This window comes from Periplaneta americana, chromosome 7 (genome assembly GCF_040183065.1).
Source record: "Periplaneta americana isolate PAMFEO1 chromosome 7, P.americana_PAMFEO1_priV1, whole genome shotgun sequence".
Taxonomy (NCBI): domain Eukaryota; kingdom Metazoa; phylum Arthropoda; class Insecta; order Blattodea; family Blattidae; genus Periplaneta; species Periplaneta americana.
Window position 1 is genome coordinate 115,271,257 of NC_091123.1, and position 144,179 is coordinate 115,415,435.

Consider the following 144,179-nt stretch of genomic DNA (forward strand, 5'->3'; position numbering starts at 1 on the left):
TGACCATCGGAGGAGGTTACTTTGCAGTCGGTCAAAATGTACGTAACTCTTCACTGCAATGCACATTTTCAAGGATGATGTATCTTACATTAAATTTTAAGAGTTAATATATCTCACTATAAAATAATTGTATATTTTCATGTTTAGACATTTCCTACTTCAATGATCATTCATTATATTTCTTGAATGCAGGATACAGGTTTTATTGTAACCGCAGTATACTGCTCAGTATTTACATCAGAGACACGCCCCCTTCTCATACAGTCTATACTGCGTGCACAGTAAACCTTGCGAATCTCGTGGCAATTCCACGAAGTCTAATTATTATCATCATCAACTCAGATATGAGTCACGTAGTTTCGAAACAATATTTAACCATTATTTAGTTTGTCTAAAGTGAGGCTATTCAAAACCAAATATTGGTTTACGTGAATGGAAATTGAATTGTTCAATAAATTATCTCAAGAAATTATGAGGCTTCAAAGCTTTTTCTTTCTTTTTTTTATTTTTAATGGGTTTTTTATGACGCTTTATCAACTGAATTACATTATGAAGGTGATAATGCCGGTGAAATGAGTGCAGGGTTCAGCGCCGAAGGTTACTCAGTATTTGCCCTTAATGGGTTGAGATAAAACCCCGGAAAAAAATCTCAACCACGTAACTTTTCCCAACTAGGATTTGAACCAGGGCCCGTTCGTTCATGGTCAGGCAGGCCAACCGTTACTCCACACCGGTAGACTCAACGCATTTTTACATCAGTGGCTTATTGTTAAAACTCTTTTTATGGTATTGAGGAAAATTTTAGTAGTATTGTTCGTAATTTCAGTGTATTGTCTAGGTTTTTATTGATGTTTTTCTATTTGTACTGTGTCATAGAATCTTCCGATGTTTTTGACAGAAACAGTAAATAAAATGAAATCAAAGGTTTTCATCTACTTACTCATGATAAGGTAGCGGTGAAGGGGAAACAAGGCAGTTCGTTTCATGGGGCCGTATTCATAGACATTCTTAGCGCGGGCTTTCTGTGGATGATCAGCGAACTAACGTTTTTCGTATTCATAAACCAGTGTCAGCGATATGATATGATATGATATGATATGATATGATATGATATGATATGATATGATATGATATGATATGATATGATATATGATATGATATTATATGATATGATATGATATGATATGATATGATATGATATGATATGATATGATATGATATGATATGAAATGAATCCTGTTTAGCACGCCCGTAGCCCGGGCTAGCGAAATGTCTATGAATAGCACCCGTAAAGATCAGGGGTGAACTATGTATGTACTACGTGTATCTCTATGGATGTCGCAAAGCAGAAACCTGGAACTGAGTTTAACAATGACTGGAAATTGTTTTCTTTTTTAAAGAATCAAAGTAGGGAGATGGGCAGTGTCTTATTTGTAAAAACATGTCAAGGTGTCTTTTTTTTTTTCCTTGGTTATTTAACGACGCTGTATCAATTGCGAGGTTATTTAGCGTCGATGGAATTTGTGATAGCGAGGTGATATTTGGCGAGATGAGGCCGAGGATTCACCATAGATTACCTGACATTTGCCTTATGGTTGGGGAAAACCTCTGAAAAACCCAACCAGGTAATCAGCCCAAGCAGGAATCGAACCCGCGCCCGAACGCAACTCCGGATCGGGAGGCAAGCGCCTTAGCCGACCGAGCTACACCGGTGGCCATGTCAGGTGTAGAAAATATCATTTAAAGCGGCATTATGATGTGCTCCATGCTGAAAAATATAAAGATATCGTTAGTGATGGAAGGATGAATTTACTCACTGTACTGAGGACGTAAGGCTAAGTGATATTATTTCAATTTATATTTAATGTGTTTAAAAATCTAAAATCCGATCTTGAAGCATAATATCGAGAACGAAAAGAATGAAGACAAATTAAGAGCAAATGTAAGGGATTGCACTTCGTAGGTTAAGAGCTGTAGAGAGTCTTGCTGTAGCAAAGTTCATTACACCATCCATCGAAAATGTTATTAAAAAGAGAGGGAAAAAAAACAAATCTAAGACCTTTGTAAATCTGTGTTCTTTTTTTAATTTTTGGCATTAAGATATACAGTATTTATTAGTTTGTATTCTGATTTTCAAAAATATTGGCGTGTATGAACTTTATATATTTGTTTCTGTTACGTTAATTATTTTCACTGTTTGCTAGGTTCAAATTCAAATTGAAATTCAAATTCAAATTTATTTACAATTTACATTTGAAATGAATACATATGAATGGATACCAGAAATGAGCATGTGCTCGTGCTCGGGTACAGTCCAGTAGTCTACATAAATTTTAAAGAGATCAAATAATAATGCTGATGATAGAAATAATAGTAACAACAACAAAAACAACAATAATAATAATAATAATAATAATAATAATAATAATAATAATAATAATACGCTTATGTTGTTTATAAAGTTTTCGATTTACAAACTATGATAATGTTATTTTCTTTGACAAGAAATTTAACGTAAAACCTGTGATTTGTTTACTATAATTATATTATTTTTACTACTACTACTACTACTACTACTACTACTACTACTACTACTACTACTACTACTACTACTACTACTACTGTTACTGCTACTGCTACTGCTGCTGCTATTCTAGCATAGTAAATAATATTATAATTTAATACGAGTAGAATAAGCATGGTTATTTACTGTTAATTTAATTTGTTTTTCTAGTGACCCTACTGCTTATTTCATTAGTTACAATTTATTTGCAATCACACAAGCAGTGGTACTATTGATAAGAAATAAGCATGACCTTCCACCGCCGCGCCCCTAATGCACTGCACAACTGTACAGCCCTAGTGCACGTCACCGCACAGTACTGCAGATACTTCAGCTACTCAGCTGTGTTCCCATACGGCAGTCATGTCAACTGATGCCCATAGGCGCAAGCGCGCACTTTAGAGCTCAGGAGAGTCTGTGCGCTTTACAACGGAAAGGAAAGAGACAGACGAAAAGGTAGTATATACCGCTTGGAAGAGCTATATACAGGGATGGCCAGTACTGATTCAATGGACAAAGGGAAGAGAACTTATTACAACTATATCCATGTTAATTTTTAGATATGTCTGAGAAGTATAAGTGCATTATAAGAATATAAGTTTTAATTTTAATGCTCATTTTTCATAAGTTTGCTTTTTTATTCAAAATGAATATTTTCTGAACTTTTTCTTTTACAGAAAAGTGAAATTATCAGTTATGTTTGTTTAGTAGCCTTACAGGTACTGGAACAATGTTTTCGTAAATATAATATATCGTAAATACATACAACTGAAGAGAGTGCATCACAAATTTTGAAAATATTCGCATGGAAAATGTTTGTAAGGAAATGAATTAAGAAAGCAACTATTGTTGCATCATAAACAAAAGATATGTGCCGAAGTGTTGTCAAAAAGCCAACTCTATAGCTTCAGCAGATTTCGAGAAAATAATTTAATATTCAGATGATAGGAAGTTGCGCACCAATATCACCTTAAAATTATAATGCGATAAGAGTTTTGTTATGCAATATTAGTTACAGTTAAACATATACCAAGTAACTTTTTCTTGTACTGTAATATTGTTTTGATTAGTTTATTGGTTACTTTTATAAGGCTAAAGATACCATCAATATCAATTCCAACTTACCATGTCATACTCAATCTCTTTCCTTGGGATATCACTTTCTTTATGAATGATGTGGCTCATTCTCTTAGCACAGTATAGTTAAACTACTATGAAATTTATGTAAATATTCCTTCTTAACTCTTTATTATATTATTAACATTTAAAACACAACTGCAATATCAAGGAATTGGTGTAAATACTTTTGTTTTACAAGCAATATAGATAATATCAATCAGAAAAAAGCCGTATAAAAATTACATAAAATTTCACGTTCAGTTTGAAGTTTGTATACCACTGTCTTCTTAATCCAACAGGCTGCTTATTCATGTACATACTGTAATTCTTCCTCCTTCCATACCTAGCGCTTGATGCCCGTGCACGTCAAGGTCAGAAAAATGGGCTTGCTTTGACATTACTGCCATACGGACATGCTGCAGTTCTGTATTGTTAAAGTGGGGAGTATTCCTTGCCGGCCCTGCCCTAGGCGGTATTCCAACCCATGATAGTAGCACAGTCTAGTATATACAGTCACGAAGCTTGATTTGTGAGGGTACTAGGAACGATAGACTATGCAGGTACTATTTCGCATTGTCTGTGATGAGGCGACAGTAGCGATCCTAGTAGTTAGCAACTATCTATGGATGCATATTTACTACGTATTGAGCTTCGTGACTGTATATACTAGACTGTGATAGTAGCTTTCCAGCAGCCTCAAAACTGCGTCTTGAACCATTGCGGATGCGATCATAGGCGATATACAAGAACCTCCATAGCCTACATGACGCTTCCTTCACAGCGCAAGCTCGGCAGCATTTTATGATATATTATTTCTCACATAGCTACCTCGAAATCGGTCGCTGTTTCTACTGTAGTTACTTTAGTTTCTAAAACCTGTTTAACGGGAAAATATTCTAAACATCTAAAAAATGAATACAAGTGCATCTTACCTGTGTCACATGAGATGTTAAAAGTTTCTTCCTTTGCTTCAGTACATTTCCGGTATCTCCGAGGACTGTTGTGAAATACTCGACTAATCTCTCTTTGCGAAATAATCGAAATGACTCTGTCCGATATTTTTTTACACTTTTTGCACAACTTAAAGCTACAAAAACTGGCTCTAATATGCTATACTCCAAAGAAATAGAGCAAGAACGACCTAGATTCCATCGTGTTCTACCTGACCGAAGTGTATTGCTGTATAGGCAGCGGCACAATGATATAGAAACAAGAATGAATAAAATGAGCATTACTTAAATGTTCTTACGCAAGAACTCTTTAATTTTCTGCTAACATGCTTTTAATTAATGTAATAAAATTATTCCTTAACAGAAGAAATTATACCTATACGCGATATTCAATCACCATCCAAAAGTTACTTGTATATTACAACACCTAATAAAAGGAATAACTTAAAATAAGCATTTTAAGATAAAGTTTATTCAAAATTGCGTCTTTTATTATTTACGCCGTATAACAGCTTATTACGTTTGGTAAAAGGTTACTCAAAGCGAGTCTAATATAAATATAAAAGGGGAAAAATTGAGACGGTGTCGGGTGGAGTTCCTGGGTAGCTCAAGTGGTAGAGCGCTGGTACGTTCAACCAGAGGTCCCGGAATCGATACCCGGCCCCGGAACAATTTTTCCCTTGAAATTATTCAAGTCTGCTTCACAGGGAGCTTTACCTGAAAAACTAGACTTGCAAGTCTAAAATTCATGAATAAAGGAAAAGTTTCACATAGTGTATTATTCAGGGTTTATGGAATTGTGAAAGCTAAGAGGTTCTCCTCATTGCATTGTTTTCAATAGTGCAATATTTCAATTATTTGTAGCTACAACTCTGAAGATAAATTTTCTGGATTTGCAGAATAAGAACGACAGAAGAACTTTAATTTGAATTGGATTAGGAACTTGCCATCTTACCCCATTATCTCCTGGTCTAGTTTCCTCATAAGTAGTGCCTTCTTGGTATCAATTTTGAGGTTCAGACCTGTTTTCGTACAATAGACTAAAAATAACTTCCACTTAATGTCCTTAATACTGATTTTCTAAAGAATGTAATGTTTTTCACATAGTCCTACTAAGCATGGTATATCTCCTCCTTATTCCATACACAGGACATGATGCGTACATTCGGACTGAAACTTCTATATGTCCGCTTTCGTATCTCCATGGTGGACGTCATATGTACTGTATGGTTTCAAGGTAAAGGAGATATGTCAAGAGATTTTGCGTTATGTTGTGCACATCTTTCTTGTAGCAAAAGATGGCATGCCTATCTATCTTATTTTTCTCTTTAATCCGTTGTTACGAAACATGATATAACTTTATACAGTTGTTCTAACTTTAAAATCTCGGTCCTGAAAAACTAAAAAAAATGACATCACATTTGCCTTGGAGCTACAGAAATATACACCTCTTTCTCATACCTTCTTTCTGTTGTGGTGTGATCAGCGTGCTCTAGTTGCGTGTACTTCTCTGTGACGCACATGCACGCCGATTGACACCGTTGCATACACCATTCTCAAACAATAACAAAAACACAGCAGCTTACATTACTCTACGTAGAATGAGTAACTTAATCCCTTTTCATAAAATTGAAAAAAAAAATAGTATATCTTACTAGACTACGCTCGAATGAGTAATCCCTCCAGTACCTCACTACAGACGAGATGAACTGCACGCATACAACGCCCGATCAAAGCCACTGAACTTCGCCGCGTACGAAAGGCGCACTGTGAAGTAACGTTTCTGTAAGTCTCGTGGTGTTATATGTGGAGGATTCTGTAATTATAATTTTGTAATTTTGCATACTGTCATTCGTGTACCTATTTGTAGACCTTCAGGAACGTGAAGAGTTTTAATACTGACTTTGAGACAGTTTTCCTTTCGCGATAAAATATAAATAAATGCAACTCTATTCTAAGAACTAATTATAAAAGTACACTTTGTTGACACTGAGTTATAAGCTGTGGATCAATGCAGCTCAAGTTCAGGCGTTAGCCTTGTTATTTGTTTCTGTGCAACATGAGAGAGGAATTTGTACCTTGGCATATCGATTTCGAATGTTTAAATCCGTCATTCTTTTGGATTTATTATATGAGACGTAACCTACAGATATTAGCAATTAATGCTGATACCTTATAGAAAAGAAACGTAAAGTTAGCAGTCACTTTCCTCGCTTCCACTAATATGTTGATATCGTAAAAGCTATGCCGACAGTTATGGTTGCCCTCATTTCTAGATACAAACCATGCATGAAGTTAGCTGATGTTTTGTCCAAGGGGATAGTCGTTAACGTGCAAGTACATTGTAAGATTTGTGGTGGAAAAACAGCAATGGGACAGATTCTCTGTCACTCTACCACCAATTCAGAATCAAAATATCAGATACCATTTCTCATATTCTTTTTATGACATTAGACCATTTTTTCACCTTTTTAGAGGCAACAAGTGAACTTCGACCATATTGTATTGAACAATTTTCTCTTCTCCCGAAGAATCATACGAATAAATTTTTGTAGTATACTATAATTAATCTGTATAATATTTAGTCTCTGTCCTGAGGTTATTATTTTTATGCATATCTCTAACCCAGTGGTCGTCAGCACTCGCTGAAATGGGTAAAGGGTAAGCGGAGCAATGTGTTATGTCTCGTCGTGCAGCAGGAAGAGATAGAGAGCATACCTGCCAACAGCCACGGATGCACCATAGTCCAGTGTCTTCTCCGCGGGTAAGAGACGCTAGCCCGAGGGTGCAGTGTGCTGATGACCACTGCTCTAACCGAACAGCTAGACTCCTGGAAGCGTCTACTTTAAAAGTGGGAGTCTAGATTCAGATTAAAGCGAGTCCAAGTGGAATTTGTTAAGGACAAGGATTGTATAGGACCAGGTTTTCTTCAATGTACGCCCATTTAATCTGCCATATCTTACGTGCTGAAATGGATTGGGAAAATCATATTCCAACTTAAATATGCTTATTAATGTCGTTATCGTGATCCACGGCAAACTTAGGAAATTACAGGTCACGAGGGATACTCGTTTACAGATCCTCGAAGGATACTCGTTTACAGATCCACGACGGGTACTCGTTTACAGATCCACGACGGGATACTCGTTTACAGATCCTCGAGGGATACTCGTTTACAGATCCTCGAGGAATACTCGTTTACAGATCCACGACGGGTACTTGTTTACAGATCCACGAGGGATACTCGTTTACAGATCCACAACGGGTACTCGTTTACAGATCCTCGAGGGATACTCGTTTACAGATCCTCGAGGGATACTCGTTTACAGATCCACGACGGGTACTCGTTTACATATCCTCGAGGGATACTCGTTTACAGATCCTCGAGGGATACTCGTTTACAGATCCTCGAGGGATACTCGTTTACAGATCCACGACGGGTACTCGTTTACAGATCCACGAGGGATACTCGTTTACAGATCCACAACGGGTACTCGTTTACAGATCCTCGAGGGATACTCGTTTACAGATCCTCGAGGGATACTTTTTACAGATCCACGACGGGTACTCGTTTACAGATCCATGAGGGATACTCGTTTACAGATCCTCGAGGGATACTCGTTTACAGATCCTCGAGGGATACTCGTTTACAGATCCTCGAGGGATACTCGTTTACAGATCCTCGAGGGATACTCGTTTACAGATCCTCGAGGGATACTCGTTTACAGATCCACGACGGGTACTCGTTCACAGATCCACGAGGGATACTCGTTTACAGATCCTCGAGGGATACTCGTTTACAGATCCTCGAGGGATACTCGTTTACAGATCCTCGAGGGATACTCGTTTACAGATCCTCGAGGGATACTCGTTTACAGATCCACGACGGGTACTCGTTTACAGATCCACGACGGGTACTCGTTTACAGATCCACGACGGGTACTCGTTTACAGATCCACGACGGGTACTCGTTTACAGATCCACGAGGGATACTCGTTTACAGATCCACGACGGGTACTCGTTTACAGATCCACGAGGGATACTCGTTTACAGATCCACGAGGGATACTCGTTTACAGATCCAAGAGGGATACTCGTTTACAGATCCACGACGGGTACTCGTTTACAGATCCACGACGGGTACTCGTTTACAGATCCAAGAGGGATACTCGTTTACAGATCCACGATGGGTACTCGTTTACAGATCCACGATGGGTACTCGTTTACAGATCCACGAGGGATACTCGTTTACAGATCCACGACGGGTACTCGTTCACAGATCCACGACGGGTACTCGTTTACAGATCCACGACTGATACTCGTTTACAAATCCACGACGGGTACTCGTTTACAGATCCAAGAGGGATACTCGTTTACAGATCCATGGCGGGTACTCGTTTACAGATCCACGAGGGATACTCGTTTACAGATCCACGAGGGATACTCATTTATAGATCCACGAGGGATCCTTGTTTACAGATCTACGAAGAGTACTTGTTTACAGATCCACAAGGGATACTCGTGGACCTAGTGACGAACATGTCTCGACTCTTTTTCTGTGTTACACATGCATCACCCGTGTCCTTTAACGTTTTTATTCCTGTCACGTAACTTTATTGCGGACAATGTTCATTATTTTCATTCGGAGCTAAATGTCATAAACTGATATACAAGTTTTTCAAAAGTAAAGCATAATAGCAATTAAAATTGATTGAGGGGGATTTTCCAGCAAAAAGCTCAGACACGTCAAACAAAATATTTTTGTTACTACTGTTGTGCGAGTTATGACGTCATCGAGAAAAATTAAAAAAACACGGTATAGTTTTTTATATTACCGTATATGAAAGAGTATATTTTTGTATCGCTAGACAATACTAAACTTCATTTGTAGTATATACGCTCCATGGTTAATGTTAGCTATGTAGCAATTTAATATTGTTGATAGCCTATATTTTGATAGTCTTGTGTTGTAAAAGCATTATTTCATGAAATCAAAATACAACAAGATTTTCTTTTAAAAATTCGAGAATTGAGATCTTGATCATATATTATAAAGAATTTTGAATTTACCAGATAAATCATATATTTATAAAGGGAAAGTTTTCACCGAATCGAAATATTTTTGCTACTACTATTCTGCTACAGCTCTTTTACGTTTTTGTTACCGACGGCAGAGGTTGGAACTATTGCAATCGGAAGGAGAACGTAGAGAGGAGTGTTTGTGCTGTACAGGTCAGTAGTGCTGCATTCCGAACATAGTCTTGTGACATTGTGTAAGTGCGTAGTTGTATCAGAGCGCCTCTTCTATCCGCTCTGGTTGTAATGATGGAGTATGGAGGCATGGAGGGTCCTTCTCGTGCAGTGACACATTCAGACGGTAAGTAGATAATATACAATGTTATCCAGTTCTGCGAGTATGAAAAGATAAGCGGTATGTCCATTCCGCTTCAAAAGGCAATTCAACCAGCAGCGAAATCCGTAGGCAAAAGTGTGAAAACTATTTATAACATTAGAAAGACTGTTGACAAAGCATGTGCAACAGGACAAAAGGTGAAGTTCCTACAGTGGCTGGCACATAAGTAACCTTCACCCAATAGAACCGAAGCTGCCTTCTCAGAATTCACCATACTGTTTCGTAACTCATGTTCAGACGCTTTGCAACTTTATTAGCTCTACAAACATTATAGTCTGAATTTTCACTAACGTCCTGGACTCCTCGTAAAACTACAGCTGCACTCATTTCGTTTTCTACTAATTTTGGTCTACCTGATCGCTTTCTATCGGCAACTGGAGCAGTTTCCTCAAATTTGTACATCAACTTACGAAATGTTTTTACAGAGCAGGATCCATTTCTCAATCAATGTAACTTTCGATATCTTCTCAATGCATATGCATATTGCCTATTACATTCGTAATAGCATTGGAACTCGTGGAGATAAAACCATTATAAACATTATTAAAATTACTCTCCTACTGTCGTCTGTATTCTGAACAACAATTATTGTTTATACAAGCGTGACACAGTTGCCATAGCAACGAAACACGCAACGATAAAAAAAACCAAACCTTCTAAACAGTAATGAAACCAAACTGCTAATATGTACAGAAGATACAGCTGTTTCAAAATGGAATAACCTTATATAATAATGAATGTAATATACCATAAATAGTCCGCTGAGTTAGCTCTGTGATAGCGTGTCTGCCTACAGACTACCCGGCCCGGGTTCGATTCCCGGCGGGGTCAGAAATTGTCATGTAAAATTTCTACCTCGGGACTAGGAGAGATGGTGGTTCACAGCTTCTAATCGCTAAATTATGCAGCAATATGCCTGGGTTAAACCCCAAATCTCTCCGCAGTGCATATGAAGAAAATACATGTTTCACTGTTGATAGTGATTCGTCCGTCGGATGGTGACGTAACCCGGCAGCCCCCTTGGTGCCATTCGACAGGAGTAGGCTACGTGCCGGCACCGGGTTTCCCCTTCTCCCTTCCTCACCATCATCATCCTCACCCATTCTCTACACTACACTTCCACGAACACTTAGCATACACTCACCCTAATACACGACATCACTCTTCACAGATACTCATCATGCATAACGTGGTCCGCCGAAGTGGTGTGCAATTTGAAAATGGGTCAAAGTCCTGCCTTCTATCCGCAGTGTGCGGAACCCGAATCACGCTGATTGAAAATAGTGCTGTTAGAATTATTTAAGTGCATTTTAGTAATATGAATTACATTTTTTATTTACAAACTTTAAACATGTCATTGCAGTTAAAACTAACATGAAGATTAACATCACTTGATTTAATAATTCCACATATTGAATCGTTTCTTATAATACAACAATATACATTCAACTTTATTAATTACAGTACTGTAAGGTACTATTTTGTATCCATAAAATATGAACTTCATGATTTGTTCGTAGATTTATATGATTTCATGAAATTACTTACAATATTAACTATAAGACACAATACGGTATTATTGTACAGAGGTCCGAAGAAGAGAAATAACACATCTTTACTAAATTCTTAGTTACTGTTCACTGTAACCCAGACAAGTGTCTTAATACGTAACATAATACGCACTATATTATGTAATCACAATGCAGAGTCCCGTTACTAATATTTCTTTTGGTTGGTAGGGTACATTGTAGCACTTCTTCGTAAAGTCCGGTATTTCACCATTTTGATGTCGAGGTTTTCCAACGAGTCCACAATAAACCGGGAACGAGAACCAGAGCGAGAACGGGAAGCGGAGGACGTGAACGTGGAGATTTTTTATTCACAATAAACCGAGAACGGAAACTATGAAAATCGATGAGTACGTAATTAACGATAGGCTATGTAAAGTCGATATTATGTATAATGATGTTATTTGTGTATACTTGACCAGTGGCATTCTTTCATGAGTACAAGCCAGCCAACATAAACAAAGATTAACCAACTTCGAAATTTAAGACTCGGAATATTTGAGAATTCAATTCAGGTGGTAGTCTGGTCACATATACACGTAGCATAATGTACTGAGAGTTATTCTACTGAATTTCTGGGTTAGTTACAAGCAATGGATGAAGAAGAAATTACTTGCTACAAAATATAAGACGACCAAATAGCTGTCCACACCTGTGGAGTAACAGTGAGCGCGTCAGGCCGCGAAACCAAGTGGCCCGGGTTCGATTCCCGGTCGGGGCAAGTTACCTGGTTGAGGTTTTGTCCGGGGTTTTCCCTCAATCCAATACGAGCAAATGCTGGGTAACTTTCGGTGCTGGACCTCGGACTCATTTCACCGGCATTATCACTTTCATTTCATTCAGATGTTGATACAGCGTCGTAAAATAACCCAATAAAATTAAAATTAAAAAACCAAATAGCTTTTGATGGCAACATAATGAATCTAGTAAGCTGTGATCGGAAACGAGAACAGAAAAGTTAAAAGTTCGCCAACTTTCACGTTCCCGTTCCCAGGCTCAGGTAAGCTTCTCGTTAATTGTAAATGCTCACATTTAAATATATGTATTTTAATAAGTCTTCGTTCTCGTTCTCATTCCCGTTCCCGTTCCTGGTTAATTGTGGATCAGCCTTGAGCCTTTTTTCTGAAGTGTACCGTAATATTCAAAGATACGTAATCGAATATGACGAAATGTTTTGTGATATATACGAAGTAAGCCTGTAACATCTAGGTCTAAACTTTACAGGCGGTCGTAGTGATTTCACGAAAACTTAACTTAGAAAATGTTACATAATTATTTCTGTAAGTCAATTCACACGTGGTTGTGTCTTAAATATAAATTCACTTGCAAACAATTCTAAATAATTTGTAGCTTGCAGATATCTCACTTGTATGAACGTATACTGTAACTTACGAAAACGGTTTTCATTACTCCTGTAACAAAGTTTCGTCGGTATCTTGATGTTTGGTGATATATCAAGCCATCAAGGCTTTTATATGAGAAGTCGTTTTTTGTTAGTGACGTCAAATACATAACTTGAAGTGAACTTGAACCTGAAGTGTAAGGAACAACGAAGTTATATAGCGTTCAGGAACTCACAGACCGCATGACTCTCAAATTCTCTCTTCAATCTGTTATTTTAAGATCACAAACTCTTGATCATGATCTTTCAAAGATACAATGTTGATTTTTGCGGAATGTTCTCTGATGTATACCAACAGAACGCCTTAGTGTCTTACTGCCGTCAGTAGAGAACATATAGCAACCGCAAAGAGCATGGATCTAAATTTATAGCAGACCGCGATTACTTTACGAAAGTTAAGTCAGTGACTTACGAAAAACAAAATATTTATTTCTAAATTAATACTAATTACATAAAGTGGCAATTTTCCTAAAAGAGCGCGAACTTAAATGTCTCTTCAGGTCAATCAGTCACTAACTTTGCGGGTGTTATATTCATTTTTTTAATATTATGGAATTCTTGCTTATTTTTTTAATATAATTGCTGGTATGAACTTCAGTCATGACCAGGCAGCGAAACTTAGTGCCCGATGGGAGAGAAGAAGCTTATTTCAGGTTAAATGTGTCCTAGAGTTCCACAACTGTCTACAGACCCAGAAACAAAATGTGGGCCTTGCGCAGTAAGTTTTAACTGGAACTGGAAAATTCAGGTGGCCCAAATTTTGTTTCTGGCTTTGTACAATAGAAGGGGGCGTGGTTCGTGTCCCGTTGAACTACTGTGCCTTAGCTGTTCCTAAGACGACGTCATTGACCGCAGTTATTTGCTGTTTACTTGCTTTGTGTTGCAGTCGACGAGTAACTTCCATCATGAACTAGTAGAGACTACAGAATTTCGCATTCATTTCGAAAAAAAAAATCCTGACAAAAATATTATATTTCGCGTTTTATCCCTAATTAGTTGTAAGTAATCGCAATAATTTCGTGTAAATTGGAAAGGGATATTTACATAAAAGTAACCCTATATTATAGATTAGGCGTCAAAATAATTATAAAAACGACTTCATACATCAGTGCATTCTATATGTTAAAATTAAACACAACTTTATAACGCTGAGACAAAAACGTTATTTGTACAATATAACATGCGCTGTTTCTATTTTTCAAACGAAAGCTTAGCAGAAGTCACAATATTATTTTCTTTCATTCTGCGCCAACGATCACTAACAATATTAAATTCTGAGAAAAACCCTTTAGCGTCAACAGATGCACTAGGAACCCAGACACATTTCAACACTGCAAGTGTAAATTCAGGGTAATTCAACATGAGAGCTCCTAATGCTTCAATCATGTTAACTTTAACATTGGAAGTGTTGGATGATTGTTTCAAAACTATTTGTTTCGAAGTAAGAAATTCTACACTGCAATTAGTACTTTTCATATCCTTGAAGTACCGTAAGTTATTTTTTAACTTTTAATCCTTTCTGTGAGAGCATTAACATTATCAACATTTATCTGTACAATATTTTCTGGGTTGAATGATTCATTTAAATTTACAAAGAATGAGTATGAGTCATGTAACTATATTTTTCGAACCAGGCTAGTCCGCACAATGGACGTTGGCCAAAAAGAAAATTCACCCCAAAAAATTCGCCCAAAAATATATATCCAAGAATATTCGCCCAAAATGATTACACCAAACGATTTTCATTCTCACACTCACTCACGGAAAATTCACCCATTGCGATAAAGTTTACTTCATTTAATAGTAAATAAATTTTTAGCAATTTCTTCCTATGGTAACATTTGTATTCCAAAATGTTTAAGTGTGTATAAATATTTCGAAGTTATTTCTTAACAATTCAAAATTCGTTTCTGTGGTTATACTTTTATTACAAAATTCTTAAGTTCAGATTAATATTTTTAAGGTATAAATTTTCAATCGATAACCGTGGAGAAATTATTCCAAGTGAAAGGAATGGGTATATGCTGATTCACAAAGGTTATACAATATTTACAACCTCCACTCCAGGAATTGCAATCGAACCAAGTGGTATTGGGTTTGCAGAAGAAAACCGGATTGCACAAAACGGGTAACCCACTATATTCAAACTCATATTATTTAAACCAACCATGGGGAAAAATGGCTCCGAAGGGCCACTGCACTCAAAGCCGCCTTACCCCACTCCACCGACCCTCTCCTCCGCTTGGTGCTTCTCTAGACATGCTTCATTCAGTGGCGGGTATGGCTTCGATCTCGGGACGCCAGTTTCAGGAAGAGTGGCAGAAATAATTTTTTATTACTTACAAAAAGAAGAAAGTCTATTGCTTAATATGTAGGTTTAAAATTGCGCATATAAAACGCTTCAATATTAAACGCCACTTTAATCGGAAGCATAAAGCGGACTTCGGTGATCTTACAAGTATTTATTTACAATTTTAAAAGCTATTTTCGTAATATTTGGGAAAAGATACAAAAGAAGATATGTTTATGGTATTTTCAGGATTTAGATACTTGTTATTTTATTAAGTATCTAGAACTGAACTTATTTAAAACTTTGAGTGCATATTAGGCCTACTCGATGCGTTCTCTTTCCAAGAAAGATTTTCAGAAGTAACTGCAATGGACATAGAGATGTGTCTGTTCAATAATCCATTTGTATTTGATGTTACCCAAGCATCAGAGCCACTATAGAGATGCAAAAGAGCACGCCACTAAAGTGTTTAGGAAAAAATGGATTAGCTACCAGAGGAGCAATTCCCTAATCTGCGCACATTTGCAATGCGTATGGTATCGATGTTTGGCTCAACTTACTGTTGTGAGCTGTTTTTCTTTTCAAAATGAATATGACCAAAAGTATCTCCAGGTCTAGGATCACAGACATGCATTTAGTTTCAGTATTACGGTTGAGTTGTTCTATTTTAGAGCCAAATATATCCTTTTTAGTTAATAACAGGAAATTTCGAGGGCAATCAACAACAAAAAAAATGAAAACCAGCAGTATAGGCCTACAGTAGTATTTCGTTTCATTCATATCTCATATATTTTATTTAATATCTTTTAAAGTTAAATGACAGTGGAGCTTACTTTTACTTTCTTTAGTATTTATAAAAAGAAACAATTGATTTTGTTGATCATTATATCGTGTTTAATATGTTTTCAAGTTAAATGACAATGGAGATTAGTTACTTTATTAGTTTTAAAAAGAAACAATTTATTATGTTGAGCATTGTATCTTTCAATATATTGTGCAGTTAAATGACAATGGAGCTTTGCTTTTTTCTTTATTGTTTTTAAAAAAGGAATACTTTATTATATCGACCACAAGGCAGTTCAAGAATTTTTTGTGCACATGATAAAGGAATAGTTATACAATTGAAAAATATATAATTTGCCTAATGACAGTAGGTGGCCGTCATAATTATTGTATGATACGTGTACTCCTATAAACAAAATACTGTAAAGATTTTGGAACAAGAAATAAGAGCGGAGAAATTACTGATGCGCAAGGTGTGTCGAACCCACCACTGCACTTGACTTATCAAAACAACTGCTTTACCCCTCGCCTGCCAATCAAACGAATGTGGGGTGAGTAGGAACGTTCCCTCCCTACTTTGCTTATAGTCCCCATAGCTGATTTAAACAAAGAGCAATCTGATGTTGACAAAATGATCCAGGAGTTGGATCTAGGACAAACAGTAAAAGAACCACAAAAACGAAAATATAAACAAGCTTAAATATAAGGCTTCAAGATATTTCACTAAGGTATGATAAATTGAAAGACGAAGGACGTGTCGTTGAATATTTGCGTGCCTCTGGTCACAATATTCAAACCTGAAGAAATCCATCCAAGACTCGGTTTCTGCATTAAAATAGACCTAAAGTTTTTCAGGAGATATTTAAACCATTGAAAACTTCGTTCCACCTAAATTATTATTGCATTATGAACTTAAAATTTATATACGTGAACTTTCTTTGTTCTAATTTTCTCTTGGGTCAATTTATTTGGATGTATTCTCCGGTGCGTCAATCGTCCATGGATCAAATTTCATTTGGGTAAATATTCTTTGTGTGAACTAGCACCGAACCCAGATTTTTCAATTTCTAAATCACCAGTTTACTGACATACTTAAATTATTCTTATATTTCATTCTTTAAGTCCAAAGTGAAATGGTAATTAATTTTCCTACCGACTCCCTTACATTACCAGAAATTACTATACACTTCAGATTATTACGCGAAACTCTATGGTCTCTATCTATCTCTCTCAACAGTTGACAAGGCACTATTCACGCGCAAGTAAACAAACCAGTGCATATAGTAAAGGAACAGAAAACCTGTTTCATTGGGCAACAAGTTTCGCTGCCTGGTCTTAACTTTTTGATGGTGCCGACACAAATTACACTTTAACATTTCGAATTCCAATGCCTTGATCGTTTTCAGAATCACGAACTCTTTCCTCGCGAAGTCCTCGTTCTCGCGACTAATCGTCCATTTTGTGATACTTTCAGGTGCAACATAAAAGCTTGTGCTTATACGTTTACAAGAATCCACGGTCGGTGTATTCTTGCAAAAGGTCTCTGATGCTCTCTCTGTATTTCGGTGTTTGATGAGATATCCATCGGTCGAGGTTTTCTTGTGAATAGAAGTCATCTTCTGTCAGCGACTCCATGTCCGGGACTTTGGTCGAATCAGCCTGGACCGCCGGAAGTAGCCACAGGGCATTCAGGAACCCGTAGAGTGCATGGCTCTCAACCTCTTCCTTCAGTTCTTTGAAGGTCATGAACTCTTTCTCTGACGTATACGGTGATCCCTCCAAGAGTCGACGTTGGGTCTCGCTGAGTGTTTTGTGATAAATTCGAAGCAGATCTTCGTAGTGTTGTCTTCGCAGGTCTGCCTGTGTACTCGTATACAAGAAATGAAGAATATCTATAGCGGGGGAGGAGTACCTAGCAACTTGGAGGTCCACTAGTCGTAGGTCGTGAACTTGTCCGTTCCGGTAAAGGAACATGATGTTATTGTTCCAGCAGTCTCCGTGGCATATGACTGACCAAGGTTCTTTAGGCTTCACCAATTCCGACATTATTTCGAATACTTCTCCGCTGAATCGGTTTATAATTTTTATTGCGACATCATACGTACCATTGTTGCCGGATAGCACTCGCAGGCTCTCAGTAGCCATTTTAAGAGAGTTTTCCATAGACACACTGAAGAGGTTAGCGGCGTCTTGGATGTAAATTACTTCTTCAATTGAATCCCGAGCTTTCTTGAAGGTCTTTGGGTCCAACCTCTTCATAGCTAGCGACATTGCATGATATCTGGCAAGGCTCTGCGAAAAAAAAAATAAATAAATAAATAAATAAATATATATATATATATATATATATATATATATATATGGAATAGATATTTGGAAATTTGCTTGTGGTTAAAAGTCGTTGCAATTATTTCTAATGGCTTAAATAAATAACTTGTACCATGTAGAGGAGAAGTTTTCCTAGTTCCTTTCTGTTTTTCAAAGCTATTTAATAATTTTAAACGTATTGTAGAAAGCATAAAAATATATAAGAAGGAAAAAAAGTAAAAAAATCGAAAACTATGTAACATGTTTATCTAATTTTAAGCCTATTTAGATCAGTTTATATTTTTTGAAGCCTAATGTAATCGTAATATTTCATATCCTTATATGAGAATAATTGCAAAGGAGAGTCGGGTAACATTTTTACCTACACAAATCGAGCTTTCAGTATAACTCCCTTTAAAGTTGATTTGAATAATTTCGAGAGAAAAATTGTTCCGAGGCCAGGCTGGGTAGCTCAGTTGGTAGAACGTTGGTACATTTAACCAAAGGTCCCGGTTTCGATGTCCGGCCCCGGAACAATTTTTCTCTCGAAATTATTCAAATCAACTTTACAGGGATTTTTACCTGAAAGCTCCATTTGCATAATACACGTCACTGTTCGTTAACAGAAAACCACAATTCAAGTCACACAGAGTTTGTATGCACTCAGTGTTGGTTGCTTGACGGTTGTCAGCCCACTTTGAGGTCTATGGATATAGAGGGAAAAACTGGATCGTTGTCTGGTAGAGTTTCTGGGTAGCTGAGTTGGTTGAGCGTTGGTACGTTTAACGAAAGGTTCCAGGTTCGATGCCCGGCCCCGGAACAATTTTTCTCTCGAAATTATTCATTTTACCTATAATTTTCAAATAAATTTTTCGTCGAACATAACATCTACACATAATGTAAAAACTTGTTTTCCAACATTAAAATTGATACATTAATAATTACACAAATATTATATATGGCATATTAAATTCTAAATATTATGTAAAATTTTTTACTGTAATTCTAACATTCTGTACAAAAAAATGTGTTCAAGATTAAACTACTACAATTAAAATTAGTTAAAATAATTTACCTGGAGTACAAGTCGACAATGATCCAAGTCCAGTCCCATGACCCTATCGGTCATAGTGAATCCATAAGGCCCCAAGTCCTGCAGCACGATTATGTCATCTCTGATTCGGTGGTCTGCGTGCAGGCACTTGGGAAAAGGTAAGGAGACCATTTTGCCGAAGAAACTTTCAAACGCGGGTATCACTGTAGAATAAACGGCCGTCTCGTTTCGGAACACAGGACCACACCGGAACATCTCTCGTCGCGCCAGGCTCGCGGGCTGCTGTTTGGTAACCACGCTCCGTCTATACTCTGTAACAGAGTAACAAAATAAATATAAATTCATTGCTACAGTATGTTGTTTATTGATAATGGATAGACTTGATCTTGACATGTCTAAATATAGTGACAAATTTAGTCTTCTTAGAACCTCTAGAAAACGACTATGGAGTACAGAAACATGGACATTACGATGTTATACAGAGTGGGACTGAAATAGCCTTGTAGATTTTCAGAGCGAATAGCTCATGTTGTATGTAACAAAAACTATAATATCATATTGATGGAAAGTTAATGTATTTAAAAAAAAATGTTTTTTTTTCTCAAATGTTTAACAACCTCTTACTAGGTAGGCCCTAACTATTGCGAGTAGAGTCGTGATTTTTGTCCATATCGGTAGGAAATGTAATGATCAATAATTATTCTTCCTTGTGGCGTATTTCAATAGCGTGGACGGTTTTCGTGTAAATTTAATTTTAAAAACCTCTAATTTCAAGCCACTGCACGATGCGAGCAGGTTGAAACGTTGCGTCAGAGAACAGCTCACCTAGCGAGACACCGAGTTCGTTGACGTCTTACATATGCATCACGAGAAGAGTGTGTTAGCGGCGATGTTGCCGGACTGCTGAAACTTCGAACTTAATTTTGTAGCTAATCGTACATTTCGTCACAAAACCTAATATAGGTTTTATATTCATTTAAGTGTACCTTATCGTCCCTTTCAATCATGAAGGTTATATCATTTCCACCCTGTATTCAGTATAAATAACAAAATATGCACTCTTAAAATAAAAAAAATATATATATATAGCCTATATGTGATAATTAAGTGATAATTTCAAGTGTAAATAATGGTTTATTAACATAACATTTGACATAACTTGATGTAAAATCTCTCCTAGTTTCGGAGAATACTGACTGTCATTCGATGTGTGCGCCTTAAGTTGCCCTGCAGACATCTAAATGACTGTATTCAACTTCCCGCCAAGTGTTCTGTGCCATTTATTGAATCACTAGCGTAGCTGCATTTGTGATACGTTGTCTCAGTTCGTCCAAAGTGTTAGCTCTTTCTCTTTGGTACACAGCATCCTCCACAAAGCCTCAGAAAAAAAGTCCAAGGGGGTCAGATCGGGTGACCTGATTGGCCAAGCAACTGGTCCTCGTCTTCTGATCCACCTATCCATGTACGACGAACACGGCGTTGTACTCGCGTAACAGATTTTTCTTCTGCTAGCCATAGCACACAATGAACTTTCTGTTGTGGTGTCCACATGTTGACCATGGTGTGTTTTCTCGTACAAAATGGCGCCAGGCAACAAACAAACGAAAGTTACGCATGCAGCTGTTTTCGGACTTGGCTGCGTAAACTTGGACAGTTTCTCTATTTTTTCAGATGAAAATCTCTACGATATCTTTATCTGGTTTTAAGTGGTGAGCATTCATTTCTTGACCCCTCTAAGCGGGACACGGTGTATATTAGCAATATACTATTATTGGAGGTTTTTCTGTTATACATAAGAATATTGAGAATCCATCAGTTGCTAAAGTTGCGTGTCCTTCAACCCAATGCTTAAGCAGTAGAGCCTACACTTCTAGCAGATTTTTCGTTAGGCATTGTTGATAAAACTATTTCAAAATTAATAATTTTCTTGCAATTAAGCTGTTCTAAAATACACTGCACTCTACACATTGTCGAAGTTTCTAAGACCTGTCACTTTAATAAAATGAAATGTTCTGATTTGCATTATCGTGTCTGTATTATTGTTGACAGATGGCGAAATTCGAGTTTAGCGAGTGCATAGAAGCCTATGAACACTTCTGTAACTTCTGCTCCAATCATATTGCAGCGTTCTATTGATAACTGTCAAAATTTTATGCACGTGCGAGTAGACGATAAGGCGGCTTCTTGTTCAGAATATCTATTCTTTTAGTCACACCTTTCATGTATCATGGCATCCCAATATCGTACATTTCCACAGAGTCATCTATGCACTTAATTGAGTGCTTTCCTGATTGCCAAGGGGCAACTCGCTCTCTCAAAGTGTGAACACAACCTCAGTGCAGGTAGAAAGGACTCTGTACTAGCTGTAGTGTTTGTATGAGGATTTTGCAAGACGCAAGTTATCTCGCGTCTGCAGTAAGTGGCGGCTCGTTTTAAGTGAAAAACAATATAATCCCCAGATCGTTTCCCTTTAGTGATGAGTCGAAAGAGAAAGATTTTTTAATTAAGATGGGAGGTAAGCTTGTATTATGTTCTATTACACTTTCTTACGCATGACATTTTATGTTAAAAATAAACACAGTGAAGGTTTTAGTAAAGAAATGTCTAAATCTGCTTTAGAACAGCTAAAGATAAAAATGGGATATCAACAAGGTGAGACTGATATCAAATATCGTTAGCACGTTGTGCCTGCGAATTACAGAATTGCACGACATATGATCGACTAGCTAAGGGCATTTATGGATAAATTTGAAATTTGGCAGAATCATTTAGAACATAGACAACTTCATTTTCTTTGACTATAAACTATCTTGAAGAGTGATGAGAAAGTCTTATCAAATATAAGATTCTACTTTAAGATTGCAGCAGAATTCACTGGTAAGTTTGGAGAAAGTGACAATTGACAAGGAATCCAGATTTTTCTGAAATCCTTTTGGCTTCCAGCCGATAGTAGATCTGAAAATGTTTAGCTTGAATTGATAGTTTAAAGGAAATAAGTGTTGCAGCTTTATTTGTTGTATCTTTAAGAGGTTGTATTCAGTTTGCATTTCCAGTACTAAACTAATTTACAAAGCTAGGAAATATTATAATTTTGTTTAGGTACAGTCTGTCTAAAATTACTATAATTATTGTATCATGCGTCATTCTGAAATTGAAATCATGGAGTAAATATTACGACCACCTGCATAAGCCGCCAGAGCGCACCGTGGTAGTGAACTGCTTTTGCAGCGAAACTACAAACAACTTGTAACTGCTCCGTATTTTAGCACTTTGTGAGCACGAGTTGCCACCCATAGCCAAGGATTTGTCCAGAATGGTTCACCGAGAACAGTGCACTATCTTTATATTGTCAGATTGCAATAAATAAAATGTAGCCTAACTCCTGTAATGTCTTTCAATGTCTGAGTTTCTTCTGTAGGCTATTCAATTTTTCCGATTTTCCATATTCTTAATTTTGATTTAAGCACCATATTGCTAAAAATAACAAAATACGCTTTTATATTCGTTAAAAGCTGAAATATGCCGTAATCCCTTAAATATGCATATGCACTATAAAATCTTGACCTTTGGTTACAAATAAGTTGAAATGAATTTGTATAATGGTAGAATAATTACAGTATGATTAGGAATAAGGAATAAAGCATGCAGATATGCTAAAATTCGCCCCCCTAGTTGCAACCTCACTACTATAACAAATCCATCGGCGTTAGTTAACGCTATGTTAATACGACTTCATTAAGTAACGAATATAAAAAGAAAGGGAAGATGTTTTATCGTATCGGCGTACTTTCCAGAAGACAAATACGTCACTATTTCATATAAGGGCATTTGACACAAAAATAGGAAAGATTTCTTATCTATCCATGAATAGAATTGCGATCTAAATGTGAGGTCAGAGTTCATATAACATTGAATTAATATAAGATTTTATTAGCATGTTTTTGTATCATGATCCATTCATATCTCTCTATGTTACATTTTTACGGATACCAGTTATCTCGTGTCAGTTGAGCACGTTTTTGTTCCACAGATACTCTGTGTTGAATCTGCCATAAATTCGCAGTGGAATAATTTTCGCAATTTCGTGAGAGAATCCACCCGAGGATTCTAAACGTAATTAATTGTCTTCTATTACGGAATAATATCTAATGATTTGATTACAGTATACTTGGCGCCTCTTGTCTGTAAAAATGTGTAATTACACATACCGGTAACATCTGTAGCTCACATACTAGTCATGTTCTTTCCCCATCGCGTGAAATCTTAACAGTTCTCTTCTCTATCATACGTGATGTATTCCATCTGTATTATTACATGACAATGTTCATCTCGTAAATAAATAAATAATTCGACTAAGTAAAGACTTGCGTAAAAGGCAGTAGGCTTAAATTCCTCTATTTCCCCAATAAGTTGTAAGCTGTGTACTATATATATATATATATATATATATATATATATATATTCTGAACAGTTATCCATTTATTTCTCGGCATTGCTTTGACTCTTCGCCCCGTTCTAAACTCATTTCCTGTTCACATTTCAGATTCGAGCAAGGAATGCGAGTTTTTCGCCACTCTTACATTCAACCCTCGACACGGAACCGATCGGCCAATGATTGACCTTGTTTGCCCCAGCCGGCCAATAACACCACCCTTATCCACTTGCTCCTTCTGAGGCGCAAAGTTACTAGCTTACCCTCCCCTCTTACCCCGCAAGTATCATACTCCTCTCGCAGGGATCCTCTCGTGAAATCTGGACAGTACCATAGCTTCATAATCTTCCTGATCTTTTAGCAATTCTGATATGATGGTATGATATGATATGATATTTGTCAGTCAACTTTACAAGTCACAGTTATGGTGGACCTTCACATTTCTGCTTTTGGATCCACCATCCCTTTAATACATACAACCCTTTCTATTAATATATTCATTTGCCGAGTATTTCTTGATTACTTTCTAATGTTCTGTTTTAACTGAATTGCTATGTCCTTCCCTCTCTATCCTTTCTATTCTCTCTCATATCTAGACTGTCTCCCTCTCATTTCTCGCTTACCTATTAAATATTGCAAATTCCTCCTCAATTATTTGCATTATTTATTTGTTTTCTTCTTTACTCTCGAATCTACCTACTCTTAATCATTATTTTCTAGGTATTTTCTCCTACATTAATTGTTAACTTTTCCCTTTTCTCTATTTTACAACCCTTACATCAGTTTTTTATTCATTGTTTGTTAGTCTATCTTTCTACACTCTTACACTGTCTTCTTACACCTAACACTTTCTTCTCTGTTTCTCTGTTCCTATTCTACCACTTTTGCCACCCATAACTTTCTTGCACTCACTTTTTAGCACTCTTCTTCTTCGCTAATAATCTCTCTAAAGCCCTATCTATTCTGTCTTCACAATCACTAATATCTGGTAGTCGCTTCATTGCTTCGCTCGTTCTTATCATATCTTGTCTATGCTCCTGACCTCAGACACTTTCTAGCTGTTTCCCTAATCCTTCGTCCGCAGTATTTTGTATCTGCAGCACGTTTTGTTTTCCTCCTTGGTTTATTCTAGTCAGCTGTTTCGTACTCGAAGTAGGCGTCAGATACCGACATTGTGCATCAATTCTGATATGCAGATTAGAAGTATGGATGGATGTCGCCCCACCACTTGTTGAAAACTGTCATGCAGATCTTCACTTGCGTTGTTGGTCCTATGTTTATTGTGGAAGACTGGTTCCACAAGTGCGGTGGATAGCGCGGTGGCACTGGATGTCTTCTGCCTCTAGTTGTTGTACTTCTGACGTAATTGGTATTAAAATAATCCAGAACAGTTAAGATTTCATCGGAATCATGATCACGTAGTTCTTCAAAAGTGTCCAAAACATCTTCAGGTGGGACGAAGACGAGACAGCAGCATATGTGCCTATATCTTCAGTGTTGGCGATTTTCAGGATAGTCATATATTTCTTGCATCCCTTCTGCTTGGATTCGTGTATAAACAGATTGAATAAGATGAAAAAGAAATCAGCATTAAACTAATGTACTGTACCTAGTAAGACTGCAGTTCCACTATTAACAATAGAATTTTTCAAAGTCGCACATCGCAGTGGTGGGGAATGTCACCTGAATCGATAAGTCGCACGTTTTACTTATTACTTTATGTGGGCTATTTTATGATATTTTATCAACTGCTATGGTTTTCTAGCGTTTGGATGATAATGCCAGTGATATGAGTCCAGAGTCGAAAATCATCCATTTGCTCTTAATGTGTTGAGGAAAAACCCGGAAAAACCTCAACCAAAAGAGACGTTTTATGTAATATTCTTATTGTATTTGGTATTCCCAAGAAACTAATTAAAATATGTCTAGTGAAACTTATAGCTGAGTTCGTATAGGCCAGTTACTGTCTGACGCTTTTCCAATTCATAGCGGGCTAAAGCAAAGAGATCCACTATCACCTTTACTTTTTAACTTTGCTATAAAATAAGTCATTAGGAGAGTCCAGGAAAACAGAGAAGGCTTGGAATTTAACGAGTTACATCAGCCGCTTGTTTATGAGGATGACGTAATATGTTAGTAGAAAATCCACAAACGATTAGGGAAAACACGGAAATTTTACTTGAAGCAAGTAAGAAGATAGGTTTGGAAGTAAACCCCGAAAAAACAAAGTATCGTATATGATTATGTCTCGTGACCAGAACGTAATACGAAATGGAAATATAACAATTGGAAACTTATCCTTTGAAAAGGTGGAAAAATACGTTGGAGTTACAGTAACAAATATAAATGACACTCGAGAGAAAATTAAACGCAGAATAAATAATGGGAAATGCCTGTTATTATTCGGTTGATAAGCTTTTATCATCCAGTCTGCTCTCGAAAAAGCTGAAAGTTAGAATTTATAAAACAGTTATTTAACCGGTTGTTCTGTATGGTTGTGAAACTTGAACTCTCACTTTGAGAGGGGAGCAGAGGTTAAGAGTGTTCGAGAATAAGGTGCTTAGGAAAATATTTGGGGTTAAGAGGGATGAAGTTACAGGAAAATAGAAAAAGTTACACAACGTAGAACTGCACGCATTGTATTCTTCACCTAATATACAGTAGTTACAAACATTAAATCCAGACGTTTGAGATGGGCAGGGCATGTAGCACGTATGGGTGAATCCAGAACAGCATATAGAGTGTTAGTTGGGAGGCCGGCGACAAGAAGACCTTTGGGTAGGCTGGGACGTAGGCCTAGATGGGAGGATAATATTAATGTGGATTTGAAGGAGGTCGAATATGATGCTAGGGACTGGATTAATCTTGCTCAGGATAGGGACCGATAGCGGGCTTATGAACCTTTCGGTTCATTAAAAGCCATTTGTAAGTAATAACTAGCCTAAACGTAATTCCATAATGTCTGTCAAGGGACGTAAACATTGTGGCAGCCGAAGGGAAAGGGATAATTGCTATTCAATCAATGGCAGAGATAACATCCCACGCTTATCATGAAGTTGGGAGGTCTGAAGCGTTCTACATCTGCTCAATTTGAAAATGTCTGTAATGCGACATCAGTCACTGGTTGAATAGTAATTTTATCCCTCTCCCTTCATCGGTCGGCAATGTTTGTGTCGCCTGACAGACATTATGGATCGCAATATAGAGGCCTGATTTCCATGGACTACAAATCTCAAAGCATGCAAGAATTCATATATTACCATATGAGAAAACATGCACAATGGAGCGAGAAAAAAACAGTAAATATATGCACTATTACAATTCAGTTGAACATTGTTATATGTTTATTTTATTTTTAAATAATGTAAGCCTACTACAACTAATTTCTCCAAATTTTGTTCTCCAGTTTATCTGAAGAACGTTCTTACACACAGAAAATTATCTTTCTACGTCACAAGAAGTGTCAGATGCAAACTTAAGCAAGAAACCTGAGACAAAATGAGACCGAATTGTAAGTCTTAGATTTTCGCATGACTATGAACCCATCGGAAATCGAACCCGCGACGCTATCGCACGCCCCGAAATACCCATACAACAGTCACAATAAACTACATCATCATATGTCTTCAGAAATTCCTTTCCCTTCAATCCATTGAGACATCTCTTCTTGTAATAGGAGTCATAACAACTTCAAAATATTCAACACAAATGTAGTGTATACTTTCAGTTTGCAAGCATGCTGTTTCCACATTCTTTTCTTTCAATGTTTCGGCCTCAGGCTTGTGACGAGCGAGAGTTGGGGGTTTGGAAATTCCAGTGTAGCGAAGGAGGAGAGTTGAGTGGAAAGTCCAAAACGCTACTGCAGTTCCTTTTCAATATTTTGGCCTTAGGTTTGCGACGAGCGAGATTTGGAAGTTGGAAATTCCAGTGTAACAAAGGAAGAGGGTTTATTGGACAGTCCAAAGACGCTGCTATAATTGTAAAATAGGATACCACGGAATCGTAATACTGTAGCTTCCCTTTATTTAGCTTCTTCTCAGTAGACAAAACGTTGAAATATCAGGTCCTACAACCCAACAGTCATAAAAGGCACTACTATGTAAGTTAATATATGCACCAAAGCCAGAAAAAGGACATGATATGCAATATAAAATTCTAAATATGTGCTATTAACAGACAGTGTATGCGGGATGACTTAAGGAAAAGTAAAGTTGTTTCGTATCGGAGTATATGGCACGTGCCGCGTCGTTCGTCTTTTGTGTATCTGGCGAGTACAGCAGCGTACATAACGAAGGAACTCCGGTCCACATTGCAACGCAATATGTGCAGTTGTGTTATCCTGCTAAAGTATTTAGTCGAAGTCAAAACGTTAAATTCGCTTAGAGATACGAAATGCAATTGAGAAGTAGCCCTAAGAGGACGACATTTTATGTATTAACGAAGACAATATCGTGTGTAATGTATGTAAAATTGAAATAAAAACGAGAACTCAGGCTATAGAGAAACATTGCAACAGTACATCGCACAGGAAATGCGTTGGAATGAAATCTGAGGAACCATCATAATCATCATCATCATCATCATTTAGTTGTGCGGGTCTAAACGACACGTGCAACATGATGCTCAGTGCAAATATTCCTCTAAAGAAACTGAGTGATCCCATTTTAGAGTTTTTCTTCAGAAATTCTCTCGATACAAAAACTGTTCAAGCGATAGGCGAAGACGATTTAGCTTCGACAACTTACGAGAATATATCGTCGTTTACTGCAACGCTGGTAATTGCATCAATGATGACGAGGACTGAACTTGCAAGGTATGTACTACAGTACTACAGTACGTTATTTTTCTTTCCCTTCTGACTGTACGGAGATACAGTAGCATGTTGACGTCGTCTGTTTGCGTTTAAAACCTGTTGAGCCAATGGTCTGAATGAAAAAAATGTAACATATAGTAAATGTGCACCTACATTCAACGATGTCATCCCGTATCCACTGTCTAGCTATTAAATTAAAAAATCCTCTAAATATATATTACGCATGAATTTACTTCCAAAAAAGGCCACCACAAATGCAAACATACTCGGAAAATTACCGTTTTTCGAATCGATATCATAAAACAAATATTTGCAAAACTTGGTTGGTGTAGTTGGTATAGCTAGCTGGCCTTCTATGCTCAAGATTGCGGGTTCGATCCCGGGCCAGGTTGATGGTATTTAATTGTGCTTAAATGCGACAAGCTCATGTCACTAGATTTACTGGCATGTAAAAGAACTCCTGCGGGACAAAATTTCGGCATACCGCGACGCTGATATAATTTCGGCAGTTGAGAGCGTCGTTAAATAAAACGTAACATTTATTTGCAGTTTGAGTAGTGTAAGGTAACCTGCTTATACATATAAGAACATGCATTTATATGGAAATCCGAGCTCTAGTAATAACATATTACTAGTTTTGAGAATCACACGCACTAAACCAGTGATGCCAGGATGGATTCGCGACCTTGAAACCATTCCATGAAGTTCTATTGCAGCGGTGACCAAAATTCGAACTGCAGTGATTATAAGCTACAGGCAGCCTATGAAGTAAGGAGAGGAGGAAAGGTACTTGGCATGAAAACTACAACCAGTGGTGGTTCCTGTACTAACATCTTGATCAATCCCGCGGATAAAAATGTCAAGCTTTGTTGTATCATTAATGTCACTGCTGTCATCAAGAGCCAGTGAATAATATACGATTTTTCTTGCTTCTTTTTTAACCTTCCTCTTGAATATAATCAGGAATTTTCTAAATTCTTCTCTCGATACTTGGTTGAGAAATTCGTAGTTTTTCAAAATTAAAAACTTCTTATGGACAAGTTATGTAAGCTATTTTAATCATTACTCTTTTGAGAAATTCTGTTCTACTAAAGGCTTTAGAGCATGAGATATTTCAAACCCCATTAGGTAGCTGACTTCCTTACATTTATTTATGTAATCTTTCTCTACCTGGCTATGATTTAAGACATGTCAATTTATGGCGTTTAACAGTTCGTTGGCACATAATATTGAATCAGTTTTTCTATAATATTATTATTAAATGAATAACTAATAAAACGTTATCCTCATATAAAGATTAAGAAGATTAAAATTGAGATAAAACCTAATAATTTTATCCTTCTAGGGAGAAGAACTAAAAATATCAATATTCATGCACGTACAGAAAAATAATATAAATAACATACTTAGTGGTCAGTAATAATAATAATAATAATAATAATAATAATAATAATACAATAATAATAATAGTACATTATTCAGTATGGTAATTAATGTTTATATATGCTCCTAATCGAACCGTTGAGCAAAATAAGCATGTTAAATTTTGCTCGATAGACCAACAGAGAAGTTCTCCTTCTCATTCTTTACGAAATCATCTCTTACTGCTTGTAGAGAAAGAGTTTGTAGAGCGACATGATACCGCCACTGCTTGCTTTCAGTACGTGAATGAAACCCACAGCAATGTACAGGAAACTCCTCGTACCCGTTTGAATATCTGATTACACGATGTAATCACGACACCTGCTTTGGTCAACGCTGTCCTATTGTCACACAGCGCGACGAGTACCTATCTCTGTGTGTTTACTTTAGAATCGTTTCTTTGTTTCAGTGGCGGAATATTGTAACAGATGTGTTCACTCATTGTGTATGCAGTTTCTTTTCTGATTTCTACAATTTTATTGTGTTTGTGATAGCAATACTTAGTAGTGATTCTAACTTTTTGGCAGATAAATGCAACCTTTTTAAAAATAGTTGTTCGCGGAGATGGATAAAATGAACATTTTTTAGGAAAATGTTCAAAGTTTAGGATAATGTTATTTTTCAAATATTCTAAAGAAATTGTCTTCACGTAAATCTCTGCTTAGTTCTCAATGGGCATGGGGTTTGCAAATGATAAAAAGCTCTGCTGAATACCCTGAAAGTATTCAAATGCATGGCAGTAAATTGTGATTTAAATTTTTCCAAAAGGTTGCAATATTGTTGTCTTTTTTTACGTAATTATTGAACGAAGCTGTATCAACTATTGAGTTATTTAGCGTCGATTAAATTTGTTATAGCGACATGGTATTTGGTGAGATGAGGTCGAGGATTCGCCATAGATTGTCTGACATTGGCGTTGCATTTGGGGAAAACCTCGGAAAAAATCCAATCAGGTAATCAGCCCAAGCGGGAACCGAATTCACGTCCTAGTGAAACTCTGAACCAGCAGGCAAACGCGTTGTTCACTCTTGTTTTTGTATTTCCCCTGAAGTCTTTATTATGAGGCTTATAGACTTCAGTAAGGTATCCGAGGTCGCTCACGGAATCTTCATTTTCTAGTTACATATTAAGGGTGCCCTAAAATAAATAAATATATAGACAGACAAAAATAAATAAAAATATATTAATTATTAAATAATCATTAATTTTTATTTATGCACATAGTAATAGTGTATTTACTACATAATAAACATCTTACATTTTAACCACATTTTATTACAAAAAATCGCTTTCGCATTCCTCTTTGAACCTACAGTTACGTGAAGAGCTTGAAGTTTTGAACAGAGCAGCGCCATGGTAATTATACTCGTACTAGCTGTAGCATGTTCCGACACTGAGTCCCGGTATCTTCAACCTTTGTTAAATTATAACGGTGTGTTATTCCATTTTAACTGTAAACTTAACAGTTGAAGAATTTTTCTCCAATTACTGTTAGTACTAACAGGCTGTTAAAACCTATGTTAATTTAACTGTCCAATTTCATGCAGTTAAATCATTTAACTCTCTGTTAGCATAGAAGCATTCAATATGGTTGATGTGTTAGATGCTGAACTTTTATGTCTGGATTATTTAGAAAATGATATCCATGAATACATAAACAGAGCGGATGATTTCTGTGATTTGACAGAACAGAAGTTCATACAAAGGTATAGGCTATTTTCTGCCAAGCCTCACTTTTCACTTTCAACTTAGATCCGTTTGTTTGTTTATTCTCAATAATTAATTTATACTCCAAAACTATTTCCAATGGAAGGCTTCTCTTGAACGAAGAGAAATTAGTCCCACGAATTCTTTTTGTTCCAGTGTTTTCCATTTCACAACAGCAATACCAATACGCCGCTCCACGCTGCTGTGATATAGACGACAGAAAGAAGCAGAAATCGAACCTGAGATAATAGAATTCTATCCTCTCTGAATCAAACAACGGAAACAAGCGAGAATTACAATCGTCAGAGTTCAGAAAACAGAATTGAGCCTGTACTTGGTTATAGATTATGATTAAACTCTAGAATCTCTGGTCCTAACAGAGAGTTAACAAACAGAATGTTAAAATGTGAAATATAAAGTTGAAGAAATCCAATATTTTTAACAGCAATTTATACTTTTAACTTACAGTTAATCAACGCTATGTTAGCTGCATTTTATCAAAGGATGAAGAAACCGGACCTAAGGCTGTGTTGTTGACATTCGAACATACAACCAAATACCAGTAGGTAATCCGCGCTCTACGTGAAGGTAGGTCACGTCATAATTTCAACGTCGTGAATGTATCGTGGGCATCACTGCACTAAACATTTCGAAAAGCTACAAACCAGGAGGTCGCGGCTTCAATTTCCGATAGGGTCATAGATTTTTTTCCATTGGATCAAGGTATCTGTAGAACTCTGCTATAATCATCTCTTCAAATTTGTCATTCACCTAAGCTCTTAATTCAAATTAATTTCAAATGTGGAGGTACATCCAAGGGCTTAGAAGCGAGAGTCGAAACGTGTCGTGAAAAATACAAAATTATTTTGCTCCTCATCAAAATATTTGAGTATTTCCGCTTGTGGAGTCTTAAAAAATAATAAAACACCCAAATCTTTGCTTGTTGACTTAAGTTTTGCGAAATCCATTGGAGTTCGTGTTCAGCCTTGTCCAGTAGAAAAAAAATTGTCTCAACGGCCCCTTTCGAGCGCCAGGAAGTGAAACAGTCAACCTTCGCGGGTGCAAATCTGATTTTACATACTCGTGAGGGTGAAACACTTAACGGGTAGTATTTGACGGCACTGATATGTGGGTAACGCAGGCCCAATCTTAATATAGCCACAAACTACGACCGCAGTAACTGTTCGAAATGCTGCCTACTCATATGTGGACATTCTTGACATCGATCAAAGAAGTTGTCATTGACCCTGTTAAGTCTATAGTTCTCTGTTCATATGACATTTCAGTTACTGTGCTATAGCGAAGATTATGAGACATTTCGAAGCGAGTTTTCTAGCTCAGCACCAGTCCCATCTACGTAGTTTCATCTCGTCGTTTTCTGTTTGGATTTTGTAGGTTGTAGACCCATATTCTTTCAACTACTTTACTCGGCCTGATACAGGACCCTAACATCAATAAACCGGGCCCCGATATATTCTCCTGGATTTTATAATTTTGCTTTTTTAAACATTTTTCGCGAATAAATATTTTATAGTGGAAATATTCTTAGAAGAATAATTTTTGCGATTGCTTTGAAAAGCGCAGATATATATTGTCTCTAAATCCTGCCTAGGACTCGCGTTACGGAATGCGCGCTGGTTCGAATCCTCAAGGGGAAAGAAAATTTCTCATGAAATTTCGGTCAATATATGGGACCGGTACCCATCCAGCATCGTGGTGCGCTTGGGGAGCTACGATAGGTAGCGAAAATCCGGTTTCACAAACCAGCTATAACGGCTGGGGGAAGCATCGTGCTAACCATAGGATACCTCCATTCTGGTTGGATGATCGTCCATCTCTGATTCGGCATGTGGACGTGAGGCCAGCAGCCGGCTGGTCGGTCTTGGCCCTTGATGGGTTGAAGCGCCACGGATTTATTTATTATTTATAAATACTAAATTCTAAAATCTAACTAAATTAGATCTGTGTAGCAAATATCAGTGACCCAGCCACATATTTTTGAAGGATAAAGAATTCTTCAGATTTATATGTCTTACAACATAAGGGAAAGGGAATACCGCTTTTATGGCCGGCCATAAAATTGCCTACAAGCCGACTGTAACAAATCATATGGATTGTGAAGCCTTTTGTTCAGCACAAAGAGACAGCACTTTCCCACGAAGAAATCCTTCAACTTCAAAGGACTGGAAAGTACTTTTAAATCTATGAGTAATTCCAAATTCAGGACAAGAATAAAAATGAATATCGAAATTTATATGAAAGAACAATCAAATTTCTTCTTTGTTTTCCCACCACGTATCTTTGTGAAACTGCATATTTTTTTGTAACGATCGCGCTTCAAACGAAACAGAGGAAGCTCCTGCAACTGTCTGACTGTCTCTGATTGGCTATCACTTCAATTCATCCCACAATTAACAAGTTAGCAGACAGAAAACAGCAACAAAAGGCTCACTAATTTCTATAAAATCTAAAAAATCCTCCCACTTTTCTCCATATTAGGCATCTGCATAATTACGCCACCGTCATTCGCCATTTCATCATCAATCTATAGCAGCCGTGGCGAAAATGTGATCGTGCGCCGAGCCACAGTGTAACCTGCAACGTGCATAGCACCTATGGTGGAAGGTGGACACCCGAAGGGGAAGTGAAGCAACTGTCTGACTTATTAACGGATTTTCATTTTCCTTACGTCAAGCACTTAAATATAATTTTATACAGAGCAAGGCTACAAACTAATGTTTAATACGTGTAACGAAGAAAGAAATAAACAATAAAACATAGGACAAATTATCACAACCTAAAATTAACTGTCTTCAGATTGTCTCTGCGACAGAGTTTCAAAATCAGAAATTATGTCACTTACTGCCAAGAAGGTATTTGTCTGTCAGTCGTGATCTAAATTTGGTTTTTACTATTTTAATTGTTGAAAATAATTTTTCACAAACTTAAGTTCATGCTTCAATAGCGAACATGGTTTCAACAGAGGAAGCAAAAGAACTAAGCTTCGGATATTTATTTTTTGACAAAGATTAGAAAAGTTCAACATTTGTTAAGTTCTCTCATCTAGTTTTCATTTAACATCACATTGTAAATCTGAGAGTTTAAATTGAAGATCTAACCGCATTATTCGTCCATCTGCTGAAAAAGGATTGACGTACAGAGATGATGATGATTATTATTATAATAATAACAATAATAACACTTAACCTTTTAATGTTTCATCAGTAACATGTAGTATAATGCCGTTTTATGTTGTACAACCGTTTCCTCGTAATACTTGTGAACAAATCATACATTTAATATTCTCATCATATTGGCAGCAAAAAAATGCTTCCTTCTATCCTACTTGAAACCTTCGTTTTTGTAGAAGTGCATGGTTTCGAGAGAGATATTGCGACGATACGCCACTCGCAGGTCAGAGACAAATACAAATGGAACGGAGTTTGACTCCAGTGAGTGAGAGAGTGGGGGTTGGGGGAGGTAGGAAGCAAGAGAAATGTACAGCTATCATTGCGAGCCACAATGTGCTCGTGAGTCACATTTTCGCCACGGCTGATCTATAGCATTCCCCGATCGCCGACTGGTGACATACGAAGGGGGCTGGCCTAAGGACGTGGGGAGGTTGCCTGCTCGGAACCTGGGTATGCAGCGAACCATAGTGCAGTCAATCGGTGTGGGTTTGGGAATGCGCCTAGCTTGAGGGTTAGCGCAATGGATCGTAACTGGTCGCAGTGCTAGGCCATAATTCCCCTCTGCCGTAAATTGCATTCCATGCAACTTATTCTACCGGCGAATAACGACAGCCCAAACTGCAAGATATAAACAAAACTGAGACACACAGTTTCCGTGGACGAAGTCTCAAGACAGCATATGATGCATACACGAGACATGTCAGTGTCATCATGTACTGCGACATGCATAATCTGTGGCACGAGATGAGAAAATATCCATGTACTTCTACTCGTGGTCTAGTTCACGACGATAACGAGGGCGAAGTTCAGGCCTTATAGCCTTAATGATAATTTTCACAGAGACGTCTAGTTGAGAAGTACGACTTATGACTCTTGTGCATTAATTTAATATAAGTATTCTTATATTAGTAAACATTGGATATGAGTCTTTTTCGATCAGTCGATATCCTGGGCCTTTCTTTGGAGAGATCCATTATTTGCAACGAAAGAACCTGGTATTTTTTATAACCAGTGATAGTTTTCACAGTCTGCTGTCAGAAAATCTGAAAGTTAGAATTTATAAAATAGGCATATTACCGGTTGTTCTTTATGGTTGTGAAACTTGGACTCTCACTTTGAGAGAGGAACATAGGTTAAGGGTGTTTGAGAATAAGGTGCTTAGGAAAATATTTGGGCCTAAGAGGGATGAAGTTAAGGAGAATGGAGAAAGTTACACAACACAGAATTGCACGCATTGTATTCTTCACCTGACATAATTAGGAACATTAAATACAGACGTTTGAGATGGGCAGGGCATGTAGAACGTATGGGCGAATCCAGAAATGCATGCGGGCTTCTGTGAGGGCGGCCTACCAATATATATCATATCCACTTGTCCCTTGTACTGTTGAAGATAGTTTGTTTACTATAAACCGAGTCTTTTTACTTCATATCCCAAGGGTGAAACCTAACCATTTTCCCTCTAATACTACATACTCTAGTGGATTACAGTGATTTTCTAGCTGTCAGGTTGAATCATTTTTCGCCAACTTTATTTCAAATTTTGATACTGACAAGTACTAGTGATTATTAGAGGAGAAAAACTCGCTCCGGCGCCGGAGATCGAACCCGGGTCCTTGGTTTTACGTACCATGTGCTCAAACTACTTAGCCACGCCGAAGTTCAATCCACAGCACCAGATCGAATCCCTCTCTTCTAGTGTTTTTTCCCTTTCCTGGCCTTACTCCATGTTCGACATATTTATGCTGACATTAGGTCAACTACCATTATAGAAGGAGCACACTCAATTGAGTGACTTGATGGCCGAGATTCTGCAGTATTATGCATTGTTGGGCAAAGAATCTAAGTAAAGATTAATTTTTGATCCTACAGAGCTGAGCTTCGGCGTGGCTCAGTGGTTAGAGCGCTTGGTATGTAGAACCAAGGCCCTGGGTCCGATCCCCGGCACCGGAGCGAATTTTTCTCCAATAAAAATTATTGTTATAACAGTTATATTCTGTAGGACCAAAAATTAATCTTTACTTCACAAATACTAGACTACAGTCTGTTATGTTAACAACATTCTTTACCTCTGAAAAGCTGCCAACGTTCATGAAACGAAAGTTACAGTTACTAGCATCGAGTGTTATCTACTTGAAATTTGACGAATTTAATAGTTTGTAATAAGAGTATTAATAAACAATACAGTAATAAGTAATAAATAAACAGCATACTTTTAGAGCGGTATTCGATTTACGGAGTTCGCAATAATCTTTTCATGTGAAATGTGGTCAAACAAAATAAATTTTGAGGCTAGTTCTAATGAATCGTAAACTGTTTAGTCAAACCAATCATTTCCATGTTATTAGACAAAATAATTTTATTATGTATGCATGTATGCATATATGCACCTAGACTATATTTTAATTATATGAATATTATTACCATGTAGCAGATTTTCGGTCCCAATACTGAACGTTAGGTGTACGTCAGTTACAGGAAGGCCATTGAACTCATTGCTGCACTTCCTCCGTACGTCAAGGGACGTGACGTCTTGTCTCTGGTTATTTTAATTTACGACGCTGTATCAACATCTCAGGTTATTTAGCGTCTGAATAAAATGAATGTGATAATGAGTCCGAGATTCAGAACCGATAGTTATCCAGCATTTGCTCAGAATGGATTGAGGGAAAACACTGGGAAAAACCTCAACCAGGTAACTTGCTCCGACCGGAATTCGAAGCCAGCCAGACGCGCTAACCTTTACTCCACAGGTGTGGACTCTTGTATCTGTGTAGGGACCGAAAATCAGCTGTCTGATTATTATAGTAAACTTCAAAATTCTTCTTATTACTGTGCTCCTATAATTCTTCAAACTATTCGTCTTCTGTGTACCAGTCAGTATTTCTGAAAGTACGGGAATTAGCCTATGCCCCGAAGATAATAATGATAAATACGTTGACCTCTCATTTCCATGTTTTTGCGCTATTTTGCTACTCGTCACTGCTAATAAGATTTTAAATACTGCTATACTTAGGCATGATGTTTTGACCTACTAAGACGTTTTGCAATTCACCGTTCCCGAATAACAAAACAAAATGACTTCATCATAAAATTTGGTGAAGAATGGGTAAAACGGAGAAAAATTCTCTTCGGCACCGGGACCCGAACCCGGATTTTCAGCTCTACGTGCTGACGCTTTATCCACTAAGCCACACCGGATTCCAGTTCCGATGCCACATTGAATTTCTCTCACTTTAAGTTCTACCTCTCTGTTCCTCTATATTACGTACATCATAGTAATCATGAAATTTGTTACACTCATTTTTACACATTCACTCGGCACCTCATAAATTGACACCTGAACAGGCTCAACGCAGAATGGATATCTGTCATCAGCTTAACGTTAATCCCCATGGACGATAGACTTATCAGGAGAATTGGTGCTAAGTCAAGAAAGCTACTTTTTCAGGAAAAGTGATTTTTATAGCCTAAATGGAAATATCTTGAAGGTACTGAAAGAAGTCTTTGGCAGTTAAAACATTATATAAAGTGAGCTTTATTGATTGAATTTAATTTTTGAAGATTGATATTGTGATAGGTAACAGTGCTGTTAAACATTTTAATATGTTTCGAAATGTGCTAAGTCACTTGACTTACGTATGTTTATTTGAACATTTTGCATTACATGTAAAACTAAAAGTAGGCACTGTCTTAATAATAATCATTTTAATATCACATCACAAAGAAATATGTTTATAGTTGATGCTACATAATAGAGTGTCAAATAATATAACCTATAATATTACTAATATCCAGTTTGAAAACATGTTATTTAGTAATTATGTAGGCCTACTGTATGTTTATTAGAACATTTTGCATTACATGTAAAACTGAAAGTAGACAATGTCTTAATAATAATCATTGTAATATCACGTCACAATGACTTAGCAGAGTTTTAAATTTTCATACTACTTACTGACTTAGCATACTTCGAAAAAAAACTGACATTATAATGGGAATAACATAGAACATAATACCGTTTGGAAGGTTTCATGTGTATTCCTATATAGATGTATGGGAAATAATAACGTTAACCTATAAAATAAAAAATCGTTTATAAATGACATACCGGTAGCACCGTTTGGAAAATCACTCTTCAATTTCTTCAATCTTTCAGGGGCGAGCTAAAGTTTCTCTATATATTTTATATTTTATGTTACAATTATTAGCAAAATAATAAATAAATAAATTGTCATATGAGGAGGTCAGAAGCAAAAGGGTACAAGTGACATTTCTTAGAGCATAAGTTACGTACATCCAGGGCAAGGTAAAACATTTAAAATTTTAGTGGCAAAAGAATACATCTTTTAACCACACCACACACACTAAAAATGAAATAAAAAAAATTACGGAATTTACGAAATCTTAAGCACTTTGAAACATTTTCTCACATATAACATAAGTACACATACCCCTTTGCTTCTGACCCCCCTCATATGTGAAGAAAAATGAGCGTATTTCCGCAACCCTGACAGCTCAAAACAGTGGCTCGAGCCCCGTCACCATGTCAAAATCGTTGTTAAATAAAATTGGTTCGGCTTCAAAATGTAATGCTATGTGTCTGGTGGAATTTTGAAGGTGTGATTCACTGGGAGTTTGTTCCCAACGGACGTGCAGACGATGCGGATCTATATTCTCAATAGCTAGATCTAATTCATGAAATATGAGTGAGATGTACCCAACATTAGTTAATCAAAATAGAATTCTCTTGCATCAGGACAATGCGAGACCTCTTACCGCTGGAATAACCACCTTATGGAAAAAAATAACAGGAATTGGGAGGAATCGAACTTTTACCAAACCCGGATTTAGGCCTGATTTTGGGCCTTCAGGTTATGATTTGTTTCGATCCATGCCCACTTTCTGTGTGAAAGAAATTTCCAAAATTTGAAAGCTGTTGAAATGTGTATCACCGAATTCTTCGCATCAACAACAATCTCCGCTGAAAGGTGGCTCAAGGCTATAGAATTTAATGAAATGACTTTTACTTTAAAGATTAGATTAATTTCTTGTCACAACACACTCCAACTAAAATTTTGCTGTAAATCCGGCATTACTTATGATACATTATCTGTAATTTCACATCACCATCTTACATAACACATCATTCCAGCATCATGGTGCAGATCACGGTCCACAAATCACCTATTTTCTTAATCTCTAGTGGGTGTGGAGAACAAAGTACGGGTCTGATTTTAGACTTAAGAAGGAGATTGGCGAGCGTTATCCAATGCCCGGGTTATTGACCTAAGAAACAATGGCTGCAATCATCGCCAGTAAATTGCATTGTGTGCGATAAAGTTGTTTTCAGTCATTCAATAGGTCACTCACCTTCTTAGTTATCAGTGGTACTAGAAGAAATGACACAATCTGCGCATTACTGGATGAACTTGATAATTCCTTATCACAATTTCATACGCAAGTTGTAGATATCGACTCCCCCGAAGTAGAGATTGATTTATGGCCCAGGAAGAAACATTTTCGTTGCGTCTGGCGCCTTTGTAATGGTGTTAAAGGCCTACACACATGTCAAGATTACTACATATGTCGTAAGCGGAATTTGTTGATGTAAAAATATAATCTTATAGAAGGTTTTCCTGGGATTCTCCAGAGTTCTATGTCACCACGTTTTTTCTTCTTATTCTTTTTACGCAGGAGGGGCCCGAAGACTCGCACCGCAGCCGGAGGCTTGTTGTGCTTATAACTCCTGTTATGTAAATAATGTTTGTCGCTGAACGGCCGCGCTCTTCTATGTATACAGCACCAGTCTTAGAAAGTTCCTATCAAAACAATGTTTTCAGGTTGAGTGCAGCAGGCGTATTGATCTATTGCATTAGCATACTAACTCTATTCATACGAACAACTTACAGTTATCCGCAACTGTGAGTGGATGACTTTAATCAGTCACTACATTACAGTAATATGCACAGTAGAGAAGGAATTTAATTACGTACTAACGTTCTCAGTGGAGTCGTGCAGTTTAATGAGCTGTTTTCAACGAGGCAGAAGTTAAATGCAATACTTCAAGAATTTGCTGGTAATCAGAGTAACAAATAGAGAAACACTTTACTGCAAATTATTTAATGTGGAAGTTTAACCTACAAAACAAATAGGAGTTCAAGAATACTATGCTGTGAAAAAAAAAAACACGGAAAATACAGTAATGAAGAGAAACGGTCTTCTTCAAAACTTGAGTCAAGTATATATAATTATTTTCGATATATGTATGTATTATGGGTTTTAATATGATGTGTCACATACGAGATGCACTGATAGATTCACAAAGCTATCGTTCACTTAATGACATAGTCTAGTAAGAAGAACTGTATCGTATTAAAGATTTTCTGCAGTCACGTCTCGTGACGTAGAATGAAGATTTACATAGGCCTAAAAATAGTTTTTCTGATCATAGGAGTATTTCTTTCGATAAACAAAAAATATACATTAATAACTATTGTAACAGGTCTAGAGACATATCACTAAGTATTTGAGTTCTTATTTTTATACCTAAATGATTTTAGACTGATAATTACGAAGCTGTGTTGGAAAGAGTGGGTGAAGAAAGAATGATACTGAAACTGATCAGAAGAGGAAAAGGAATTCGCTGGGTCACTGGTTGAGAAGAAACTGCCTTCTTAAGGATGCACTGGAAGGAATGGTGAACGGGAGAGAGTTCGGAGCAGAAGAAGATATCAGATGATAGACGACATTAAGATATATGGATCGTATCAGGACACAATATAGGGAAGACTGGAGAATGTTGGATTTGCAGTGAAAAACCTACTCTTGGGCAGAACACTATGAATGAATGAATATTAGACTACTTGCTTATTGTGCTTCTTGTTCTATGGCCATGGATCATTGGCAAAAAGACAAGTTTGGTTACCACCCGACTGTACATGTTTTGCTGGTTTGTTGACGTTTAGAGCTACGTTACTATTGTTCATTCGGTAGAGATATAGTTCAAGCTCACATAACTTAATAGTTTCGGTCCAACTTCATAGCTCAGTACAGCATGTTGTACAGTGAACTTAACCCGAGCTATGGTAATGATCATAACGGCATGTGAAGAAATGGGTCGATACGGATCCGAGATCCGACGTCGAAAGTTACCCAGCAATTCTGCTTCAGTTGGTTGAGGGAAAACCTCGGAAAAACCCAACCAGATAACTTGTCCCAACCAGAATTTTAACCCTGGCCCACTTGTGTATCAGTCAGACGAGCTAACCGTTACTTCACAGAGGGGACTTATCTTACAATTTAGTCAATGTTAAAAATAATGGAGATAATTATTACAGTTGTCTGAAAACAGTGGTACAACCACTGAAGATGGGGGAGCATAGCCCCCGAAACATGTATGGTTTCTAACCAGTTTTATTATTTTATTTATTTTATCAATAAATAGTGTTCAGACAACTGTAATAATTATCTCCATTATTTTTAATCTTCACTTATGAACACTGTTGTATTTTGACCTTTTAAGTATTTAATTTAGTCAATGTATTTGGCAACTATTAAAATCATCCCTTCCTCCATACATTAACTTACCCGCATTCTACCTTCACTACAATCACGCTTTATTATTATTATTATTATTATTATTATTATTATTATTATTATTATTATTATTATTATTATTATTATTATTATTATTACTATGTAAAACTATCAACACAGTTAACCTACAGTTGTGGTTCTCAAATTGTGATGCTTGTCCCTAAGCATTATCGTCGTTCTTTTCATCAGGCGTCATGTTAAATTGCGTGCTAGTAGATTCTAATGTCTCCATAATTTAGTTATTCTTTAATATCTGTTAGCCTATCAATCCAAAGCATGTATATTTAAAAAAAATGTAGCCTATATTTTGTATAATCAAATGTGAAGAATTACATTTCATACTTAATACCTTTACAAAGGGAATTTGTGGAAATTTAGGAAGTAATAAAGCCACACCGGCGCGCTGTAGCTCGGGCGGTAGCACGTTTGCCTGCTGATCAGGTGTCGCGCTCTGGCGTGGGTTCGATTCCCGTTTAGGTTGATTAACGGTTGGTTTTTTTCCAAGGTTTTCCCCAACCGTAAAATGAATGTCAGGTAATCTATGGCAAATCCTCAGCGTCATCTCGCGAAATACATTTCGCTATTAGCAGTTCCATCGGCGCTAAATGAGGCAACGGTTGGTACAGTGCCGTTAAATATAAAGTAAAAAAGAAGAAATAAAAGAATCCGTGGGCCGGAAGACTTTGAAAACAACAACACTAGTATCTAAATTACACGTAAGTGTCGAAAAAACGATCTTTCCACTTTTTGAGATGGTACTCCAGTGCAATCAAATTTTCTTGTGATTAAAATGTGTGAACTCATTTCGGATGTTCCACATCAAGGTCCTCAATAGAAAAAAAAAAAAAAAAAAAACACGGTAGGCGAACCTCAGATCTTTATCATTGCCGGGTAACTAATTCGGAACGTCTGAAATATCTCAATATGATAGTAATAGTAGTAATGTTTACTTACAAATAGCCTTTAAGGAACCCGGAGGTTCACTGCCGCCTTCACATAAGCCCGCCATCGGTCCCTATCGTAAGCAAGAGTGATCTATTAATATTAGAAGAGAAAAATTCGCTCCGGCGCCTGTGATCGAACCCGGGTCCTTGGTTCTACGTACCAAGCACTCTAACCATTGAGCTACGCCAAGTTCAATTCACAGCAAATGAGTGCGCTCCTTGTATAATGGCAATTGACTGAATATAAAAATGTCAACATATTATGTCGAACTCGGAATCAGGCCACTTTAGGAGTGGGATTCCATCCGGTGCTGTGGATTGAACTTCGGCGTAGCTCAATGGTTAGAGCGCTTGGTACGTAGAACCAAGGACCGGGTTCGATCTCGGCGCCGCGCCGGAGCGAATTTTTCTCTTCTAATATTAATTGTTACCGTAACAGACCTACTATGTAGGACCAAAAAATTAATCTTCACGTAGATAAGAGTAATCTAATTCCCTACTATCATATCCCACCACCCTCAAATCCATTTTAGTCGATCTGGTTGGCGAGTTGGTATAGCGCTGGCCTTCTATGCCCAAGTTTGCGGGTTCGATCCCGGGCCAGGTCGATGGCATTTAAGTGTGCTTTAAATGTGACAGGCCATGTCAGTAGATTTACTGGCATGTAAAAGAACTCCTGCGGGACAAAATTCCGGCACATCCGGCGACGCTGATATAACCTCTGCAGTTGCGAGCGTCGTTAAATAAAACGTAACATTAACATCAAATTCATTTTAACATTACCCTTCCATCTAGTCTTGGTCTCCCCAAAGGCGGAGGTGGTAGTAGTAGTAGTAGTAGTAGTAGTAGTAGTAGTAGTAGTAGTAGTAGTAGTAGTACGGTAGTTATAGCAGTAGTACGGTAGTAGTAGTACGGTGGTGGTAGTAGTAGTACATTAGTTGTAGTTGTAGTAATAATACGGTTGTTATAGTAGTAGTAGTACGGTAGTTGTAGTAGTAGTACGGTACTTGTAGTTGTAGTAATAGTACGGTTGTTGTAGTAGTACGGTAATTGTTGTAGTAGTAGTAGTAGTAGTAATAGTACGGTTGTTGTAGTAGTACGGTAATTGTTGTAGTAGTAGTAGTAGTAGTAGTAGTAGTAGTAGTAGTAGTAGTAGTAGTAGTAGTAGCACGGTGGTGGTAGTAGTAGTACATTAGTTGTAGTTGTAGTAATAGTACGGTTGTTGTAGTAGTACGGTAATTGTTGTAGTAGTAGTAGTAGTAGTAGTAGTAGTAGCAGTAGTAGTAGTAGTAGTAGTAATAGTACGGTTGTTGTAGTAGTACGGTAATTGTTGTTGTAGTAGTAGTAGTAGTAGTAGTACGGTGGTGGTAGTAGTACATTAGTAGTAGTAGTAGTAGTAGTAGTAGCACGGTGGTGGTAGTAGTAGTACATTAGTTGTAGTTGTAGTAATAGTACGGTTGTTATAGTAGTAGTACGGTGGTGGTAGTAGTGGTAGTAATAGTACGGTTGCTGTAGTAGTACGGTAGGACCGACAGCAGGTTGGCTATACTGCATACCTCAGCAGAGGTGAACGATCATCCAACTAGAACGGAGGTCTCGTGTTAGCACAATGAGTCCCCCCTAGCCGTTAGAGCTGGTTTTTGTAACTGAATTTCGCTACCTATCGCAGCTTTCCAATTCCATCACGATGCTGGGTGGGCACTGGTATCATACGTTGGATGAAATTTCATGAGGAAATTTCTTCCTCATGTGAGCTCGACACAGCGCGTATTCCATAACGCGAGTCCTAGCCATGATGCCTTAGACCACGACGCAAGAAGCGGGAACAATTTATGCTATTATGAATCCAAAAATTACTTCGAACTGAATCGTGAAAGGAGAAAAAATTCGTCAAGATATTGTTTACTTAATGAAACAAAATCATGTTGAGATTATTACAGCATACATCTTCATTTAGGGAGCATGTCACTCAACTACATCAGGTGGCGAAATATCTGCCAATGAATTGAACTTGCCAACTTTCAAGTGCCTCTCCTGACGGTGGTCCATTTATCCTTGGAAACATGTTGCTTTTAATGAAGAAATCAAAACAAAAATTTATACGAGGCCTGTCAAGGTATTGCGATGTGTGTATTAAAGAATTTACATCCAGGGTGATTCAAAACCTCTGCGACAAACTCTGAGGGGTGATAGATCTAACAATAAGGAACCCTTTTTGTTAAACAACCTTTTGACGCGTCGTTTCGAAGTTACCGTTGAAAATGTTTTTGCGCAGGCGTATGTCAATGTATGCGAATGTGTGCACCTCTGTTTGTTGAGATGTTTGTAAGAGACGAGAAGGGTTGATGTTTGTTTATGTTTAATATTTTATACCTTTTCCTTTCAGTTCACTCTAATCATCAATTGTGAATGGATGTCTACACTTTTCCAAAGTTAGCCGACATGGTAATGTGTTATTGGGAGGCTCGCGGAACGGAAGAAGAGCTCTCCACATGTACCAACAGCAGTTTCAAAACAGAAATCACCCTCACCACACAATGTTTGCTCGACTTTATTAGCGCCTTCGAAACGATGAGTCTCTTCGTCCCCGGCATATTGGTGAAAGACCGCGTAGACATCCATTCTCAATAATTGATGATTACACTGAACTGAAAGGAAAAGGTATTGAACATTAAACGTAAACAAACAACAACAACCCTTTTCGTCTGTTACAAACATCTCAACAAACAAACAAACAGAGTGCACACATTCACGTATAGGTCGCGCCAGGGATTTTGGCAGATGGATTTTCTTGATGTGAACTGGAGAGCGAGTTCTCACCGCTGCAAGATCGACTGTTACCTCTGTCGCAGTGGAATGGGTAGGACATAAGAGTAAACATGCACGCCCGAGTATTTGTGCACTCTGGACAGACACCTCCAAAAACTAAACAAATATTACAGTAGTCTATATGTGTCTTTGGTATTCCCAAGAAACTTGTTCGATTAATTAAAATGTGTCTCAGTGAAACTTACAGCAGAGTCCGTATAGGCCAGTTTCTACAGTATCTGATGCTTTTCCAATTCACTGCGGGCTAAAGCAAGGAGATGCACTATCACCTTTACTTTTTAACTTCGCTCTAGAGTATGCCATTAGGAAAGTTCAGGATAACAGAATTGAACGGGTTACATCAGCTTTTTGTCTATGCGGATGACGTGAATATGTTAGGAAAAACTCCACAAACGATTAGGGAAAGACGGAAATTTTACTTGAAGCAAATAAAGCGATAGGTTTGGTAGTAAATCCCGAAAAGACAAAGTATATGATTATGTCTCGTGACCAGAATATTGTACGAAATGGAAATATAATCTGTTATATATATGGAAATATATATGTATATGGAAATATGTTAATCCTTAGTCAATAGATAAGACTGAGTTTTACGAAATACGAACATTAAGGGATGGAAAATGGGAGGCAGTAATGATCAAAATAATTATACCGATTTATTTTATTCAACCAGCAGACGTGCAGCCTTTAAATTTAAAACAAAGATTCACTCATAAAATTGGGTTAGACTATTCATCTCATCTCTCAGAATTGTTTCTAAAATGTATAAGGAAAGTAAAAAGATTCAATTTCATGTAGGCTACTTCCTTGAAATAACTTCATTTTTTTTTTTAACTTCCGAGCAGAGAGGAGAGAGAAAGAAGTCCACGATTTTAAAAATTCACTAAACTATATTTAACTAGAGACGTAAAATTTAAAATGAAGGTTACTCTCTACAATATTGGTTAAACATTCTTAGATTTTTTAAATATCATCCTAAGGTACTGATGAAAAGGCAGAAGGGAGTGAGAAATCTCATGTCATCCGATCTCGATGAAAGTCGATATCTGTGGATCTTTGCGATCACAGAATACGAATAAGGTATTATTTAGTCCGACTTTGTCCCTAAAGTGGCGGAGTGGGACAAAAATTGGTGAAAAATTAAATTAGATATCTTAGGGGTTTTCGAGACGAAAGTTACGAATAATACAATTTGTGCGAATTCAATATGGCAGTTTCAGTACTATGAATTATATTTTTAAAAATTAAACATCGGATATCGCACAGGTAACACATGTACAGTATTTAAGGGGGTATGTAACACCTTTTGATAGTAGGCCTATACATTTAGTAAAATCCAAAGTGTAATTTCTACATTTCTGAATTAATGTTGTGCTGGAATTTAATATAGTCATCAGCCAACACCTCTAGATTAATAAACAACTTTTTAGAATCCATAAAATACAGTATTTATTGTGAATGGTAATTATGTTTTTCAATTGGTGCAATTTGTGCAGGGAAAATTGGTTTCTCCGATATTTTGTACGATTTCGAATATTTTAAAATGCTTTCTTCTCTGTTCTATTCACAATGTGCGTGTGAAGAAATTATTGCCCTTGTAATATCCATTACAATCCTATTTATTATACTCTTATATAAATCTAACTTCCGCAGCATGCAATTTTACCCAATTAACCAAATTATATTTTGATTATTAAGAAGAATCGTAATTTTATTAACTTGAATTGTCGCACCACCAGTAGACGATCCCTAGATTATTACTAGACAAATCTTGTATATTGATCTGGTAAGGGTAGGATTTTCCTTTTAATTAAGAATTAATTTAATTTAGAAAATGTAGGAGACGTATTGCAAAATCATTGCGAACGGAAGTCATTTACATTCATTAAAGGTATTCTTTGAGTAGGACTGTACCGTGGTGTGTTTCATAATAAGGATAATTGATATGAGCTGCTGTTATGAAAATATGAACGACTCAGAATGTTATCGCATCTCATTCTCGCAGCTTACACAAACAATATTGGCTCGCCTACTGGAAATGTCATCGAGGTCATCTGCCAAAATCGGTGCCTCCGACTACATTGACGTACGCCCGCGCAAAAATATTTTCAACCGTAACTTCGAAACGACGCGTCAAATGACATAGGTTGTTTAACAAAAAGGGTTTCTTATTGTTAGATCTATCACCCCTCAGAGTTTATCGCAGAGGTTTTATCACTCTGTATATGCGTTCAAGGTTTGCAGCGTTTGCCTTTATTCAAGAATCGAAATTTGTTTGAATTGAATACACTGTCGGGCTATACATTTCGTCATTTATGTAAAACGAAAAACTATTAAAAGAAATTCAATTAGCAATTTTTACTTAGGACTACAGAAATATGTTTTACTAGAACTGCAACTCGGGTGAAGTGAATTGGCGCCTCATCGCACGATTTGTATGCAAATGCATTTGCATGCAGTGTTTACTGTTGACATTTGGTTTTATGTAACATATTCATGTGCTTGCGCACGAGGAAGTAGCAAACACGATACACAGCGCTGCTGGTTTAGCCTTGATCTTTCGCACATGCGTATCCATGAGAATTTATTACAGACGCGTTACAAAAACGAAGGCTGTATCGCTCCATTGAAATGGAGACACTGATTGCAGTAGTGTAAAGTCCGAATTATCCGCGATCCAGATATTTCACGATAATGTTTAATTTATTATTACTAGATGTAGAGCCACAGGCATAGCTCAGTCGACTAAGGCGCTTGCCTGCCGATTCAGAGTTGCGCTCGGGCGAGGATTCGATTCCCGCTTCGATTTTTCCCGAGATTTTCCCCAACCGTAAGGCGAATGTCAAATAATCTAAGACGAATCCTCGGCCTCATCTCGCCAAAGAGTCTACCATCTTGCTATTCCAATCCCATCGACGTTAAATAACATAGTAGTTATTCAGCGTCGTTAAATAACCAACTAAAAAAAATGTCATGCTGTACAGCCTTAAACACAAAAAATGATCGATCTTCTACGAATTTGTCTAAGTCCACTTCGAGCAGCGTCTGGTTAATATGATTAAAAGAGGATGCTTATTTTACACCAAATTTAGCCCTTGAACATATCTTTGTTATGGATTATTTATAACGTAATGATCTACAGTATAAACATCCTCATATTCATCTTCTTTCACTGTGGCTGTTCCTCGGCTTTGGAACTCCCTACCGAGTAATGTCAGGGACTATCAGACATCAAACCAATTTAATAATAGGCTAACGAAATATTTTTCTAACAATTCTTGTTAACAATAATAGCTGTTTCAGGTTTCTCGATGTTTAATGGTTATAGATATATATATCACAGATAAATATCTCAATTATCTCATTATTATTATTATTATTATTATTACTATTACTATTATTATTACTAATATTATTATTATTATTATTATTATTATTATTATTATTATTATTATTATTATTTCTTACCAATGTTTATTATTGTCACACTAACATTATTTATCCAACTTTCATTATTTACTTTCATGTTGTTTTATGGTCTAGATATTAATGTAATAACTATGTAAGCAATTGTATTCAATTAGAATTAGAGTCTCGCTGGGCGAAAGAGAAAGCTTGCTGGCCTTAGCTCTGTCAGATTAAATAAATAAATAATTATTATTATAAATAGACAGAAAAAGCAAACAAAACAAAGGAAAAGCAGAGCGGAGTCTACTGTAAGAAATAAGGCTCGGGGGCTTAGCCAAAAATTGGTCAAGTTAGTGGTGCACAACGCATAGAACGCTGTCTGAGTTACATACCGATTATTTAGTCCTGACAGGTCGGCGACGCGAAAGAGGGGAAGTAGTAGCAATGGTGGGGAGAGCTCCGGAGTAGAGATAAGGGCGAGCGGTCAGTAAAGAAATGTAGTCATGCATAAGTGTGGACGTCCGAAAACAGTTACAACAGTGGATAGGTTCTGTGTTTCGTAGTATGAATAGATAACAGGTTGAAAGGACGTCAGAGAGCATCAGAGCTAACTTTCATCCCTGATTTCACACACATACACACACACAAACCTATATATATATATATATATATATATATATATATATATATATATAGGGAGGAAGTGTGAATTAATCATGCAAATTGAAAGGGACAATAGCGTACACTTAAATGAAGAAGACCTGTATTACGTTTTGTGATTAAATGCACAGTTAATTAGAAACTTTATTTGTGAAGTTTCAGCAGTCTGGCAACATCGCTGTTAACACAGTCCTCTTCCTTCTCGTAATACATATGTAAGAGGTCAACGAACTCCAGTCTGTCTCCCTACGGTAACGACCTCCCATCTCCCTCGCTGTGTTTTTAATTGAATTTTCGCGAAAACCGTCCATGTTATTGAAATACGCCAGAGGGATAAATGTCGGCCCTGCCAATCGTGTCGGTTGCCATCTAGTGGAATTGGATCGTACTAATTCCAAGAACAAAATATGGAGACTTTCATAATAATTATTTTTACATGATTCGTGATATAGTAAATGTGTTAATGTAGTAATAATTCTATATACAATATATACTTATTACTTACTTACAAATGGCTTTTAAGGAACCCGAAAGTTCATTGCCGCCCTCACATAAGCCCGCCATCGGTCACTATCCTGTGCAAGATTAATCCAGTCTCTATCATCATATCCCACCTCCCTCAAATCCATTTTAGGACTAATATTATCCTCCCATCTACGTCTCGGCCTCCCCAAAGGTCCTTTTCCCTCCGGTCTCCAAACTACCAATCTATATGCATTCCTGGATTCGCCCATACGTGCTATATGCCCTGCCCATCGCAAACGTCTGGATTTAATGTTCCTAATTATGTCAGGTGAAGAATACAATGCGTGCAGTTCTGCGTTGTGTAACTTTCTCCATTCTCCTGTAATTTCATCCCTCTTAACCCCAAATATTTTCCTAAGCACCTTATTCTCAAACACCCTTACCCTATGTTCCTCTCTCAGAGTGAGAGTCCAAGTTTCACAACCTTACAGAACAACCGGTAATATTACTGTTTTATAAATTCTAACTTTCAGATTTTTTGACAGCAGACTAGATGATAAAAGCTTCTCAACCGAATAATAACACGCATTTCCCATATTTATTCTGCGTTTAATTTCCTCCCGAGTGTCATTATATTTGTTACTGTTGCTCCAAGATATTTGAATTTTTCCACCCCTTCGAAGGATAAATCTCCAATTTTTATATTTCCATTTCGTACAATATTCTGGTCACGAGACATAACCATATACTTTGTCTTTTCGGGATTTACTTCCAAACCGATCGCTTTACTTGCTTCAAGTAAAATTTCCGTGTTTTCCCTAATCGTTTGTGTATTTTCTCCTAACATATTCACGTCATCCGCATAGACAAGAAGCTGATGTAACCCGTTCAATTTCAAACCCCGCCTGTTATCCTGAACTTTCCTAATGGCATATTCTAAAGCGAAGTTAAAAAGTAAAGGTGATAGTGCATCTCCCTGCTTTAGCCCGCAGTGAATTGGAAAAGCATCAGATAGAAACTGACCTATACGGACTCTGCTGTATGTTTCACTGACACACATTTTAATTAATCGAACTAGTTTCTTGGGAATACCAAATTCAATAAGAATATCATATAATACTTCCCTCTTAACCGAGTCTTTTTGAAATCTATGAATAACTGATGTACTGTACCCTTATACTCCCATTTTTTCTCCATTATCTGTCGAATACAAAAAATCTGATCAATAGTCGATCTATTACGCCTATTACAATGATGATCCCCAATAATTTCATCTACGTACGGAGTTAATGTTCTCAAAAGAATATTGGACAAAATTTTGTACGACGTCAACAAAATTGATATTCCTCGAAAATTACCACAGTTGGTTTTATCCCCCTTCTTAAAAATAGGTACAATTATGGACTTCTTACATTGTTCTGGTACAATTTCCTTTTCCCAGATAGCAAGTAGACTACAAGTTTATAAATTTCGCTATATAATGCACTTCCACCCACTTGTATTAATTCTGCTGGAATTTGATCGATACCTGGAGACTTGTACTTTTTCAGATTTTCTATCGCAAGTTCGACTTCTGAAAGCGTGGGTTCAGGTATAAATGGCTCAGCAGTTCGTATTTCAATTTCGTCCCGATCATTTCTATTTGGCCTATGTACATTTAATAGTTGCGCAAAATATTTTTTTCCATCTGTTTAGGATTGATGGAGAGTCTGCAAGCAAGTCACCATTCTCATCCTTGATCACGTTTACCCTTGGCTGATATCCGTTCTTAAATTCCTTTATATCCTTATATAAATCTCTAATGTTTTTATTCTTACTATTTGTTTCTACCTCATTCAGTTTTTCCTTCAAGTAATCTCTCTTTTTATTCCTAAGTGTACGACTTGCTTGCCGTCTTTCATTGAAATAATTATCTCTCTTCTCCTCAACTGGATCCCGTAAGAATTTCAATTTTGCCTGTTTCCTTCTTTCTGCTACCATGCAACAATCTTCATCAAACCACGGTTTCTTTTTCTTAGTTTCATAATAACCTATGCTCGGCTCAGCTGCAATTTTGATACTATCTCTGATATTTTCCCACACGCTGTTAACATCTAATTCTTTCTCAACTTCATCGGAACTTTCTAAAGTGGCAAACCTATTTGAAATTTCGACCTGATAATTTTGCTTAGTTTCCTCGTCCTTTAATTTCAAAATATTGAATTTAGTAATATATATATATATATATATATATATATATATATATATACACACACACAATAAGAATTGAAATGTGTTGTGGTTGTGATGAAAGTATTGAAAATTTGTTTATAGCGTCAAATTGGCAGTGATAAAAGTGTGCAATATTCGTTCAGTGGCTGGCGGATGCTCTGTATTGACCAACAATAACAATAACAATAATAATAATAATAATAATGATAATGATAATAATAATAATAATAATAATAATAATAATGTTAATCTAGAGCATCCACCAGCCATTGAACGAATATTGCACACTTCTTTCACTGTCAATATAGCGCTATAAATCAATTTTCTATACATTTATCACAACCATAGGCCTAACACATTTGAAATCTTATTGTACCATACATACAGAATTATTACTACATTAACACATTTAATATACCATGAAACATGGAATGACTATAAAAGTCACCATAGCGTCTTCTTCGAATTAGTAGTATTAGTACGATCCACTTCCACTAGATGGAAACCGACACGCTCCGCAGAGCCGACAATACATGAAAACGAAATGATAACAAACTGTGAGGAATGTTACTACAGGTACGATTAGGTGTGTGTTACGAGAGAGGTTACTTAGGTTTGACTAGGTGTGTAGTATTATTAGTATGTTTTTATTTTTTACTTTATTTTAGTAGGTTATTTTACGAAGCTTTATCAACAGCGTCCGGGGTTCAGCACCGAAAGTTACCCAGCATTTGCTCATATTGGGTTGAGGGAAAACCACGGAAAAAACCTCAACCAGCTAACTTGCCCCGACCGGGAATCGAACCCGGGCCACCTGGTTTCGCGGCCAGACGCGCTTACCGTTACTCCACAGGTGTCGACATTAATATGTTGGCAACACTGAAACCCACTGTTACATTAAAGAAATATGTCGGTATTCTTCGTTCACGCACGACAATTTTCGTATATATAAGTAAGGTACGTATATACGGAGGGTTGGGTGGGATATAGCTCTCACAGTGATTACATCAATTTCTATTAACCAATGCTATAAATCCAAGACATTATCAAGGTATTTTATCAAGTTCCTATAGTGGTTGAGACATAAGAAAGATTCACCAATAATAATAATAATAATAATAATAATAATAATAATAATAATAATAATAATAATAATACGAAGAATTATTGGGTAGCTCGGGCCCCTCGGGTCTGCATAAGTTGACGCTAGTTCGTCTACTAGCCTATATGTAAATTTTAATCCACTTACCTTGCTTATCCTGTCCTCTGGTTCCCCGCACTTTGACGCGTGAGACGAGTGCCATGTAATTATCGCCATCCTTACAGCATGGACTGACGTCGACGCTGCTGATGACAATGCTGGGGTCATTCTCTGCGATCCTCAGGACTTCCTGGAGGAAGTGGACGTCTCCCTGGTGGATGTCCATGCTGCAGTTGCCTTGCGGACCCCGCACAGTGTGTTTTTATTGCGCTGGCTCTGAGCGTAGGAGCCGCTGCTAGATAACTCACTGCCTTACTGACACTGTTCTTGATTGAGCGCCTTCATGACGCGGTCTTGCTATCATGCGACATGGCACGTGGTGTGTGTGTATTGCCTCTCCAACGGTTGCAGATTTTTGCAGTCTCCTTCTCTTTCTGTGGAAGTAAATGGAAAGTAAAGCTTTCATTATTAGGGTCAGAGTAATAAGCATTATGACATCGACCTACTTGCGTTTTTTTATGAGTTGATATTAGAGCATATTTAACGGCATCTCTGTCGATTCCAGTCATGACACAAACAATCGCATGCTCACATAACTTCACCACAGGCGCCGTTGTGCGAATCACGGTGAACCGCTAGCAGTTAAAATAGTAGCCTAGTACCTAAAGCAAGCGTACCAGCGGTTCTGAGGTTTGGATCGTGAGTTAAAGTAAACATGAAGTTGCTGGCAATTTATTATTGCAAGCACGTGAACATACTTCGCAAAATTTCCTTGCGTTATTCAGATAACTGCGCCGTGTCAATAAAAACTTGCGTAACTATAACAATTCTAAAACCCCCTTGGCACTTTCATTTCACTTCAGATATCTCATTAAGTCATTAACGTACTTTCTTCTTACATTTGTTTGTAGTTATCACGCAATGAATTTTTTTTATATTGGTGCCTAGTAGTTCTTTCATTGTTAAATATTCAGAAAAAAAAAAAAAGATGCCTAAACTCTTTTGCGGATCTACGTGAAGATTATTGAAAATAATAATAATAATAATAATAATAATAATAATAATAATAATAATAATAATAATATAATCTTTATATAGATTCTTCTAGAAAAAGTGCGTATTTCTGTACTTATTACTGTGCATATTACTGTTGAATCCCGGCCACCAACTGAGTGCGCTTCTTGTGTAACGGCAATTGACTTAATATAAAATGTCAATATACATGCCCAACTTGGAATCAGGCCACAAAGGGAAAAACTCTGGAGGAGAGGGATTCGATACGGTGCTGTTGATTGAACTTCGGCGTAGTTCAATGGTGAGAGCGCTTGGTACGTAGAACCAAGGACCCGGGTTCGATCCCCGGCGCCGGAGCGAATTTTTCTCCTCTAATATTAATAATTGATTAATCTATTGTGGATGATTATTAAAGAGATTGTAGATTTCAGGGACTTAAAATTTAAAATTCAGCACTCTAGAAATGAAATAAAGAATTTTAAAGCATTTTTAATGTTAAAATGTAGCATTTTGTAGCGTTTTTGGGTGGAAAAATTTTATGGAAAGTTTGGTGTAGAAGTTCAATGTCATCAATGTGTTAACAGGTGCATTCTCTAAATTTTCCAGTTAAAATTCTTTGAAAACAATAAAGAAATAAAGAAAATTACAGTGAAATTATAAATTTTAAGAAACATTCCTAAATATAGGGCCTATGGTGTAATTTTATCCCGACCCATATTGTTACTCAGTCACAATCATCCTCTAATACAACTTGTTTATGAGTGAACACTAGGCCTAAGGAGATCGCATAGACAGCGAATATTCCAATAATCTACCACCAACATCACACAGATTAGTTGAAAACTTGATATAATTCTACAAATAACATCGAAGACGATATCAGATAGGGTCCACGCCTGTGGAGTAACGGTTAGCACGTCTGGCAGCGAAAGCAGGTGGCCGGGTTCGATTCCCGGTCGGGGCAAGTTACCTGCTTGAGGTTTTTTTTCGGGGTTTTCCCTCAATCCAATATGAGCAAATGCTGGGTACTCTCATCATCTGAGGAGTTTAGTGCTGAGAGGAATGCGGTTCCGACTAGCCTAGCGCGGTACTGGAGTGGGAGGGAACAGTGACAGCGGCAGTCTGGAAGGAAGTACAATCATACTGAAAACATTTCACTCGTATATAGAGTACCTAACAAGTGCATACAGTTACACACTACTAAAAACTGAAGACTGCATATTTTTGGACGATTAATACTTCCCACTCCGCTCGGCTCGGCTTTGCTGTAGCAACAAAAGAATCTACATGCACCCCCCCGCACCGATGGCAAGATTACCTCAGGTCCCAGCGCTGAACTCGTCGGAGGAAGACAGTAACTTTCGGTGTTGGACCCCGGACTCATTTCACCGGCATTATTACCTTCATCTCATTCAGAGCAATAACCAAAGCTGTTGATAAAGCGTCGTAAAATAACATACTAAAAAAAATATCAGGTAGGTCCTTTCCCGTGCAATTCATATTGTAAAAGCTAACAGGTGGGGTGACCAAACTATTTGGAAAAATGTAAGAACCATGCACTACTAAAGATATTATTAAGGATCCCATCATAAATTCACATAATAATTGCAAGCAACGTATTAATTACAAAGACTTAGTCTCAAATATTAGCTCAGAGACCTGGGAAACGGTTTTTGATTGCCAAAACGCTGAAGTTAGTTTTCAAAATGTTTACAAAATACTCCGCGATCTAATAACTAAATATACCTTTCATACTTGTAATAATGTACCCAGTAAATATAAAGAAATAAAACCCTGGATTACTTCGGGTATTGTTAAATCAATAAGCACAAGAGACAGACTAGCCAAAAAAGTAAAACGTGAACCTTTGAATGAAGATTTATCAAAAAAATATAAAAGGTACAGTAATATCTTAATTGCGTTATAAGAAATATGAAAGTTAGTTACTACTCAGAGAAATTTGTCAACAATAGGAATGATCCCAAAAGATTTTGGCAGACTATTAACGAAGCTACCAACGTTTCAATAAATAAAAGCTGCAGTATTATGGAAATAGTAAATAAAGATGGCTTAATTATTAAGAATCATTATGATATTGCAAACGAATTTAATGCTCATTTTACAAACATAGGACACAATATAGCATCAAAAATAAACAAAAACACAAGACTCTCTTCTTCCTTTTCTTATTCATCATCATCATCATCATCATCATCATCATCATCATCATCATCATCATCATCATCATCATCATCACCACCATCATCAATGTTCATGTTTCCCGTAAGTGATAAAGAAATTATAACTATTGCTAAAACTTTAAAACATAGTGTGGCTCCGGGTGTTGATGATATCACTACTAGAACACTCAAAATGATTATTGAACCTATATCGAAACCACTAACCATGTCTTTAATTTGTGTTTATCACAAGGTGTATTTCCAACTGATCTTAAATGTGCTGTAGTAATACCTATATACAAATCTGGTGACAGAAACAATCTCAGTAACTACAGACTCATCTCACTCTTACCAAGTCTCTCTAAACTATTAGAAAAATGTATTAAAAGCAGGCTACTTAATTTCTTAGAAAAAAACAGTCTATTAAGTCAAAAGCAGTTTGGCTTCCGTACTAACATGAGCACGGACGACGCTATTATGAACGTAACATCAAGGATTATCAAAGAATTAGACTCGGGTAAAAAATGTTTAGGAGTTTTTCTAGTTATTCAAAAAGCCTTCGATACTGTAGACCATAATATACTCACTTCTAAACTTCATGCCTACGGTATTAAAGGAATCGCTTTAAATTTATTTAAGTCATACTTAAGCAACAGATCCCAATTAACGAAATTTAACGACCTACACAGTGAAATTCGTAATATAAACATAGGTGTGCCATAAGGTACAGTTTTAGGCCCACTACTATTTTTAATATACATCAATCACTTGCTAAATATTTATATAGGAAACACATCTGGAGATATATTTGCATATGCCGATGATACAGCCGTAATTTTTAGTGGGTCGAATTGGAATGATGACTACCTAAATGCTAATAGAGGTATAAATATAATTAAGAAATGGTTAGATGAAAATTTTCTCTCATTGAACATTTCAAAAACAACTGCAGTTCTTTTTACATTAACGGCTTCTAGTCTGAGAAAAATCAAACTCGATAAGGATACAAATTTAAAATTACACAATTGCAGTAACATAAACTTGATTGATTGTAATTGCTCTACCTTGACAGAATCCACGTAAGTAAAATACTTAGGTGTTCTCATTGATCAACATTTAAGATGGAATATACATGTAACATATTTATGTAATAGGTTACGGAAAACAATTCACAACTTTGTAACCCTTCGTGCATATATACCTATCTATGTTCTCCGTGTTGTTTATCTAGCCTTGTTTCAATCAGTCATTCAATACGGAATAATAGGATGGGGTGGAATGACAAAGACTATCTTAACTCCATTAAAATGACTACAAAAACGTATCATCAAAATTTGTCTGCATAAACCACTTGATTATCCGACACAATTTATTTATTCTGAATTCCAAGTACTAAAAATTGAGCAAATATATAAACATACATAACTAACTTATTTTCACAAAAATCGAATGAATTTTATAACTGAAAAACATATACATAACACTAGAAGAAATGTCCCAACTCTTTTGGCAGAACCTAAATGCCACACTACAGCTGGATTAAGACACAGTAGGAATTATGGACCAAGACTATACAATTCAGTATTGAAAAATAATCCAGACCTAAGCAAGTTACACATTCTTAAGTTTAAAAATAAAGTGAAAATGTTTGTATGATATTTGATAAATTTTATTATTATTTTTAAATGTTACTAGCATTATATGGTACTAATTTTTATTGTATTTATCTGATGCATGTAACCTATAAGATAAAACATTGTAATAAATATAAATTAGATCATTTTTTTAATTAATAACAGTGTAAATCTCCAATAAATGATTCCTAGCATCGCCACAGATACACTTGATTGTACTTGTCACTAGAAAGTTCTTGAAATTTATATTTTCCCCGCCATTCATAAAATATTTTGATATGATACCTCTTGCACAAAAGGAGAGATCTATAACTGAAACTTGATTAATATATTTCAGTATTATTTGTATTTATCCTGGTAATAATGAACAGTTTGACTCGTAGACATTTTGTTTTTGCAGCATTAACTTCCCATGATAGTACGAGAAGATTCGAAGAGAACGGCAGTTACGTAGACTTTCAGCTCCCCCCTACTACCATTAATGCACAACACAATGTCAATATGGCTGTTGCTGTCGTCTGCGATACAACGAACTTTTCTGTTGATTTTCGAGTTCGTCATTTTTTCCGGTTATTATATGCTTATTTAAGTTGTGTTAACTCTCGCTAGTGGTTTTATATTTTATTTTATCCGTCTTAGTATTTATTTTATTATTGTAAATATTTTTGTTTTATCACTATTATTATTATTATTATTATTATTAATGAATTATTTTGTATTACAATCTTTGTATCATTTCTGTCACGATTATTCTATTATTATTATTATTATTATTATTATTATTATTATTGTAATTGTTATTATTATTATTATTGTAATTGTTATTATTATTATTATTGTAATTGTTACTATTATTTATATCATCAGCATTATTATTTGAAACCTGTAAAATTAATGTAGACTACTGGACTGTACCCGCGCATGAGCATATGCTCATTTCGGGTATCTATTCATATGTATTCAATTCAAATGTAAATTGTAAATAAATTTGAATTTGAATTTGAATTTGAATATGTGGCGGGGCCTTTAGATAGATTTTGATACTTTTTTTTTTTTACAAAAATACAAGTACTGAAAGGTCCGGGGTTCGATCTCGAGTGGTGACGGGATTTTTTATCGTTGCCAAACTTTCAGAACGGCCCCGAGGTTCACTCAGCCTCCTATAAAATTCAGTACCGGGTCATTCCCGGGGGTAAAAGGCGGTCAGAGCGTGGTGCCGACCACACCACCTCATTCTAGTGCCGAGGTCATGGAAAACATGGGGCTCTAACCTCCATGCCCCTCAGTGGCATGTGATGGGGATACCTTTTTACCTTTTTTACCTCATAAGATGTAATTTCGCTCACATATCGTGGAGAAGAGCTCTCATTTTGTACTTACTCCGTTTCGCATTTTATTGCGGATTTAAAAACTATGCTAATATACTTAACATGCTAATATAAAATTACTTATCTTGACATCATTTAGGCACATTTCGCTTTTATCGTGATTCCGAAAATCTGCCATCTCTACTTTACAATTGCGTACCGGTATATAGAAGAAATGCATGAAGTGTCTAAGGTTCACTCTACCTTCGTTCCAGTCAGAATTTGTTTATTTTTTCCAGATACTGTAGGGTGACCAGATTCACATCGATAAAAGAGAGGACACAAAGCTTCAAAAAGGAGGACATTGTTCGAAAAAAAGAGAACAGAAGATATTATATACTTAGATTTATTAAATTTTTACTTGGTTATTTAACGACGCTGTATCAACTACTGGGTTATTTAGCGTCGATGAGATTGGTTAAAGCGAGATGATATTTGACGAGATGACGCCCAGGATTCGTCATAGATTACCTGACATTTGCCTTACGATTGGAAAAACCTCGGAAAAAATCCCAAGCAGGTAATCAACTCAAGCGCGGATCGAACCCGCGTCTTAGCCGACTAAGCTACGCCGGTGGCCATTTAGATTCAGATTTAGGCCTATATTGTACTACTTTAAATTACGTGAATATCTATTTTATTACAAAATATTTACGGTACAGATTTAGGCTTATATCATATTTAAAAGTATGTTAATATCTATTTTATTACAAAATAATTATGATAAAACTTAATAATAATGATTTTACAGTTAGCTAAATATGAAAGTCAAATTAAAGAGGACGGAAAGAGTATATTCCGTCGATGCTACTGCCATCTAGAGGTAAATCAAATAACTTCAAAATATCAGGCATGTTACGAAAAGGAGGACATTTCTTGATTTTTTTTTAATCCGCCCGGACCCCGGACAAAGGCTTAAAAAGGAGGACATGTCGGGACAAAGAGGACACCTGGTCACCCTATTTCTAGAGCCACTTTCAATGTTGATGCTAAATAAAATACTTTTGCTGCTGCAGTCGCTGCTGTACCTTGTCTTCAGGGAAACAAAAAAGAGAGAAAAGTATCTTATTGGCTGGGGTCCCTAATTCCAGTTACCGAGCCAGTTGAGTGGATTAGCCGTTTGCAGCGACCCAAATGAATAGGATGCCGTCCTCGCGGCAGCAGCCATAAACAGTTTAATGAGAGCTCAAAAGCACGAAAAAAAAAAACGCGAAAATGTTAGGTGTGATACTGAACCAATAAACGCAACAGATCAAGTATGGAAAAAACAAGGTACCGCTTTGTGATGTGTGGCAGCGTCTACAGGGTTGTTTCCGATCTCTGATAACGAATTCGAATGACGTCATGTGCATCAGTTATCACACCGACAGCTGAATTGCGGCGAGAGGTGACAGATCAGTAGTGAGTGATTTCATAACCAGAGTGCACGTGTATCACAGTAGCAATGCTCAAGAAAATTGAGCCTTTTTGGAAGGGGTAAAAACTTTTTTCGATGCCAAGTATAGTTACGTGACAATCATAAGAGCCTACAAAACACGTGGTTTCGTTATTTCCAAGAAAGGCATATTGTGTGTACCTAATAAGATTGACAAAGCTCGTATGGGATTAATTCCAGAGTGCAAAAAGCAAGCAAATTCACCCCCGTCACAAGTCGCCGCACCCCACCAGATGATGTAAATTAATTCCATTCGAGCTTTACAAATCTTATTAAGTACACAGAAGATGCCTTTCTTGGAAATAACGAAACCTCGTTCTTTTATTTTCACTTAACTGTACTTGGCATTGGAAAGGGTCGTAATGTACCCCTCCCAAAAAGGCTCGATTTCCTTGGGAATTTCTGCCGTGAGTCGTCGTGCACTCTGACTATGAGATCACTCACTACTGGTCTGTCACCTCGCGCCACAGTTCAGCTATGTGTGACTCCTGACGCACATGACATCATTCAAATTCGTTATCAGAGATTGGAAATAACCCTGTATATCTTGCTGTGTTGAAACTTGAGGCCCACCATTTTTAACAACTGCAGTCCGGTATATTTTTATTTGTTTAAACATTCCAGGCTTACTTGATGAACTGTTCTCTTGCTCTTTGTTGTGTTCTCCGTGATCGTTTTAATTTCATTTCCAAGTAAATTTCCGACTGCAATTCATTTAATGTGTTTGTAAAGTACGTGTATAGAGGGATGCGATACACGGAATAAGTATTTCAGATCCTTATGGTATGACTGCTGTATTTGTTGTGCGAGGAGAGGTTGACGGAGGCTCATCCCACAACTCAGGTGGGAATCTACAAATATTTGTTTTGTTTTTTTTTTTACTTGGTTATTTAACGACGCTATATCAACTACGAGGTTATTTAGCGTCGATGGGATTGGTGATAGCGAGATGGTATTTGGCGAGATGAGGACGAGGATTCGCCATAGATTACCTGACATTTGCCTTGCGGTTGGGGAAAACCTCGGAAAAAACCCAAGCAGGTAATCAGCCCAAGCGGGAATCGAACCCGCGCCCGAACGTAACTCCGGATCGGGAGGCAAGCGCCTTAGCCGACAGAGCTACGCCGGTAGCTCCAAATATTTGTTTGAATATAGCCTATATGTTAATGCTATGTGTACACAGGCGACAAATTGTTGAACGACAATTTTGTTCTCAACCTCTCTCGCTGGCAAGTGCACGGCAACATGAAAGACTAAGGCCTGGTTCACAATAAACCGGAAACGAGAATCGGAACGAAAACGAAAACGGTAAAATTGTTAAAATGTATACATTTAAATGTGAGCATTTACAATTAACGAAAAGCTTGCCGGAGTCCGAGATCGGGAACGGAGAGTTGGCCAAGTTTTAACTTTGGCGTTCACGTTTCCGATCACAGCCCACTAGATTCATTCTATTGCCATCTAAAAGCTATTTTGTCGTCGTACATTTTGTAGCAAGAAGACCGTGACATAACCTATGCATTATTTTGTTCTGTGCTATGCATCATGGAGCAAGTTTTATTTCATGAGATTCTAATATTGAGTATTGAGGAAAATCCTCACGTTTACGATAAGCGGCACGCCTCGTATAAAGATGAGAAAATGAAGGAGAATACGTGGCTTTCAATAGCTGCGTCTTTGAACACCGATCGGAAGCGAATCATATTTTGTTACTATATTGGTTGTATTACACACTACATATTCACGCTTCAATTCAATAACTACTGTTGTGTTCATTTTTGTTCTATTACAAATGTTTCTTCTCTAATTGTTTTACGTTATGGTAGACTTAAAATAGGTTGTGATAATGAAGATGCATGGGCATATTTATAGTACCATACCTAATTAAATGTTTCAATTGAAATTTCGAAGTTGGTTAACCTGTGTTTATGTTGGCTGCCTTGTACTCATGAGAGAATGCCATTGGTCAATTATACACAAATAACATCAGAATGCGTAATATCGACTTTACATATCGTTATTGACATACATATCAATATGCATAGTCGTCTACGTTCTCGGTTTATTGTGAATCAAAAATTTTCATATTCACGTCCTCTGCTTCTCGTTTTCATTCTGGTTATCGTTCCCGGTTTATTGTGAACCAGCCTTAAATGTCGTGTCGTTTCACGTTTACGTGAACTTTGATTTGCATTATGAATTAGCAGAATTATGCTATCTTCATACCTAATGCCTCAGAGATACAGTAGCCTATATCAATCTGACCTGGGAGTGCATTGCCTCCCTATGCTCCCCGTATCTCCACCTATGCAAATAAGTTATACGGAATAAAAATAGAATCGAACAAGAGGACATTTTGAAGCAAATTGCCATAGAGAATAAATCCACTAATATAACTCCAAAAAGACCGAAAAATTCTTAAGTGTTATGAAAACAGAAAGAAAAGCGAAATCTTGAAGTAACTTAACCTGCCTAAAACGCAACATAGCTTATACCACAGTGCATTGCAACATTGTGAGCTTAATTTTCTATGAAATGTTAGTAAACACGGTTCTCTACATAAAACTAAAATAAACTTCACCCAGAATATTACTAGTAAGAACAGTTATTTACTCTTTTCATTTCAACAAACAATTGCTGTATTTGACTTCTGCTAAACTAAGTTCAATCACTTCGTACTTCGAACTGAGAAAAATCGCCAGTAAGGTTTATCTTAGATCAAGGATAAATGGTCTGAGATTTGTGTCCGCAACCAAAAATCTAATATTAACTGGAGAGTGAAAGCTAATTATTTCATTTCAAATTAAATATCTATACAACTGCCCTTACTATTAAATCTCCTGGGGGAATTCACAAAATAACATTGTTACAGTTCATTTAAACATTGAATTATATTCTTTTGTAACTTAAATTGTGTTTTATTTTACATAACCATTACTTTTAAAAAGATATTAATGACTTCAGAAGTATCGTGGTTTTATATAACCAGGGAACGGATTTATATGGACTAAAAATATATGAAATATGTAAATATATATGTAGTTATTTTTACCAAAATATGGAATTAAATATGGATTTTTACCAAAATATGGAATTAAATATGGACTTAAAATTATAAAAAAATGACTATGTACGTTAAATATTGGTACATTTTAATCAAACTAAACAAAAAATATAATGGACGTACCTTATCTTCCAATGTAGTTTCAACAAAACACAATTTTTATTGTCTGTTACCATAACAATAGGTTACAAACATTTCTTTCAAGTGCTGAAAAGTGAATCTTCTTCTATTGTCTCTGAGGATAGATTTATACTGACTAAAAGAGCGTTCGACGTCACAAGAAGTAACTGGTACATAATTCAATTTCACAATGTCTGCTGGGGATAAGTCCAAGTTAATCTTCACTGTTGATTCACCACTCATCACAGCAACAACCTTTTGTAGTTCTTCATATCCAGGGTTTTTTGAAAGTACAGTGTCCACCTTAGCTCTTACTGCATCTGCAACTTTACCTCTACCACGATTCAGTTGTTCCACAGTACTATTTATAATTTCAAAACTTTCAGATAGTGAAAGGTGCCTATTTTGGAGACTTTTGAGCGTTTTTATGATGCATGAAAATGTATGCTGAATGTGAGCTAAGTCATTCTTCACACTTATGTCACAGGTAACTGTTTTCGCAGTATCAATTGAGACTGCATCTTCAGAGTCCAATGCAAGGAGAACATTGTTAATAGAGTCTATATGTTCGGCATAATATTCAACTGCTTCTAGCCATGTACCCCATCTAGTTAAAATTGGCTTTGGTGGCAATGGAATTTCAGGGTACATTTCTTTCAACACGTTAACTCTACTGGGAGCTTTGAGAAATACTTTTTTCACTGATGAAATCAACAAATCTACTTTAGGGAAATTGTCTCTGACCACTTCTGCCACACGATGAAATGCATGCGCCACACAAGTAAAATGAGTCAATTTAGGATATACAACAGATAATGCTTGTCCAGCTTTGACCATATAAGGGGCAGCATCGCTAATAAAGAATAACACATTATCGTACATAATACCCTTTGGCCACAGGATACCCATAGCTTCGTTGAACAGTTTAACTATAGTTTTGTTATTGCACTTTTCTAGAACATCACAATGTAAAAGAATTCGTTCAGAATATTGTTCACTTAACAAACCGATAACTACATTACCAACAAGTCTACCTTCTTTGTCGGGAGTCTCATCAATGGAAACCCAAATTGAACTATCTTTAATTTCATCTCTTATCTTCTGTATTGTCTCATCGTAGATGGATGGAGCATACGTCTTCCTAAGTGTTGACTCATCCGGGATTGTATGTTGAGTATATTTTTCAAGGAATTCCCTGAAGACCTTATTCTTTAGTTTGTAGAGAGGAATATCAGCAGAGATGAGAGAACGGCACAGGTCGATGTTAAACTCAGATCTTACATTCGATGTTGTTGGTTGTGTTAAAAACAATTGTCTCTGCTTGGAATTTAGTTGTTTGTTGGCCTGATGTTTACTAGTTGTAATGTGTTGTTGCACCAGGAACTTTTGTGTAGATGATACTGCACACTGACACAAATTACAAAATAATATTTTATTGTCAGTTGATAAACCATCTTCTTTAAATTCTGAAATGTAACTTGTTAGTTTTGATTTTAAATTGACTGAATGACGTACTTTTGGCATATTTACCGTCTTTATAGTATGATTTACAAAACTGAACCTATGTGTACTCTGACTGGCATTTAACTGTTGAGCTGCACAACTGAAGTCTGTTAAAAATTTTAAATTAAATTAATACAGTTTTGTAACTTACTTTCCCATTGTTGATAGGACTGCTAATTTTCAAATAACTCTGATGTTAAAGGGATTACTGAACATGTGTTTAAATCTCTATTGTTGAAATGTATTTTTAAAAGTTAATGGAATTTTGTTTTGTTTTATTGTTAAACCTAATATAATATGGACTGTTTTATATGAAATATGGAAAATATATGGAAATTAACGAAAATATGTACTAAACTCTAAAATATGGAAAAATATGGAAAATAAAAGTAGGATTTTTCAACCCTACACATTGTGAAACATAAAGATAATGCAAAATATAAATTATATTAGCTTTATAAGTAAATATGTATTTACATATAAATCCTTTCCCTGTATATAACTGTACATATTAAACACACTTGGACTCTTATTTTGAGAGAGGAACAGAGGTTAAGGTTGTTTGAGAATAAGATGCTTAGAAAAATATTTGGGGCTAAGAGGGATGACGTTACAGAAGAATGAAGAATCTTACACAACGCAGAACTGCACGCATTGTATTCTTCACCTGACATAATAAGGAACATTAAATCCAGACGTTTGAGATGAGCGGGACATGTAGCAGATTTGGGTGAATTCTGAAATGCATAAAGAGTGTTTGTTGGGAGGCCAGAAGAAAAAAGATCTTTGGGGAGGCCGAGATGGTAGGATAATATTAAAATGGATTTGAGGGAGGTGGGATATGTTTGTAGAGACTGGATTAATCTTGCTCAAGATAGGTACCAATGGCGGGTTTATGTGAGGGCGGCAATGAACCCCCGGGTTCTCTAGAAGTCATTTGTAATTAAGTACATATTAAACATCCACGTGTCTTACTAAAATTACGTAAAATTAATTTAAATACTTATCAGTAACGGTATATGGTAGTATTCTTCAAGATTTAGCTTTTCAAACTAAGAGCTACTCCTTCAAACACTGTATGGCTTCATTAGCTGACCTAATCCGTCCTGGCTTTTTTTTCTCTCTCTCGACTTTGAACAAGAAAATGAATAGCTATACGCTAATTAAGTGAGGGAAATGAACCCGGAACAACAGACTGAAGTGTATGTTAGAGTATTTCCTCATGTTGAGGCACGTGTTGTGTTTTCAGTTGATATAAAATTGTAATTATCTTCAGTAATTATTGAAACGTTATATAATATACTAGTCTCCCAAAAGGGGAGGAGCAAGTGATGGGACTGCCCTCATACGTAAGCCGCTTGGGTGGTCCCATTGTGCTACTCGGGATGTATTGATGCGCATGCCCTAAGGTCCTCCTGCTCTACGGGTCGCCCTCGAACTCCCCTACAGCCTGCAGATTCCCTTTACCTTTCCACGTAGGCATCACCGAGATCCCTCGACCCTGGTCCCATGACATACCATGAGCCCAGAAGAGAGAGTCCACAGTACATAGCGCTACCACCACCAACTAATGACCACTTGCCACGGGGTCAAGTTAGACGGCGGCCTTCAGCCGAACTGTAGTGGATGAGTGTGTTGCAGGTGGACGGTGAGACAATCATACAGTAGAGCGTCTCGTTTAGGTACAGTGAAAACGTAAACAAAGTGCATGTATCGTGTGGGAGAGGACGAGCCGTACGATAAACACGAGGGATCCACAAGGTTTTAGTTACAACATTTATGGCGGAGCATTAATTGAAATTATATTTTCCAAAAACACACAAAACAAAAGAACACAAATTGCATAACTTTATCATATACATACGATGGGGGACAAACTGACCATTTGGATACTTGGGACACATAGTTAGTGTAAAATGTATGTATGTTTGCATTATGATCGGAATTACATAAATAGTGTGTAGCCTATATTTGAGGTATTTATAGGGGATAACGGGACTTTGTGCCCACTCTGTATAAAACAAATTAAACATTACATAGGAAATATGCTCTTTCATTTGATATAAAAAACTTTAGGGTACCATATGGAAATGTTCTCGATGATGTCATAGCTCGCAAAACAATACTCGCAATTACATTTTGTTTCCATAAAAGTATTCGTTCCTAAATATAAGGTTTGAAGTGTCTGACAAACAAACATTCTGATGAGAGCAGATAAAAAAGTTATTTTTTTTTCCATGTTAATAATGTCAAAAAAGTGCTTTCACAAATTCTGGCCACTCGAGCGTAATTACGAGGGCCTAAAAAATAAGTTTCCCTGGAGCCGTTTACAGAAAGAAAACACAATTTCATGGAAAGATTTATTGAAACAAATACAGCAATTGTAGAGCTATTTTTACCGGAACTGAGACATTTGTCATACCGTGGGAACAACTTATGTTGTCCTATGTCGTAGAAGTCTGCCGCCTGGGATTGGAACCAATGTGTGACAGCCGTCTGCACCTCTCTGTTGATCCCATTTTATGAAAAATGTCTCAATTCCAGTGGCGAATATGTTGAAAAATAGCTCAACAAATGTTGAATCTGTTCCAATAAATTATTCCAATGAAATTGTGTTTTCTTTCTCTAACGATCTCAGATAAACTTATTTTACGGCCCTCGTAAGTAGTTACGCTCGAGTGGCCAAAATTTGTACAAGCACCTTTTTGACATTATTAATATGGTGGAAGACAAAATATTACATCTTTATCTGCCTCCATGAAAATATTTGCTTGTAAGTTTTTTTTTTTTGTCCAAAATCCCTTAATTCAATTTTGATTGCAATAATGCATTTCTTTTCGAAAACCCTGTTTATGGCTGTATTAATATAGGCCTGGTGCTTACTGTAATATTATTAACATAGTAAATAGGCCTATGCCCTATAGTATTAATTGTAATAACCTCATAAACACATTTTATGACACACTATAAATACAGCAAAGAATTAAGAATTAAAATCCTCATCGTTATTTCCATCGTCTACTTCGATTACATAGACTCATCCAATAGACCAGTGGTATTCAATAGTTTTTGCTAGAGTACCCTCAAAATACTTTTCTTTTACCTTCGTACCCCCAAACTCAGGGGCGGCTTTCGAAGGGGGGCTGTGGAGCTGCAGCACCCCCCGACATTTGTGGTTCTTGTCGTTTTATGTTGTGAAATATATTTATTACACAGTCTCTATTTAGCGGCTCGGCTTTTTTTTTTTTAATTTCGCTCTCATTGAATGCACGCAATCGTTAGTGAAGCCACTTCCTCCCCTGGAGCTGCCAGTCTTGTCTCGGATGCTTTGAGCGTAGTTTTACCCCTCCCCCTGCTGCCCCTCGCCGTGAATCCAGAGTTTCCAGGCGCTGCAAAGTTTGCAGCAGTTTGTCATTAGCGCGCAGTTTTAAATATATTTTCTTTAATGTTGTGAGTATAACAAGTGCAACAGTGTTTAATTCTGTACAATATTTTACAGTCTATTCAGTTCAGTACCTTAACAACTCAGGATAAATGTGAAATTAAGTGCCCATCAGTTGAATCTCATAATGGAAAGAGCCGCTAAACAAAATAGCCTACAAAGCTCGAATATTTTTTGCTAATTTTTCCAGTATCCCTGCTTTCTTCTCTCGATCTCCACACAGCCTGTATTAGATTAATGTGTTTCAAAGACAATTCCATCAGCTGGGCAACAAGATGGAGTTTTAAAATAAGAACAGTAAATGTTGTTCATGAGAAGAAGGAGCCATTGCTAGAATGTTTTCAAACCATAATAGAATCTGAAACATCTAACATCACAATAAATGAGGCAAGCGCCTTGTGCGTACTCTTGAAGATCCTGAATTCAATTTCTGGCTCAGTTTTTTTTTCATTTATTGATGTATCATGTAGATATATTATACAACCAACTACAACATCGCCAGTTAGATATTTCTAAGGTTCAAATCTGCATATAAAAATATTAAGTTATGGTTTATTTCACGACACTCGCAACTGCAGGGGTTATATCAGCGTCGCCGGTGTGCCGGAATTTTGTCCCGCAGGATTTTTTAAATGCCAGTAAATATACTGACATGAGCCTGTCTCATTTAAACACATTTAATTGCCATCGACCTGGCCCGGGATCGAACCCGCAACAGACTATGCTACCGAGGCCGACTCTGCATATCAAGCTTTGTTAATGCCATACAGACAATACGGAACAGTGCACAGTTGAGCAGCGAGATCTGTGAAAATGAAAACCCTAAAAGCGTCGTAAGGTCGAAGGGATTCAGACAAGGGTTGCGGCAGCCAAGGAAGTGTGTGACCTCATTTTCACGCAAGCTAACACCCGATTCCAGTTCATAGATCATCTGATATTATCTTCTCTTCTGTATCAAGAAAAATTTGAATGCTACAGAAGCTCATTTCCTGAAAATGACCTAAATGTATGTGTGAAGCTTTTTCCAATGTTCGATAAAGACAAACTAAAAACGGAACTCACTGTGTTGTATCAGAGACAAGAATTCAGAAATATCAGTGACGCAGTCAAGCTCTTACAATTTCTTCTATCTGAGAACTTGCAGGCCTCATTTTCAGAAGTTGTGGAACTACTACGCATAGCTATCACCATACCAATGACAACTTCCGAACCAGAACGTTGCTTTTCGTATTTGAAGACAGTAAAATCCTATCTCAGAAATACGATGAGAGAAGAGAGACTGACCGCATTTGCTATGTTTTCCATTGTAAAGACTATGTTAAACGACATATCGGATTTTAATAAGAAGATGATTAAAAAATTTGCAACCTACAAGACAAGGCGTATGGAACTAATTTTTTAATAAGGTAAGTTACATGGTTTATTTTTGTATGCAGCCCCCCCCCCCCCGAATTCAATACCCGCGAGCCGCCACTGCCCAAACTGCATTGAAATTAATAAAAGAAGTAACAAAAGGCTATGATTGATGTTGTATGCAAACTAACTTATTATTATTATTATTATTATTATTATTATTATTATTATTATTATTATACAGTAGTTATTGATCCAATAATAATAGTAATGAATTGTGTAAAATATTATTCAAGCAAGAAAAAACAAGAGTTCATATTGTAAAAGAAAATATGTAAACTGCAATAATTACCTATCAACAAGTATAATAAAATAAATATGCCAGCTTTTTTACATACGTACAGTCAGCGGGATGCGTATCCCCGATTACCCTAGGGGGTACGCATATCATAGATTGTATACCACTGCTATAGACTATAACATAATTGCAACGAATAAACTTAGTTTTTACTATTCGAAGACGGGAGTTAACGGTACTGTTGCGTCAGTAATTCCAAGCGGTGCGACCACTATGAGAATCTCTGTCTTCTTTATTACGGAAGAACAACGCGATCGTGCGGTTGCAGTTCGAAACGCCGTGCACTAACCTCTTGTATCCTTTACGAGCAATTCATAATTTCAAGTACTACGTAAGTGTGGCACATTTCTTTCACGCGAGGGCGTTACCAAACAAACACAAAAACCATTTAACTGATAAAAGTTTATGACACGCGAAAGAGAGATAGTTCTTATCTGCAACATGTCAAGAATGATGGATGAATATCCCACTTACACACTGATATTCCCTGTAATCCAGCAATTGGCAGCAGCACAAATTGCATCTTCCACTGTACACTGAATTCCGATGACTGTCACTTCACTGAGTTTGCCATTATTTGCGCGTTAGCGAAACGAAGCTGAAACCCACTTGGCTCACCTTGAATGACGATGAGGTCATAAGTTACCCAACAGCTGGCAACTTGAAAGTGTCCGCCATGTGTGTCACGTTAAACTTTTCTACTCTTGTCCTTTTAATCTTTATATTATCCTTTCGGGTTGCCTTGAACTTGGCAATTAATGGGAGGATTTGAACGTCTTTGCAGTACCTATTTGTAGTTCGAAACGCATTATGTTTCTTCTTCCAAGCCCGGTTTCCGGAACAAAACGTTTGGTAAGACAATGGTTTAAACCTTTATTTGGAAATGCAGGCTTTATGCCAATAACTCATTACAACACATGAGTTCTAGTAATTTTGTGAACTTACATAACTCTCTCCCTGACAGCTTCTAGACGTAAAGTTTCTTACTACTGTTAGAACTATAACTACTGTTAAAACTATTACTAGCCTGTCACGCAGACGACTCGGGTTCGAGTCCCGATTAGGCCTGGGCTTTTTCATTGACTATTACACTTTTACTACGTCATACTACTTTTTACCAATAAAACGTTACGAAAGGACGTCTTTCAACTAATCATGGCTGCTTATTGCACAATTTTATCGCATCCCCAGCATTTGTTTAATTTTATCGCTTCCCTAGCATTTGTTTGTTTTTATCACTACCCTAGAATTTCTTTCTTTGTTTGCCAACATTTCAAACTGCACTGGTCTGGATGTCAAAAAAAAAAAAAGAAAATTACAAACCACTCCAGTCGATGCACAGCACTTTCAAATATGACTCGCATTGGCATTCAAGAACAAGAATTTATAAAGATCACTGTCATAGCATTGTATCTTCCCTGAAGCCCTATTTACAAATAAATGAAGAGCACCATTCGGAGTTCCACTTATTTTACGCACACGTCCAATATAACATCAACTGAACCATCAACCACTAAAACATTCAAATTTAAAATTTGTACTTAACAATAATTGTTCCTTTTAAAATTATTCATGTTTATTTTTTATTTCATCGTCCTTAATTAAAACTTTTCTTGTTTATTTCATCATCCCTAATTAAAACTTTTCTAAGCTTCTGCTATATGATATTATGGATAGTCACGTATCAGACATTGTTTAATATTAAGATTTATTGAAAATCATCTGTCAAGTGACGTTGATTACTGGGATCCGGATAATTGAAGTGAAATGCAACTGTTTTAATAAAAATGAAACTGAATCAACAAAGCCTTCTTGACTAGTAACCGTCCACAGAGTTCGATGAAGATTCCATAGTTGGCACAACTGATAACAAGAAAACAGCTAATCATAACACATTACTGCCATCTAGCGTAATATTTGTAATGCTGAGATCGTACAATAATACATTTGAAGACAGTTGTATTTTCGTAAGTAAATTAATATTTTATTGTATTGGAGTACTTCGTTACTTCTAATCTTTATTCACTTTCTTTCATCGTGTAATAGTCAATTAAATCCCACTCGAGTTTTGATTTTCTCTAGAAATTTTAAATGGAAAGGGCTGTCATGTAGGTACTCAAAATCATATGAAATTTTCTGAAAAAGAAAAACAATGGTGCAATCTGTTTTGAGATATCTCTAATCGTTTTCAAGTTATTTAAAGATAACTGTCATAATGACATAAACATTAGTTACTGCATCTACAGATATTTTATAACATGGTACAGTACTAAGGAGACTTTGGAAAACGTATTTTTATGCAATTATGGTAATTAACTTTTCCTGCTTTACTGTTTGGTTAACCTGTGACAGTTTCAAAGCATTGTTGTGATTATTTGAAGATTTCTTATGACAAATTTCTAGATTTCCGTGATGGTATTACCGAAAGAGAAAAAAATTGATATCATTCTTCATTCTGGTAGGTTTTCTTTTCAAATACCAAGCTCTTCATGTAACCGCAAAAGAAAAAATCAAGAAGTGTTAAATCTGGAGCCCTGGCCGGCCATTCTACTGGTCCACGCCGACCAATCCAATGTCCAGGGAACTGTTCGTCCAGTCTGCTGCAACATTTCTGTAGCTTAACCCATCACAATGAAGAATGATATAACTTATTTCCTGTTGATATTGCAACTGTAACAACTGTTACCACTGCAATTGCAATAATTGTTGCTACTGCAATTGTTGCAACTATTGCAACTATTATTAGTGCAACTTTACAACTATTAATACTGAAACTTTTGCAACAATCATTACTGCAACTATTCCAACTGTTACTACTGAAGATATTGCAACTATTACTAGTGTAACTATTGCAACTCTTATCACTATTATCACTATAGCTAAAATTACTACATACCTACTTCCATTGTCTGCTTAAAAGATTGGTAGTCATAATTTAAATTATGTATCGTTAATTATGTTGCATTGGAGATCAAAGTCAATTTGAAATATTTGGGCATGTTTTCTTTGCATACACCCATCTGTCCTCTCAGTATTTCACAATTTCTCTACAATTCAATTTCACAAGAATAGAGGAAACTAATACATTATTGTCACTTCACACGAATTGATGGAATTACGCGCCATTCAGGAAATAATAGAAATCCTACAACTTGGTACCGACACTTGAGTCTTCAGACATGACACGATTCTGGTGGTGAAAATTAAGTTGTCGTAACTGAATGTGGAGCGTGCTTTTGCGCCCTATTAAGATTACGTTTTTACAAGCAATAAATATTCATGACTGTTGTAAAAGTTATCAACTCGTTTAGTGTAGATACAGTCTATTGCAAGAGATCGTAATGCAGTCCAGGCCCTCCCTCGTCTTCTGATATTTAATGAAGTTATTTCCCGCTTTGAGCACGACGTGTTCGAACCAGTAACATTTACATCGTTTCTAAGAATTTGATGGAAACTGTGTCGAAGACTTGGACAGGGCGTGTTGACCCAGTCATTAAAATTGATTAACTGTTCGGTGTCAGGATTAACTTATGGATGTATTCTTGTTATGTCGTAAGGAGTTCCTAATCTGTGAGGCGCGCCGTATATTCGGAAAAGAAGAATTGGTTTTAAAGGGGAAGTATTTCATATGCGAATTATAACTTTTTTAAATTGTCGTTGAAGTAATTGTCATCCAAACGTAAGATAGAATGAGGTAACGTAATATAAAATTAATTTGATTTATTCATTCAAATGATAGGAATCTTTACAACGATAAAATTCTGTATCCATAAGCCAACTACTTATTTCCCAGTATCTTTGATGTTCCTTTATCATCCCTTGCTGGTGATGCTTAATATGATTTATTCATTCAAATGATAGGAATGCCTACAACGATAAAATTCTATATCCGTAAGCCAACTACTTATTTCCCAGTATCTTTGATGTTCCTTTATCATCCTTTGCTGGTGCTGCTTAATATGATTTATTCATTCAATTGATAGGAATGCCTACAACGTTAAAATTCTATATCCGTAAGCCAACTACTTATTTCTCAGTATCTTTTATGTTCCTTTGTCATCCTTTGCTGGTGCTGCTTAATATGATTTATTCATTCAAATGATACGAATGCCTACAACGATAAAATTCTATATCCGTAAGCCAACTACTTATTTCTCAGTATCTTTTATGTTCCTTTGTCATCCTTTGCTGGTGCTGCTTAATATGATTTATTCATTCAAATGATAGGAATGCCTACAACGATAAAATTCTATATCCGTAAGCCAACTACTTATTTCTCAGTATCTTTTATGTTCCTTTGTCATCCTTTGCTGGTGCTGCTTAATATGATTTATTCATTCAAATGATAGGAATGCCTACAACGATAAAATTCTATATCCGTAAGCCAACTACTTATTTCTCAGTATCTTTTATGTTCCTTTGTCATCCTTTGCTGGTGCTGCTTAATATGATTTATTCATTCAAATGATACGAATGCCTACAACGATAAAATTCTATATCCGTAAGCCAACTACTTATTTCCCAATATCTTTGATATTCCTTTGTCATCCTTTGCTGGTGTTGCTTGCCCATATCTTATTCCTGGAACCTGTTTCACAATGTTTATAATTCTTGAAATTGTACATTTTGTTTGTAAATACTATAGGCCTAATTGGTAAGATCTGTTTTCAGTCTGAGTTTGCAAGGTTGAACAAGTGTCTTGTTCCACACTGAAGGAGTACCTTTAGAAATGTGTCAATTTCACTCAATAAGCTACAATAACAGAAGAAGAAACGAAACTGTGTTGGAAAGAGTGGGTAAAGAAAGAATGATGCTGAAACTGATCAGGAAGTGAAAAAAGAATTGGCTGGGTAGTTGACTGAGAAGGAACTGTCTACCAAAGGATGCACTCGAAAGAATGATAAAAGGGAGAAGAGTTCGGGGCAGAAGAAGATATCTGATGATAGACGGCATTAAGATATATGAATAATATGCGGAGACTAAGGGGAAGGTACAAAATAGGAAAGATTAGAAAAAGCTGGGTTTGCAGTGAAAGACCTGCTCTTGGGCAGAACACTTTGAATAAGTGAAGCTATAATCCATTTATATGTAAAGTTTAATAATACAAAAAGTTGCGCATAAAGAAACTAAATACATATCGTAGGATATTATTTAATTCATTTCATGAAAAACTGTACACAATTAAGAGTTTAAACTAAAACAATAATACAGTCTAATGTTATTTAGTACCATTTCTAGTGACTCAGATGAAGATATTAAATTTATTCATGACGACGTAATACTTTCCAGCCAAGAATACCACCCAGACCACCTGTCGAATTTGGTCAATCATTGCAGGTATACAGCGCACAGTGGGCCAAAGTGTGCCTAAGTGTACGGATCCGTCGCATGTCTAAGCCCATAGATGTTCAATTGTAACTCGTACGAGGTAACCCCTGGCGTAAGCAACCAGCAGCGCATATTCTTTAAGGTCGTTTTTCCTATTTTATATTTATGGAAAGTTATCGACCTTAGCAGAGCATGTTTGACGTGCAATATCTCCTGGTTCTATAAGCGTTTGGACACCCATGGTCTACCCAAACTAGAAAGGAGGTACGATGAACGATTCTGAGTTTGTTGCATAACAGATAATCCTGTAGGACCTAAAAATAGTAGTCTTTACGTAGTACCTATGGTAATTTAAATCGTAGACCAATTAGCGCATTTCTGTAATCAATCAGTCGCATCACGGAATTCCAGTGTAGCCAGTATAACAAAATCTGGAGACTTGTGAATATTCAGCGAGCTTAAACTTATATACCGGTATTTATTTGAGAGTAAAATTTAAACACATCTGTTTATAATGGTAAAAGGATGGAACTTTAGCTAAGAATTTAATCCTAAGGCCCGTTTCACACATACACGGCGACCGTCTAAACTGTATCGTTTACATAAAACGGCAACCTTTGATGGACACTTAGCACAAAATCGATCATATCCGTAGTCTAGGGTGGCCATAATTTCTTTGAGTGAAAGTGAGACTTTAATAACTTTCTTTACGGAAAAAGTGGGACACTATGTTTTTTTTTAAGTCCAATATTTATTATATTTAAATTTAATTACAATATGGATACACATACCAAAATGAAACGTAAAAAACACTAAAAGAAGGAGTAAATGTTAATAATTTCAAATTATATTTGTTAAAAAATAGTATTATAGGAATAAGAACAAATTAAATGCACTTGAAATTCATTAATATTTAGTCCAAGTCAGAAATTAGGCTTCTATAGGGGTTTATTTATTTTCTTTACTCCAATTATACTTAGCAGAAATTGCTATTGCATTCAGCAACTCAGGTTTTGCAAGCAAATATGAATAAAAGTCATTGCAGTTATATTCTGCTGAATAGTTATTTGCCGTAGCTCTAAAACAAGAAAATTTCTTTTCCAGCTTTTCTGTAAATTGACATTGCCTCTTTGGCATTGTTATAAGGAATAAAATACAGATGCATTGTTCACCATTACACGCATTAAATTTATTCAAACCCTAGTTGAACTTCGTAATTGAACAGAAAAACGGTAAAAAAAAAACTCGAATATTATCGTTCTATCGATAAACAAAACAGGTAGTACCAACCTAAAAATTGCCGTCATTAATAGATACAGTCTATAGCATAGATAAATATCTTCCATGTCGACAGTGTGCAAGTATAATAGGTAAAATTTATCGGTACACTTGTAAAAAGTTTATAACTTGCAAGCTTACGGCTAAAATCGGGACAGGTTTTTCAAGGCTCAAAAACGGGACAGTCCCGATTAATCGGGACGTATAGTCACCCTACCAGAGTCTCTAGTATTTTGTTGCTAACATGGATCGTAAACGAGTTATAGCAATGACGGTAGGTCTACATACTCATTAAAAAAGGAGGAGCAGAATTCAGTGAATTAACCCATTAAATATGAATAGGAAGAAGTTTGGGGCATTTTATGTACTTTTCGGGAGTTGAGAGACGACGAATCAAGTTTTCCAGTTCTAGGAAAACTTCTCTCCAAGCAATTTACTTTCATTTGTACCTTTCTACACAACACTTGTTACGCCTCAAAGAAATAAGATTATCATTGTCAACATTTACACTTGCCATATTGGGTGATATAAATATTAACATCCACTGAATATAATGCACAGTTAGGGAACCGGGCAATAGCCACGGCACGTGTGAAGGAAGCCATTCAATCGTTCACTCCACTATCATGTGTTGTGCCGTTAGACGGTGACAGTCGCCGGATTTGTAGTGGGAATGCACGGCGACATCACGGTGGACGCTTAACGTATAGACGGCACTGGTGAATGTGAAAGCTCTCGTATAATCTTCGTCCTTTAACCGTGTAAAAGGTACACCAGGGACAGAGCATCTAGAAGCTTCAATGACGTCACTGGGGAAGATCCCGCACACAGCAGAATTGTTCGTTGCACTACTAACTGAAAACGTTGACCACTTACTTTCACTGATCCAGCTGCGCTCTCACGATACATAACTTCCGTTCAGAAAATGTTTTGCAGATGAATGGTACCGTACCTTCTAGTGCGGGAGGAGAGGGTAGTCGGACCGCTTAAAAGTAACGGTCTCCAAGCCTCTACATGCTCTGTCCCTGGGTACTCTTCGTGTGGTCGCCGTGTATGAGTGAAACGAGCCTTAGGGATTTATCGTAAACCGTGTAGTTGGCGACATTGCATAATACATAACCGAATTACTGAATTTATTTAGCAGATTCTGTAAAGCTTGTCAAAGTTTATAAAATATGAATAAGATTGCATTGTGTGACAGAACTTACAAGAATTTAATTTTTTTACTTGTAACTTGTAAATTGTTAATTTGTAATTTAACTCAGTGCCATGGGCCCCTGGTCACATAAGAGTGCAAAATGGGTTCTTATTCGATGTAGATGCTTAGACAGACAGTCATTTCCAGTAAGTATGCACAAGCTTGCAACAGTCTCATTCATTGATCAATCGGGTATGTTCGTGACAGAATTTTTGTACTTTTTTTACACTGTTCTTGTTACTAGTTCATCTGTTCTAATATTGTGAAGACCCTTTTTATGGTTGTTTGATAGTTACTTACTTACAAATGACTTTTAAGGAACCCGCAGGTTCATTGCCGCTCTCACATAAGCCCGCCATCGGTCCCTGTCCTGTGCAAGATTAATATAGTCTCTATCATCATATCCCACCTCCCTCAAATCCATTTTAATATTATCCTCCCATCTACGTCTCGACCTCCCCAAGGGTCTTTTTCCCTCCGGCCTCCCAACTAACATTCTATATGTATTTCTGGATTCGCTCATATATGCTACATGCCCTGCCCATCTCAAACGTCTGGATTTAATGTTTCTAATTATGTCAGGTGAAGAATACAATGCGTGCAGCTCTCCGTTGTGTAACTTTCTCCATTCTCCTGTAACTTCATCCCTTTTAGCCCCAAATATTTTCCTAAGAACCTTATTCTCAAACACCCTTAATCTCTGTTCCTCTTTCAAAGTGAGAATCCAAGTTTCACAGCCATACAGAACAACCGGTAATATAATGTTTTATAAATTCTAACTTTCAGATTTTTTGACAGCAGACTAGATGACAAAAGCTTCTCAACCGAATAATAACACGCATTTCCCATATTTATTCTGCGTTTAATTTCCTCCCGAGTGCCATTTATATTTGTTACTGTTGCTCCAAAATGTTTGAATTTTTCCACCTCTTCGAAGGGTAAACCTCCAATTTTTATATTTCTATTTCGTGCAATATTCTGGTCACGAGATATAATCATATTGTTTTGATAGTATGGAATCAAATTTCTTCGTTTAATTATTATTATTGTAAAATATTAGTGTAATGGATATCGAAAAGTATAACAAAATCAGGTCATTAAAGTCGAATATAGATTTAATCTACTATTGCGGAATGTAATCTCGAAATTATTTTTCCAAATATCGGTAATAAATAACTGGCTACAAAACTCGTAAAGAAGTGGGACGGGAACTGAAAATAACAACTCAGCGATAAGATAACTGGTTAATAGGCGAAGAATGTAGAAATATAGGCCACATATAAATGTATCACAGAGTAGTACATACGGTGAACGAAAACAGAAGGAACACAAACGAAAGAACTATAAGAATAGTATCGGATATTAAAGATATATAATTGACTGAGGAAGAAAAAGAACAGGGAGGAAGAGGAGAAAAAACAAGGAGGAGAAAAGCAGAAAAAGTAAAAGAATTCATTGAAAAGGAAGGAAGGGAAAAGAAAGGTGGAGGAAAGGAAATAAAAATGAGAAAGGACATGTGAAGGAAAACGGTTAGGAGTAAAAGGAAGGACTGAAGGTGAAGAAACAGGACTAAGAGAAGAAATAAAATGCGGGGAAGAAGAAGAAAGAAGAGGGTGAAGAAGAGAAGGAAGGAAAGAGACGAAAAAGGGAAAAGAAGAAAAGCGAGAAAAGATAGGAAGGAGGAAAAGGTGGATGGGCGAGTTGGGGAAAAAGATTGATTGGCGAGATGGGGGAAAAGATTGATTGGCGAGATGGGGGAAAACAGTAATAGGAGAGGCAGGTTGATTGATTGGAGAGGCAGAGGAAAATTTGGATTGTGGAGGCGGAGAAAATGTAGGATTGGGAGGCGGAGAAAATTATAGATTTTGGAAGAGGAGGGAAAGATGTGTTGGCGAAGCTGCGAAAAAGATAGATTGAGGAGCCGAAGGAAAAGTTGGATTGAGGAGGCGGAGGGAAAATAGGATTTGGAAGACGGAGGAAAAGTTTAACTGGGGAACTGGATGAAAGTATTCGTAAGACCGAGAAAAAATTGTTTGGAAAGTGTGAGGAAAAGTTAATTGAGGAGATGGATGAAATGATGGATTGTAGAGTTATAGAAAAATATGGTTTGGGAAGGCGGAGAAAAAGATGGATTGGGGAGATGGAGGAAAATGTGGCTTGGGAAGGGAGAAGGGAAAGATAGTTTGAGAAGGCGGAGAAAAAGATGGATTGGGGAGACGGAAGGATAAGGTAGATTGGGGAGACAGAAGAAAATGGTGGATTAGGAAGGGGAAGGAAAAGATAGTTTGAGAAAGCGGAGGAAAAGATGGATTGGGGAGACGGAAGAAAAAATCGATTGGAAAGGGAGAAGAAATTATGGGTTGGGGAGACGAAGGAAAATATGGATTGAAAAGCTGAAGTAAAAGATAAATTGCAAGATTAATTGAGAAGGCGGAGGAAAATATAAATGGATTATAAGATACGAGGGAAGGAAGAAGAGGCATAGGAAATGAAGGAATAATTTAAGGTTAATGATCAGGAGGAAAAAAGAATGGACTCTAAAATGATATATTTTCCTTGTATAATAAACTTATATTAAATATTATGCAACCTGTCGGTCTACAGAATTCCCTGTGTAAATTTGGAAATGTTTCTCCTATAGTTATTTTTCTCATGGCCATTGAACTTAGAACGATCATACCAAAGAATTGAAAGTCGTCTAGACCAGGCGTGTTCAACGTGTAGCCCTGTCCTTCAGTTTCTTGCGGATGGATACAGCAGACTGCCGTTGGGTGTTACTTTCTCGTGTCTATCGTAGTAGCCTATATGGCTGTTGTAATAATCTGTTCTATACAAATAAAATTATATTACTGTAGTATAAATATCAAGTTAAATTTTTAACATGAATAAATGTTATAGGCCTATATATTTTATTAGCAATGCTAATTTTTTACATAGCATCATATTTTATCTACAAGGATTATAAGCTTATTTACAGCATAAGATGACAGGCCATCGACGCATTATTCTCCGTCCAAATTGTGACTTGGATGTTAGGAAAAGTGAAATTTACCTGTAACCCTCTCATTCAGGGACAGGTTCTTTTACGTGACAAATTCTCTATTCGGAAGGGCTTTTGCCTGATAATCCAGAGCGCCAGGCAGTTGTTTCTTATGAAAATTAAAGTAGCTGACAGAAACGTCCCTCATATTCACTTTCAAGATCTCGTGGCGTCTAAAATATCCATTTCCGACCTTTGGTTCCTGATGTCAAAATGCTCATTTTAGAGTCCTCTATCATCTATATAATTTTGATCCTAAAGGTTGGAGACATCTGGTATTGTAAATATTGTAGTTCCATCCTAGGCATATATGCAAAACGAATTGTCTCTATTGTATTACTTTCTTTTTAATTAGTTATTTTACTATGCTTTTTCAACTACTATCTAGCGCCTGAATGAGATGAAGTTGACAATGCCAGCGAAATGAGTCAAGAGTCCAGCGTTGAAAGTTGCCCAGTAACTGTACCCAGTTACCTTAAGTTTTATGGTGTGCTAATATGATGGAAACCTATGTGGGGTGGGTATATAGAGGATATAAACACACAAAAAAGTTCATGTAAATATATAGTCAATTTCCCCTCATTTCTTTAATTACAGGTAATTTTTTATTTCATTTGGTTTTGTTCTTATATTAGTGGGTCATATTTATTAAATCATTAGGCCGTGTAAAATGAAAAGGGGGTCTATTCGTTATTGCCACCTGGAAACTGAAAACAAAGGTTAGTAGGAGCTTTGAGATACATTACGGAGCACCAGCGAATAGGAATTACAGTATAAAGAATGGATTCTGAGCGAATTTCTCTGGTTGGTTTTTCTGTACGCATGCGCTCCGTTAGCGTATAATTCCACTTTCAGACGCTAGAGGCCAGTATAGGCTAATCACATCCGCGAACGGTGGAATAGTAATCCTGATTCGCTGGGAAGTCTGGTGTAAAGTATTTCTACTGTCGACTGCTGGTGCGATATCAGCGCCAACTCTAGGAAAAAAGGCAGAACCTCCCGCTGATGCAGATACAGCTGGTTTGAAGGTCACTGAAAGAAGGCACTACTACATCAAAGGTATCGACGTCGACGCTCAATGTCTATGCTTATAATTGCCTATACGCTGGAGGCACCGTATATTTTTCTTTTGCTGTTAGAACGGTGCTAATTCAGCGATTTCCAATAAATAGATAGATCTTGAGGAACCAACATCCTGGCTTGCTCGTTCCCGTGACGTCAATTTATTGGATTTTTAGTTATGGGAACATTTAAGTGAGTACTGTGTCTTCAAAACCTATTAAGAACATTGAAATTCTTCGCCAGTGTGTTAACGAAGGATGTCAGCACATAAATTGATACCTGGCATATGTACTAGAACACAAGATGACATTTTGAGCAGTATATCTGTAGAATAAATTATGTATGGGCTTTGCAAACAAATATGTAAAAATAAAGTCGTAATGAGCAAACATATATGAACAAAAAAGTACCTGTAATTAAAAAAAAATCAAAGCGAAATCACTAATTATTGAATTATTTGTCCACACCTGTGGAGTAACGGTCAGCGCGTCTGGCCGCGAAACCAGGTGGCCCGGGTTCGATTCCCGGTCGGGGCAAGTTACTTGATTGAGGTTTTTTCCGGGGTTTACCCTCAACCCAATATGAGCAAATGCTGGGTAACTTTCGGTGCTGTACCCCGGATTCATTTCACCGGCATTATCACCTTCACCTCATTCAGACGCTAAATAACCTAAGATGTTGATAAAGCGTCGTAAAATAACCTACTAAAAAATAGAATTATTTACATGATTTTTTTTGCTTATTTTTAGGTCCTCCATCCATTCTCCACATATTAGTTAACGCCCAGTATTATGTATTCTCAGCTCTGTCTTGCAAATCCAGGAAAACGTAAAGGAATTTAAATGAATGTGAATAATTCTGTAGATAGAATTCTTATGGTTAGATCATGATTCTGCTGCTAGAAAAGGCTACATAGGTATTTAGTTTAGTTTGAGGTTGAGTATACATTATCATATTTTAATGTTACGTAAAATTTTAATGCTTTTAGGACATAACCCAGATTATCAGACCTGTTGTTCCTGGCTATAACCCAGACAAACGTCACTTTTGTCGCTTTGTTTGGCGAGATATCAGCTGCCGTTATTTAGAGTCTTACGAATATGTTTGTGATAGTTATCTCTATTCCCTAAAGTAGGTCATGGGCCATTTCCCGATTAGTACTGTACTTTGCTTTCTGCATCTTAACCACGACCGATGTTATGTTTATTGAAGTACATATTATACTGCATAAGTTGTACAAAAAGAAAGTCAGTATTCAAAGTGAGATTATGATCATGGACTGAAGCTTAAATATATTATCTCTATATATCTTCAGATTTGGAAGATAATTTACAAAAGACAACATTTGAATTGCTATCCAATATTAAAAAAAAAAAATCTTAAAATTTCTGCTGGTATAACAAAGATAATGTGCTTTATAATAACTAGAGAGCGGAATTTAGGCAAAACTTTTTTTTTCCTTGATACATACAGGTTTGAGATTTAATATTTACATTCTTCATGGATATATAGGTATAAATAAAGGGGTTTTATAATGCCTAAAATGCCTATTTCGACGTTAGTGCCTATTTTTAAGTTTTTTTTTTTTAATTTTGCATTTTTTGTAATTGTTTACTGTTTTCCTTAACATCCTATACCGTTTACATACATTCCAAGGAGGATAACAGCAACTTCTTCCTAGCAGTGAACGACACAATAGAGAAGTACCTCCGGGCCACCCCTTCTCATTCTTACAATCTTTCAATCCTAAAATTCCAACTTTCAGTCGGCCTGAGTAGCGTAGTCGGTACAGCGCTGGTCTTCTGTGTTCGAGGTTGCGGGTTCGATCCCGGCCTGGGTCAATAGTTCATGTAAAAGAACTCCTGTCAGGCATATTATTATTATTATTATTATTATTATTATTATTATTATTATTATTATTTATTTATTTATTTTTATATATATATATGTATATTTATTTATTTATTTATTTATTTATTCATTTATTTATTTATTCTGGTGTAGTTAAGGCCATCAGGCCTTCTCTTCCACAACACCAGGAATACAAATACAATAATAGAAATAAACAGAGAAAAAAATACACTATATGCACAGTAAAGCTACACAAGAAATAAAGAGAGAGAGAGAGAGAGAGAGAGAGAGAGAGAGAGAAACACTATAAACAAAGTAAAGCCACACAAAAATATACACAGGTTGCAGGCAAGTTACACAAACTTTAAATGAGTGATTAAGTATCATAATTAATTGTATCCTAACTAATTAACTATTATTAATATTATTATTATTATTATTATTATTATTATTATTATTATTATTATTATTATTATCATTATATCTCTCTCTGTCTATTAGCAATTTAACACAAACTCGCTGGGTTGTACTCGAATAAGCATTATCTTACATTCCAAGACAGATAACAACCCCTTCCTTTTTTCTCACCATTTGTAAGTACAGCAGTGAGCGACACAATAGCCACAATAGGTGCTGATCTTCTAGTGTGAAGCAAACTATGAAAATGTGATTGGTGAATGAAAAACACTAACTTAAAGACAGAATGTCTTCATTTTGTGTATACATGTGTACCCTTGTAAAATGTGAAATGTGTGGAAGTTTCTTTTAATCCTAGAATTTTACATTAAATAATTGTTGAATCTTATATTAGTGACATTCTTTAACAAAAAAAGTCTATTTTTTTATTTTCTCGTGATGCCCCACTTCTATTACTGTGATATTCTGCTTACTGACCTATGCGCTACTTCGGCGCAGAGACTACAACATGTTCATAATACAGCGTCCGTTTCGTCTGCAATATTCGCCGGGCTGATCACGTAACACCATCCCTCGAAATGTTGTCCTGGCTCCGTCTAGAAGATCGTAGGAAAATCCACTGTCTTTCCCTTCTCTTTCACATATTGCATTTCTCCACTCCTGTCTATCTTGCGTCTCGTTTTCAAAATTTATCCACCCATCATAACCTAGACATACGATCACAACACTCCTCAATATTATCCATTCCCTCCCACCGAACATCCTCGTATTCATCTTCTTTCACTGTGGCTGTTCCTCGACTTTGGAATTCCCTACCGAGTATTGTCAGGGACTGTCAGACTTCAAACCAATTTAAGAATATGCTAACGAAATATTTTTCTAACAATTCTTGTTAACAATAATAGCTGTTTCAGGTTTCTCAATGTTTAAAGGTTATATATATATCACAGATAAATATCTAAATTATCTCATTATTATTATTATTATTATTATTATTATTATTATTATTATTATTATTACTATTATTATTATTACTATTATTATTATTATTATTATTACTATTATTATTATTATTATTATAACTATTTCTTACCAATGTTTATTATTGTCACACTAACATTAGTTATCCAACTTTCATTATTTACTTTCATGTTGTTTTATGGTCTAGATATTAATGTAATAACTTTGTAAGCAATTGTATTCAATTAGAATTAGAGTCTGGCTGGGCGGAAGAGAAGGCCTACTGGCCTTAGCTCTGCCAGATTAAATAAATAAATTATTAATTATTAAATAAAGAAGTTTAAGAACCTATTTTAGGAGCCTAAAATGCCACTTTTTAGGGCCTAAAATTCCGCTCTCTAATAACACTGCGTAACAACATCACATATTCATTTTGTATGAGGTCTCGCCCACCTCACACCTGAGAAGTCCCGGGTTCGATTCCCGGTGCCGGTACGAATTTTTCTCGTATTAAATAGTAAAAACTGCGTAACAAATTTTAATTTTTTTTTTTGCGCTGGGCATGTGGTACATGTTTTCTATATTATAATTTGAGTCTCCTGATTACGAATATGAGAATAAAAAACGGTTGTTGGTTACGATTTTTAAGAAATTTTCGAATTGATATCTATTCAAAATACTGCTTTATATAATGACAATAAGGCTAAATATTCACTGTTCAGAAGGATACAGCTTTCTTTTTCTGCATTTTCTTTCATACTGGGTATCAGGTAAATCACGAGATGAAGTTCAACAATAGTCTACTAGCATATTGGTACTCTACTGTTCTTGCTATCTTTTTTCCATAGTTGAAATTTCTTGATGAGAGCGCTCACTATGCTCATCATGAAATCGACACAATTCTCGGGGGAAAAAGTCAAGATGAAAGTGAAGGAAGTGAATTTTCAGGCACATGTTACAACCCATAGTTCCATATGCCAACAGTAAATTTTGCACTAGTTCTTCATAGTTCTCACTTCTACAGTTACCAAGAGAATTTAATACAACCTCCTTGTATGCAATCCAAGCAGTTTTCTCTTTTCCTTTCAACAAAGATCTGAAGTGACTGTCCTTCATTATTTCTCTAATTTGTGGTCCATTGAAAACTCCCTCCTTTATTTTCGAGTCACTAATAGTAGGAAATTTTTCTTCGATATGTTTAAATGCTTTAGTTTTTATGATTCATCCCTTTAACAAAATTCTTTATTAACCCTAACTTAATGTGTAAAGGAAGTAAAATTTATTAGATTACTTTCAGGTACAAGGGGTTTATGTATAATATTTTTCTTCCCTGGCTCTAGTGATTGTCGTTTTATTTTATAATGTTTATCTCGAGTGCGACTGTCCCATTCTCACAGAAAGCAGAAAAATTTTGTGTAGCCTAATTTCATTCCAAGAAGCAATGCTATAACCTTCAAATCCGCACATATTAACCATTCGTAATTTGAATATTATCATTAAAGCACACTTTAAAGAAATACACGCCTTACACAGAATACTAACACCATGGACATCTCCTGGTAAACTGAAGCGATTTCATGTAGTGAATCTGTTTCTCCCCCTCCAAATGGAACCGAAAAGGGCAATAAAACAATTTCTGCTTCTACTAGTCGTTTTGACAAGGTGGTCTATTGCAAAATATAAACTATAGTAATGTCATTAAAGCTCACAGTGACAGAAATGCACATTTCAAGTAAAATCAGGTAAACTGAAGCGAATTCATACCGCGAACCTGTTCACCCCCCCTCCCACCAAACCCCCTCCCACCAAATAGACTCGTAAAAGGGCAATAAAATAATTTCCGTTTCTAGAAGTGCTGCTAACATGGTGACTCACATATGGTCACATTTGTAAAACAAAGTAGTTACACACGAAATACGGTGATTTTTTTTAAATAGAATGCATATGAAATTAATTATATTGTGCATCTCGAAAACCCGAACTGATGGAACATTTTGATTGTTATTTCTGAATTCAGGAGGTCGAAATTAGTAAGAGTTTGTTGGTTTTATGTCTGGCGCAAAATGGCTGTTGACCAGTATAATAACCTAACATTTAAGAAAAAAATAGACGGAAAAATAATTGCATGAATGTCTAGTATTAGCTGATTAGAATGTATAGTACCTCACACGAAAATAATGATGTAGAAAATGAGTTAATTTAGAAAATTTTAAACGATCATTATTTTAAAAAAGAACATTATGAATCATTCTTACAATTCTAAAAAAGTTATTTTTATTCCATTGTTAACACATAAGTCTGATATATGGACATTATTATGAAACAAATTAAAATAATTATAGAGAAACAGCAGCAGGAATGAGAATACTCCGACCCTCAGCAAAATATACATGTTGGATTGCAAAAGAAGTGAAGACTTACTGCTACTTGTTAAACTAGAGTCAATAATACAGTATAACAGATAAAGTAGTACAAGTCTACCACTGTGGAGTAACGGTTAGCATGCCTACCATCAAACAAACGGCCGTGGGTTCAAATCAATGGTCTATGGCGAGTCCTCGGCATCAACCCCTTTGATTTGATTACCCCCCTTTGATTTGATTACCTGGTTGGGTTTTTCCGAGATTTTCCCTAAACAAAAGGCAAACCTCGGACCTCACCTCATCTCACTACATCTCGCCAAAATATTGTAAAAAATTGCACAAAATTGTAAAAATTGTAGGAAATTACTAAATTGTAAAACTGTAAAAATTAGTAAAAATTGTAATTGTAATATTGTAAAATTTTGACTTGTTCCACATCGTAAAGCTTCATTGCTCATGTAAGATCTATGGAATAAAATGAATGAATGAATGAATTAATGAATTAATTAATCCTGGTTGGGGCAAGTTTCCTGGTTGAGGGTATTTTTTTTTCCGGGATTGTCCCTGAGCCCATTAAGAGGAATTGCAAAATAAATAGACGATGATGATTCTGTCTGTATATAATCGTTTTATAGATCCAAATTATTAATTAGATAATTGCTGATAGTGGACTTAGGATTGCCTTGAAGCAGTCTGACTCGTCAGAATTGTCTCAGGTGATTGAACTATAAAGAATTACTTAGAGATAATTGTATTACGCTGAACTTAGATCGTTCGTAGGCTAATGCGTGTTATCTAATCTGGGTACTCAGATTATTAGGCCTATATGAAGTGGAGGTGTTACTGACGCCGAAGAGGGCAATGCCTTAAGGCAGTGGTTCCCAAACGTTCTGTAGGCGAGACCTGTGTTTGCGACCTCCCAGTACCGTACCGGTTCTTGACCCCATTAAAAATACAAATTCCTGTAAAATTGCAAACAATCATAATGTTGCTCAAAAACCAGTGGATACCACCCAAACTACAATTTTAAACAGGAACTTTCTTTTAGTGTTTTCCGGAAGAAATTAAAAAAACGACGATGATAATATCGCAGATAGGTGTCAGATAAGTTTCTAGACAATTGCGTTCAGTTGGCTGAAGTTAAAAAAAATAATAATAAATAAATAAATATGTATGTAGGCCTACCTACTGATGAAATGTCGAAACTAAGGGTCATATTTATAGACATTTTTAGCGCAGGCTTTCGGTGAATGATCAGCGAATTAACGTTTTTCGTATTCATAAACCAGTGTTAGCTATATGATATGATATGAATCCTGTTTAGCACGCTCGTAGCGCGGGCTAGCGAAATGTCTATGAATAGTACCCTATACCTTTTCGCACAGCATAAACTAGTTTTGTATCGAAAGAGTACCTCGAGCTTGCAAAAGAAGCTATACATTTTGTATAACATTTGCAACCTCATATTTATACGAAATAAGCTTCAAGTGTATGATTTCCGTCAAAACAAGAGCGAGGAATCTCTTTGAATTTTGAAATATTATCACTGTGTGTTTATCAAATATTTAGTCCAGGTTTTAGAATTTACTTTCTGAAAAACAGACACATTTATCGCATTATTTTTTTTTACTTTGTAACTACTAAAACAATTTCTATTTTATGTTAAACACTGTTTATGTTTCTAAATACATTATTATCATTTAGCTGGTTATTTAACGATCCTGAATCAACTACCAGGTTATTTAGCGTCGATGAGATTAGTGATAGCGAAATGGTAATTGGAGAGATAAGGCCGAGGATTCGTCATAGATTATATGGCATTCACCTTACGGTTGGGGAAAACCTAGGAAAAAAACCCAACCAGGTAATCAGCCCAGGTGGGGATTGAACCCCTGCTCGAGCGCAACTTCAGACCGGCAGGCAAGCGCCTTAACCGACAGAGCCACGACAGTGGCCTTTCCAAATACAAAATAAGTGTAATATTAATAAGGAATTATTTCGGAATATGTATGGTAAGACTTTCCTGTGTTAAATTTCAACGTACCTCGTTTACATGTTTCGACCTATTTATGGGTCATCTTCAGAACTGGTCGTTGTTAGTCTTGGCGCCACTTGTTCTGTTTCCTGTGAGGATGTGTTCCTGTGGTATAGTGTAGAGTCAAAGAGTGTGTGTGTGTGTGTGTGTGTGTGTGTGTGTGTGTGTTTTGAAGTTGAGTTGTGTGTTGAGAATTTCGTTGGGGTGTGTTTTTGTGTGTCATATTGTTCTAGAACAATATGAAATATACAGACACACAAAAACACACCCCAACGAAATTCTCAACACACAACTCAACTTCAAAACACACACACACACACACACACTCTTCGACTCTACACTATACCACAGGAACACAACCTCACAGGAAACAGAACAAGTGGCGCCAAGACCAACAACGACCAGTTCTGAAGATGATCCATAAATAGGTCGAAACATGTAAACGAGGTACGTTGAAATTTAACACAGGAAAGTCTTACCATACATATTCCGAAGTGATACAGTATTAAAAGTTGTGTAATCAAGATGTATAAGGAATTATTGTTTTATTTAGTAAATCATCTCGCAACCTCCTTCAGCTCTTTACACGACGCCCCAGAGGGTCGCGACCCCCACTTTGGGAACCACTGCCTTCAGTTAATCTTAAGTCCAAGAGGCCCGTGTTCGATCCTCAGTCTGGTAGTGATGAAATTTGTCATAGACAAAGCAATATCGTAGAGTGTTTATCTAGGGGAAATCCCGTTTTCTTCTTTCATTCCACCAATAGTCTCCAAATTATTTTCTCTCATTTAATTTATTATCTGAATTAGTTATAAATAGGCTGTGAAGAAGTCTTGAGGTAGTACTGGTTTCCGATACGAGTTATAAAAATATGAGATTCTAAGATCGATGCTACTTACCCATTAGAGTTCTACGAAATGTTTATTTGGCCATTTTTCAGTCTATCAATCAATATGGCATTATTGTTTGGGGTGGAAATATAGAAATTAATCTTAGTCCGTTAAATTTACTACAAAAACGAATAAATAAAATTTGTTTGAAGAAACATTTTGATTATCCAACTAAATTAATTTATTCTGAATTTAATGTATTTAATATTGAACAAATTTATAAATATACTCTGTTAAAATTTTGTCATAAAAATCGTAATAAGTTTATATTACAGGCACATAAACATAACACAAGACGAAATAATACTCGTAATTCAACATTAGTAGAACCTAAATGTTTCACATCTGCTGGTCTAAAGCATAGCATTAATTTTAGCCCTCGGTTGTGTAATTCTTTAACTTAATTACACCCAGAACTTCTAACATGTAACCCATTAACATATAACAAGAAAATTAGAAACGTGTTAATGTCTTCAATTTGATTAAATAAATTTATAGCCTATGTGTAAGAATTAATCGGCCTATATTATATTTGTATCCTATAATTTTGGAATATATATTTTTTTCATAAATTGTCCTACTTTATTCACGTACGATATTATTCTTCTCAATGTTAATATTATAGGGGGTATAATTTCATTGCAGCCGTAATTTTAATTGTAGTTCCTATTTTATTTTATTTTCTCTATTCCTCTCATATTAATATATTATATAATTTCACTGTAGCTGTAATTTTAATTTTAGTTCCTATTTTATTTTAGTTTCTCTATTCCTCTTATATTAATATACCTATTATATAATTTTACTGCAGCTGTAATTTTAGTTTTAGTTCATATTTTATTTTATTTTGTATATTCTCTTATAGGCCTATTAATAATATATCTGAACTGTGACCAAACACGAACGTTGCTCATTCGGTCCTCAAATTTTGTTAATATTACTGTATCTTCTTTTTTATATTGATTGTATTATTTTATTTCTATTTCCATTTTTGTAATTATATTCTGTATATTTAAATTTAAATAAAAAAATAAAATAAGATCTTGCCTGAGGATAGGACTTTGTCCTATAGGACGGTCCATCTCTCAGCGTCGGATTCACGAATGCCACCCAAATGCCACCCGTCGGACTTGAAAAAAAAGATCATCGCATGGGCCTATGTGAGATTTAAGTGCGTGGACTCGTCCGGGGTCCGAGCATCATATCGTAAGCAAAGTCAAGCCAAGCTAAGAGAGTACTGTATTGCCTTGAACGGTATGCTGCTTCAGCAGGTCAGGAGTGCTGATAAAACTGGGTTATCCACATTGTCGCAGGCCTGGTCAATAACCCCAGAAAATGAGTCACTTACCTCTATATTGCAAAACACCAAATCGCGAAGCAACCTTGGAGAGCACGTAACAGTAGCTATTACGAGAGGAGGGAAGTTGGTATGCAACGACAGTTCTAGGAATGGCCAAGAAAGTGAAAACTCGCTGTGCTCTCCAGGCATAAGCATAGGCGGAGATATAACGATTTCTTTTGGGGGGAGAGGGGACATAATAGGATGATAAAATAAGCTAATTCACAAATTAATAGGTATTCTTATATGAGCATATGAAAGCGCTCACAAGCATAAAAACGCAAATATGTACACACATATGCATAGGCCTACACAATGACAAAATAAATATCCATTATGCCCTCTAAAACCTATGCCTTGCTTAGCTAAATATAGCAAAATATCAATTATATGAAGGATTCAGAACCATAGTGGGCCAAGCGCCATTTATTAAAAACGGAGAAGGCAAGGGTTAAAGTTAAGAGATTACCATAGTTTAATGAAGATTGACATATAATTTAATTTTAATGTATATACTTTATATTACTTGTTATATGTTTCCATTGAATTATGGTAATAACTTCACTTTAACCCTTGTTTTCTACGGGTTTAGTAAATGGCGCTTAGCCCACTATTCTTCTCAACCCTTTATATAAAATAAATATTGTCGATTTGTTTTAATAAGTTTCTAAGATCCTTGTGTGAACTAGAAAGTTGTGCCATCACTCTTTCTGTAGGAAGCTTCATCTCTGTCCACATCAAACACAGGCGAAACGGAGACTGCATCAGGGTTTTCTCGAGGTTTTCCCATTTCCATAGCTGCAATTACAGTGCTTCATTATTCGTAATAAACAACTTTATCATCATGCAGTAGCAAGTGAAAACTACTGCGTCGTGTCACTTACCTTAGTACAGAAAGTTCTACTGAATAACTACGGGAATTCTTTAAGGGAGAAGGTACACCATTGGCCTGCAAAAATTGAGTGAAATACATTTTTTTATATCTCATCTACTATAAAAGTTAACTGAACAAAACTTTTCATGAGTAATATACATTCATTATAGTTTATAAAACACTTTTAGAATATTAAAATAGCTAATAAAATAATAGCTCTAAAAATAATATCAAATTTGCGTAATTTTTACAACCATAAAGCATTTACGTAATAAAATATATAATTAATTAAATAGCTGCATGATTATTTTACAGAAATATTCTGAAGAACTACATCAACAACATAGTCTAGGATCTTTCACCTATTCCTTCTGGAAATATTTTTTTCTTAATCAAACATTCTACAAAATTTAATATTGAAGGCAACGATTAAGGAACAAAATGTTTCTTGAAGGATAAGGTATAAGATCCTAGACCAGGCCTGCACAAGGTTTGCGCTCCCCGAGCCGGCTCCCAGCTCATGAGCGAAATGTAGATATTAGCTACGCTCTTATAGGGTGGACTGGAAGAAGGGGTGATCTCGTACAAAATATACATTAAAGGAAGTACTATTACGAGTGTTTATGAAATAAATTCCCGTTCAGTGTTTGCAAAACTATCTTGGACTATTATTAATTAATAAAGAAATATTTATTTTACAGAAATAATAGAAATTATATAGCTACTTAAATGTACAATATCATTTTGTTATATTTTTATTTATCAGTACATCAAAACGAAGTTTTATGCTGTTGGCAGCTGAAAGGAACAGTAGCCTACTGATCGAAATGAAATATCAGTTACAGATGTTCGATGTCTGTCTTTAAATAGAAAACAGTTGCTCAGAAATATAAATGTTGAGCTAAACATAGCAATCATTTTACAGCCAGCCTGTGTAGTCGTGGATATTATTGCTAATGTTTAGTCTTGTAAAACTCAACCAGGCTAGTAGTATTATTCAAACGATCTTTAGCCCTTATGTCACATTGAAGATCAATAAGTTCGAGCTGTAAATCGTTAAATGTTAAATGTTATGTTCCGTCTTTTAGATTCCTCCATACTGTACTATAGCAGTAGGTAAGCACCGTGAAACAGTTACTGAGAATACGCACTGCACTCCACTAGATAGCTGAGTGGTCGTTTCCCTCTCCTCTACCCCTAGCAAGTCTATGTGATTCTGACGTATCTTCCTCTCCGTTTCGGCGAGCGGTAAACACGGCTCTCCCGCTCCGAAGGAGAGCGCGCGCTCGTTGAGCGCTGTTTGTGCAGGTATGTCCTAGACTATGTTGTTGATGTAGGTATTTAAAACATTCCAGTAAAAGAAGCATGCAGATATTTAATTAATTGTAAATTTTATTATGTAAATACTTTAAGATTGTAAAAAAAATATGCAAATTTGATATTATTAGCTATTTTAATATTCTGAATAGTGTTATATAAAGTATAATTTATGTATATTAAGCATGAAAATGTTTGTTCATTTAGCTTTTATAGTAGCTGAGATATAAACAAAGAATTTCACTAATTTTTCTCAGGCCATTGGTGTACTTCCCCCCCCCCCCTTAAGTTAGCGCTGTCTGCTAAGCATACTAAAGAAGTACACCATAGGATACTCTCACACAGTGGCGTAACTTACATCCCCGCAGACCCCGCATTGCGGGGGAAGGGGAGGCCGAAAATGTTCAGTGGTTACTGACACATATTTGGAAATGAGTTCGAATTACAGTTCAAGGCCCATATTATGTATTTTCCGTAACGCATAGCTACTCATTTTACTCTCTGGCATATGGAATATGTGGTAATGACCGCCATTACTGGATCCGAGGATGCGCATACGATGTTCCAACTGGCATCGTACACCCCCGTCGATTGCCTCAGTAGACTGGCCCACAACCGTACTGCAGTGATGCCAACGTTGAAAATGTGACAGAGCGATTTTTATGGATAGAGAACATATTAATAAAACTGAGAAACTCCTAGTGAGTAAGACCTGATGAGCACGAGCACAGCTTCGCTAGTTTGTATTAATAAAAACATCCTCAAATGGCGGAGCAAAAGATCAGCGACATGAGCATTTGCTCTGTATTCGTTCATCTTTTGTTTTTGCTTTATTTACCTCCTTCCGCACTTCCGACTCTATTTCGTATCGGAGGGTTGGCAATAGTAGATAGGCTATTTTAATAAACACAACGTGTTCGGTCCATAGACTTACTAAATAACCGCTAGACCGCTCACTGGCGCTAGTGTTATGCTCCCAAATTGAACAGCCGACGGGCGGCCATTTGCTTGGTTGAGATGAATAAGTACAGGTTTAGTTCGTGTGCTATTTTTAATTGCAGCAATGCACACAGATGTAAAGATAAAGAAGGAAGGAATGTTACATTTCACTGATTAGTTAATCTTTAATTTCTACAATATTTTTGGCCCGTATTATGTTACAGAAGATAAACTATTGTGCTTATACGGCTGTTTATGCTTCAGACTTCCTCTGAGTAAAGATTCCCTTAACCGAAAATGGATAGGTGCAATCCGCAGAGAGAATTTCTATCCTACAATGAATCATTCAGTGTTTCAACTCATTTCGAAGATAGTTGTTACCTCTCAAACTAGGTTATTACCGTATACATTGTTATTGTCCTTCATCCACACCATATCCTTCCCTTTCTTCAAACAGCTGTTGCTTCAGTACATACATGAATAATAAAATTATTCGCCGAATTCAAAGATACAGAATTAATAATAATAATAATAATAATAATAATAATAATAATCCGTGGCGCTACAGTCCGCGGAAGGCACCAGACCGACCAGCCGGCTGCTGGCCTCACGCCCACATGCCGAAGCAGAGGTGGACGATCATCCAACCAGAATAGAGGTATCGTGTGGTTAGCACGATGATCCCCCCAGCCTTTACACTTGGCTTTCGCAACCGGATTTTGCTACCTATCGTAGCTCCCCAAGTGCATCACGATTCTGGATGGGCACCGGTCCCATACACTGGCCGAAATTTCATGAAAAATTTCTTCCCCATGAGGACTCGAACCAGCGCGCATTCCGTAATGCGAGTCCTAGGCAGTATGCCTTAGACCACCACGCCACGGCGCGGGACGGTAGAAATAGATCCTGTTTAAAAATATATATAAACAAATTTCAGAGCCTAAAAGCTGAAACATGTTCATTAATACTGCATGTACTAACCACTCATTAAGTAATGGCATAATGCATTTCAAATTCATCTCCAGAACAAGTATTAGGCCACATAGCCTGTTAGAGGAAGGAATTTTCACACCATCGTTCCTTTGGACAACTCAACAGAAACTGTATAAACTACAAAAATTTTAATTTTTTAATATCCCTGATTGAAAGTAACTCTTGTCTTAGTTACGGATTAATGAAACAGTTTTTTACACTACTGCTACTGCTGCTGTTACTGCTGCTCCTGCTACTTGCTACTTGCTACTACTACTACTACTACTACTACTACTACTACTACTACTACTAATAATAATAATAATAATAATAATAATAATAATAATAAATAATAATGCTTTTTGATTTTATACAACAGTTTAACCTACAGATTAAATTAAAAAGTAGACATTATTAACCTTGGTTATGAATATTCACATTCGGAGTTCCTATGAAAATGATGCAAGTCTGACAGCCTGGTTGAATCCCGATAAAGCGGATCGAGATTGATAAAAATCCCGATTTGAGGGATAATAGCCTAGAACGCAATTTAAACAAGTTAGTCTGCATTTCCTATTATCCGATATTTTTATTTATATATTGACTCAGATGGTTACATTGTAAACATAGAGGTAACCCGCGGAAATTTAGTAAGTCTGTGAGGTAACCCAGCTGATTGCCGTAAGGTAACTCTACTCGCAAGATAATAGTTCCCCTAGTTCTACCACATTGTTGATTAATCCGTTTCGGTACCTAGTTGCTGTTCTCGCAAGTAATCAACATTGTGTATTTTAGGTGCGTTGAGTGCCAAAAAAAAGAAAAAAAGTGTTTTGATATTGTATTTTACACTAATAACAGACACATACAATTGCTGCGTTTTGTAGTGCAGTGAACTATGTTTAAACATGGACTCATCGTCGATGTACTGTTGCAGTACCGGTTCCGAAAAAGAAAAGTTGCAAAGTTAATTTAGTAGCGAATGGTTAAAACATATTCATGGTTAATAAAAGAAAAAAATGATTAGCCTGTAGTATTCACTGTAGCCTACTGTATGTCTTTCGTATTTTAGTGTTTCTCAGGGAGGCGAATATTACATTAAAGCACGCGAATACTACTTTGCAGAAAACAACTATAAATCTCTTTGATAAAGTGATGATAAATATAATGTCTTAAGTTAGCTTCTGAGACGGTTCCTCGTATAGGACAAGGAGATTTTCATTAGATTAGTATTTCGTGTTAATATTCTTATATGGATAGGAAGCTCGGACGTGTAAGAATAGGTCCAGAATGTGAGGCGGAAGTAACAGGTGGACAGGGAAGGCTGAAACAAGCTACGCGGACAGGAAACATGTGTCCAGGCGTGGAGTTGACTGATGAGGGAATGTATGGACTTTGCCTGCGGGTGGTCAGTAAGATGACGCCAAGCCAGGTTCCAAAAGAGATGATCTGGTATATGTCAGAGAATTATCAGGACGCCGGAAGTAAGGGGATGTTCTAGTTAACGAACAATTTTTGAAGAACGCGTCTTAAGTGACGTAAGTGTAATCATGGCCAATCAGGATTCTTAATAGAGACACGTGATATATAGATAGGAGGGCGAAATTGTGTGTTTGGTGGTTGAAAGTAGAGGGTAGATTTGGCAGATAGACAGAAGGCATATACAACGCGTACGGAGAGGTCGCACTCCACATATTCTCGGCGAACCTATCTCGGAAGGATAACAATTTACGGACTTAGAATTTTTCAGTGGGTTTAGTAAGAAGTCGTGTGTTGCATCATTATCATAAGTCTGAATTCTTTTCTCATCATTATTATTACATTAGGAGTAAATTGTCATCACGTTATCAACTCTCCGTTATATTACTGGCGTTTTATAGTACAAAAGATATAATTACGTGAACTCAGAAATTAGTATACCAACTTGTAGGAAGTGAGGGCAGTAAATTATACACTTGGACGCGCATTTCTGCTAATCTGAAACGAACACTTAATAATAATAATAAACGTTCTCATAGTTCTTACCAACAACTTCTGGTGTGCGCCTACGTCATTTCAATCTACGAGCACGTCTCCCAAACCCCATGTCCCGACCGTTTTTGCAGCTGACCTGGGACCTCATACTCTACCGGAGTAATCTCGAGGAGGCTGGCGCCCAAATTAATTAGTATACATCTTTAATTATTGACATCAACGTGCCATCCTTGAGATACTTTCCATATACGACGGAGCTGGCAGCCGAGGGCAAGGAAAGGCGTCGTGGGGCAACAACGACGACGACCGACGACCGTCGCAGATTCTGGCGTCCCCAACGACCACCGGCGACCGCTTCACTTCTGATATCCCGATTTCCCTCGCAGAAAACCTAGCAACTCTGCTGACAGGAGACACACGTTATTAAAGATACTCGTAGACTATATCGCAAAGGAAGTATTGTTCCTTTAAACAAAAACATTTAGCTTTCGGATACGCAATACAACACGTATTCAAATAGCGGTTTCGAAATCCCGCGCGTTTTCTAACAAACAAATGGCGGCTTTCTGCTGCTTCAATTTGGGAACATATTTCTCAGTTCTCCGCTACAGCGTGGTAGGGGCTCGGTTCGGTCTGAGGAGTGGCTTAAAAATTTAGTTTACGTTCCACGATGGAGGAAAGCACAAAACGTTTTGTGCAAATTATTGAAGCCCATAAAAAAGTGCTTCAGAAATCACAACGTTTTGTGCAAATTATTGAAGCCCATAAAAAAGTGCTTCAGAAATCACAACTCCCTGACAGCAAGGGCAAAAAACATGTAGGGAACGTCCATGTAATTTGGACCACCTGACTTAAATAGCGTATAACTTCATCCACTGCAATGAAATCTCTATAAATTTTATAAACAAAAATTAGTATAGTGCAGTGAATGCTTTGGTGAAACTAAACATTAATATAATGTTCATAAATTGTTTAAAAACAATGTTTATAATAAAATGTGTTTCCATGTAATTTGGACCGGGAAATCGTGTAATTTGGACTGGTATATATAAACTCCCGTAATGAATTTTAATTTACTTAAGTAATTCTAAACATTAAATTGGAACATTATGATACGCTGTACATACCTTTGCACACGTGGTATAATAATAATAATAATAATAATAATAATAATAATAATAATAATAATAATAATAATAATAATAATCGGCTTCGATAACGTAGTCGGTACAGTGCTGGGCTTCTGTGCTCGAGATTACGGGTTCGATCCCGCCCCAGGTCGGTGGCATTTAAGTGTGCATAAATGTGACAGGCTCCTATAATATTGCTTCAATGGTCCAAATTACACACTCGCGGTCGGTTCAAATTACACACCGTGCAAATATTTCATTTATAAACAAATATTACAAAAATATTGTAAATAGACGAATGCAACTATGGTATAAGTTATCTTTATATTTCTGCAATACTTGAACAAGCAAAACATCTAAATAGTAACTACACAGCACTCAATCTCGACAGAGTGTAAGGTTTTAAGGATTGTGAGAAATAAACTTATTTTCTTCTCACTCCTCACCTTTGAAAGTAACAGCAAAATAACTTGCAGCCAGGAAGTTACTCTCAACGGTCTTGCTATTCCTACCTGAGACAGGAGTTGACCAAATTTGCAAATACCAAAATTCAAATCAATTCAAATTACACGCCGGTCCAAATTACATGGACTTCCCCTAGCTGTCGAATCCATCAGGGAAGTAATAAAGCAGGAATTTGGCATGGAAATGATAGAAAACCAGATTATGAAAAATATTAATAATATGAGAAGCCGATTGAAATCGAAAACAGACCTAAAAAGGACTGGAAACAAGAAAATCATTTTAAAGAATTTCTCCATATACCGGAATCATGCACGGAACCAGGCCACCTGACGTTAACGCTAGTTTAATCTCTCATTTCCATTGCACGTAGCCTGCATGTTAATACTGGGGACTCCTTTTCTATTTATATATATCCCCATGTATAGTTTCTTTTATTAACACGTGGGTACAGTCCACTGCCCCTATAACATCGGGGAATGTGTCGACCTCGGTAGCGCAGTGGGTATAGTGCTGACCTTCTGCGCTCGAGGTTGCGGGTTCGATCCCGGCCCAGGTCGATGGCATTTAAGTGTGCTTAAATGCGACAGGCTCATGTCAGTAGATTTACTGGCACGTAAAAGAACTCCTGCGGGACAAAATTCCGGCACACCGGCGACGCTGATACAAGCTCTGCAGTTGCGAGCGTCGTTAAATAAACCATAATTTAAAAATTTATCAGGGAATGTACACTTGTTTGACCATTGAATTTTAGCTGCCTCAAGAGCAGCATTAGCAATTGTGTCCAATTGTCTACTTTTTCCTTAATTCCACAGATAATTTCCCAGAATACTAAGGACACAGTCCCTTGTGAAATACCAGTATCTTCTATTACACCAACCTGAAAACCAGGGTCTCCTACGCACCTTAGAAATATTCTCTTTTTTTTTCTGCATTGCTTAGCATTCCACCTCTTGTTTCGTTCGATTCGGGTAAGAAATGTTCCGTAAGCCACTACACGTCATTTTCCCGTTCAAATTTGTACAAATCTTAGTAACTATGCACATCAGAGTCCCTACGTCTTTTATAAATCTTTCTTCTTCGATCAGGAATCACATTCATGAATGCTGCCATCAAGTTTATAAACCTCTCTCGAGTACGTTGAGTCTGCTAATAAGCTACCTCAGGATATCGTAATCATTTGCTCATAACAATGAGCATGACCTCTGCTTTATTTATACCAAAACATGAGCACTTGCTCTACGGCAGAGGTGATTGAACACGACCTCGGCGAGTAACATGAGCAAGATCTTATTATTAATATCAAACAGCGACAATGCTCAGATTCTTGAGTAACTTCCTTTTATTAATATCACCCATGTTTCCCGTGGTGTATTTTCATGTCATCAGGTTGCGAGCCGTAGTCGCAGCATATAAAACAGTAAATACACATTGTGTAGCAACACATCTGCTTGTTACTAGATTTAATTCATCATTTTTCTAGTCTTTTGTGACAATGAAATCTTTTAAAAGTAATTATGAACATTTAAATGGTGCAGAAAAACGCAAAAGGAAAAAATTTTAAAAATATATTTCGAAATTGACTAAAATAGACTCAGTCAAACACAAACTACCTGTGGTGGAACGACTCCCAGTGCTCCAGTACCATGACTCAAGAAAGACTTAGTGATCTCAGTGTATTAAGTATTTTTGTGTGTGTGTGTGTGTGTGTGTGTGTGCGTGTATCTAATGCTCTGGATTTAACAATGAAGTCATCATCCTTCTTGCTTCCCAATATTTTGATGGAAGGCCCCAAAGACTTAATCTGCATGATTTGATTGAGTCATTTGCTTCTCAAAAGGCCAGAAGAGAAAAGCGCTTGTTGAACTAAGCTTCATGTTAAATTTATCTTAGGTAGGCCTATTATTGTGTAATTATAGTCTTAATAAACTAGAAGTTATATAGTTTAAATTTTTTCAGTTCTGTTCACTTAATTTTGTTTTGAAATGGAGTATTTTTTATACTAACTTGTTTAGATGTAAAAAATAAAATTATGAAAATACGAAAAAAAAAAAAAAAAAACAAAAAAAACAGTAGTAAGGAAAGGGGCCCAGATTATCATTTTTGCTGGAGGACCTAGCTATAAAAAGTTACGCCACTTCTCTCACCACACATTAATTAAAACCTGTAAAATAATATAAAGTAAATAGGACGTTACTGGACGTTAAGAAACAACTTGAATATGTAAGTTCTTTAAAATTCTAGAGACTTCGGATAGAGCCCGATCAAAAACTCGTGGCACTTGCGCGAAAGACGAATTGGCATCCACTTACATGGACTCGCCCAACAGTCTTGCTGGGGGGGGGGGGTGTTTGAACCAACGAGCACAGAATACATAGAGTAAACACTAGCATCTTAATACCATTGGACGGAGTGAAGTCGGTTTGATGGACCTGACGCATCTTGTTGCTACCAAAACATTGCAAAATAGCTATTACGTTATAGAAGATCTTATGATAATAGGGATTCCATATGTCCCTAATTTCCTGGAGGGCTCACACTTTCTTGTTTGTTTCGTAATACAGAATCGCTAGGCACGTATTTTTAGCAAAAATTGCAAAACTGCCATCGATAAATCACACTTATTTAAATTGACAGCTCTTCAAATTGCAGTATGGTATTTAATAGGTACTTTGGAAGGTTAAACAAACAATAATGATAAAAAAAGGAATATAACATTTTGACCTTATTTTGCTACTAGTCCAATAAAAATGCTAGCCTATAATAATTACTTTTATAGATTGATCCATTTGCTTCAATTTAATAATGCAACTTGCTTCTTAACGCAAATTATCATTCTCTTCCTTTTGCCAGTATTTCGTATAGATGTCCCGATTTTGTTTACAGAAAAAGTGGAATGCTCTTAACCATATAATATTTGATAGGCTCTTCGTTTATATTATATAATTAGATTATAACGACGAACAAAAGTGAAGTTTTATTACCAAGTGGGTCAAGTTAGATCACGACCGAGTTAATGAAGCTACTCAGTCTGCAAAGCATAAGTCTGATTTCGTGATTATAAAAATTAATTACAATAATATTAATACACTATTCCTTTTTCTTCATCAAACGAATACGTGCATTCGGTTGAAGAGAAACCTCGGTACACCCATTTTCTATAGCACGCAACACAAACTTCCAACATGGGTTGTTAGGTTAGCTTCGCTCGTAAATGCTAAGTCTGCAAAGCATGTCTGATTTCGTGATTATAAAAATTAATTACAATAATATTAATACACTATTTCTTTTTCATCAAACGAATACGTGCATTCGGTTGAAGAGAAACCTCGGTACACCCATTTTCTATAGCACGCGACACAAACTTCCAACTTGGGTTGTTAGGTTAGCTTCGCTCGTAAATGGTAAGTCTACAAAGCGTAAATCTGATTTAGTGATTATAAAAATTAATTCAATAATATCAATACACTAATCTTTCTCTTAATCAAATTAATAGGCGAACAATACGAATCTAACCGACTAACCTAGGCTAAATATAAATCACTAGTACGTCCTGTAATGGAATATGGTGCTGCATGTTGGGATCCTTACAAACTAGAACCTATTAAGACACTGGAAAAGATTCAAAAACGGGCTCTCAAGTATTGTAGGAAAAATTCACCATTAAAATGGGACACACTCACGGACAGGAGAACGCGAATTCGATTATGCGCACTGTTCAAAACATACAGAGGTGAGCGTGCCTGGAGAGAAATAAAAAATAGGTTGCAGCCGCCAAATTACTCTTCAAGGAACGACCACGCTTATAAATTGAGGGAAGGAAGACAGAGGACGGACAATGGAAAGTTTTCTTTTCTCAATCGTACTATCAGGGACTGGAATGCTTTACCTACAGACTTACTTTACCAACAACCAAAAATGTATTTAAAAATATGCTTAAGGACTTTACTAATAGACGATAATTATACAAAGTATTTAAAGGGTGTAATTGATATTTTGTTATTGAAGTGTTCTATCAGTGAAGAATTATGTTGTGTCAGTGAAGTGTGTTGTGTAAGTGAAACATGTTCCTGTCAGTGAAGCTTTATAGTTTATAGTGGCAGTGCAAAGTATTTGAATAGTGAAATGTTTTTGAAGTGTTAGTGAAATCAGGATAAAATCAGTGAAATGTGTCGTAGTTCCAGTGCAGTGAGTGAGTTGACAGCGAAATGAGTGTAGTGTTGAACGGTACTTGTGCAGATATGAACATATCATACTCGTGGGTTTTAGTTCGAACATAGGTTTAAGGTACAAATTAGATTTACTTTAAATGTTATTTTAACTGATCGTGCTTCATTTAATTTAGGATGTTCCCTGTTGTTATTATTATTATTATTATTATTATTATTATTATTATTATTATTATTATTGTTAGTATTAATTATTAGTATTATTATTAATTGTATTTTTTATTAATTGTGTTTATTATTGTCTTTATTGAGTGTAATTAGTTACCACTGCCACCGGGTATATACCCATTGCAGTGTGAATAAATAAATACATACATACATACATACATACCCAGGTGGCCAGGGTTCGAATCCCGGTGGGGGCAAGTTACCTGGTTGAGGTTTTTTCCGGGGTTTTCCCTCAACCCAATACGAGCAAATGCTGGGTAACTTTCGGTGCTGGACCCCGGACTTATTTCACCGGCATTATCACCTCCATATCATTCAGACGCTAAATAACCGAAGATGTTGATACAGCGTCGTAAAATAACCCAATAAAATACATACATACATACATACATACATACATACATACATACATACATACATACATACATACATACATACATACATACATACATACATACATACATACATACATACAAATCATTCATTATCTACCGGTAATAAGTAAATTTCACACATGCATATTTACCTGTGAAAAGTTACTCCAGGAATTTTTTTTGAAAGCCTGTTTGTGCAACCATACGCAGCACATGTAGGCATATTGAAATTAGTTCATTTATTAATTAAAAACAACGATGCAACATCAAAATCAACTGCCCATGTGCTAACCGGGAGCCCAATGTTTTGGTAGCATCATAATGGCGACTGTCCACAAAAGCGGCTTCACATCAAAGCTGTTCATGTCTACTGTATGTATTCTGTGCTCGTTGGTTTGAACAGTACGCTCTATGAGTAAGCAGTCGCCCGCACACACAGAAACCCCCCCCCCCCTATCCGAAGCCTAAGAAAGAAGCATGTTGGTGCAACGAGTTTGCGATCGGGCTCTACCACTGGAAATTTGTTAGCATTAAAGTATTAGTAAACACAAACGCCATTTTATTCACAAAAGAATGGAACTTAACGTCAGCCTTGACCAAGTAAGGAAAAACCCCAAAGTGCCGCAGCTTCTAACAGAAATTTCCGCTTTGTTGTAAGACATTGCTACGCATGAGTGAATCACTAAAGGAGCGTCTTAAAGATTCAGAATGGAAAGGAAGGGATTTTCTGAGTCTTAGGTTTCCATGGAATTGGCTTAACAAGTACAATTTGCTGTGTATCTAATGAAAAGAATTAAATAAACTATGAATAATAATAATAATAATAATAATATTAATAATGATAATAATAATAATAATAATAATAATAATAATAATAATAATAATAATAATAATAATAATAATAGTATGCTTTGTAAGTGACAAGTATGATAATGAACTGATTTTGAGCCCCCAGACAATTAACAATTTACTGGTATTCTTTAGGCTCTTATAAGCACAAGAGCATATCCGCAAATGTTGTTGTTTTTTATCAGTCTGTATGTGACTAATTCTAAGCTTGTATTAACTTTCTATAGTTCTGAATATACAGCCGTCTGTTTCGCGTCCATGGCCAAACACTGCTGAATAACATTATTTTAAATATGTATAATGCAGCTCCCCGTGTATCATAATACATACAACATCTACGATGAAGTTATGGCAATGCGTGGTGGTGCAAAAAAGTTCCATACCTTGTGTAGCATCTGAGTGTCATAATTTGCAAGACTGTGCAGAAAATATGGACAATTAAAGTTATCTTCATTTGAATATATATAATATATCGCCTGCTTAGAACCAAGTTGTTCTAACTCCATTTTTATAAATTTTTCAGGGGAGCACAATGAAGTTTTGGAGACTACCCAAATCATAGTAATATCACTATTGTGAGGAAAGGGATTTGCAAAGTAATAAACAGAGCATGGGAAATCTTGTTTTATTCTTCAGTTGCCTTATTTATAAATTGATTTTACAAAAAATAGAAAAAACGTTTGGAGTTAGAGCAAACATGTTAGCAGATTTTGACAATTCAATGTTCTACCTCCTTTCAGGTTGCATTTTGAAGAGATCAGTGCATACATTGTTACCTTTTTAACACTGAATCCCAAAAAATTTTGTCCACGTCTGAAAAATATTTGTATAGGGACTTCGTATCTTGAACTTTACTTGCTTCTATAACTGGTTTGACTGTTATTTGCTTTGGTGCAGGCAATATGTTATCAACTCGACACTGTTTTTGCCTTGCTCTTGTTGTAATAGGTTTCAGAAACTTTGTAGTCTTAAACATCTTATCAGAGAATGAACATTTGTACTCAATATCTTAACAGCCTTTTGTGTATACAATATGCTTCACCTTACTGTATGGAATGCTGTTCAAGTTACTTAGTTTAGCTACAATCTTGAAGTCATAAAAACTATTAAATCTCATTTGATGTACTTTGTATTGCTTGTTAGTTCTACACGAAATCAGGGCCCTTATTATTGATAAAGGAGAATGAAGTTGAAGTCGTTTGATATGACGATCAATTACACTGTGCATTGTGTCTACTTCCTGCACTGCACTACGCCCTGGTTCCTGATATTTGTGTTCTATTTTTTGTACTTCATGGTCATCCTCTTCCAAAAATTGTATCAGTGCAAATGGCATTAAGCTGTTTATTAGTAAACGCACGCAGTAACACATTAACTTTCTCATGCAAGTTCAGGAAAAGCCTTCTGCCCTAACTTGCTTCCCTTGCCTGTCTTAGCTCATACCATTCCATCATTGGTTGGTCATTGAATGGTGGAGTTGTAATAATGTGGAACTTAACAGAGCTTGGAAAATGGAGTTGGAACAATATGGAACAGTTATTTTTAACACTTTCTGACCACAAAATGTACAATTTTATGTGTGAAACTGATACAGAAGAGGAGTTAGAACATAACGGATACAAAAAATGAGTTTTTTTTAAGTGAAGTTAGAACAACATATATAGGCCTATCATTAAACAGATTTTAAGGGAGCAATAGAGTACATTAAAATAAGTAAATAAACGTATTATACATGTTGTAATGAAGTGTATAGGCTGAGTGTCGGTACGAGGGCATCACCTACTTACCTACGGATACACACAAGAACTCAGGTCTGAATAGCAGCATTCCGTCCCTTACTACTGCAGAAGTATTGCGAGACCTCCCAATGACAGGATATAACGATATGTGTTTATCTTTTTTATTTAATTTGCAAGAAAAAAAAGAACTTAAAATTCAAAGGGATACATTCTTCTTTATCAGTTTCTCTAATGATAAAAGTAAAATAATACTAAATAATAATAATAATAATAATAATAATAATAATAATAATAATAATAATAATAATCGAACAGGTAGTCCTTACCGAGTAAAAGTGTAAACATTTAAGGAAAAATTATTTTCTTCAAACAAATTATTCATTTGGGATTAATATGGTATTATAATTTTTTGCTGCACTCTGTCCAAGTAATTAGCTGTTAAAATATGACAGTTATATTATTCCCACTCTGTGTATGTGCGTGTGTATATAGGGCCTATATATATAAAGTTTATAAAAATTCTCTTAAATTAATATTTTTATAAGTGTGTTGGAAATCATAAAAAATAACAAGTAGGACTGATTATAACTATATTACATGAAATAATTAATTACAGTACGCCTTGAATGACTGAAATTTTGATAATTTTAAAAGAAAGTAGTTTCGAATCCAATCACCCATGATAAAATTTATAAAAACAGTTCTATTACCGGTTGTTCTGGTTGTGAAACTTGGACTCTCATTCTGAGAGAGGAACAGAGATTAAGGGTGTTTGAGAATAAAGTTGTTAGGAAAATATTTGGGGCTAAGAGGGATGAAGTTACGGGAGAATGGAGGAAGTTACACAACACAGAACTGCACGTATTTGTATTCTTCACCTGACATAATTAGGAACATTAAATCCAGACGTTTGAGATGGGCAGGGCATGTAGCACGTATGGGCGAATCCAGAAATGCATATAGAATGTTAGTTGGGAGACCAGAGGGGAAAAAAACCTTTGGGGAGGCCGAGACGTAGATGGGAGGATAATATAAAAATGGATTTGAGGGAGGTGGGATATGATGATAGAGACAATTAATCTTGCACAGGATAGGGACCTTTGGCGGGCTTATGTGAGGGCGGCAATGAACCCAGGTGCCTTAAAAGTCATTTGTAAGTAAGTATGAAAAATTACAAAAAATGACCAAATAGACCTTCACTTGATATCATACACTAGCCCAGTCTATTATAAAATTCTCATTCGATATTTACTAGCTCTTGGATGTTCCTTATTAAATGTCTCACATACTGTACGTGCAATATTTAATAATTTAAACTTTTATCTTTCATGAATTACATTTTCTCAGATTAATAAATGAAGCATAAACTACAGCAGCTTTTCATTCAATTGTGTGCAGAGTAATAATTTATAACCAACTGTAATTAGCATGCATTAAAAATCAGTGCAGCTTCAATTGCAAATAATACACATTTATATATAATTTTTGGATTTATGATATTGTATGAAGGGACGGATACATTTGCATGTACAAAAAACTGTAATAATTTTTGTATTATAATCTTATAGAGTATATACTGTATACCGGTATATAATAATTTTAGCATTGAAATGCCTATAGTGCATTATAGTGCATATTCCAATTTAACACGCAGTATATCAAATCAAAGAGACTGGAAATTACTTCACGCTTCAATTGAATTATCGATTTGTAGTATATTACGTTTTCTGAAAACATTAAATACGAGATTAAATGCAAGTATGCAAATAAGATACTGATATGAAAATTCTGTATATACTTTACACGTGATAGTATTTATTCTTTCTCTTTGAGAGGCTTCAATTATTTGCTTTTCTAATGTTAAGCTAATATCACTCTTTGAGATTAAGATGATTCAAAATCACATTAGAATTAGTGAAACTATATAGGTAGTATAATAGTGAAACTATATATGTAGTTTGGTACGTACTGCACTATGTATCCTATTAACAATACGACAATACATGTGTCAATGTATGTACTGTACTATATACCCTATTAACAGTTGATGTATGTACTGTACTATATACTCTATTAACAATACGACAGTACAAGTGTTGATTTACTGTATGTACTGTACTGTATACCCTATTATCAGTACGACAATAAAAGTGTTGATTTGTGTACTGTATTATATACCCTATTAACAATATGACAATACAAGTGTTGATTTATGTACTGTACTATATACCCTATTAATAATAAGACAATACAAGTATTGATTTATGTACTTACTAATTACAAGTTAAGTAATATATACAGTATTAATTTAATTGTAAATATTCTTGTGTCTCATTTCATGTTTATTTATAGTTGTAAAATTGTCTGATTTCAGGAAATGTGATGCAGAGAAGTGAAGAACTGTGAAGGGGAAAGAAAGAGGACAGGTTGAATGAAAGACAAAGATATTTTTTTCACTTTTCCGTGAAATGGAATACATTGGGTGTAAGAGCGAAAGGAGTAAGTTCATGTTAATCCTATCATCCAGACTCATATTAATTCATTCATATGAAGGAACATTTATTTAGGCTGTGTAACAACTAAAGTAAATGAAAACGATTGACATTCGATCAGAAATAAGTAATAAAATGTGCTAAATATAGACAGACAGATTGGCAAACAGGAATGGTTGAATGGTTGCATGAATTTCAAATGTATTGCAAAATAAAGAAGAAATATACATTAAATAAACAATATGTAAATAATTAGAACATATAAATTACAAATTTGAATAAAAAAGATAATCAATGAAGTAAAAAATACTAATATTCTTTTTTAAACTTTCATTATGTATTTTTTAACATTAATTTACATTTTCTCTTTTGTTCATTTGAATTGATTAGGATGCCGATATTTTAAATCCAAGATTTGGACGGCTATCATTTCGTTGATATTCTCTCTCTAAAATCCATAAACATTTTACGAGTAAAGATTCTCAACTGAAAAGCATTTATAGGCAAATAAGTGATGTACTGTTGAAATATTTGATATGTGTGTATGTGTGTATTCAAAACTATTTTAAGCGATACTATAGGCTTTGTTTTTGTTACGATATATGATGTTCACTTCATTACAACTATATAATTATTTATGTACTGATAACAAACTATACTATAAATTATTAATATTTTTTAAAGTAAAGTAGGTAATTTAAGACAAAACACTGAAGACAAAGTCGAAATGTTCAATTTAATAAAGAGAGATCGATCTAGGAATCTAGGCGATGCTCCACAGATTATTTTAATAGCTTTTTTTTTTTTTTTTTTTGCAATATAAAAGGTCTAATTGCCTAGGCATGGCTTTCCAAGAGAAGCGCCCTATAGTTTATATGACTGTGCATATGGGCATAGTAAACAGGGTTAAACATTTTCTTTAAGGATTCTTGAACGAAACCGGATTTTACTTATTTTTGAAGCGACAAAATGTACAGTTTCCCTAGAAAAGGATGAGACAATTGAATATTCCTAAGTCTCAGATGTAAGACACTGCGCATGATCAGAGACCAGAGCACTGATACACAAGATAACGAATATTGAGTTACTTAAATTCAGGCTATTTGGTTTGTTACTAGCATCGTTCCGAAATTCACTTCAAAAACTGCAAAAAATATGATAATATTACGTAAATAAAAGATAAATATATACATAAATCGTGTAGTTAAATCGACAATGGACCTTCATGACTAGATCGACACTCCGCACAGAAAGGAAGGCTTTCGTGTCGTTTCAATAGCTCAGACGCTAAGACTTCTGCGTCTAGTGTAGAAGAGTGCGAGTTCAATTCCTAGTCTACACAACGATTTTTTTTGTCTAAATAACTTTGAAATAGCTACTGTAAATAACGTTGAAATAGAGTTTTTCGAAGTCCCCAGATTAAGTGTTAATGATCACAGACAATACAAAATTACAATTTATAATATTGTAAACGTTAATCTAATGAATGCATTTATACATATACACACATACAATGTAAATGCATATGTATTAAAAACTAACAATTAAAATGAAATTAAAAAATATTCCTAAGTCACACAGACAAACTTTTACAAAGGTTTAGAGTCCTTAGGCTATATCATTTGTTGAGTAGTTATTACAATATTTTATTAGTAGCTTTCCCATATGTGTAAGAAATGCACTCGCACAAAACAATTTTTGTTAAAAGTGTGGCTTTGGATTATTTCATTCTCATCCCTTCAGTTGATTTTAACTATTTTATCTACGTGTTTGCAATAGTGTTTAATTTAATGTGCATTCAATTTTATTCATGTTATGATTGAATGAAAAGCACTGTTGCAGTTATTGACTAATTACATATATTAATACTAATTATTAAATGCATCTGTTAAGTAACCAATTGCAGTATCTTTTGCAATATCCTGAATGTTTAAGTTGTCAATAATATTTCTGTACTATATACTATAAGACATTAAAAGAATTTGCAGTAGATTTGGGATGCTCTAGTTTATAATCACTGGTTTTAATGAAAAAAAATATTTTCTTTCTTAGAATATCTACAAGTTTAATTTTAATAATATTCCGAGTAGCTTTAATTGCATTATCTGAATGTTGTACTTTTATATTCAAATGTATTCTATTTCCCTCTTTCATAATTTTTTATAAATTACACCGTACTTCTTGTAGTATTTAAGAACATGAGGATCATTACATTGCAACTCAATACATATAGATTCTTCTTTTTAATATACGAGATTTTTAAGTCCCTGCGTTATCTACATGTTTTTACTTTTGGATTTTTTCACAACATTGAGTGGAGAACATCCACTAAAGTGATTCTGAAATTAAAGTGAAAAATACAATACATTTACTCTTAATATCAGTAGTACCAGTATCATATACGTTGTTCCAAGATTCATTTTGTAGACATAAATGTAAATAGTCACTAGATACAGCATTTACGACCCTTTTTTGGTTTTTAAATTAATATTTTGAAATTGTTCAGTGACATTGGAAACACTTAGGATTTGTTTATCATGTTCAGACAAGCCATTGATTATAGGTTCTGTCGAATAGGTTCTGTCAGTCTAATTCTGTGTGCAAAACTTTTATCAATGGTTATGCTACTTCAGCTTGTATGCAGGTGGGAAAATGACTCTACGACTAAAGTTTCCAGTTTCAAGGAGTGAATTTAATTTACTTTTACGGAAAAGTTCCGAGAGATAATCTATGTTTATGTCACTACAGATCACAAATTCCATATGAGATTTCTAAAGTCTTTTCTTAGAAATTCAATGTTGGCTATAAATATTAATAAATAATGTAAGAAATATGAACGATTGTAGTTAGAAGTCTGATTTACATTATAAAAAGCAAGAAGTTACATTCCGCTGCAAGATTCGAACTTTCGATGTTTGGTTTTGTCGTCCAACGCATAAGCACGGACCTATTCAATGCTCATGTTAATAACCTAGAATTTAGCTGTAGCAATTTGGTGTCATAACTTGGGATTTGTTTACTTAATGTAATTAGATTTAATTTGATTAGTTTCGCAACAATAATTGGATTTCAGTTATATCCTGTTATTTAAATATTTAATTTACGGTTGATGTATTAACTCTTACTGTGCAAGATGCCCCTTATTTCAATAATTCTATATCACGCTAAATAGTCATTGTCTACACTAAAGTATTATCGTCATCCCTCATTTCTCATCGTAATGGCGAACCGACGTGACATGAGACACCGAGTTATAGCTCTAGTTGGGGCTGGATATGGGGCTAGATCTGCTGGCCGTTTGGTCAGTGTTCCTGGAAGTACAGCCGCGAAGGGGTTCATCGTTACAAAATTCAGGGGAGATCGAAAATCGCCCTATTCCTGGGCGTCCGCGGATTTCTTCATTGGAAGAGGATGCTCTCTTATTCGAGACAGTTCGACGGACCCCTTTCGGACTGCTAACGAAATAAGAGCAGCATCTAACTTTCCCGGTTCTTCATAGACTGTGATCAGCAGGTTGAGGAAACGCGGTATTAGGAGCCGGAGGGCTGCGCAAATGGAAATATTGGGGGAAGCACAAGCTGTCAACCATCTTGCCTTCGCTACCAATCGAGTGGATTTCGATTGGAGAAGTGTATGATGGTATGTGGACAAGATTTTAAGTTAACGGATCTTTTTTTATGATTTTTTGTTTCAGGAAGAATACTTTTAACTTCCAAGTAAGATTTATTTATTTTTTGACGAGGTTCAGCCCACTTGTAGACCAAAAAATAGGGCATAAATTATTCCATATTTTTCGACAAATTATACAGCCGAGGAACTCTGAACAAATTAATTACACCTGAATAAAAAAAAATAGTTTCACCTGGGATCGAACACGAAACGTTTCGGTTACACGGTGGAACCGACACGCTACTAAATGAGCTACCGAGACAAGACAGCAACATCCGCAGTACAGAATGTAGATCCCATAGCAGGCATTTGCCATTCGGTACAGAGAAGCAATGATATTTTGTTACCCGAGCTATGTTGTGAAATCGTGGCCTTAAATGGCTGTCTTCTTCGTGATCCTTATTCTGGTCCTTGTCCTTGTAACAATTCTTGTTCTATTTATCATCGTAGGCCTACTTATCGTTATACGTCTATATCGAGTGAACCGCGCTGTAGAACTTTAACTTCCGACAACTAAGAATCGTCTCATTCTTTTTAAGGGTAACTGTACATGATATTGTCAACCGAAACCGGGTTCAGTACGGATGCCGAGAAAAGATGGGTGATATTTTTCTACGAACATATGAAATAAAATTGTATTTTCGTAATCACAATTAACATGTGAGAAAGGTATGAATGACATCCCAAGTGACAAAAAGTAGATAAAATTCGAATTATTAGCAGGCCGATCATATTTTCATTCTTCATTTAATAATAGTAATATTTGTCTTTTTTAAACAAAAATATACCGAAGGAGCAGTTTTGTGTTCTAATCGATTATTTTTAATGTTGAGTGTTAGTATTTCTGAAGACATTAAGTAGCGATACGTGATTAAATTATGTTTTATTTAACGATGCTCACAATTGCCGAGGTTATATCAGCGTCGCCGGTGTGCCGGAATTTTGTCCCGTAGGAATACTTTGAAATGATCTGCCTGTCTGTCCTATATCACGTTACAAAGAACACATCACAGCCATAACAAAACTACAAAACACTTCCACGTATGCAGAACACATCATAAATGCTAACCACACCTACGAGACATCAACACAGACATAAAAATTCTTCACATCCAACCAAAAGCCAGAAACTAAACACTCTAGAACAATATGAAATATACAGACACACAAAAACATATTCTAATGAAATTCTCAGCACACAACTCAATTTCAGAGCACACACACACTCTTTGACTCCACATTACACTACACAAACACACCCCCCACAGGAAACAAAAGAGGCGCCAAGACCAGCAACGACCAGTTCTGAAGAAGATCAATAACAGGTCGAAACATGTAAACCAGGTACGATAGATTTTAACATGAGAAAGTCATATAATACATATTCCGAAGTGATACATTATTAAAAGTTGTGTAATTAAGATGTATAAAATTAAATAAATAAATGTGCCTGGCTAGAAAATCATCTATCACCGAAAAAAAAAATTGTGTGGCCTGAGATCATTTCAGTCCAGTAAGTCGCAGACTGAGATTTACACACAAGGCAAGCGGCCAAAGACAGTTGCGAAAACAATACACACAGAAATAGCACATACTTGATTACGGTTTGATAAACTTACCTTCAGTTGAAACTATAGAAGTTTTCTGTGATATGCGACGCACGAGTTCCACAGCGAATAAGTTTAAACAGTCGAAATGAACTCTTCCGAAGACTTCATACAACTAGTTACATTCAGTAAAATTGTATACTAGCACTCCTTGAAGAGCAAGGGCGCTATTTTCAACAGAATTGCTGTGGTGGAGATAAAACATTTTTACTCCTCGCAACAAAACTTTCATGAAAGAAATAATTTCACACTTGTTAAACACTACATAAAGCAATTATATACAAAAATACCTTACGACTGACAGAGAAATGTTTATAGTATTGTGTGTCATAACGAGTGAAAAAACATTGAAGATCTCCTGCAGAGCTGACTGGAAGTGCCTGCATTCACAGTTTTGCCACTTGCAAGTGCTATGCCTTGTTAAGTGTTTGAAAACCACTGAAGCAGAGGGAAGTGACATTTGAAAGGAACGTGCTATTGTAGAGTGCGCAGGTTGATAGACATGATTGGGATTATTTTAGGAAACTTCGAGGTACGGTACTGCTTTCAGATGGATACTTACAAATTCTTTCAAAACCAATAATTGTTTCAAAATCTCACCCACTTCAGGAAATGACAGTCTTTGCGGATTAAATTGAATACGTTCAGTAGAATGAGTGAACTTCTTTGACTGGAAGACATGGACAGAAAATGCTTCGATTTCAAAGAAAACCAAGAATTTGCCTTTAGATTTCTCTTTATTACATAACCTGTTTCCGGATATAATGTATACTATTTTATGTTATTAATAATTCTCACTTCGTATCTTTTTTTAAATTTGTTATTTTACGAAGCTTTATCAACTGCTATTGTTATCTAGCGTCTGAGAGTTATGAAGGTGATAATTCCGGCTAAATGAGTCGAAAATTACCCAGCATTTGCTCTTAATGAACTGAGGGAAAACCCCAGAAAAACATCAACCAGGTAACCTGTCCCAACTAGGATTTGAACCTGGGCCCGCTCGTTTCACGATCAGAAGGCTAACCAATACCCACCAGTGGTGGACTAACTTACTTCGTATCATAATTTGAATTCTTTAATAATAATAATAATAATAATAATAATAATAATAATAATAATAATAATAGCAGTAGCAGTAGTAAAAATACAATCACATAAATAAAACAGCCAAATAAATTATATTTTCAGAATTTCAATTGCACTATCTCAATTAAGTTATATTAAATGATTAAACTCAGTTCAAATAATTTGATGTTTTCTGAATTACATCTGACGCTTTTTGAATTACTGTACAATTGATGTTTTTGGCACATCTGAACTATTTTTGCATAACAGTTTATTGGTTAGAAAGTTCTCTGCTCTACGCGTACAGCAAAAACCTTTGTTACGATTCACTTTTCCGTAGTATATTTTTAATTTAAATATCAAACCAATTGGCAGACAATAACAGAAATGTTTTTAACAGTGAAATTTTAAATAGGGAACACTTTATAATATTGCGCAAATCTAGTTTTTAGGTAAAGCAGCCTGTGAAGCAGACTTGAGTAATTTCAATTGAAAATTTGTTGCGGGGTCGGGTATCTTTATAATATTATAACTGCGAGACCCTGTGTCTTGCTCATCACGTGACCACACAAGTGCGGCCTTTCCTGATGTCTAGTGCGTGAGTTAGTGATTCTCCCTTCCCCTCATTATATTGCATTGTATTGAATTTTATTGCATTGTATTATATTTTATTACGTTGCAGTGGCGTTTAAGCCGGAATAAGTGGGAGGTTAACCGACAAAGAAAGAAAGAACAAAGACTAATTAATTAATAATTAAGATTTATATAAGGGCATAAAGGAATTTAAGAATGAATATCAGGCAAGAGTAAACGTGATCAAGGATGAGAATTGTGACTTGCTTGCAGACTCTCATTTAGTTCTGAACAGATGGAAAAAATTATTTTGGGCAACTACTAAATATACATAAGGCCAAATAGAAATGATCCGGACGAAATTGAAATACAAACTGCTGAGCCATTTACACCCGAACCCACACTTTCTGAAGTCGAAATTGCGATAGAAAATCTGAAAAACTATAAGTCTTCAGGTATCGATCAAATTCCAGCAGAATTAATACAAGAGGGTGGAAGCGCATTATCTAACGAAATTTATAAGCTTGTACTTGCTACTTGGAAAAAGGAAATTGTTCCAGAACAATGGAAGGAGTCCATAATCGTACCTATCTTTAAGAAGGGGGGCAAGACTAGTCTAACTGTAGTAACTTTCGAGGAATATCACTTTTGTTGACGTCGTACAAAATTTTGTCCAATATTCTTTTGAGAAGATTAACTCCATATGTAGATGAAATTATTGGGGATCATCAGTGTGGTTTTAGGCGTAATAGATCAACTATTGACCAGATATTTTGTATTCGACAGATAATGGAGAAAAAATGGGAGTATAAGGGTACAGTGCATCAGTTACTCATAGATTTCAAAAAGGCATATGACTTGATTAAGAGAGAAGTTTTATATGATATTCTTATTGAATTTGCTGTTCCCAAGAAACTAGTTCGATTAATTAAAATGTGTCACAGTGAAATGCACAGCAGAGTCCGTATAGGTCAATTTCTGTCAGATGCGTTTCCAATTTAATGTGGGCTAAAGCAAGGAGATGCACTATCACCTTTTTTTCAACTTTGCTCTAGAGTCTAGAGTATGCCATTAGGAAAGTTCAGGATAACAGAGATGGTTTGGAATTGAACGGGTTACATCAGCTTCTCGTCTATACGGATGACGTGAATATGTTAGGAGAAAATCCACAAACGATTAGGGAAAATACGGGAATTTTACTTCAAGCAAGTAAAAAGATAGGTTTGGAAGTAAATTCCAAAAAGATAAAGTATATGATTATGTCTCGTGACGAGAATATTGTACGAAATGCAAATATTAAAAATTGTAAATTTATCCTTTGAAGATGTGGAACAATTCAAATAACTGGGAGCAACAGTAACAAATATAAATGATCCTCGGGAGGAAATTAAACACAGAATAAATATGAGAAATGCGTGTTATTATTCGGTTGAGAAGCTTTTATCATCCAGTCTGCTGTAAAAAAAATCTGAAAGTTAGAATTTTTGAAACAGTTATATTACTGGTTGTTCTTTATGGTTATGAAACTTGGACTCTCACTTTGAGAGAGGAACATAGGTTAAGGGTGTTGAGAATAAGGTGCTTAGGAAAATATTTGGGGCTAAGAGAGATGAAGTTACAGGGGGATTGGAGAAAGTTACACAACACAGAACTGCACGCATCGTATTCTCCACCTGACATAATTAGGAACATTAAATCCAGACGTTTTTGAAGGGCAGGGCATGTAGCACGTATGGGCGAAAACAGAAATGCATATAAAGTGTTAGTTGGGAGGCCGGAGGGAAAAAGACATTTGGGGAGGCCGAGACGTAGATGGGAGGATAATATTAAAATGGATTTGAGGGAATTGGGATATGATGGTAGAGACTGGATCAATGTTGCTCAGGATAGGGACCAATGGCGGGCTTATGTGATGGCGGCAATGAACCCCGGGTCCCTTAAAAGCCAGTAAGTAAGTATGGAACTGGTGCCCCCAGCATCGTGATGAATTTGGAACAGTGATGGTAAGTCGTGGGAAATGGCTCTTTAGCGGAGAAATTGAATTACCAATTTAAAAAAATGAAAAAGGGAATATTTATAATTTTGCCTATAATTCAGGGAAGTTTACAAGTTTAGAAGAAAAATGTATAATATGAACTAGATATCTGTGACAGGATAAAACAAATAATTTAGTTCAGCAATTAATATCTTAACTGTGTAAAAATGTTATTTTAACCATTTGCGAAAGAAACTACGACTTATAAATGACACCAAATATTATTTTAACCTATACTTTGCTGTAATTTGAGTGTCAAGAGCTGCTAAACAAGTTTGAACAATACTGAAAACGACATTATGTACTGAATTTCGGTCAATGTGTGAAAATGTTTATAAAACGAAAGTGAGAGATTTTTTTATTGTTGCAAATTGTTGTAGATGGAGGAACAGGGGCTACACATGTACTTCCTCACCATATCAGCAGGGAAAGGAAAACTTATCTGTTGTACAGTGGCGTGCCGTACATGGAAAACAAGGAAAGCATTGCTCCCCCTGTTCATAAAGCAAAAAAGAATAAATTAAATGCAGAAATTATATTTAATCGTGAGAACTATGGATTCTCTAATCTTAAAATGTCACACAATTCTTTCTCCGAGCGCCGTCTTGGTCGAAGCGGATTCGTTATTCATATTCTCATCTTGAGACGCCTATACTGACCGATACGGATTCTTTTATTTCCGTTCTATGATTCTGCTGCTAAAGAGAGGAGAATTGCTTTCGTCTTCAAATTATTTAAGTGAGTTGGTTGCTATCAGTTTTGTACTGTAAATATAACAATTTGTGTTATTGCTTCCTTCACATAAAATTGAACTGCACGCCACTGCCGTTGGATTCGTTGTTATCAATGTTTTTTCTCTTTGGTTATTGTTCGTGACGAATATAAAACTGAGGGGAAATTTAGGCACTAAAAGAGTATTTAAAGTAGTGGAAAAGGGAAATTTTGCTATAAGAACTTTCGTCATCGATTTGGGAAGCTAACTAGGTAGAAAAATGGAGTTTCGAAAAACCAGCTATAACGGCTGGGGAGGGGGTGAGATCATTGTGCTAACCACACGTTATCTCGGTACTGGTTGGATAATCATTCACCTCTATTGAGACGTGAGGCCAGCAGCCGGCTAGCCTTTAATTGGCTGTCGTGCCAAGGATTGCGTAATATTGTTAATTATCTTGCTAACAAGAGTTTGTTACATGAGTAAAGGCCCTTTCAGTGGGAAAAAGGAGATGCTGGTCAGAGATGTAATTTCAAGTCAAAGTTTGATGTGAAATGAGATGGTAATAAAGCATTTTTTATTAATATAAATTCAGAAATCAGTTGCCAACCAGTGATCGGAGAACTGCTATAAGTGTAATACTAGAATGCAGAGCAGAATAACTGTTTGTAACGACCCCAACGAGTACGTTACCCTTCTCACGACATTTTTGACGTAGAATTACGTGGGACTACTTGCGGAGTTTCGGATGTCCCAAAATGTACAAATGCTTAGTGCACAGAAACTATAAGAGCTACGTTAATGATTTATTTTAGTTAGAGAAGAGATATCGTTTCTTAACAATATGTAAACCGGTTAGAACAGATGCATGAGGCGCCAGGGGGCGCTGCGAAAACAGCCGTCTTAGCGATCTCAGCGCTGCACCGTGGTATGAGTCAAGGCCGATTACGAGTGTGTAACTTGAGATACGGAAACAAACAGTACATCGTTCTGTAGCTTATAGACAATGCTGTTGTTGGGTAAATAGGATACCATTTATGTATGAGTTAAATTTATCATTTATGAATGAGGCTCAGTTTGTGAGAGTAGTAATAAAAATATCAAACATGTCCAAGAAATACTGCGCAAAATACCTTCGCGACCGGCGAAATGGATGGCCTAGGGTACAAGGATTTAGAAAATACCACATACTGTATGTCGGAAGCCGATTGAAAACCAGAGTACAAAGTTCGAAGGCCGCGCGCGAGAATGGGAATTCGCTTCAGTGTGTATTGGAAACAGAGCTCTTATAAATATGCAGAATGAACCGTAAGTAATGTCCTTAATTTCAGGGGCTTATTCGTTGAGATATTTGAAACAAAAACAATTAATACCATTTTGCTGTTTTTTTACTTCCTTTTCTGGATAAAAAAAAATTGTTTCATATGAAATATTTCATAGCGTGTTTTGGAAAAGCCTTTTATGTAATTCCGAATATGCTAAGTGCATTTAAGAGAGCACTGTATTATGACAAGAAATAAAATTGAAAGAGTTTTAGTTTTGTCTTTTAAATGTGCAGAAATTTGATCCGAACAAATGTAACTTTTCGATCTGCAAAGGAATTAGAAATGTTACATTTGTTCGGATCAATTTTCTACACATTCGAAAAACAAAACTAAAATTCTTTCAACAATTTATTATCATAGTACACTGCTCTCTTAAATTGAGTGAGGATGTTGAGAATTAAATCAATGCCTTTCCCAAACCACGCTATGAAATGTTTCATACAAAACAATTTTTATTTCGAAAAGAAAGCAAATACAAGCGAAATTATATTAAAATTTTTTGTTTGAAATTTCTCTAATTGTAAGAATAACTTCATGAAACTTAACTTACAGTTCATTCTGTATACAAATTTGATATGATGTGATATTCAAACGTTTATGTGATTCAGATTTTTTACCATCGATAAAGAGGACTGTGAATAACGGAACAGTAGACTAGTAGCATAAACACATAGTTCTAACACAAAGATAGGTAGCGTAGTAAAGCTACGCACCTGTCGATTTTTTTTACCTGATGAGTTTGCAGAGAGGGCTGGTGTAGGGACATGTGGGGTTGCCTGCATGAAACCTGGATGCACAGCAAAGCTTAACACAGTGAGATTAGCATAATACTGTAGTTCATTGCTATAATAGGCGTAGAGCTTCTTCATGATGATGATGATGATGATGATGATAAGTGTGCATGATTTGGGAGTAAAACAGCACGTTGTGATTCAAAACGGATGACCTTGATACAGCACTGTTAATAGCATGTCTGTCTTACTTGCATGAGCCGTGTGCTGAACTTTGTGCGTTTCTATAGGTTTATAAGGTGCGCGTACGAAAAACAAAAACCATGCCTTAGCCTTTGCTTGTACCACGGCAAAGTGTATGTAATAAATTTGTAATCATGTGCTCTTTATATTTTATGAACACCATTTGTTTTCATAGATCGTTACAAACTGGACTATCTGTTGGTGTGCTGACTTAATTTTTATAATTTGTATTATTTGAATGAGAGTGAATTGCTTCAAGGACTAATAATAATGCATTAAGAGAAAATTATACAAATTGCATATTAGCCCATGAATTTAAAAATGTTGAAATGTGCTAGCTATAACAATAACCTGTAATAACTTCCTGATTTCAGTTAGTTCAGCATTTCTTCTAGTCAGTGACAACATTTGCATCCATCTATGAGAACATGTATGAAACACTAGCATTTGATACAGCTGACTAGAGGGAGTTATAAGGAACATAATATATTACAAAGGGCGAAGAGGGAAGGAAATCGAATGCGTTCTTTGACTCGGCTATTGAAATTCTATCATAAATATCATCATTGTTCAGAATGTGACATCTTCATACCAACTTCTTTGTCTTCGTTCTCTCGAAACGTTAAGATTGCAACTAAAGTGTGTAATAGTGTGAATCGTTCGTCTGTTTTATGTGCAGTTGATCATTATCTGTGTCATTAAAACTAATTTAGTTGTCGTAAAAAACATAAGATCAAGGTAATTATTTTAACATTGATCCATTGCCCATAATGACTCGCTGTGAAAGCATGGAGTGTTGAGATATAAATCCGCCTGAATTGATTGAAAATGAAGAAATACATTAAAAAACATTTCTATGAGTTATTAATATGCGATCCGTGAAAATGTTCAATTAGTGACCTTTAAAGTTACGGTAGGTCTGTATATAAACACGTTGTATTCTTAGTATCAGTATTCATTTTAATACATTCACAATATTGTAGGTTAGTCAGGCTTACACCCTACAGTAATGGCGTCTTATAACCTTGCGCATGTGGCTTATCAGCGTTAAAAATAAGAATTATATATGAAAATTGGAATATTGTTTAAGCTGGCTGTAAAATTATTTCTGTCGTGGAAGTAATTTAATATACTGAATTACGAATTTACTGCAGTATTATTTACGTACCCGTCAGTATTTGTCTGTACTTTACAGATTTAATTTTGGTTCTGTGTCAGAGTAGGAAGTATCTTCTTCGTTACCCATGAAACTGAGCTTCAATAAGTCGTGAATCTCATTCATAACAATGTTATTCTTTTTGCGATTTGTTCTAGTGAACCGGGAACATATTCAAATTATTTATAATTATAAAATCTGTTAGACAAAGTTTTAGAGATATAAAACTACAAAGGTATAATTAATTTGCGAATTATTAACTACGGCATGAATTTCAAAGGCACCAAAATAAGATAATTACTGTAAAGCGTTGGTGATATAAAGGTGCAACACTGAATAAGAGAGAGTAAGTATTTACTTTAACGATATTGGGGTTTACCGTATTTGTGGTAGCGTCTGATCGCGAGGATCGTGTTGCACTGTGTTTTACCCCTTTTTTTTTACCTTGGGGATTTAGTGAAGTGAATTTTTAATGGCAGGCAGAGTAACTATCTCATGCCCCCATGTTTTAGATTGCTACCAGTGCACTTCATTAGAACCAGGTACCCAGCTTCGAAGCCGTTAGCCCTGTGAACTTACAATATATTTATGTTCCCCTATTATCATAATTCAGGGTTGGTATCTAAGAAATTAGCAAGTTCTTTGTGATAGTAGAAGAGAAAGAGTGGGGGAAGGGAAGTGGTCCGTGGCCCATTTCTTTTAGGGCTCATCCCGACATTTGTCTTATTGCTCAAGGGAAACCATGGAAAAACCTAGAGCAGGATGAGATGTGCTGACGACAAGCCAATTGGCTATAGTGTGGCCGGAATATGTTCAGGTTTGAGGTTTTGATTTAATCATTATTCAAAATACAAATACATTAAAGGTCCATAAAAAAGTGTTAACAATTAGAACAATGCATCTATGCTGCCAATAACGTGATGACCCTGAAACAGAGAAATAACATTATTAGTGCATTAATAGCCTTGTCTGTGTGTAGAGTCAAGTGGTTATTTAGTGTTCAAGTTGGTATTCGTCTTGTACGTTGTCGTTCCAAGCTAGAGGGTGGAGTACGCTCTTAGGTCTTTTATGTTTGTCTAATGCAGGGTTGTAATTTCCTAGTGAAGAAATTAGTGGGTTTGTGCTGCTGTACGACTTGGTGTACGTGCAGAAGGCTTGATTTGAAATAAATTCTTGAATTGTCGGAATTTCTAGTTCTTCATGAATCAATCTAACAGGAGTTACTTTAGGAAGTCCTGTGATGAATCTTAAAATTTTGTTTTGGAAAACTTGTAATTTTTTACGGGCTGTAATAGGTGCATGTCCCCAAGCAGGACAAGCATATAGTATTACTGACCTAATTAATGTTTTATACAAAGTTAGAGCTGTGTGTATGTTTAGATGTCTGCTTTTATTTAATATTGGATAAAGCTCCACCAATCTAGCATTGGAAAGTCTGAGTGTTTTACCCTCTAGGCGTGTCGGTAAATATTACGAGTTTAAGGTTAGGTTAGATGAGAGAATAGAGCCAAGTGACTTGAGACCGAGGAATGTGACAAGCTTCGAGTGGGTTAGATGAGGGGAGAGCAGACAGGCCTGTCACATGTCGCTACTGTCTCCCCCACATCTGACCACAGTTCGTGTTGTTGAAGTAAACAAATACCCATAGAAGTTGTAATATTTTTCAGTTGGCACTTACTATAGTTATAGTATTTTAATATGTAGCCAATTTTTTCAGCTATTGAGAAAGAGATGTGTTTAGATTAAATTATTTTGGGGTTCAAGTATGAACTGTAATACCTTCTTTGTTAACTTGTTTTAATTAATATAGTTACAGACTTTGGAGAAACGAGCGTTGAGATAGTTCCAGTGATTTTGGAAGTGAAAATGGTTGAATTTGTAAGGGATTTCTTGCGGAGATGGTTATAAAAAGTTAAGAATATGTTTTTCTCAACGTCGTTATTTGGTTTGGTTTATTATATATAATAGATCACAGACACATTACATACAACAATTTTACACAAAGATATATTATTATTTAAATATAATTTCTACGTTTTACCTATTAACATATTTGTTTTGTCTTGCACTAGCTTTCAGTTATTGTGCAAGACTCAACTCATTCTAGAATATTGGTACCATCAGTATTGGTTTACCTTCCTAAGATGTACTTCCCTCTTCACTCTGCAATGTGCAGCTAGCGTATCTAAATCATCTCTAATTCTAGTTTCTTCCATACCTCTTTCCTTACAAAAGTATTTATACAGTTCATACAAGCTCTCTCTCGTAGGTAAGCCTTCATTCCTTAATTTTATTTCATAATATTCTTTTGACGTACCTTCAAAACTATTAAATTTAGAAATAAAAAAGATAGCCAAATAATTTCTAACTAAGTCAAATATGTTATTATCTGTGAGTCTAGACAAAGCGTACCTTCCAAACTTGAATTTATTAGTCAGCTCAGTAACTGTACTTTCCCTTAATGCTTCCTTCCTTCTATTTTTTAATTTTGCAATCTTCTCCGGTATTTTATTTTCCGTGTATTTGTTTATTATTAAGGGATGTTGACTTTCCTCGTATTTCTCCATACATCTACACTTGTTACTTTCTTCCATGCATAATTTTACATCTATAACAAGAAAGAGAAAGAACCATATATACACATACACATACACAACAGTTGTTTCACTATTTATTTATATATTTCTTAATTACTTTCGTTCACATCTATTTCCTTTAATCTATCCATTCTAATTTTTTTAACCAAAAAAAGATATAAACCTAATTGCTTTTGCAATTTTATGTTATTAATGTTCATGAGCTTTTTTATAGCTATTTCTTTATTTATTTGAAGGAATTTTTCTTTTATAAATTTCTTACGTATATCTTCAGTATTTTGACACTCAAGAACAATGTGAATGTCATCTTCTCTCCTTCCACACAATGGGCATGTGCCTTGAGGTATATTGCCTCTATTATTTCTTAATTTCCAAATCCCAGTCTAAACCAAGCTAGTCCAAATCTTTCCTTCATATTCACATTTTCTATATATGTACTCCTTCCCCATATTTTTTTTTATATTCATTAAAAAATATTAGGGATCGCATTTCATTGTTACTACTGAAATCATTTTGCCTAGTTATATTTTTACATCTTGATTCAATTAGATTTAGGCTTGCTGACATATTTCTTGTAGCTAAACTATTCCATAACCACCCTAGCCCAATTTTAAAGATGTAATTTTTAATATTCATTATTGCTTTATTTGTCGTATTATCAATTTGATTTAGTAAATATTGTTTCATCAACTTATTTTGCTCACTTTGGAGTCTTTTAATTAAGTATTTTGTGCTTCTGACTAATATTGTGCTCATGATACTATCCATTCCCATTTCTATTCTAGCAGCATTATTTGAAGAATTTGAACTAATAAATAAAAAGTTAAAAATATGTAAAGGGAAATATTTCAAGAAAACGACATTGTTCGGAAATGTAGTAGCCTAAATTACGTGTGAAATGACAGGTGCATGGTAATGGAAGTGCGAACTTGTGGTTTCTAGTACAGGAAAGAAACGTAGGAACATAAAACACATGATACGATGTAATGTGAAGAACGCAAAACTTGTATTAATTTAATAACCACTGGAATATACTGAAGCAAAAAAAATAATAATAAAATAGACACAAAGTTCCCATGTCCGCCATTACGCTAGCCCGTACTGACAACATCACTAAATAAAAAAGTAACCAGGCTTTGAAAATTCTGCAGTAATTCGTATATGCAAGGCATAATAAAAGTCTAAACTAACCTCTAACCTGTCACAGGTTAGTGTATGCAAGACATAACAAAAGCCTAAACTAACCTAACTTGACCTATTACAGATACGTATATGAAAGGACATAGAGTGAGTGTACACTGTACACTAACGTGAAACTTTTATAATACCACAATAATGGATTTGAAGCTTCTCGAGAATTCCACGTTTAATAATCCAAAATTTGGATCTAGTAATTTTCTGACTATTTGGTATAGCTATTTATTTCCACTTTTTTTTACTTGGTAAGTAAAATCTAGCGTTTAATTTTAATACCATAAAACTTTAATATGTTTCTCAATATATTGTGAACTACACATTGAAATGCTTTAGCTAAATGACAAAATATCCCTCCAATATATAATTTCGAAGTTAGTAAATTTACTAGGCCTACTTCATCCACAAACCTAAAATTTGTATTTTTTTGTCGCGTTTTATTTTCTAAAACAAACTTCCCTAAAACTAATATATTCTTGGATTCGAAAATATGATATAAACCTAATCCGTTATAGGTTTGCATCACTTTCTAAAATTTCTTTTTTCCAGCAATTCTTTTTAATACCTTCATTTCCGCTGTTTCATTTATAATAATTATTTGGTTGGCTCCAAAAGCAAATGTTAAAATAGGACGTAGGTACTACACTTTTATATGTTCTAGTTTGACATGAGCTTATTGTTCCAGATGTTACTACCAAGAGCCCTTGATATTCTTAATGCTTTGTTAGCTTGTTAAGATACATATTTTAGCAACTCGCTTAAAGTTGTTATATTATCTGAAGTGTGTTCTTTTTTATTGAAATTCATTGTTTGCTTCTTTTATAAAGTTTATAAAATCTTGCAGTACTTGAAAAATCTTGCATCTTGAATATGAGGATCTTGTGGTTAACTCAATAAATACAGATTATTACTAATTAAATATAATTCCCTTTTGAAATACATGAGATTTTAATTCGTTGAATTTCTCCACATGTTTTCGCTTTTGAATTTCTTCAGGACCTTAACTGCAGAACATTAATTTATTTTAAGGGGACTGGATAGAGGAGATTCTTGTACTATTAAAGCATTGTAGCACAAACGTTTAGTTCAGTATTTCTAGGCTTTTAATGCTCAGAATGGAATAAAAATTGGAATGGTTCTACAATAAACCATTCTGAATTCAGTGGTATAAAATACAACTAATTAGTTTCTTACCCAAGTGCAAAGAAAACTCTGATAACCTGTTTTTCCACTTTGTTAAATGTATCTCAAATTATAAGTGGATATTACTTACTACAATATTCACCCGTATTGCTTGTATTTTTTTAAGCTGTCAAATAATATGTATTGTAAATTCTAAAGCAATAAGTATTTAAATATTTCACCCTTATTGAAACTGAAAAAAACTTTCATTATCAATTTTTGTCATTTTTTCAATGGTAATATATATTTTTTATTAAGTTATGTGTGTGATATTCATAAACCTGTTGGCCTGATTTGTAGAACACGGATTGTAGAAAACACTGCAAAAATTTGGTGTAAATAGATTCAGTAATTTCAGAGAAAGAAACACTTCAATTTGAAAAATCTAAAGTTACGGAAAATTGCATTAAAAAGGATGTATGAATTACATGCGCCGCTATATTTAAAGGGCTTGTCTGCAGAGAAACCATTCACTATACATACATACATACATACATACATACATACATACGTCCACACCTGCGGAGTAACGGTCAGCGCGTCTGGCCGCGAAACCAGGTGGCCCGGGTTCGATTCCCGGTCGGGGCAAGTTACCTGGTTGAGGATTTTTCCGGGGTTTTCCCTCAACCCAATATGAACAAATGCTGGGTAACTTTCGGTGCTGGACCCCGGACTCATTTCACCGGCATTATCACCTTCATCTTATTCAGACGCTAAATAACCTAGGCTGTTAATAAAGCGTCGTAAAATAACCTACTTAATAAATAATACATACATACATACATACATACTGTTCTGCCAAATGGCAGGTATTTCACTGCAAACCCAGTATTCTCCAATATTTCTGCCTTTTTATGTATAGATGTATGTAGCCTATATATTCAATACACATAAATACATGTACAGTACATCTGTATAGTTCCTTTGAAGACCAGTCCCAGGTAGTAATGTTCCCTCGACTTAATGACCGCAGTGAGGAGTACCTGGCGGCGAGGGGGGGTTGTGTGTGTTTCTTGTTTGTTTTTTTAAGGGCAAGTTTTGTTTTTTTAATACAAAATAAAAAATTGGATTATTTATCCCAGTAACTACCCAGTTCCCTTAAATAATTCGATTCAGCGTTACCGGTATTTTAGTTTTTAAGTTGATATCTTGAAATTTTTCAGTGACATTATAGACACTCAGATTCTGAGCCTCCCAACCAGGCAGTCTATTGATAAGGCTCTGTCAAGCACGAATTCAATCTACTTTTTGTTTATAAAAATATTATGTATGGCTGTATTGCCTGCATCAGGTTGTATTGTAAGTTTCAAGAAGTGAATTATTTTACTTTTACTGAAGCGTTCTGAAAGCTAATGTACGCTTATGTCATCACAGATCTCAAATTCCATATTTAACACTCTGGAAGATGATATAAAGAGAGATGAAAAGCTAATATGATGCACGTATTACGAAATTCAGGCCTTTTGATTCAATAAAATTTAATAATCTTAATGATCTTTTATTATTTTAAACTTTTAAAAACGAAGTATATTTAATCTACCAATAATAAAATAGTATGGAATAGTCTGCAGTAGCTTTGCTAAATATCTGCAAAAAATTGGGACCCTCAAAAGGATTTATAATATCACTTCAAGGATCTTCTAGTTATGTGCTTATGAGAAGTTCTGAACTCAAATCATATCTAATAAAATAAACTTAATATTAATAATTTATTTTATTTGTTTACTTACTTACTGGCTTTTAAGGAACCCGGAGGTTCATTGCCGCCCTCACATAAGCCCGTCATTGGTCCCTATGCTGAGCAAGATTAATCCAGTCTCTATATATTTTTCTAAATTATAGACATCAGCTCAAAGTATTTGAGTGACCACAAGGGTTCTGAATACAATAAACATGTAAAATTAATGTGATGTGATACATTAATGAAAAATGAAAGTTAATTGTTGAAGGCAAATATAAGTGGATTAATTGAAATAGAGATGATGATGTAATATTTGAAGAGAATCCTTGATAATATTTATAAGAACAGACATTACATAATCAAAAGGAATGTGAAGTTCCTTAAGATAATTCCATGTGAATTTTGTATCCCACCTCCCTCAAATCCATCTTAATATTATCTTCCCATCTACGTCTCGGTCTCTCCAAAGATCTTTTTCCCTCCGGCCTCCCAACTAACACTCTATATGCATTTCTGGATTCGCCCATACGTGCTACATGCCCTCCCAATCTCAAACGTCTGGATTTAATGTCCCTAATTATGTCAGGTGTGGAATACAATGCGTGCAGTTCTGTGTTGTGTAACTATCTCCATACTCCTGTAACGTCACCCCTCTTAGCCCCAAATATTTTCCTAAGCACCTTATTCTCAACACCCTTAACCTATGTTCCTCTCTCAAAGTGAGAGTCCAAGTTTGACAACCATTCAGAACAACCGGTAATATAACTGTTTTATAAATTCTAACTTTCAGATTTTTTGACAGCAGACTGGATGATAAAAGCTTCTCAACCGAATAATAATAGGCATTTCTCATATTTATTCTGTGTTTAATTTCCTCCCGAGTATCATTTATATGTGTCACTGTTGCTCCGAGGTATTTGAATTTTTTCACCTCTTCAAAGGATAAATTTCCAATTTATATATTTCCGTTTCGTACAAGATTTCCGTCACGAGACATAATCATATACTTTGTCTTTTCGGAATTATTTCCAAACCTATCTCTTTATTTATTTACTATTATTTATTGTGCTGTACAACAGCCAGAGGCCAATAATAGTTCAGCACAAAGCATAATTGCAATATGACCAAATTAATAAGGACAAAATTACAATAAAATTGCATAAAATAGTTATTACACTTAAGGCCAGGTATTAAATTTAATGACAGTAATGACAATGAATGGACGGAATAAAATGGATAACTTTAAAATAAATAAAATAGGGGCATGCTTCCGAACAGGGGCAGCGGTATTTCCTCTAAGGTTAGAGCCCAGTTTAGGTGTGTCTGTATTAATCGAAAATTAGGGGCTAGAAAATATTGAAAATAGGACGCATGTTTGTTTATATGACATTTTTTTCGATTAATACACACACACCTAAACTGGACTCTAACCTTAGGGGAAATGCTGCTGCCCCTGTTCGGAAGCGCGCCCGACCCTGTCATGAGAACAACATTCCTAGTTATTGAGAATGTACTAGTATATGCCTTATTTAAATAACATTGTGTGAATCAATTAATAACGGTAATAGATGTCATTTTCTGTGTATTATATTGTATTTATTTACATTCCGTGGTATTTGTACAGTGCTTCACAGCTAGAATATGGAACATGTCAAACGAAAGAAAAAAATCTTAATAGCATTATTTTATTTATTTATTTATTTATTTATTTGTTTATTTTATTTTTTAGTAGTCTTAATTATAGTCACAGTCTAGTTGAAATGTATACAGAAGAGTTTTTCAATATAGTCTACAAGTACAACACAAAGTTTCAGTATCAATACTTAATGCAACACAGAAATATTCATGAAGAGTTGTTGAATGTCATGAATTCACCTGCAGAATGGAAGGCATGAGAAATTAGGTACCTACGTCTTTGATTTGGCCCTAAGTAATCTTATGTTTTGAGTTTCATTTTTTATATCCAAAAGGAGGCTATTAAACATTTTTACTGCCATGTAACGCACTCCTTTTTGATAGCACGATAGACTTCGAATGGAGTATGAAAATCATTTTTGACACGTATTTATGCTATGGACTGTTGAATTAGTTACAAAGTTTTCACGATTACATACGAGAACGATTATTAATAAAAAAAAATATACAGACAAGTCATGGGCATTATTTGTAGTCTTTTGAAAATAGTCCTACACGATTCCCTAGATTTCGCACCTACTATTATTTTAATTACTCTTTTGTGGTAGGAATATACTGTTACTATCTGTGGAATTTCCCCAGAATATTATTCCACAACTCATTACCGAGTGTATGTATTTCAAGACATATAATGAGAAAGAATAATATGCAAAAAGAACAATATTTGTTTCTAAGAAAATGTACAAAATGATTTATTTATTTTTTATTCATGATACCGTTTTTCTTTGCAGGGAAGCTTATGTGCGGCTTTTGGTGCAGCTGATCACAAAGGTGAAAGAATAGAGGACAGAACAGAAGACTTCTATTGTAAAACAGTATTAAACCAGTGACAATTCTATTATTATTACCAAAAGGGCATACAGTCAATATTTCAGTGTGTATAATGATCCAGTAACAATACAATATTCAGATTTGTTTATCAATTTGGGAGGACTGATAGCGTTTTGTATGCAGAGATAGGATATATTGGATGATCATCAGTGAAAACTGTGGAAAGAGTAGAGGAATCTTTGCAATATTTGCTACTAAGTTCACTGTGTGGTGTGCAATGTCTGCATGTGAAATCTTCGGCTTTATATTTATTTGATGAAAACGTCACAAGCGATGTATACTTGAGAATTCTTATGGTTAATTTTGTGTATTTTTGTGAGTTATGAATATTGACATCAAAATATGTTTGTTTAAGCAAGATGTCGCAAGGCCTTACACAGCAGGAAGCAGCTTAAATTATCTGGATTAAGTCTGTGATTTTTGTGGTGTCTATTCGTTACCCTGATTTTATAGTAAAAGCACAGTCTAGTATATACAGTCACGAAGCTTGAGTTTGATGGTACTAGGAACAATAGACTGTGTAGGTACTATTTCGCATTGTCTGTAATGAGGCGATAGTAGCGATCCTAGTGGTCAGCAACTACCTATGGATGTATACTTACTACGTATTGAACTTCGTGACTGTATAGAGTGGCCACTAAAGTACCGATAAGACGGTTTCAGAAAACCCTACGAACAATTTCCGATCTCTGACAAGCAATCGAAACTGAAATCTTAGCTCTATTTCGGAGGAAACCCTAGGAACAATTCTATACAATTTCGTTTCCAGGTTTAGACATGTTACTTAGAAGCAAGAGAGACAGATCAGATATATTCTGATTTAAATTGCCAACCATGTGGAATTTCTTCCGGCTCTATTCCTCTTATTGTACTTGTAGTTTCCTAATTATGAGTGTTAAGTGATGGACTGCAAAAATCAAAATAATTATGAATTTTTTTAATTTTTAGCAAATATAATTCTTTTTTCGAAGCCAGTGTAGTAGACTTTATATCCAGAACACTAGAATGATACATGCAACCGATAAGTGCAAGAAAATACAAGTAGTTTACTGTATTTTAATAGTTAAGTGCCTTAAAATATGAAGGAACATCTACGTCCAATACGGCAGTAATTCAGTGAAAAAAAGACCACTGTGAAAGACTTGTAGACATTAAGAGTAAAACGTGTCTCCTTGTGGACAAAAAAGAAGTGTCGAGACATTTTAAATGAACTCTTAAGTGGAACTTGTAATAGGTTACATACATCAATATAGGAAATAACATGTTCTTTGAATGAACAGTATAACAATACCAAAGAAGGTGCTCAAAAGTGTTTCTTCTGGCCAAAGACGTGTGAGGAGACCAGCGATGGGAGATGTAACAAACCAACGAGATCTAATACTGGACTGGATGAAGAAGACATGCCTTGTAGTTGGCTGAAAGCAAACAATTGAACTGCATAGCCTGTCTGACACATCGCGTCTTGTGACACGCTGGGGGCGTCTGTAAGTACCAATCGACATTGAATATTCTCTGTGATTTTGTGACCTAATCAAAATATGATACAGTATTACTTGGACTGAGTACCTACCTTGCGCCATTTAGAAAATACATTTTTCTTCCTACAGGGAAAGTTTGTAGATAACTAACCTATTTTATTAAAAACGGTAACAATATTTATTTGAGCAGGTGATTGGTGTGGTTAAAAGTTTTATCACATTTTATAGTTAAAACACTGCGTAGTAAAAATATTTTGTCACTTCACTTTAAGAACGCCAAGGAAACTGCCAAGCTCTTACATTACTTTAAGGAGTTTCAAGGTACAGGAAGTATCTAGAAAGAAACTGATTTGATAAATTGGAATCTTATAATATCTTGATTTCCTGTGTGATTTTATCCCTTAAAAATCATTCCTTCTCTTCGATTGCTTTTTATTTTTATCCTTGCTTTTCAATTATACTTAAGAATATGACAATGTCCTTCAGTGCATCGATAAAAGTATATAGGTCTAAATATTCGGATGTTTACTGTAAAATAATGCATGTAAGAGTGGATGGAAAGAGTCACAGGTCATGTTACGGTTCTGTTAGTCGTGGCTGCGAAATCGACCCAACCAAATAGTAGAAATAGCGCATCTGATGAGATGTATGTCTCAAAGACGTAATCATTGCGTGTTATGAACTTTGAAATATTTTACAAAACTATAACAGCATAATAAATCAAATATATCTCCACGCCTTTTGTCAGGTAGGCTATACCAGGACCCATTTTACTATACCTTCCTGGTCTTAGGGGCTCAGTTTACCTATATGGAAGTAAGTAAACAATTACTCGGGACTCAGATTACCTAGTCCCAGGCGTTATAACGATTTATTACTGTATTACATGAGTCAAGGTATTCAGTGATTTATTGTAATACGTGTGGGACGTGTTCATTGATTTGCTATAGGCCTACTATATATATATTTTTTTATTTTATTTATTTATTTAATAATGTCATATACATAAAAACGTTACATTAAAATACCCCGAAAGAGCAAAGCTCGTGTTCGGGGACAGTTCCGTTACATAGATACACATACTTTGTAGACAAAATACTTAAGATAAAAGCTCACATAAAGATGATAATAAAATTAGTAAATAATAATACTAGTAATAACTGAGTGAAAAAAGAGACGATGTTGAGATTGATGGATTAATATTAAATTATTATTAGCAGTATAATTAGTGCAGGTCATGTTGATATAGTAACCAAGATAAAATAGAAAAATACACTTAGGATAGAAATAAACTTGTTTTACAATACATGGTACATAATATATATACAGGGAAGTCTGTCATATAAATTTTTTAATTCTGGATCTGAAAATTTCATTGCTTAAAGTAGTCAATTCTGGATGACGGAGATGTTTAACGATTTATTATTGTTGTACCGCGCATGCATGAGAAAGGTAATTTTTTACAGTACAGGGGTAGAGGTGTTCAATGATTTTTCTACAGGATTTACTATTATGTACAAGTGGAAGTTGTTCAGTGATTTGTTATGGTACCTTGAAAGTTGTGCAGTGATTTATTATGGTACCTTGGGAGGTGTTCAGCGATTTATTATGGTACCTGGGGAGGTGTTCAGTGATTTATTATGGTACCTGGGGAGGTGTTCAGTGATTTTCTGTAGTAGACTATATGAGGAGATGTTTAACGAGATATTATTTTAGTATGCCTACATGAGGCTGGTGTTCAGTTCAGTGATTTATTATAGTACATGGAGGAGGTATGTTATAGAAACAGAAATAGCGACGTTTCAACATGGTATGACAGTGGCGTCATGGTCTAAAAGTAACTGTCTTGAATGTAAGGCATAATAACTAAATATGAATTATATATATACAGTATGTAGCAGATCATAAACAATGCTTAATATGCAAGCAGTACTTCTTTATAAGAAAATACAATATAAAACGACATTGAGTTGAAACACCAAGCGGACTGTGAAGGATTTGATGGAGAAGAACGAGTTGTTCTAGTAAAATGTCTAAAAGTATATAAATGTGATGTAAATAGTTCACTCATACTGTGAGAAATTACGATTATTTGTCTAACAAGTTAAATGCTATTTACCGTAGTTGCACAGTTTTAAAACTCGTGTAATTTGCTGATAGCACATGTAGACCTATTTATTGTTGTACAATCCTAAGAGAAAACTGAAAATCTGCTTCATAGGATCATAGTTAATATGTAAAAAAGCCATATCAGTAATAGATCATGTTAATGACCGAAACCTCCATTTCGATTATGACCGAAGGAAATATAAAACTGATCATTAAATTTATACTAGAGTTTGAAGGAAATTACCACAAATTTAAAGAGAGTGATTTAAATAAACATTAATTATTCCATAAAGTACACATTTTTTATTATAATTTCTTATGTATTCTATTAATGTCTATTATACATTCACCGCTATGTACCGTATTTTCCGGGGCATAAGACGCACTTTTTTCTTTGAAAATAAGTCTGAAAAACATTGCTTATTATATGTCGATATTAACTTTGTGAATGAGTGAAAGCTTCATGGGATTCTGTGAAAACTGAGATAATAACCTGTCGGTTAGCGCACTGTTCTTAAAGTGTTATATATTCGTAGAACATGGAGGTGTAGGTATAGTATTGATGTTGTGAGAGCAAGTTATGAACTAGCGCGAATGATTGTCGCAAGACATTCAGACGGACAATTTACTAAGCACTGTATTTTAACAACAGCAAAGAATGTAGACCCCATATCCCAATGAACCTTCGAAGTTCGAGACCATGAGCTTGCCGCTAAATACTGTAGCTCAAGGATCGTCAAAAATGTAATCGTGATCACTAGCAATAGTGACGTCGCAGGGGCAGCGCAGTAACTGTTTTTGCTTCACCCTCTCCCGTCCAACTCCCCTAAAACTCCAGTACATTTGCATCTATCAGTGGCGGGTTATTTGCTTAGATTTAGATTGCTCCTTTCTCAAAACCTACAACGTCTGTTCGGAAACGTGAGTTTTAAGGAAGAATGGAAGGAACAATATTTGTTGTGCACTTGGTGGCAATGTAGATGCCTCGTGTGTTCTAAAATTCTAGGGCATTTATTAGTCAAACATTGGACGACATTATAACTTATGCCATAATGATTATCACGAAATCATAGGCAAGTGTGACCTTATCCACACGGAAAAAACTGTCACAATTCTCATAAGGGTGATATCATCTAATTCAGTATAGTATAACTGCAAACTTTAGAGTTTTTCTTATCAAAACTGGTAAAGGAGATTTAACACCACGGATAAAATCTTCCTTTCCTACTTTTTCATTAGGAACAGCAATAAATATTGCAATAATATACTGAATTAGAAGATGACATCACCCTTAAGAGAACTGTGATTTCGATTCTTTTTTTTCCTCCACTCTTCTGTAAACGAAATATATATTCTATAATAAAAAATAAGGGTAAAAGTAATTTTCTTTTCGTAGGGCTAGACGGGAGAAGCAGTTACAAGCAATTACAACATTAAAAAAAACCGTAATTCAAATAATAATCCCGGTACTAAAATATGATATGAGTGAAAGGAAACTCCATGCCAGTTATGTTATTGCTTTGGAAATCGCAAAATCATTGAAGTGTAATATTGAAGGAGAGTTCATTAAGACATGTCTGAATAAAGTTTATAACATTAATTGCCCTAAATAATGTGATGTTTTAATAATATGAAACCCACACGGACAATACAAAGGAGGATAATGGACATTGAAACACTAGCTGAACGAGAATCTATTCGCTCGCTTTATGTGAAAACACAGATATTGATAAAGTAGAATTGGTAATTTTCATCAGTGAAGTTACGAAGGATCCCTCCATATTTGCTCGTTGTAATTCCACTTAAAGAAAATACAACAGGAAAAGTGTTATTCCAACCATGAAGGAAATGCATAGAAGAAAAGAATCTTGAATATAAAGTTGGCTTAGAATGACAAGGTTCTAATCACCAAAATTAAAGAAACTGATTTTATATGTAAGTTGACTTTAGATTAGAGTGCTCTTCTATATGTAACAATGTAGCTACCATTTGTTGAATAATATGCAAAATAGAAGAATGTCAAGGTTGTACTGTATCTGCCATAGAAAAAATCCAATATTTGGAATGACAAAGTTTTACCTAGGCCTACTGTCATTTCAGTAATATTGACTCAGTAACGAGCCATTGCTTGTTTTCAGAGGTTATGTGAGCGACTATGTTGTGTTTCACACAGTATCAGATAAGAATGTATTTATGTGATATTCTACATGGATTACGGAGCCATTTGACGAAAAGGACTATAAAGAAGATAGTGAACAAAAATAAATGGCATGACACAATGAGAAAGCAAAATCATGAAGGTGGCCAATCATAAATAAGTAGAAGAGGAAAAATAATACAAAAAAGATTGTAAAATCAAATTTGATTTAAAAAGCACCACAAATCAATGATAATGAAATCAAATAATATTCTACTCCTGTTATACAATTTATACTAACGAAAAGCAACATTCTTTCAACTGAACGTTTCTTCACGGAACGTCCAAGAGGTGAATAATAACAGCTAAAAAAGAGGAACAGAATAAGAAGTCAGATGTTTCATTCTTAATTTTTTACCTTCAAAATATCATTAACTTTACAGGGGATCAGATAAGTTCTTTTTACAGAAAGAAGTTAAATATTTACAGTCTGAAAAGTTACTTTACCACAGCGAAAACTACTGATTGCAATTTATGGAACGACCACAGTCTAATAGAAGTCTGAGTGATTGGCTAGTGCCTTTTAGAAGTTAGTAGATGCATTTACCTGTGAAAATTAATTTACTGACTTGGTTACATGAAATGATTTTTGTGCTTTAGAGAACTGTAACTAATATGTTTTTAATGCAGTACAGTACTTCAATTTCTGAAAGAAAACTTTGCAATAAGTACTGTAACCATAAATAATCTCACTTGACGATATGTGTCAGAGGAAGAACAATTGAGGAGCGTTTTTGCAAAAGTCGATAGGTGCAGAATTTTTCGAAAGTGAGTTACATATGGATATCGTATATTTTCTACCTCCGGAATCGATCTATGAAATCAGATTTACCAAACTTGATTTATACCGTATGTAGAGACTACCAAACCTTCCAGGTTTTTTTCAAAACTCGATAGATCCTGTCACTTAGTGTAATTTCTGTAAAATCTTGATTTCTGCATCTATCGACTTTTGTAAAAACGCTCCTCGATTGTTTGTATGCATCTGAAGTCTGATTAGTGTAACATATAGCTGATTGGTGATGTATGCAATGGAGGGGGAAAGAAACTGGCCATCCTATCCCATTATCTCCTGGCCTAGCTCTCTCATAAGTGGTGCTTTTTGGTATCACTTGTGAGGATCAGACCTGTTTTCGGACAGTTGACTAAACAACAACAACAATATTATATCTGGAGCTGCTGGACTATAATCCTTTGTACTCCTGACTAATAACTTGTGATATGCAAGTCCGTGGTCCAGGTAATACAAGGTTTTTCTCCGGGAGCTCTGATTCCCCTGTTATATTCCAACAAATCTCCATTATGTCATCTGATCGCACTCGATTTAAGGATAATTTTAATATTCCAGCACATCGTTTGACAAGTTTCAACAAAACGTATATGGACTATGTCTTAAAAATATGTAATGGTTTGCCTGATGAAATTTAAAATACGAATGATTTAAGATGTTTTAAAAGATGTATCAAAGAATGTAACAAACCTCTGTCCCTGCAATTTAGTTGAAATACGTGTAGGTTAACATTGGTGCTAATTTATTATATTTGTATCTATTTTAATTATTGTTTTTCCTTTCTTTCTTTGACACGTCCTATGATTTTGAACTCTTTCATGGACAAATAAGGAAACAAGAATAAGAAATAAGATTTTTTTTTCAATTAAATCTTATTTATCACACTAGAGCTGAAGTTCTTAGAACATAATTCCAACTTTGTATAAAATTGATAAGCTACCATTAATAATAAAAGAAATAATTTTTAACAGCAAGAATGAATTATAGTATATTTTTTACAATTGGAACACTAGACACATGAAATATTTCACTACAGGTCCTCCAGTAACTTAATTCCAGCAATAAAAATTATGAATCTATCATGGTTGCAACAGAAATTAGAATATCGGTAGTTCAAAATAATCTCTACACCAACAATGACTTTCTATTGTTATAGGATACACTGTTAACATCAGTGATTTATTTCACTGATTTACCTTAGTTGTTATGAATGTTCTCTACGGTAAAATTCCCAAAAATATACAGATGATACTTTCTAAGGGTGATTCTTAAGTGTGTGAAGTCATAGCTTTAACAATACGAGTATATATATATATATATATAAACACTTCAACTTTCTTAGCTAACGTTCAACTTGTGTACACTCCACGCCTCGACATTCTGTATGCAAAAGAGCCATTAACAAGTTAACTTTTGTACAGGGACATCATTTTATTTTTACTAACATTTTTAATATTAACTTGCCTATACGTCTGGATCAACGCCGTTTGCTACCCCCTTCCACGACTGGAGTTTGATGATACTGGCGTAATATACAAACAAATCTCTTTACTAGGTATACGAGGGAAGAAAAGTAGTTAATCCATTTACGTAAACTAGGAAATATTGCGCTTTTGAGTTTTACCATTTTCATTAGGTTTTTGTTTAATTAAAATACAGTACAGTATTCACAATGAGTGTTTTTACTCACAAACTGAGCTATCCATGCTGACGTGTTCATTATGCAGTGTATATTATACTGTCTACAGCACATTAGTGTACAATATAGAGAATGAAGTTAAATTGAAAAATAATCATAATATGGATATTTGAACACATTTTTTAAAATGGTGGCCGTTCATTTCGATACTGGTTTCAGTTCTAATGTGCATATTATCGCACTATAGATTATTGTACCTAATTACCAGTTTCGTTCTTCGTACTAGTAACTCATGTTGAAATAATTCTGTACCTTCTCTGTAAAAGAGTACCTTACGTACTGTAAATTCAATCTTCACTTCTTCCCTATCCGAAAAGATAAAATTACTCAGACATACTATCTATTGTCCGACCAAGTGGTTATGTCGTAGAGTCGTAGAAAGGGAGGAAATCACGTGACAGCTAATTTACTTAACGAGGTCCTTTTATTTAAGTTACTTTGAACAGTTGTATAATATTACGTAGACGTCCAAATCCTAACAGAAATTAATGTTCTCAGAAAAGAGCTAAGACAGCCCAGCCACTAGCTGGCGAATAAAAGCTGGTGGGGGAAACCGGGATACGACGTAGGCAAATGGACGACAATACCTGTGCGAAAATGATTCAATATTGAAAGCTCTTTCGTCACTGGAAAATGCGAACATATTTTTGGAACGTACTGTTTACTATGACCGTAAGGCTACTATGACTGTAGGCCTATATGCGGGCTTGGTTCTGTGTGGAGGACGGTTCAACTTCATTAGTAGAAGCGGTGGGAGTGAAGTACAGCTGTCAAAAAAAAAAGTGGCCTCACTCGTGAACAGCAAATATTTTCAAAGTCCACTTCAGGTCGCGGCTATGTTACACGATGTATGTGCTTGTACAAGCAGTTCCGGAACTATGAAAGTGTTCCATATCTGCTCCTCGTAGACCAGCGGTAGAGTGCTTGTTTAATGATTCAAAGGTCGTGGGTTCGGGCCTTCTTCAAATTTTCATTTTATTTTTTAATCGTTCTTTAGCGATGTAAATGATATTCAAATTATCATTTATATCCAGTTATCGTTCTTGATGGATATCACGTTATTTATATTTTGTTATCGTTCTTTAGAGATATGAATAAAATTCAAGTCATCATTTGTATTCTGTTATCGTTTTATAACGATATGAATAATAATTATTATTGTATCTCCAATGGGGGTTAGCCCTATTTTACATATGTACTGTATGTTAGGGCTATAGTTTTATACACAAAAAAGGTAAGCATAAAGAGAAATGGAAAAGAAAATTAAATTATCTTACGCGATGTAAACAAAATATAAACAATCCGTAAATTAGGCATTGCGATTGCAAAACAAATATCAGTTATCAATTTGAAACATACAAAAACATTAACAACACACATACGTAACACTTCTTTAACACAAATATGCAGATTTCCGTACCATACATCATAAATTAATACACAATAGTCACACAAACACAATCAAACTATAATTACGACATTGCGACGACATCAAGCATCACATAACTGACTCACATACATAACAAATCAAGCATCCGTTACAACACATACACTTCAACATAGTAACCACACTTTTAAAAGTTACAAATTTGGCTCCAAGAAGAATAAATAGGACACTGTTACTAATTACTATTCTTCTACAATTTCTTAAATACATCTGTAATAAATCTGTGAAATTCCGATATGAATAATATTCACGTTTTTTATATTGTTATCGTTCTTTAGCGGTATAAATAATATTCAAGTTATCATTTATATTGTTTTCCTTCATTAGCATTATAAAATAATATTCAAGTTATTTATATTGTTATTGTTCTTTCGCAATATAAATAATCTGTATTTTATGTAAGTAATTATTATAACACAAACAAACATCTTTCTTTGTAAAATAGGTTATTTTATTTAGATAATTAAATACGTATTATATAATATCTTATATTAATTAAACAAACCGATATTTATCATTTATATTGTGTTATCGTTCTTTAGTGATACTGTATAAATAATATTCAAGTTATTTATATTGTAATCGTTCTTTAGCGATATAAATAACATAAATTTAATATTAGATTTGGAAAAATCCAGTTGCATAATACTGCTATTAGTTTTTCTTTTTGTATTATTACTTTATACTATCTTGAACCACAATAAAATGAAAAGGAGTAACGAGGAATTGAACCTGAGACGTTGACATCTAAATTTCGACGTTCGTCCGCTGAGCTACGAGGGCAAAATTGTGGAAACTTTTCCGAAAAAAAATTGCCCAATCAAACTCTAAGATTTTCTGATGATTAGTAGAAGCTAGTCCAGGATGCGGGGGACAAAAGCTAATTGAGATTTCCCGATCTCTGATCGGGTCAAATATCCTGATAGAACTAATATTTAACCCTTGCCGTGACTTTCGGTGAAGTCCGGAGGGCCCAATTAGTCAAATCCACTCTCCTCATCTCCACGCTTGGGCCCCCTGGAATTTAATAAGATGCGAAAGAGATAGTGGTGTGCGGAAAGCAACGGGATGTTACCGCATTTAGGC

At 35.7% G+C, this 144,179-nt stretch overlaps 1 protein-coding gene across 1 annotated transcript; it reads right to left on the reverse strand.

Moving 5' to 3' along the window:
- Window positions 1-17,334: 17,334 nt before the first annotated feature.
- Window positions 17,335-72,402, reverse strand: LOC138703375 (uncharacterized). Its single transcript, XM_069831200.1, has 4 exons — window positions 72,275-72,402; window positions 54,379-54,764; window positions 19,470-19,759; window positions 17,335-18,379 (listed from the first exon to the last, which is right to left on the reverse strand). The coding sequence occupies exons 2-4, from the start codon at window positions 54,554-54,556 to the stop codon at window positions 17,591-17,593; spliced, it is 1,257 nt and encodes a 418-aa protein (XP_069687301.1). The 5' UTR covers window positions 54,557-54,764; window positions 72,275-72,402; the 3' UTR covers window positions 17,335-17,590.
- Window positions 72,403-144,179: the final 71,777 nt, after the last annotated feature.

Excerpts from the sequence above, each read along its gene's own strand:
- LOC138703375 (XM_069831200.1), bottom strand. The coding sequence starts at position 54,556 with ATGGACATCCACCAGGGAGACGTCCACTTCCTCCAGGAAGTCCTGAGG. Across the intron at positions 19,760-54,378 it reads CAGAGGACAGGATAAGCAAG|AGTATAGACGGAGCGTGGTT; the intron begins GTAAGTGGATTA and ends ACTCTGTTACAG. Across the intron at positions 18,380-19,469 it reads ATTGTCGACTTGTACTCCAG|AGCCTTGCCAGATATCATGC; the intron begins GTAAATTATTTT and ends TTTTTTTCGCAG.